We start from the raw sequence: 138879 nt of genomic DNA on the forward strand, positions 1-138879 counted from the left end.
ATAGACCAACTGAAGAGCATATCTTTGACGGTTGTGTCTGCATCATGATCCCAGATAAAATTCAGCACTCTTTCTCATGTTATAAAACAACAGCAACAGCAGCAAAGCCTTTTAGTCCCAACCCCCCTAAGAAAGTTGGGTAGGCTAGAACACAACAAATTTCTCACATATCTAATATATGAGTAATAAAACTAGAATGTGACGAATTTGAGGGTCCATGCTTTAGGACTGTGCAAACCTCCGATAGCAACTGATCTATGATCTGTTGCCCATACTGAGAAACAATGGACTTGCATTCTTGACTGACTACCCCAGCAGCACCAATCTTTTCATTTATCTGAGTAGTATTGGCCTGCATATCCATATAGATTCATTAGGACACATCAATATTATATTAAAAATGCAATACACCTGCCAGGGTAGAAATACCAGACTTAATAAGATATGGCACATCAACTCACCAATATGACAATGTACCTACTGGGCGCACGTTAAGTTTTCCCTTTATCTGTTACAGTTGCAAACTCTATTTGCCGAAAGAGTAAAACTTAAGCAGAAAGCATAGAGGCCGAATTGTTTGGAAATTACTTTGTCACTTTGGTTACTATATATGTTAATAGCAAAAATGCAAGTCTTATAATTTCCATAGGTGCCAGAACTTGGAAATAAGTCAATCGTAACAACCACCAGGATTAGATCCAATACACCCACGTTCCTTGCTTTTGGACAATGTTTTTTTTGAAATGGGGACTTTTGGACAATGTAAAAAATAAAATTCATAACATACCTTGGGTCCAGTAAGCAACGATGTTCCAGAATCTGCTATTGCTGCACAGCCCGAAGCGCAGAATCCTAATAACACAGAGGCATTGCAAAAATGAGTAGAACATATTCCATTTAGATCCGGGCATATTGGTCAATGATAAACCATTACCTGTGGACTTTCCTCCAATCAGGACATCACCCATATCAAACTGCAGGAAGTAAGTGATATGTTAATTCATGGAATAAGACTTTGACAGCAGACTCAGCACAAAAACATTCCAGATACCAGTGGATATACATTTGAAAATGTAATAATTATGACTCAACTAACTGAAAAGGGATGTTAACCTACCAGTATCCCTTCCTAGTGACAGGAACATATGTATGGTTTCCCTTGTAGCGATTAGGATCAATTCCTCCAAACACAATTTCACCTCCCTGCCCTTCACCAGCGTGTCGGTTGAACCAGAATGAAAAAACAGGGTCACCAACAAGACCCTGTTTAACCATGTTGTACCTATAAATTTGTTTGAGGTAAATATGATTATCTGCTTCAGAAAAGGGAAGTGCAAAATATATAAGACATAATTGTTACCATTTTGCAGTACAATACATTAGCAAAACGCCAAAATTAGACCATTAATGAAAATCAGGTGTGACCATGTTTGGATCTAATTACCATATAATACACATTACCATTATCAAAAAGGAACACATTTGATCGCCAACAAGACTTGCTCACCAGACAGGTGCAGCAGCTCCAACCGAGATTTCCTTAAATCCAAGCCCAAGAATGCCGCCGAATTTTGCAACCATGAAAGTAATACCTGGCTCTCTTGTAGCTTCAATGAAATCCTAACAGAACAACCCAATAAAACCCAAATATTCTAGAAAAATTGTACACGAACAGAGATAAGATAGAAAAAAAGTGTACAACACGTGGTGATAGGAATGTGCCTGATTTCTCACAACTACATCACCAATTTTCACACTGTTCAGGCTGAAGTAGCCAGAAATTGCACCAGTACCATAGCGTATAGAAGCAGGTTTTCCTGCAAATGGGAGCAGTGATGAATTACAATCAATTTAAATAAAAATATTACTGCAGTTTTAGGAATAAAGCCATGCATTGTTGAATAAACTTGAGCTGGATCTTTAATCTTCTGAATGGAAGTTGTGGGTTCTTATGTCCCAACAGTGGACAGAAGATTCAAGTTGTTTACTAGCGAAGTTCATACCTACCTATGTCCCAACAGTGGACAGAAGATTCAAGTTGTTTACTAGCGAAGTTCATACCTACCGCAAAACATTTTCCATGTTAAGTCTAATAACCACAGGGCAGATATCGCTGTCTAAATAATACCATTATCTGAAAAAATGGTTGGCTAATGATTTTTAAACAAGTACTCCCGCTGTTCCGTTTTATAGTTCGTCCTGGACCCCAATAAAATTGTCAAATTGTAGATCGTCCTCGCCTCCCGCAGTTCACTCTGTTCTTTTATTTTCCTAAAATACCCTCGCGCTCTCTCCTCCGACATCGCATCACACCGGAAGGCAACCCCGCACACCTCTGTCGCCCCCACCTTCTCCACCACGCGGATTCGATTCAATCCTCGACCGGTGTCCTCCAGCAGGTAGATCTGGGGCATCGATAGCAGCGCCCGCCGTCATGCCGCCCCCGGCCCCAGCGCCCGCCACGCCGGCGCCGGGCGCTTCTGCTGCTGCAGCCATCCCTGTCGTGGAGTACTTGCTTGAAAGGTTTTTGCCTTTGGGAGGGTTTGGCTGCTTGGTTGGGTGGTGCGTGCTCTGCTGTGCCGGCGCCGCCTGGTCGCCCGACACCCTGTCCGGTGCTCTTGTCTGTCCTTGCCGGCTCCTTCGCTTGGGTTGTACAAATCGATGCGTTTTTACTGTCCTTAGTCTTTTACCTATTGGTTGGAAGCTGCAGGAGCAATAAAGATTATTTTTTTTTCATAGTTTTGCGATTGGGTTTATTGCTAGTGCTTGCTTGGATTTAGTAGCTTGCAAGCTCTGTGATCTGATTACGCCCTTGTGATGCCTTAATTCTCCGATTTGCCACGCGAAGAAACCATGGATCTGCTACAGAAGCTATCGCTGGATTCGCAGCCCAAGGCGGCAGATGCCACAGAGCCTGCCGGTGCCAAGAAGGTAGGGATGAAACAGAAGCTTTCATCATAACCTATTCTATCTGCCAGCGTATTACTATGGAGGTGAGTGAGGGACCGTGTAAAAAATTCTTATGGTGCCCTTTTCCTATCTAGCAGGAGTATCTTGGTAAGTTGTTTGCTGGTGTCGTCTTCCTAGTGGTGTGCCAGACTGTAGGCTTGATTACTTCTTCGTTTGAGAGTTCTGTGATTTAGATGACAAAACTGGTGTTGTCTCATGTCTTACAGGCTACGACGGTTCCATGAACGAGTGGGATGATTATCCTAGATATCTAAATCAAGACGGAGTGGAGATTGCCCCAGTAAGTAATCCTAGAAGATCTTTTCCTTCAACTTGTCATCTGATGCTTCCAATGACTATTTGTATCCTGCAGCATATTCTTAATATAGAAATGGTCAAAATGCTTGCTATTATTGTCTGCTGCTAGGTGATAGTTGTACTATCATGTCTATTGTCTAATGTAGGAAGTATTTTGCATGGTATGATGGCTCTGCTTATGCAAATGGACAGCAAAGATCAACTACAACTAATCATATGCTGACCTCGACTTTCAATTTCCTTAGCAAGAAATCAGACAAAGAGCTCCACGGCTCCAAAGATGGTGAGTTCAGACTAAATTTAGTGATAGTATTGTTAAGAATACAAAGCTGTGTCATCTATGCACTTCTTCTGCTTATCCATATGTTTCCTGCTAGGCTAATACTCCACTATTTCATAGTCACAATAGGATAAATCTCATTTCACATTTCATGACACTTATTAGTCTAACCAGATGGGGAGCATAATCTTCTGTAGAATTTCATTTTCTTTAAACAATTCAAGGACATACTGTGCTTTCAAATATAAGAAATATGTGCTTCCTGATCAAGCAGTTTACAAAGTTTTACCTTTGCCCTTCATACTTGAGTTGATTATGGCATCTATGATCTTTCTTAGAACAGTTTACACCCAGTATGGGAACTCAATAAAAACTGGTCTTCCTTATGGCAGTAACGGTTATGACTCCAGGTTATATGGTCGATGGGGTCTTGGTATGGACAACAGGTACATTGTCTTAAGTGGCACATTGTCAAGAAAACTGTTGTGTTCTCAAATCAGTCTATGGAAACATACTCCACACAAGCTATGTTCTCAAATCAGTACTCCACACAAGTCTAGATTTGCTTAAACACAGTAATACTCCACACTATTAACATTACAACACAATAATATCACGCTCAACCATAAAGAGCTAGATTTGCTAGTGCACTATCATAGAGATCTTTATCACATGACAATCGATGAGGTAGCCTCCCTTCTCTTTCTAGCCTTCTCTTGTTCATATGTGGATTTTTGTACCTATTTCCTCCTCCAATATTCATCACCTCCTTCATGCACATCTGGAGACTTAGGAACACTCTATTTAGATTTTCCACATCATATGCTTCATACTCTTCCTCCACACCTTGAATTAGCTCTTCAATAGTTGTAGGGTTTCTGGAATCAGTTAAAGACTGGAGGGATCTAAAGAAATCTAGGTCTAGTACATTCATGTCTGGGGAGTTAGGTGGTTGTTGCATCAATCGGATATCTAGCCCTGTAGCCGCCACAGCTTGAAGGAAGGCTGGGTCATTTAGACTAACATGTGTTCTTGTGTTGTCCTGTTGGATGTAAATAGTCTCATGAATAGCATCCTGCGGCCACACTGATTTGATTGCTGGGATAACTTTTTCAATTAGATATTGCCTCATCACCTCCCCGTTGACTATGATTGACTTTGTTTCCAAGGTTCCTTTCTCCCTATTATGGCTCCTTTTGGCTGCAGGCACCTCTTTTACAAATGCCCATACACCAATCTTTCCAGAAAATGTCACAATCCCTTCAGCATTACGTCTAGGCCTCGCCACAACTGTCAGAAGCATGAGTTTGCCAATGCTATTCTTGTTCTGAATAGTACGTTCAGGGTCATCTTCTTCTGGTAGGAGGTAGTATTTCCTTGTTTTTTTGGTCATATAATACCATTTCTCATCCATGTGGAGTATATTTTGCATGTCAATGAATTTAGGTTGAGCATCCCCTAGAGTTTCCTTATCTATCATTGAAATGCAAAACTGGAGCCTCTCCCTCTTATTTCTCTCTTTCAAGTGTGGCTTCAATGTATTGGAGTGGCGTCTTATCAAGCCTAACTTGAACTTCCTGTGTAATGTCAAAATACCGACTTCTAGTGACTTAGCTAGTGATCTTAAGGTGGATCTTCTATTTAGTGGGATTGTGGCCATTCTAGAGAGCTCAAGTTCAGCTTTCTTGCGACCGCATCGGCCAGTTCTTTTGTTAGACACATCAACTTCCAGCCCAAGTGCAATTTGCTCCCTTGCAGTCTTCCAAATCTTTTGAATAACTCAAATTTGTGTCTGAAAGAATGCAGCGACTTCCTTTGTTGCAGTCTTTGGTAATTTCCCTACTCTTTGCATGCAATGATGTGTAAGCAGCATATCTTTGGGCATTTGTTAGACATTTTCTTAACCTCATATGTGGTTGTTGCACACCTGCAAGGAGTAGCAAGTTTCTTTAGACGCATCAAACTAAAAAACAAATATATATGTTGCATTTATGAATCTATGTCTCTTACGCCATGTTTATCTCTATTCAAATGTCTGATAAATATCTAATGAATATGTATCTTATACTCATGTTGTACCTGCACCTTCAACGAGAGCATTGGCTTCTTCATCTTGAGCAGGAACAATGCCTTCATCCTGAGCCATAGCATCAATTTCCTCGGCAGCTACATCCTCAACTTCTCCGGGTATGATTTCACCACCTAGTTCTGCTGGGGGAGTAGAGTTGATATCCAAAAGAAAACCTACTTCTAGATGAACACCTACAAGGAGTAGCAAGTTTCTTTATATGCATCAAACTAAAAAACAAATATATATGTTGCATTTATGAATCTATGTCTCTTACTCCATGTTTATCTCTATTCAAATGTCTGATAAATATCTAATGAATATGTGTCTTATACTCATGTTGTACCTGCACCTTCAATGAGAACACTGGCTTCTTCATCTTGAGCAGGAATAATGCCTTCATCCTGAGCCATAGCATCATTTTCCTCATCAACTATATCCTCAACTTCTCCAGGTATGATTTCACCAACTAGTTCTGCTGGGGCAGTAGAGTTGATGTTCAGAAGAAAACCTACTTCTAGATGAACACCTACAAGGATAACAATGGGATAAGACAATTAGATTGAATCAGATGACACACTTAATTTCTTTATTTATTTTTAAAGTTATTCTACTTCTAGTGATGAAAACTTGGCAATCAAGGGTTGATTTAGCATGTTTTTTGTGTTAGCTTCAAACTGAGTAATTTCTGATTGCATGTTAAAAAAACAAATACTCCAAGTATGCAAAGTTGTATCTGCACCTTCAGCAGGAGCAACACCTTGATTTGTAGATTATCAAAGTGGGCAATCAAGGGATGCTCTAAATCTCTTGTTCCACATATGGCTACTCTAAATGGAGTATGGAGCTTGTACCTACAGCTTCAGCGGGAGCATCATCTTCCTCATCAGATAATACCTCGCCTCCAGCAGGTACTAATTCTTCTAGAATAGTAGAGTTGAGGTCCAGAAGAGTATGCATATGTAATTGCCAATTTGTTGCTGCAGATAGATCGAAGCAAGCTCGGGCTGGACGTAGATCGCAAGTGTTGGAGCTGCTCGCTTGCTAGAGACACGTCCAGGAGTTTTGCAGAGATCGCTCGTGTTGGAGCTTGCTTGCTTGGCGGAGGCCGCACATCCAGGAGCTTGCTTGCCGGAGGTCACGTGTGCAGGAACTTGCTTGCCGGGGAGTCCGGCCGGCCGGCTGGTCGGGAAGCAGCGATCGATGGGAGGTCGCCGCTTGCGTCTGGATCGCGGCAGGTGGAGGGCCGATGGGTTCAAAATTCAAATTGCTAGCTAGCATGCGTGGGAGATGGGAGGGTTGGGGGCACGGGTACATGTGCTTGTACAGCTGGATGGTATAATTCAGGGTATATTTAACCTTTTGTTAGTTTTCTTAATTTTTCTGAAACTAGTCAGAACAACCTATAAGACGGAACAGAGGGAGTACTTTGGACTACAAGCAGCAACATGTCAGCATTGGCCCAAGTCCCACAACCCGGGTGTCAGAAATGGGTGATTAGAACCCTCACCGTCTGAAAAATTCTACCAAAGGCAATTATCGTAGTTTAGCGACCCAATAAATTAGCATATATATATAATTTCTGGTATTTCATTTTTTTTCCAGCTTTCAGTATACTGTAAAGGCATCAACTAAGTCTTATCAACATTATGATTTTATTGCTTCCCAAAGAAAAATAAATCCACATTGACATATTCTGAAATTATAATTTTTATAATAGAATATCTACTAGAAATGGTTAAAAGGGAATAGGCGGCTAAAATTCTGAAATGGTCATGCCTATCTAGCTATTACAGCCACGAAAACTACATTAGTCATCATCAACAGAATAGTGATCAATCAAATTAATAGGGAAATGCACACTGATCTCCAAGACACTACCCCCGCCGCCGTATGTAACCCTCCACGAGGGATCACTTCATAATTGAATACACACATTCACAAAAGGTGATTCCGTGAGACCTCTCGCTAAGAGGCTCGGGGGGCTCAACGACTAGATGTAGGGTGCCTCGCGGCCCCGAACCATGATAAAATTCGTGTCAATTCAACTCTCGAACGCAAGGCCTGTAAAACGGCCTACCGTCCCTGAAAACTCGTGTTGGTTTCTAACAACAGATAATAACACTAGGTTATTATAGATTCTGGATGAATAATTGGTTGGTGCATTCAAAGTCAAATCATGATTTTTGAAAACGAGAATAGTAACTTAATACTTCTCATTTTAAAATGCAGGTCGTTTTCACTTTCTAGTTACATAGATTTTGTAGTGTATCATAGTAAAATCACATAACAACGTATATTTTTCACTTTCTAGCTATATAGATTTTGCAAAGTATGTATTTAGAAAAAGCTAAAACTATGTATATTTTGGAATGGAGGGAGTGTAATTTTTAACGAATCACGTAACAAAAGGTGTGGAACAACAATGAGGCTCCGCTGAATAAGTAAATTTAGATTCTACGACAAAATGGTTGTGTTACCTCCACTTTGCACCAGCAATATGTTCTCTGTTGCGTATCACATCCCAAGTGCAGACACTCTTCCCAAAATGCCAATGCCCCCTATCACTAGAAGAGACGTCCATCAGTTTGTGATGCGTTGGCATCTAGAGTCATGCTCTCGACTGAAGGTGAGATCTTAAGGACTTGTTTGGCGTGGCTCCACTCCACAACTCCAGCAACTCCAATAAAAAATCCAGCCAAACACCCTAACTCCAAAACTCCATGGAGTTGCCAACTTCATGGAGCTGTAGTGCAAATGGAGGTGGAGTTTTGGAGCACCTCTTTTGCTGCTCCAAAACTCTCTCTTTCGAACCTCCTCGTGGAGTTGGTGGGTAATTACCCACCAATGCCACTGGTTACACAAAAAACGGTTCGATTCTATTTCTCCTGAGCCTCCCACGCCGACAGCCCCACCCTCGCCGCTCGTGCCCTGCCTCCCATCCCTCGCATGGTCTGCCGTCGTGGGCACCCTTGACGGAGGCGTCGCCGCGCGCGTTGTCGCTACTCGCTGGGGGCGCCGCCGCGCCGCAACTTGGGGGCCGCCGCTCGCGGGCTCCTTCGACGGGAAGCCCGCCGCCACGCGCACCGTCATCGGGGGCACCGCTGCGCCACTCCTAGGGACCGCCGCTCGCCGGGGGCGCCACCGCCCGCGGGCTCCTTCGACGGGAAGCCCGCCGCCACGCGCACCGTCACCGGGGGCGCCGCTGCGCCACTCCTAGCGACCGCCGCTCACCGGGGGCGCCGCTGCGCCACTCCTAGGGACCGCCGCTCGCCGGGGGCGCCGCCGCCCGCGGGCTCCTTCGACAGGAAGCCCGCCGCCGCGCGCACCGTCGCTGGGGGCGCCGCTGCGCCACTCCTAGGGACCGCCGCTCGCCGGGGGCGCCGCCGCCCGCAGGCTCCTTCGACGGGAAGCCCGCCGCCGCGCGCACCGGCGCCGCTCCTTGGGGCCGCCGCTCGCCGAGGACTGCCACTTGCCAGGAGAATCGCCGCGCCGCCGGGGCCTCCGCAGGCACCCTCAACGGGATCCCCGCCGCCGCGCCGCTCCGTCACGTGGGTCCCTCCTAGCCATCCGTCAACAGGAGATCTGCCCCTCCTCTGGGCCGTCGCGGTGGACAAGGGAGGGGCGCGGCTCCACGTCGAGCTCGTCGCGGCCGATGACGTTAGTGGCGGTCGCGGCAGCGCGTCCGTGGCGTACGGCGAGGACGTGCGGAAGCTCGATTTGCATGCCAGGTGCGAGTACTTGTGAAACAAATTTGAATTTGCGCCGGTCTGGTTCCCAGCACCGCGCGTCCGCTACCTCGAGCTCATCGTCATCATTGCCGCTAGTATCTTCAAGGCAGGCACGCAACTGTTCGTCGGCCACAGGAAATGCTTTTGATCACATGAGATGTTTGTGCGCATAAGTGAGAGATTGTCAGTTCACTTGTAAGTCTAAAATAAAAGGGAGAAGATGGGATAGAAAGGATGATAAGTAAGGCTTGAATTGGGGGGCAACAAGGGCAATCCACACTGAAATCGGTCTTTTTTGGAGCTGAGAGCACCCATCTAGCCAAACACCCCATTTTATTTCTGAAGTTTTGGCGTGGAGCTGGCTCCATCTGGAGTTCTAGAGTGGAGCAGCTCCACCTAGAGCTGGAGCCATGCCAAACATGGCCTAAATATCAGTGTCACGAGGTCCATCTCTCCTCGTCCGCTCCACTAATCTCCACCTCCTCAGTGACCTCAGGCCAGGGAACCTCAGGAGTAGCGACGATATGCTTGCCACGAGCTGACGCTCCGGAATAGACTTCGCTTCCATGAACATGGTCCTGACATGATGTTGTTCATGTAAAGGGTACGGAGGCGAGGGCAGCAGGACGACGACGAGACGAAGCCGCTGAGGCCACGCCCTTCCTTGTCCTCGGCGAACGACACGTCCTCGAGCGAGAGCGCCGTCAGCGCCTCGTACCTCGCCACAGCTGCCGGCGGGAATTGGATTCCATGGCAAGAAAGATGCAGCGAGATGGAACCGGGCCTTCCGTGCTCGGGCAACTTGACGGCGGTCAGATATGGCTCCTCCGACCCCATCGCAACGCGAAGGTAGAAGTCTCCGACCATGCGTTGCGTGCCGTAGCGGATCCACGCGTCGATCTGGTCGGGACGGGGGCAGTCCCCTCTCTTCATGGAGATGAGGAGAGAGTCCATGTCGGCGTCGCCGCGCTGGGAGAGCACTCAGTCCAGGAAGCCGCCGACGAATGTGCCGTCTCGCGCGACCTCCCTGAGGCGGTATTCCGGCTCGTCGTCCACGAGCGAGAGGTCCCCGGCCGGCAACACGCGGCGCCATCGCCGGGAGAGCGCGGCCGTGCGCGTGACCTCCTGCGCTCTGCGCAGGCGGGCGAGGATGATGTGCAGCAGGTCGACGGGGAGGGCGCTGATCCGATCGACGCCATCGCCGGCGTGGTCGTCCATGGGATCCGGCTGCGTCCAGAGCTCAAACTGGCAGGTAGTATTCTACGTGTTCCGACGCATTTTAAGTCCAGCCAACTCCAAGGGTATCTAAAAAATTCTTCCCCAAAACTATGTATTGGGGGTTTTTCAAAAAAAAAATTTTCCCAAAAACATATCAGTCCACGGTAGATCGCTAATAAATAGCCCCTAATATTTCAAACACAGGCCACGTCATCGTATTGGGTCCATCGAAAGGGACGCGCGGGGGTGCGGGAATCAGGATTGAGGGAGGAACGCCAATGCTAAAATATACGCGGTGGCAGGCTGTTTTTTAGCGTCGCTAACAAATTGGGGAAGGTTTAGGTGGATTGTTGAAGTTCATTTTTTCTCTCTGTTTTCCTAAAAAGATATTGGGGGTAAGATTAGCAGCCTCTTGGAGTTGTTGAGAGTAATTTAACTGTGTCGTCACGTTGTATTCGAACAAGTGCGTGTGGTGGTGGGATTCCACACGTGTCTGGGCCGCACATTGCACAATTAGTACCGCTAGGCCTCCTGGGTGTGTTGGTGGGCTTCAATGCGCGTTCGGCCCAGTAGAGCATCCCGCCGCCGAGTTCAATAGCTAGGATGTAAAACCGCCGGGGCCGGTCGCCGGCGGCGGCGCACCCCGCTACATGCTGCGAGAGTACCTGTGAGAACTGTGGTACGAGGCCCAGAGGCCTGTCCGGTCGGCGCGTTGCAACTTCGTAGGGACGGCGATCAAGCGCAGCGCCGCCGGCCGCCATCAGCGACGAGGCCAAGCTACCTAGGCCAGTTCTTGCGTCTTTCTGATAGCGTATCTGCGTATGCAAGCCAACCAGACTTGCGACGCTTGTGTTTCTACTTGCTGTTCTAAACTGTTGCATATTGATAGACCATAGATGGTGTAGAAATTGATGCGCCGATAGCGATATAGGGAATGCTATAATAACGAACCTTGTGCCTGCTATCACAAGTAGAAAACTGACTATTAATCCTGATTGGGAAGGAGCATATCTCTCCAATGTTCAACCGGGACTAATTTTTTGAGATAAAAGGGACATTTAGTCCTGAGTGGAAGGGACATTTAAAGACCCTTTTAATCCCGGTTAGTACCAATTGGGATAAAAAAAAAATTCAAAAAAAAAAAGCCGCACCACTTCGGCCACCCGCCTCCCCGCTCCGCACGATTAATTTCAACCAAGCACTATTTTATAATTAGCAAACCGTTACAAGAGCTTTACATCACTGTTTACTGCACAAGTCTTCCTGGGGGACCATGACTACAAACTATGGGCAGATAGTGCACCCTAATTTCTTTATCATAAGGGTTGATTTGCTTACAACCCAAAGTTATATACACATAACACACATAAGTATCGTTGGTAGCTCCTTTTATTTTTAACCAAGCAATCATTAACTTCATAATACAACAACAGTATATATCAGCATGTTTCCTTCAATTGCTAACATGTAGCAGTAGTTCCGGTCTGGTGGTTCTTGACATCCTTCACTCCTGAAAAAGTAAACAAAAGGCATACCCATAAGCTTATCTGAACAGCCATAACACCTGGAACTCTTGATAGGTAATCATTTATTTTTGCATTTGAACAATAGCATGGAAATTGTAATAGCAACAGAAAGTGTTCGTTTTTCTTTGTACTAGCTCTTTATGCATGGATGCTAGTTTTGTTAGAATGGCCGGCTTGCCAATTGTCTGCTTATCTGTAGTTTTCAACTCATGGGTATTTACAGTTGCCTCCTCAGGGGGTACGAATGGTCCTGCTCTGCTTCAAGAGAGCACAGAATAGCTTTTGCAAGATTGCCTTTTGCAAAAGACACGTGCCTCTTTAGAAGTGGAACAAGAACCTTTTTGCAAACCTTTTTGCAATAAGTACTACTTGAAAAGGAGATACTAAAGTGCATGTCCGCTACAAAGCCTGGAACTGAAGTAACGGGGTTAGAGTGCAAGATCTTAACTTCTCTTTTGGGTATGGAGAATATAGTCTGGGAAATCCAACTGATCACGGATTGAGATTGGAGCATACTGGATACTACAGGCTACAGCATGCATGATGGCCTGACAGAAGCTCAAATATTTGTTGTCACAATTGACAAATTCTTTAGTTTCTATACTAGTGCATGCACTCTGAGATGTTGCATCCAACTGTGTAGTGGACTCGAAAAGAAAGGGAATGATCGGTGTGCAGTGGCATTCTAGGTTCTAGCTTATTAGTGTTCACCCATTTAGGGCATGGTTTGCATATAGCTGATGTTTCACATCCGTGCATGGGTTCCTGAGATAACAGCAAGCAGCTAACCCTACATGACATGCGGCTGCAGATTATGATGCTTATTGACAAGTCTGGCATTATTAGGACAAGTGATCACTAGCTAGGAAAAACTATTTCTTAATGGGAGGACAGTTTGGTTGGTTCTTCTTACCTTAGTTCCAAGCTCCCTGTGTGTTGTACCTGGGGAACGGAACCCTGCCAGACTCAATGAGCTTGACGTCATCTTCTAGTATCTCGTATTGACGGCGCACCTCGTCGGCCGTCTTGCTGCCACCCATGGCGCGGGACACCTTGTGCCAGCGGTCGGGTGTGCCCTCGCCATAGTAGGCCAGGGCCTCTTCAAACAGCTTTTCCTCTCTTTTGCTCCACGTGGAGGCCATGTTAACGTTGTGGGAAGAAGAGCTTCTTGACCCAGACATCTTTGGATTGGACTTCTCTTGGAAAGCGAACTAGTGCTGATGTTTTATGTGTAGACACTCACACTCTTGTTAGATAGCTGGACTGAAGCTTTTAGCTCTTCCAATGCTCTGATGTTTTGATCTCTATGTTGCTAGCGTGGCTACTATTTATAGGCACTTGGCGAGCGCGAACTGCTCATACTGCCGTCATGCTGCAATGCTTGCAATAGGGGCGAAGCTTGACAGGTGAATATGATTCTCATGCTTTGAACTCAGGACCCACTCAAAGAGTAGTGTGTGAGCGTGGGTGTGATGGAAAGGAGAATCCCAATATCTTCTAGTATAAAGATAAAAGAGCTTCCTTTTCGAATGAAGATTCTTCGGCTACAATGTGCCTAGCTGACAAATGGATCTGACACTGACAATACAAACGAGTTAAGATCACAATGCATGGTAAATTTAAAAAACAAGAGAGATACAACCTAGTACGAACTGTGGTTTTTCATTAAGAAGAAAATTGATAGGCAAATTCTAGTCAAAGAGGACTTGAACCTGGATGGTTGGTGTCCACCTCCCTACCCCAACCAGTTGAGCTAGGCTCACTTCTTGACCCATTTTCTTTCAAACTTCCAGGCAGCTAGCATTGCTTTGCATTGCATTTATATGCTCAGTAGTCAGATACTCAGATATGACTGATTCTGTAACGAAGGCAAGCAGTTCTTTAGACTGAAGGCCTGTGGCATACTGAGAAGCCATGGCAATGGCATCTGCATACCTGAAGAACTGCAAAAAGATCTTAGCAATGGCTTTGCACCACTTGGGAAGAATGATGTGAAGCCATGGTTGGCCATGGGATGTTGCTTGCCTCTCTCGTATTCCATGGACCTGCATGTACGTTTGGGCTGGTAGCCTAGTAAACTAGCTACACCAAGTAAAATTCAGGCTACTGAGCAAATAATGCTATTTGGCTAGGTATAGGAGCTTGGTTGAATAAAAGGAACTCTGATTTCAATGCAGCATTTGTGATTATAACAATGTGCAAACTATTTGATTATTGATTATGACATACATCCACTGTGATTGAGATATACTTCATAGCAGCTTATTCTTGGAAGGTGATTACAGGAAGCTCAACAATGATACTGATTCAAGAATCAAAACCCAAAATCTATCAAATCTTTTGTACTCCTGAAGTTCTCTTGGTCTGGACAGTACACATGAGATGGGCAGAAGCAGAATATGTGCTAAAGCATGGGCTGTACCTGGACCAAAGAATAGGTATTTCCCTGTCGGCTGCCAGGACCTTGGAAGAGAGAATTGCATTTGTTCTTTGGTCTTTAATCTTTGGCCTTTGAATTTCAAGAAATTATGTGGACCATTCAATGTTTGTTCTGTAAGTCTAGTCATTTATTAAATATCCATCCAAGCGTTAACAAATGTTTTTAGACATTGTCACAGACTCTAGACATAGGCTACCGATTTTTAGTGTAACATATTTGATATTCAAACATCTAATAAAAGTGCCCTTTATACTTTAGTTTTGTGGTTGGTATTAAAATGGTTTAACTGCTCTCATTTAAAATATATTTAGTTTTGACCAAAGGGAGTAGGAGAAATATACATGTGTATCTCAAGTGTCCTGTTATAAGTTTTATATGGTGTTTATTACTTGATATTAGGTAAACCCCCTCAGTTATAGTTCTTATACTGTTAATAGACACTTACTGAATTTTGAACCTTGGAATCTTTTGAGAGACGTTTATTTATAGAGTGAAATGCACCAGATTCTCATCAAGATCTAGGTCAACTTTTTAATTGGTTCAAATCCTTAAACTATTTAAGTGGTTTGGTGTAGGTTCACTCTAAATCAAATATGAACTTGGATTCTCGCTTCACTTTACAATTTGAGGACCTAATGCTTACTTTAGGAGTTTATGATCTAATTCGTAATCTAGGAAAAGTTTTAGGACTCTAGTGCATTTTACTGTATTTTATTTTGAGAGCACACTCTCATACTTTCCCCATATTTTGTAATGAATGGACAAACACTAATGAGAAACCAGTAGGTCTGCAACAAGCACGACATGTTCACTGACTGATTCTTCAAATCAAAAACCCTTTCAATTCTTTTTTTTAAATACTTCTTTTCAGCTGACCTTGATAGGTACTTTTGTAACATTGCATCATGCATAATATTAAAATTTTACATTTTTGAAACCATTTCTTAAGATGACATGTTAATATACTTTTCATATAGCCAATCCTATTAGGACATATGGATTAAATTTACAAAGTTAGGCATACATAAATTGGACTATGAATTATTATTTCTCAAAAAAAAGAACATCAACGGGATGTGAAAACCTAGCCCATCTGATAAGGATCAGGAAAGCCGTAACATAGAAGCCTGATAATATACTTCTGTAAGCTTAACAAAACTTACATTGGACACAACATGTCAAAAAGGCACAAAACAAGTTATTGAATCTAATTCGTGATCAGTACTAATGTTCGCCACTTTGTGGTCTTTATGCGCAACTGTTGTTGATTAAATTGGTGTTCTTTTATTGTGATTAATTTGGTGTTGGAGAGTGGAGAAGTGGTTCAGTGGCTAGAAAGTGCTATAATTAGAACTCCAAAGCCTGAAATCTTTGTAACCTGACTCTCCATGCAGCTTGCATGCTTCACAATCTCAGCCACCCGAAGAATGATTGCAACAACAAATCATTTTCCATAAAAACTATGGGCTGTTCAAGAATTGTAGTCAGAATGTTGTAATTAGAATTGTCCCCAAAACACTACATGGTGTTATGATTTAACCCGACTCTTAGAAATTCTCCCTCCATCTATGTTTATATGGTATGGTATAACTTGGCACGATTTTACAAATAACAATTTGACCATTCATTTATCTTATACTATACTGTTTATCGTTACAAACTTATAATCATTGTAGAGTATATTTGATTACGAATTCAACCATATAAAGTTTACATAAAAATAAAAAATTAATAGTCAAATTAGTGGTTAAAGATTGCAAAGTTTGAATGCGTGTGCACCTTATAAATAAAAAACAGAAGGAGTATATGTTATATAGATATTTGCGTTGTTGACGATGGAAGCATCTCAAAATCCTTCTCTGAAAAGAACGCGGGATACTGATTCCATGTGGCAGGTAAAAGCGTGTAAACACTCGTGGGACCGAAAGGTATATATGGATCTCCCTATCTCCAATTTCCTTGGAAAAGGAATTTGACTTTCGATGCTTTATCATCTTTGCTCCCAGGTCGGCCACGGAGGCCACGGAATTACGCATGGATTTTCCGACTCCAGGATGGTTTTGGCAGCTACATGATCAGCTCCCTGGTAGTTGCAGAATCTCTCCACAAGCTGACGTGGAGGCGTTGGAGTCCATCCGAAGACGCTATGGTTGGACCAAAGAAACCCAAGTTGGCATCGTGCAGTGGCGCAAGCTAGCATGCATGGACTGGACCGATGGAGCCTCTCTGGAGGAGAGGTAGCTAGATCAGCGTGGAATATAATCTGCACAAAGCGCGGCAAAGATACATGATTCCCTGTGATATTTCGAACCCTCTCTGAACTTCTGTTTTTCGAGCCAAACACTGCTGGGACAACGTCTTCAGTACCGGTTCTTAACCTCCTAGTACCGGTCAACTGGTACTGCTATTTCGGTATTAAATGGGCATTTAGTACCGGGTCAAATAACCAATACTAAAGGGGTATTAAAAAATAAAAAAAATCTCACCCGAGCCCGAGCCGCACCCCGCCACCATTGGCCCCATACCCCCACCGGTCGCTTGGTCCCTCGCCGGAGACGCGCCCCGCCGCCGCCACCCCGACCTCGCGCCGCCGCACGCACCGGCAGCACGACCCGCCGGAGCTCGGCCGCACCAACTAGATCTGCCCCTAGATCACACACAGAGAGAGAGAGAGCGCGGGGGGGGGGGCTCACCGCCGCCACCGCATCCACCCACTGCCGTCATAGCTCCTCGCCCCGCCGCCGCTCCACACTGCCACAAGTGAGAGGCGAGCAAAGGGGGAAGGGGAGGGGTAGTAGGAGAGGGAAGTCCGGCGGGAGAGGGAGAGAGGGAGGGGGCTAGGGAGAGAGGGAGCTCCAGTGGGAAGGGAGACGCAAAAGGAGAGAGGGAGGCGGAGGGGAGCGGAGGTGGGGAAGGAGGCTGAGGAGGAGCGGTGGGGGCAGGGAGTGAGTGGATTCTCGGGGGAGGAGGGCCTGAGGGAGGGTGCAGGACTTGAAAGTTCTTAGAGAAAGATCACCCATTAGTACCGGGTGAAGCCTCCACCCGGTACTAAAGTGTGCCCAACCAGTACTAAAGGGGGGTCACGGGGGGCTCCTGGGGAACTGGCTATTAGACCCGGTACTAATGCTCATATTAGTACCAGGTCAAAAACCAACCGATACTAGGACCAATGCTCCAGTTTTTCAGCAGTGGAATCCGCTATAAAGTAATGCATTCCTCCAGCGCATTATTTCAGCAATGCCTTGAGCACCTGTGCTCAATCAGTCAGTTAACCTGTAGTGTCAGTTTGTAATAATCTCTAGCTCGGATCTTCAGTCCATTATATTGTTGCTTTTGTGGTCTGCGTCAACCGGATCCCAAATCTGCAAAGGCAGCAGCCCGGCCGGATTCCAGGCGCCAAGTTGCGGGACTGGAATTGGAATCCAGGTGGACACAAGGATTCAGCACATTTGCTGTGAGCTCTCCCTTTCCCTGGCGAAGAAAGGCATCCCAATCCTGATCGCCAGATTCCCTCGGCACAGCAAATATACCCAACCTAGCTAGCCTATCTAAGCAACGCATTCAGCTAGGGTGCTGGGTGCACATCTTCTTATCTGATAGATTGACACGGCCGGTCTCGGTACAAAATAACGAAGACCGGTACCGAAAGGTGATCGGCACCGGGCAGCTGACCGTGGTAATGGTTGTTGTAAGCTTGGAGAGAAAGGTTATTCGTTCTTCCATGATTTGAGGACGATGACCGCAGTCACCGGAGATTCCGGCCTTCTCAATCACAACCAAAAGCTGCGCCAGATGCCTGATGGTGAGTGATGAAGGACACCGAGGATCGATTCGCCGTGTGGATATCCTGGTAAACCAGTTCGCAGTGGGGTGATCAAGGCTAAGGCTGGTCTTGTGCGTCGTCAGCTGCATTGCGTGCGGATGCTACACTGCTAGAAAACTCAGTATTAGTCCCGGTTGGTAGGATGTATATCTTCGGAAAAACGATCCGCGATTAATCAATCAAGATAAAAGGGAGATGTCTTTTGTCCCGGGTCCCTCAACCGGGATATAAGACCCCCTTTTAGTCCGGTTGGTAATACCAACTGGGATAAAATGGTCGCCACGTCAGGGACTGCCTCACACCCCTTTTATCCCGGTTGGCAACCGGGACTAAATGGTTTTGCAAAAAAAATTGCAAAAATGAAAACATCGGAGTCACGCGAAATATGCGCGTGCACGGTTCTTGGGATTCAAACCCATGACCTCAAGCCTCACGCATAGCTTCCTTACCATCCCACCTACACACCACATCTATCTATATAGGGGATGCTATCTTTTTATATTAACTTATGGCGGACCCTTTAATCCGGGTTGGTAACACCAACCGGGATTAAAGACCTCATTTAATCCAGGTTGGTAATACTAACCGGGATAAAAAGGTTCGAGGGATTTAGTCCTTTCCCAGCCACACATGGGGACCCTTTTTATCCCGGTTGGAAATACCAACCGGGATAAAAAGGGTCCGAGAGCTTTATTCTTTTTTCAGCCACCCGTGGAGTTTCCAACCGGGATTAAAGGATCCCCTTTTATCCCGGTCCTGAATTTTTCAACCGGGACTAAAGGATCCCCACGGGTGGCTGATTTTTGAACCGGGACTAAAAAGTCCCCTTTAATCCCAATTGCAAATACCAACCGGGAGTAAATTCTAACATACCGTGACGCACCCTCTTTTCTTCCGGACTTAAATTAAACCGGAACTAAAGAGGGGGATCGAAAGTCAGTTCTCTAGTAGTGCTACTGCATCTCCAATGGGCAAGAGCATCCGGTGATTACGTCGGGTGGAGCATGATATCTTTTCACCTTTGGCCTTTTGGGTGTAGCCGCAAGAGGTGCGCAGCCGGCAGTCGTGTGTCGACATCGTGGTCTCATGGTCGCTTTCAATGGCGGTGAGGCGAAAGGCGCCACTTATGACCCCTAGAGGCCGGCTGCAGTGCAGGATGATTCCGCTGCAAGCTGCGGCAGGGCCGCAGGGGTTAGCTGGGTGTTGCATACTTGCAGTGTCCCAGCTGATATGCATGCAAAAGGAATCGCCTTTGAGTTTGGGCACACAAAAGATATATAGCTTAGCAGCACGCGGCAGAGCTCTAGGACAGCAGGACTAGCAGGACTTGCTGGGGGCAGATCGATCTCGCGCTTAATCATGTCTCCTCTGTTAGACAACCCTGGGCTAGCTGGGCGTCACAACTCGTTACGTCCCGGCCGGGGCGGGTCGAAGTAAGGCATGTTTAGTCCCTCTTTTTCCTAACTTTGATACTGTGCAAAAAGAAGATTCCCCATCACATCAAACTTGCGGTACATGTATGAAGTACTAAATGTGGACAAAATTAAAAACTAATTGCACAGTTTTGTTGTACTTTGCGAGACGAATCTTTTGAGCCTAATTAGTCAATGTTTGGACAATAATTCACAAATACAAACGAAATGCTACAGTTACACATTTATGGTAAAATGCAAACTTTACCACTCCTAATTTGGAAACTAAACAAGGCCTAAGGCTCAACGGGCGGCCCGAAGCATGGTCTAAAAAACACGGCACTACTAGGACACGACCCTACGAAAATAGTGCCTGGGCCCTATCATAGTGTGGTGCTTGGTCCACCATACCGGCTCATAGTGCCGGCCCAGGCACGACCCGACCAGGCACTATGTGACATGATTATCTTAACCTATATTGTATATTCACCATTTGATGACATGTATATATATCTCTATATGAATTTTACGATGGAATGGATGAATTAATGTATATCTATATGAATTTGTGATGAAACTGATAAAGTTTTGAACGAGTGAATGCATAGTGCTAGGGGTGACATAGGCATGCTGAGCCGGCGGGCCTATAGCGCCGGCACGAGACTATAAAAATGGTATAGTGCGGTATCTAGACTGGAAGGTCGGCATGACGTCCCGACACGATTAGATAACAGTGCCTATACTAATAATAATAATTATACTAATAATAATAATAATAATAATAATAATAATAATAATAATAATAATATAGTGCCTAATAGTGTCGCACCAAATAGTGTCAGCGTCGGTAGCGATGGGCTATCTATAAACCGACAGGCGGTCGGCGGCAGCTGCTGCGGGTTGCGTGTGTTTCTTTCTCCCGGTCCAATCCCTGCTCAGTCACCGAGAAACCTCAAAACTTCATCCTGACAGCCCCCACTTTATTTTCTTTTTTCTCTAATCATCGATAAAGAAATAAAGCAAAAATTGTATACATATATATATATATGAAACATGTACTAAAATCATATAAACATAAATTATATATGAAAACTAATATAGCATAAGCTATGAACATATCTTATATACAAACTTATATGAACACGATTCATATTAAAATGTTGTGTTCATAAGTTATGTATGGAAAAATACTTAAAAAATATGACACAACAATTAGATGTGGAAAAAATTATGACATGAAGTTATGCGTAGAAACTTATGAACAAAAATTTGGGACACAGATTATTGGACGCAAAAAATAGACAAAAATTGGATTAAAAAGGGAAAATGGAAGCCACTCTCCCGGTCCCGGGCATACAAAACTGCGTCTGTGGAACTTTTTTTATTTTTAACCTTTTTTATTTTTAAAAATAACCTCACCCGGGCTTTATTTGCGCGGGGTGACACTTTTGGCCGCGCCAGACCGCCTGGCGCGGCAGTAACACGCTGCCGCGCCGCATGCACTGGCGCGGCGGCCCCTGCCACGCTGGCGCGGCGAGTCGCGGCGCCAGGTGGGCGCTGACGTGGGCGGGCGTTCGCCACGCCAGCCCGCCTGGCGCGGCAGCGTTGACGCGCCAGCCCACCTGGCGCGGCAGGGCCAGCACTAAATCCGCGTGCCGGCTCCCTTCCTCCTCCCTCCCTCCTTTCTTCCTCCTCCAGACACACCACACAACAGCACCTTGCAGCGCCGGCCCCCACCGCCCCACCCCCAAATCCACCCAAAATCCGACGATTTGGGTGGGGAAAAGTAGTGAAAATCGATCCCTGCTTCGTATGGAAGGTATTCCCCTACTTTTTCTCGTGATTTACCGTTGCATTTGGTAGATCGGAGGATGTTTAGGTGACTTAGGGTTAGGTTAGTGATTTGAATTTTGAATGAAATGCAATGGTGTTTTGTGTTAGATGATACGTAGTTCATACGCAATTAAGTCTCTGCCCGCGATATTGACGTGTAGAACTTGTTGAATGCTTCGATTTAGGTATATATTCATCCAATTGTGTGGTTTACATGACATGTATTTTTTTTATATCTTCAATTAATTAGTCTCATGTATTTTTGTTGCTATAGTCGATATGTTTCAGTGTTTGTATTTTGTAGATCGAGTGTTTACATTTTATCAAAATGATGTATATAGCTCGTATGGATTACATGTGTAAAGTTTATTTGTATATTAAATTTGTTGCACTTGATTTCCAGGTGAGATGGCGTCGTTTGGTTGTGAATACAAACGGCGTAGGTGGTATGTGCGTTATGTGGGCGAGTCCAATGGTGCTGGTCCCGTACCTCCTGCCCTTCCGGTACCTCTTTGTAGATGTGGCGCGCAAGCAGAGGTGAAACAATCAAGGCATCCAAAGACAGCCGGAAGAGCCTTCTATGTATGCAAATGGACTTTTGATCCACTGCCTGCCGCACCTTGTGATTTCTTTCAGTGGATTGATGAACCCGACAAATATGATCCTAGGATCCGCCTATTCCCATATCATAGCACAGAGCTTAAACCATACCATCAGTTTAGGCGTTGGTTGTAACTTGTTTCAAATTTGTAAGAATATTGAATTGTTGTTGCAGGAGGGAAGGACATGTGATTGGGAAGATTTTTGTGGTCGATATGATTTGTTATTAAAGTTGGGAAATACATCGAAACCATGGAAGTCATGGAAACAACAAGAAATTAAAGAAAAGATTAGGAAGGAGTATGATGTGCCTATTCCTGACGACGACTTGCTTTGGGGAAAAATATATCAAGATATGGTGCATGAGACTCGAGTGGAACCTGAAGGACTTTATGCAAGGGAAACTATTATTAAGTATTTGAGGCAAAATAGATCCAAGTATCCACGACCTCTAACTGAAAATGAGAAGAGAGAAAATAGGAGGAAGTTGCAGGAGGAGAGGGAGTTGGAGAAACAAAGGTTGAGGGAGGAAAGAGATTGCTTAGGTTATGTGGTTGATCCGAATGTGAAATACCCTAAGGGTTCATGGGAAGAATATTTGCAGCAAGTTAGGGCAAGAAAGAGAAGGATTGAAATGGAAGAGTTACAAAAAAAAGCGGAAGAGGCACTGATGGAGACGATGAAGGCTCTTGTTGCCGATTTACCTGTTGGTAAGGTTAATGTCGATAAGAAAGGCAAGGGAGTTGTTGTTGCCGGAGATGATGATGATGATGATGATGATGATGACGACGAGTTACTATATGAAGGTGACTCGGACTAGATGAACGTGTTGATGTAGCTGGATCATGTTTCTCTGTAGCTGTGAAAACTATGTTCTTTTATGAGAAAACTATGTTTATGTTTATTCTGGGAACTACAATTAGTTGTCAAAAACTATTTTCATTTCCGAGAGAACTATGTCCAAACGCATCAAAGTTTCCTCTCCGAGCTAGTAGTCAGCGCTAGAGTGTGAAAGAAATAGTAGTAGCTTCGATGGGATCGATGATTTGGATGGAGGATGAGCAGGAGTGGGCGGTGGAAGAGGAGGAAGGCATAGCGCTGGTAGAGCGGGTGTACTTGCAGTGTACTTGCAGTGGGCCGGAGAAGTACTTGCAGTGTACTTGCAGTGGGCCGGAGAAGTACTTGCAGTGATTTGGATGGAGGACGAGGAGGAGTGGGCGGTGGTAGAGTGGGTGTACTTGAAGGTATTTGTGATGCAATAATAGTAGAAGACAAAGTACGAATGGGGCAATACGTACCCCTAACATTTAATGCACGTGTGTGCTATTCTTATCCATGATTGCGCACCGGTCTGATCTAATCCTATTGCAGAACACTTTGTGGGCGTCTTGTCAGTACCATGTGCCTTGTGTTAAATGTAGTCAGAATTACCGGGCCTACTAATAAATATTATTCTCTATCCTAACCACGGGCTTGCTGCGCCACTCCGCCTGGCGAAGCAGAAATGTGCTGGTGGCAGGGGAGGGGGCTTGTCGCGCCAACTGCAACGAACTTTCAGTAGGTATCCGGGGGGGCCTTGCCGCGCCAGGCCGCCTGGCGCGGCAGGAGTGAGCTGCCGCGCCAACTGCAACGAGCTTTCAGTAGGGTTCCGACCGGGGGAGGGCCTTGCCGCGCCAGGCGGCCTGGCGCGGCAGGGGTCCGCTGCCGCGCCAATTTTAGTAACCTTTCAGTAGGTTTCGGCCCAGGAGGGTGGGGCGTCAGGAGCGCGCTGCACAATCCGAAACGTATTTTTTTCTGAACATTTACGAAAAAATACACGAAATACAAGTACATCATGGAGCAAACATATAACATTGTACGGACATAAAAAAAACCTAACAACCAACTTAGTCTTTTACAAACGTGACATGAATAAACCTAACAACCAACTTAGTCTTTTACACACGTGACGGTTCCAAAAGTCTTGAGACATGCTAGGTTCAGTGTCGTGACCGCCGCTCATCCGGAGGGCTAAAAGGATCTCTTGGGCAACGCTCCCTCCTTGGATGCGTGGGCAGCACATTGGCGCTGCCAACATCGGTGTGGTCCCGGGAACGACGACGCCGGCGTGGCAACCGGGTACGAGGTGCAGGTTCCTATGGAATAATTGGGCACAAATCATAAAATTTGTATGACACTTCGGGAGCGAACATTAAAATGTATAATTGAATTTGGAGAAACTTGTGAATATACCTGGCTGGAGTCTCCCTACGTCTGAGTCACAGGTGGAGCATCGTGAGAAATCTCCAGTTCCTCACCATATGTAGGGTCGTCATCCTCAGACTGCTCACCTTCAGAGTCCTCGCTTTCCTGAGGTGATGCGGGTTCCTTGCCTCATGATCTCCTGCTAGGACCTGCAGCAGTGGACGGTGTTGCAGCCCTGGGGGTAGTCGCCAATGCAATCCGACGTGATCCCGAAGAAGTACCCTGGACATTGCCCCCGTGGTGCACATCTGAGGACGTCATGCAGTTCATCCTCATGGCCATTCGCCTGCAACTTTTTCGAACCCTCTGCCACATGTAAGCAGCATATATTCACGACTATGTTATTGATGGTTACAAAGGTAGTACGAGTATAAGTGGAAATTCGTTTGGGCTTCTACCTCTGCAAAAGCACGAAGCAGACCATCACCTTCCCCGACGGCGTGCTCCATAATCACGCCCGCCTCGTTTGAGAGCCTTGCAAGCTGTTGTCCCTGTACGCAGGAGTTTTCATTCCATGAGTGATCAATGTTACGATACTATAATTACAAACCGAAATCTTACCATGTAGTCGTGGAGAGGTGCACGCTCAGGCTGTGTCCCATAGCGTGTCACCGTGTCGTACGCGTCAGCTATGTCAGCGTCATCATCAGACGGTGCATCCTCAATGGGCACATTAGTCCAAGATGGTTTCACTTTGGTTCTCGTCGATGTACAGTACCATCGTATGTACTCATTATTTGGTCGCCAGTACGGTCCACCTTCAGGATCGCATCCTTGCTTGTTCTGCCACAGGAGGAGGTACTGGCCATGCTTCAACCTCCAATCATTCTCCTTGTACCGCTTTCTGCGGTCGATACTGTATCAGAAATTAGTGAAGTATTAGTATAACATGTTAAGTGCATTAATTGAATAGCCTCCAATAGTTATTTATTCTTGCGTACCTGTGCAGCTGCTGCGAAGTCGATAATTCCAAAGGAGGGTACGGTTGCATCCTCCCAAACTGTCGCATCACCCTATGCGGCATATGAAACTCTACCACGTAGTACAATATCATTGGGGTCGTGCACCTCCACAGCTCTCTTTCTCTGTAGCACGTCGGTGAAAAGACGATATGGCTAAGCTGCTCACGGTCATACGGTTTCCATTCCACCTTGAAAAATTTTCACGCAATACTTATTTCATCTACCATTATACGAAAGTTAGCTTAAAAAACTATGGTAAGCAAATTACCTGGTACTGCGTGAGAACATCAAACTCGTTTGTGTAGGCCCTGTAGCGCCTATCCGGATTGCCCCGAACGGGCCGCACATGCTTCCACACATGATAGAACATGGGAAGAGCATCGTCTCGATGCCATGGCTGAAATTGCAAGTAAGTCCAATTGGTCACATGATACAATAGTTTTTCGAACATTAAAGTAGAAAAAGGAATTAGCCGTTGTGACTTACATCGACACGGAGGCGGGAAGGTCGACCCACGGGCATTCGCTCCCAAATCCAAATCTGGAGCATATAAGTGCACCCTCCAACATTGGAATCTCTCGCTGTGCGCCTGCAAGCCTCACATAGCTGTCTGTACAGCCAGGCAAGAGCCGCTGAGCCCCAACTGTAAACGGCTATGTTTTCCCAAACCTGACCTAGAATGGGGAGAACCATCCACGATACTGTGTTCCCAGCTGCATCTGGAAGGAGGAATGTACTGACAAAGTGCCATAGCCACACTCGAGCATAGCGCTGCACGACCTCGTCATTTGCTCCCGGAGGACACACATCGAAGTGCTCCCTCAACCATGCCGAGCTGACACCGGACGTCTTCTTCGAGCTATCTCCGCCCTCTGGCTCTGGCGGCCTAATCCCAATATGCATCTCGACCATATCACGCCAATTCTCATTCTGTATAATACCCGTCACTGGCTGCCCATCCAGTGGAAGGCCGAGTATCATAGCCGCATCCTGCATAGTGATGGTCATTTATCCGAAGGGCAGGTGGAACGTGTGAGTCTCTGGACGCCACCTGTCGACCATAGCGGTCAACAGCGGTCCGTCCATTGGAGGGAGACCCCCCACGACCTGAACAGCGATATCCAAGAAACCTGCTCTCTGCAGGTACTGGGTGTACCGCTCATCCCACCTAAGTGGTGAGTGCACCCTAGCCCTGAGTGGTGTCAAATTCTGCAAAACATTATAAGATTATTAAAAAATGAGAAGTCAATCCAATTGTGAATAACGGGCTACTAAAGTGGTAAGTAACACAAATATGATACAAATGACATTTGCAGTATGAAATTGTTTACACTGTACACAAGCGAATAGTAACGATAGGCACATCCTTAATTTATAAGAACATTTCATACGAAAATCTTGCAATTCTCATCCTAAGGTATGCATTCATCAGCAAAAATTAGCAACCATTGTTATACCTCATTTAGGTCCGCGAGGTGGTGGGCACGGTGCTGCAAGTCGTAAGCAGCCTCAAGAAGAGGGTACCCCGGGGCCGCCATCCTAAAGAAACAACAAAAATGATCGTTAGTAAAAAGCTTCATTATATGACAAGTACGGTAACTATGATAATGTACTACTATAAAAAAGATAAAATAATAGCCACGCAAAATACAAGCAACGCGCATACCCAGTTGTTCGAAGTACGCGGCCTATTACTGCTCGCTCTAGATTTAGTGCCTTTTGATTTTCTACTGCAGCACGTGCAATTCCTAATGATCTTGTGGCACTTGGAGCAACGATTTTTCGACTTGTCAATATCAAAATCACCAGTATCATAATTTGCAGAAAGCCTCCCTTCCGACACGTCCATGTCGCCTGTGAAACGCTTCTTCTGCCTACTTCCTACTTTATTTCTCATTAAACTGGGGTTAGGCACGTACCCTGCCCCTTCATATGCCGGCCATTGTGACGGATCTAGATAAGGTTGAAAGCTTGATTCCCATATTTTGATGGTGTGCTCCCTAGAGTACAACGGTGACATGTACAGGGGGCTTTCATAGTTAAGACCTCTTACCTTGCAAGCTGTAATGAAGTGTGAACATGGAAGGTGCAACAATTGAGGAAAATTGCAGGTGCACGAAACTTCGTGCAGATCCACTCTGTAGTGTCGGACTCCATGACTCTCACCCCCAATGTTAGTCGTACCGTAACTTCTTGTAGAATACACCATCCTTTCTGACCCGTACAGTTCTGCTAAGTGGTGCACGGATCTAAGCTTAGCCTCTGATAAATAATCATCTGCAACTTGCCCAATTCTATAGCCTTGATCCAACATTTCACGTGCCTTTCGCCATCGGTTCACAAAGTAGGCATTGCATTTTTCAAATGTGTATTCAATAATTCCAGCGACGGGCCTACTTCGGATGCCTTTGAAAACTCCGTTGAGTGATTCCGAGTAGTTCGTGGTCATAATACCCCAGCGCATCCCTCCCTCATCGAAAGCCTGCGCCCATTTATCCTTGTCCTCCATTTCACCCTTCAACCATTCTTTTGCGTCGTCGTTCAAGTCCTTCACTAGATCTTCTAACTTCTCACAAAATTCTCTCTCTGTATGAACCTTGCATAATAATTTCAATTTTCCAATCACACGATTGCTCTTCTGCCGACGCGACATGTTGGCAGCAAAGTGCCTCGTGCACCACCTATGCACAAGCGGTGGAAAACCATCAATGTGGTCCTTTGCACAATTTAGGAGCCCATGATGCCTATCTAATATCATACACACTATCCGTGAAGGTCCAAGAACATGTACCCGAACAAGTTTCATAAACCATGACCAACTCTCATTATTCTCACTCTCGACCAAGGCAAAAGCAAGAGGCACAAGCTGTTGTTCTGGATCTACAGCAACTGCCATCATTAATGTACCCTTGTACTTGCCAGTCAAGAATGTACCGTCCACAAGTATCACAGGACGGCAATGTTGAAATGCCTCACTACATTGAGGGAAGCACCAAAATACCCTTTGCAGTATATGCTTCAAAACTCCATTGTCAGGAAGCATCATGCCACATGAGTCGATGCACCATTTAACTTCGGGATTGTAGTACGTTATAGCTGAGAGTACCCTAGGAACCATGCCGTACGACTCATTCCAGTCGCCCCAAAGCAGGGCAACAGCGTGTTGCTTCGCCCGCCAAACCTTCGAATACTTCACACAGTACCCACTAAAGATGAAGATGGACTCCACGAGTGATGGCACCGATGTCTCGCTGTCTTTACGGATAATGCCTAGGATACGCCGTCCAAGGTACTTTGCTGTGCACTGTACATGCTCTCGCTTCGGCTGTGACGACCAACAAGTATGCAGTTGCACAACATTTGAAATTCTCCATTGTCCGGTGCTTGATATTAGCCGAGACCATACACGCCAATGGCATCCTTCCTTGCACATCACATTGTATCTTAAGTTCTTGTCAGAGTGAACTACGTTAAAAGGTCTATGTAACCTCACCGCGTAGTCAGCCAAGAAAAACTTCAGCTCCTCAAGACTATTGAACTTCATCCCCTTCTTAATCACTGGACTCTCACCAATGGACGTCCCTTCGGCATTCACCATACTAGATTCACATATTGCTTTGTGAACCATACTTATGTCCTTATCATTGGGAACGGATGGCAGTTCGATATCACGTTCTTTTAACAACCGCAACTCATACTGGGTGTAAGAAAAACAATCGTCCATACGACGAATGCCTTCTACATCATGCACGATTGCGGTGTCAAATTGCGGTCCATCCTCTTCATTTTCTACCCCGACGTTCTCATATTCATGCCCACCACTCTCAAATAGTGATTCCTCCTCTACCTCCACACCTACTACCCCCATCTTCCTCCAATTCACAATCTTCGAAACCCATAGAGACATTATCAACATCTATATTTGCTTCATCCCTCTCAAAAATGTTATTGGGAAAATCATCATTGGCAATAGCCAAGTCAAAATCACGTTCTGTTTCACCTAACACGTGATGCAACATTTCTGACTCCTGGGTACCATTATGGTTCACCACCGCCACTTCCTCCCTCATGACAACATTTGGGCCAGGCATACGAACAATTTCGACTATAACCTCCAAACATGCAACATTAGCTTCGTGCACAACATCCTTATAGTGCTTCCAATTCGCATTGGATGCTAACTTCATGAGAACATAATGAGCTCTAGCTTTCCCACAATCAAAACGACCTCTCAAACTGATCTCATCCACTCTACATCCATACTTCCTCATTACACGGTCAACTAAATCACTAAAACTTGGAGGACCATCGAAGAATTCAATTGACTCATTCATATTCTCTAACTCCCCATTTTGTTTCACAACACCACCATCAAAAAATCGAACTAAACGATCCATCTACAAAATACAAACATTTCACCATGTCATATACACTACACATTGCACATATTCGACATATCAACTACACACATTACATATATTGGACAAATTGCAAACAAAAAATACACATATACATTGCACTATACGATTCAATGAATATATACCTAAATCGACAAGTTCTACACGTCAATATCGCGGGCAGAGACTCAATTGCGTATGAACTACGTATCATCTAACACAAAACACCATTGCATTTCATTCAAAATTCAAATCACTAACCTAACCCTAAGTCACCTAAACATCCTCCGATCTACCAAATGCAACGGTAAAACACGAGAATAAGTAGGGGAATACCTTCCACACGAAGCAGGGATCGATTTGCACTACTTTCCCCCACCGAAAACGCCGGATTTTGGGTGGATTTGAGGGTGGGGCGGCGGGGGGCGGCGCAGGGAGCTCGGTCTCGGGTGTATGGAGGAGGAAGAAAGGAGGGAGGGAGGAGGAAGGGAGCCGGCGCGCGGATTTAGTGCTGGCCCTGCCGCGTCAGGCGGGCTGGCGCGTCAACGCTGCCGCGCCAGGCGGGCTGGCGCGGCGAACGCCCGCCCACGTCAGCGCCCACCTTGCGCCGCGACTCGCCACGCCAGCGTGGCAGGGGCCGCCGCGCCAGTGCATGCGGCGCGACAGCGTGTTACTGCCGCGCCAGGCGGTCTGGCGCGGCTAAAAGGGTCACGCCGCGCAAATAAAGCCCGGGTGAGGTTATTTTTAAAAATAAATAAAAAAAGGTTAAAAATAAAAAAAGTTCGCGTCTGTGTGTTGCCTGATGCTGCTGGTCACGTAAAGAGTAGGGATGGAAATAAGAGATGTCGGTGGGACCCACTTACGTGATGGGAGTCGTGCCTCGCGCGTGTCGGGAATTGAGCGCCGGGAGCGCATCTATTGGTCGAACTGTCGAAGCAGCTTCTCGTTTTGTGCGCTCTCCAGCCAGCGTAACGCCGGCCCGTCCCGGCCCTCCTCCTCCTCCTGAGGCGGCCTTAGCACCGTGGGCCGCTCTCGTTCAGCGGAACGTCGGCCCGTTTGTTCAGAGGCAAAAGTCTTGCGCGTGTTTGGAAGGTTGGGCCTTCTGTTCTGCGACCCATGGGCTGAAAATTCACGCGCCGCGCCGCGCCGCGCTGCGCTTTTGAGTTTTGTGGACAGGTTTGACTGGGATTTTAAGTCCTAAAACCAGTGCCTTGGACTGGCGAAACGGGGTGACCTCCAGGCTCCAGTAGCGTGAAAGGGGACGGTGCGTTGGCGATCCGGCTCCGCAAGAAAGGGTTCGCCGGCTCAGCGAGTCCGGCCGGTGCTGCGCGAGGCGCGTCGGCGAGCAGCGCTGGTCTCATGCCATCCCGCCCTCGTTCCTGCTCGTGCACGAGAGACCATCACGGAGCGTCATCCGTATCCACGGCGTGTTCCTGAACCTAGTGGAGAAGTTCGGCACAAAACGGTGGAAGTACAGCGCCACGCTGCATACCGCTCAGCGTATTTTTCTTAATTGAACAGCTCCATGCTCGCTTCACAAACCGCTTCTTCAAATAACGGCATTTTTTATTCCTCTGATGCTGTCTGTGTTGCGCGATGACTTTGGCCGATTACTTAAAGTGCGTTCAAGTCAAGATGCTGCGCAATTTTGGATTTTTTCCCCCAAAGTCTGGCTCAGGTGCTCCGCAGCAATTTGCCGCTGATTTAGCATGGGGAACTGCGGCATCAGAAAAAGAGAACTGAAGCACAGTATGCCTGCGGCGCTTTAGTGGGTGCACCATAATCTGAGCGTGATTTGCTCTTAAAAAGCAGTCAATCCCGTGGTTACTGCCGGAACTATGTTTTCCTTCCTGCCAAGTGGACCACCTCGCAGCATCGAAGAATTTGGTACCCGCCAACAGGTTCCATGCCGAAGTTCTCTCCATCCCCAACTTTTGAGGAGATCAAAAGTCCTAAAACCAGTGGCAACTTGAAGAGAGAAGAAATACCAAGGTTTTGGCGGCAATTTACTCATTTTGATGACGATTTTTTCTGGCTGATTCCCGTTGGCATTTCATTCGAGGTCATTGTTGCCACAAATAAGCAAGCACTAGTACTTCTCTGATGACCAGTTCTCCAGAAGTTCGGCGAGTTCAGTTGGTCACCACTCACCAGTTGTACGACCATACAGATGCGGCAACGTCTGTTCTCCTCGACGCACTTGCTTGCAGGATCCCGCGATTATAAAATGAGCACACAGGTCAGTACTCGGTCGAGCACGTTCACGGCTGGTGGTAGCCTGGTACTGAGCGGTTTCGAGTGCCTTCCCGCGCAGATTCGAGTGCCGGCTTTCCTGTTTTCTGGCGGCCGCAACAGCATCGTCGGCCCCTTTTATTTTCTGACCTTTGGAATTGGAGCGACCAGAGACGCGAAGCAGTTCCTTGATCTGACACGGCACGCCTTTGCTTTCCAAAGAAGGCACGCTCCACTGCTCCAGTTCCAGTCCGGCCTCAGCGGAACCGCCGGCCCCGGCCATGTGCTTGTACATCATTGCGTCCCGTGCCGTATGGAACGGGGATGGCTTCCTCCTGTGGACCTGGCACTACCAGCAAACCGGAGATTCCTGACTGTTTGAGTTTTTCCTGTTGGTTTCTGTAAAACCGTCAGGAACCGACAAACTAAATTCTATTCCGGCAATGAAAACCCGACAAACTAAATTCTATTCCGGTCGGTTTCTTGTAAACCTCAGGAACAGTAAAACTGACAGGAACCGTCCTCGGACTCCTGACGGGTGAAATAAAACCGACAGTTTGGTGAAGTTGGGCCTCCTTTTGTGAAGTTGGGAGTCTGTTTGGTGAACCTTCAAGCGATGGACTTGCTCCTGGTGAAGGATGCAGTTAAGATCTTTTGTAGAGTAATTTAAATATGTGATGTCGAGACTTGAGAGTGACCTCTCCTTTCGTGTAGTTGGTGTTCTGCTCGGAACATTGGGACCAAAAGACTTGCTGCATAGTCAACATGTGAACTGATATGGAGTCCTATTTGTATTTGTAAGGAATTAGATGATCACATGTAATGGCAAGATGTAAGCTGATTACTGCTGCATTGTGATTGTGATGGCAAGATGCATATTTACTTTTGTAGTGTCATTTGATTTTAATTGTGAACAAATATTGATACTGGGATACATCAATATTAAATGCAAAACTGGTGTGAAGCATAATTCCTGTTGGGGATGGCCTTTTGTTCCTGTCGACGATACATCAGGAGAGAACCAAAAGTTCCTGACGGTGGTCACTCTTGACGGCGTTCCCTGACGGTTTAACCGACAGAATGTATCTTTGGCTAGTCAAACAATTACCATCAGGAACTGCCGTTAGGAAATCATTCATGTCGGTCCTGTCGGCTAACCGTCATCATCTTTCCTGACTACTCACTCCTATCGGTAGATTCCTGACGGTGGACCGACAGGGATCGCTTTCCTGATGGTTTTTTGGCTTTCCTGATGGTTTCTGGCTATCAAGAATTTCCAGCCCTGTGGTAGTGTGGCCGGTGGGAAGACACGGGCCATGGCGTGACGACGAGGCCGGATGGAGGGCGACCGCATGCCGTGCGTGCTATGCGAGATCTTTACCCCCCGGTTGCCATGAGATCGAGGCAACTAGCGGATGGGTGGTTTGCTGCGCGCAGCCGCAGGACGACGAAAAGGAAGCCCGTCGTCTGCTCCTCACATTACGTAACGATGAAGACGGGACGGCACTGGTCCCCTCGTAGAACCCGGGGACCATAGATCTGCCTAGTGCCGACGCCTGAGCACGAGCAAATGGCGTGACGCGGGTGCACAACAAGAAGGAGTAGCAACAGGCGACATGGGACTGGGACCCGAAAAGATGAAGCTGTGGGTCACAGGGAAAATAAAAAGGGTCTATATGTCACACGGGTGAAACAGAGGCTTGCTCACTCGATTTTTTAAGCTATCAGATCATCATCCAACGACTTACCTCCGTCTTCCACCTCCCGCCAGTTGTGCTTCTGCGTCGTCCCCTCATGCTTCTATCCATCCGCGCTTAGGTGGGACCGTAGCCTACCCGTGCCGCCACCTTCCTACCCCTCCCACCACTGCGTTGTCCCCCTCCCCCCTCATCGCCACCGCCACCTCCGTCGGGGCGGCGTACCGCCACCAGCCTAATTCCCTCTAGGACTGTCGGTGAGCAACCACACTGAAAATCTCGAACCCGTAACCTGGCGCTCCTAATCTAGTCGGAATTTAGTTGGAGTCGGAGAAAGAGAAAATGGAGTGCAGATCGTTAGAAGAAAAATTGGGCGAGGAAGAGCCCGTGAGCTATAGCTTTTCCCAAATAAAGAGTAAAGACGTCGGTCGAGGTGACATCATCACGGCCCTACCAAGTCGGCGATGAATTTGCGGGCGTCGGCGAGGCCCGCCGGCCGGGCGAATCAGCGCATGGGCCGCCGCGGAGGCGGAGCACAAGGCAGTCGTCGTCTCGCCGCGTGGAAGCTGCTCAGGCCGCGTGGACGCGGGGGCGGACCCCCGCCAAGACACAGTTCGGCGGGACCCGCCACGTGGCGCCTTTGAAAGGAAAAGGGGGAGTGCCATGTGACCATGTCCCATGTTTGGCGGGTGTTGTGGGCCCCACCCCTTCCCCGTCTTAATTGAAACGGGCGTACCTGCCAACCTCTGCCATGATCTCACTCTCGCATTCTCACTCAGCCGGAGTTATTTTTAGCACCGGGATCTCGCGTGCCTCTACGGCTCTACGGCGGAGAAGAAGCCGAAAACGACGGGTTCCGCCAACTGACCAGGCGAGATCAGCCGATCACGTCGTGCCCGCCCGCGGCGTAACTGACGCTCCGAGCCGAGCCGAACGTCGTGAGAAAAGTGGTGACAAAAAAAAAAATCAAGGGATCTGCCGCAACGGACGCATCACACATGAATACAGCTCCGATTAAAGTCCGTCTGAGGAAAAATAATGCGTAAGCGAGGCTCCGATCAAGGTACCGGTTCTTTTGCTCGTTGCTGTGACTGAAGGGGGTAAAAGAATAGAAAGAAATGAAGATATCGTCGATCATCCGTGACCGCCGAGAGCAAAATAAGTGCAGGTGCAGACGTCGATGGTCGACCGTGCATGCACGCATCGCATCGCATGACACGGCACGGACAGTGAGGGCGTGTGTCGGGGCGGATACTGCGGCGAGCGATCGCCGGTGTTCCCCGCGGTAGCATGGCACGGACGCGGATCCTTCCAGACTAGAGAGGAGAGGATCAGAGGACGACGTCCCTGCCCGTTCCGATCCGATCCCATGTGCCTCCACATGCACGCAGCGGCAACGAACACCGGTACAGATACGTGGTACGCATCTTAGTGCAGTTTCTGCTGCAGCTGCAAAGTTTAGTCGTGGAGTCGGTCACTCTATGTACCCATGCGCATCTATCTGTTCACACAAGTAAGTGCGAGTAATGCACGGTACTGTCCCAGTGTTGTACGCAATTAAGCATTGCCGGTCGAGTATACTGCGTAGTAGGTTGTGCAGCCCCCGTACATTCCAAGCTTCTCATAGAGGCAAAGGCAAGGAACAAACTCGCTTTCACGGCTACTTGATTCCCCTCCTCGATGATCCTCTGCCATCCTATGGAGGAGGTGTTTGAATATCAGATGCTAAACTTTAGCAGTATTACATCGGATGTTCGGATGCTAATTAGGAGGACTAAACATGAGCTAATTGCAGAACCTCTGTGCTAATTCGCGAGACAAATCTATTAAACCTAATTAATCCATCATTAGCAAATGGTTACTGTAGCACCACATTATCAAATCATGGACTAATTAGGCTTAATAGATTCATCTCACGAATTAGACTCCATCTGTGCAATTAGTTTTATAATTAGCATATATTTAATACTCATAATTAGCATCCAAACATCTAATGTGATATGTGCTAAACTTTAGTGTGGAGTATCCAAACGAGACCTATGTAGCGAACCTAGCTCAATTGGTTAGGTTGGGATATGTGGTCGGGCATCTAACCACCCAGATTTAAATCCCCTCTAGCTCGAATTTAGATGTCTACTTCTTTTTAATGAAAAACCGTATAGTTCCTCTTAGATTGGATCTCATCTTTTTTTATCCTCCGCCACCCTACATACCATACCTACTAGCTCACACCAAAGTCCAAAGGTCGCCGCCCGGCGCACCTGAAGAAAAGCAACAGCCGAAACATACTCCATGTGCAGAAATTTCACTAGAGAAGAGCTTGGTGAGGTCACATATATGCAGGGTGCACTCTTCTTTTAATTTCACCGCTCCGTGTGGACCGTCTCCGTGGAACACAATACTCCCACCATTCTCTTTTGATAGTCCTATTTCACCTGAGTACAATGATCAAGGAAAGATGATTCTACTTATCATCCATTTAAACATATCATTAGCTATTGCTCCTAAATAAGCGATTCATTAGAACTTAGACTTCTCAATACCCACACAGCCAATCTCGTGTGGAACAATGAAATGTTGGCCTAGGTAACAGCTAGGGGGGGCTGAGCTCTGCCCCCCCTCCCCCCCACCTCTCTTCTCTCCCTTCTTCTTCTTCTTCTTCTCCCCTTACCTTTCTCCTCCTATAGGTCACCTTGCTCTAGAGGAAGCTACAACAAGTACGGGACTGTAGCCCCCTAGCTCCCCTCTGGATCCGCCACTTATGTCAAGCCCGAGATATTCATTAAAAGGATGTACATTTAGATTAAGATAAGACTATTGAAAGAGATTTTTTTAATTTAGAAATAGCCCTATTAAAAAAAGAACGGGGTATAACTACCAACAAGAGCTGACGACCCAAGCAATGGCAGCGGCAGCGGTAGGCATATTTTGAAGTTTGACCAGCCACAAGGGAAGTTATCCACAGCCTACAGGTACCACGCCTAGCTCAACATGCGCAACTAGTTAGTTCGTTATGCCTCAAATTTGCAGCTCATCACGTGACATTGTTAACTTTCTTCGATGAACTTGATGTTGCTAGTTAATTAGCGGCACTCCGTTGATAAGTTCGTTGTGACGAACTGACGATGTGCAAACCTTGCATGTCAACCTAACAAGACATTCGCACGGTGCTAATTTGCATTCTTGTGAGAAGCTGTGTCAAGGAAAGGAGGGGGGGGGGGGGGTGCGGGCGGCTTTCTTGACCTAAGTCCTCGAAAAGCACAACGAAGTATATTGAACAATTAGGCTATGTAATGTAACCGCTGTCATAATATGGTTTTTTTTTTCACACCTGGGAAGTGGTTTTCATATAATCACTCTTGCTTTTTAGGTGAATGCTTGATTACTAATCGTAAAATGCATTTTACCAACTTAGGGATATAGTAGTAGACAACTTGAAATTGAAACCGGGTCCAGGAAAAAAAGAACAAAGAGCAAACATGTGAATCTAGAAACCGTACGTGATGGGCCAATGCACAGGACGACAGAAGAGATCCCCGTATCATCTCATGCATGGAGCTCCGGTTGCAGACTTGCAGTCTCAAGCGGGAGTCCCTAAATTCAGTTGCGGTTTGTTGGGTCTCGAGATGGATTTGTGGTAAAACCCTATCAATGCAGCCGTACCATCAAAGCCCCATCATGTTCATCTTCCCAACGCCCACGTGGGGTGTCCCGTGTCCACAAACTAGAACAAAAGCTTCTTGCCTTCAAGCGCCGGAACCGACGAGTTAGGGTGCGTTTGGTGCGGATTACGGTGCTGTTCGGCTGAGCTGATTATTCCAGAGGAACTGTGGCAAACAGTTTTTCAAAGAGAAATGATTCTGTGCTAATCTGTGAAGTGATTCTTCATCCTAATTTTAATAGGTTATGCTAGAGAATTAAAGAAAATCACTTTTAGTCACAGAATCACTTCTACTAAAAATCAGCTCCCATAAAGAATCAGATTCAGTTGAAGCTCTACCAAACACACCTTTGGAACGGCTTCAGATTATCGCTACAGTGATCGCTACTGTGCTGCACCATAGCACGAAGCCAAAACACAAACCGAGGGAAAAAATGAACGGGAAAGAGGGGAAACAGGTGAAGTCCGAAAAAGTGGCTCCCCCAACTTCAATTTCAATTGCGCTACATTATACTATAGTACCGAAGTTAGAAGCCCGTAAGAACTGCCAAAGGACCCTCATAGTACCGAAGTCAGAAGTTCCCTAAGGACTACCAAAGCAAAGGGCCCTTATGTTTTCTCTTCTCCCTCTCCACTCGCTACGCTATTTGCCAACTTTCTAGTTTCTTCTGGCGCCATTTGCATTTTGCAAGATGGGAACCCCGGAGCGGGCCTACCTCACCGACCGTTTTGCCAGTGATGCTGTTTACCAGTTACCACCAACAAATGTACTGAAACCAAGCCTTGTGGTCTATTTAACGCGGTTGGCAGCTCGGCGTCTCCTCCTTTTACAGTTGCATTCTTCTTCCTCACCTCACCTCACCACCATTGCCGGCCATCCAAGAAGAGAGATAGAGATAGAGAGAGGCAACGACGCACACTGCCCCAGTCCATAGAAGAATGAGGCTTCATGGAGCTCTTGCTCTGCTTCTGCTCCTGTGCATCCATGTAGGCCATCAAGGAGCAGATGCCAGGGGGGACGGGTTCGTGAGGGTCCAGGGCACCCGCTTCGTGCTCAACGGCAGCCCGTTCTTCGCCAACGGGTTCAACGCCTACTGGCTCATGTCCTTAGGCGCCGACCCCGCCCAGAGGGGCAAGGTCACCTCGGCGCTGAGCCAGGCCGCGGGCGCCGGCCTCACCGTGGCCAGGACGTGGGCGTTTAGCGACGGCGGCAGCAATGCCCTGCAGTACTCCCCCGGCCGCTACAACGAGAACACCTTCCAGGTCCTTGCCCACACTGGATTGTCACTCCCCTCTGCGCCGACAGGCTATGTTTCTTGAGATGTGCTTACTTTCTTTGCTCTGTGCCTCTGTGAGCTGATGCATTTCCAATTTTTTTTCTCTGGTGTGCATTCAGGGGTTGGATTTCGTTCTATCTGAGGCTAGGAAGCATGGGATTAAGATGATACTGAGCCTTGTGAACAGCTACGATAGCTTTGGAGGGAGGAAGCAGTATGTGCAGTGGGCAAGAGAGCAGGGGCAAAGCATTGGGTCTGACGATGAGTTCTTCACTAACCCTGTTGTCAAGGGCTTCTACAAGAACCATATCAAGGTAAGGAAAAAACAGAATCCAGTGAATCACAGTAATTTTACCGTTCTGTTAGTTGAGGTTCATTTCTAGTGTCACAACTTACTAGGAGAGTCTTCCCTTGTTTGTGGAAAAGATGGTTCCTTGGCTGTTATTTGACAAAAAAAAATTTGAGGAATTTCACCCTGCTTGTTTGGTTTTTGCTCCTTTTAAGCCTCACATACCTTCCTTTTTTTTTTTGAAATTTCACCCTGCTTTTTTGACAAAGTATGCTCTCTATTGATAGTGCAGATAAAGCTAGCAGATTCAGCTCCAGATATCTTTGCCTTCATATCGAAATCTTTTCATTGAATCGAAATCTTTTCCTTCATATTTGTTGTGGAAGAGAGATTCTTTCTTTTTTTGGCCAAGGAACTAAAAATTTATAAATGTTTGGCATTAAGACAAGAGATAGAGCATTTTCTTCGTTGTTTTGATGTGAATAACACAGTATTTTCTATGTTCGAGGTCACCGCTCACAATAAAGGTTAGAGAGGGAGGCAGGGAGCCATGCGCCTCCAGCATCTTTCTTTTTTAGGTCCAAACCTACAGCATCGTTCTGACGCGATAACGTTAGAAAGATCCATTCTTTACGCACACTCCAATGCGCATACATATATACAGTGAGGCTCCCTGCCTCAGTGGTAAAATTATTTTGGTCTGAATGCTGAGAGTTACAGTGAACTTATTTTGGTTCAATATATACTGTGACGCTGTCGGTGGAGAATAGTGAACACTGTGCAGAGTGGACTGTTTGCACTTTAAAGAGAAACTAGCCCTTGTTTACTTGGGAAGTTGGGAGGTGCCAAATTGGCATTTTGCCACAAATGCGACACTGTAGCGTTTCGTTTGTATTTGTGAATTATTGTCCAAATATTGACTAATTAGGCTCAAAAGATTCGTCTCGCAAAGTACAACAAAACTGTAACTGTGCAATTAGTTTTTGATTTCGTCTACATTTAGTACTCCATGCATGTACCGCAAGTTTGATGTGATGGGGAATCTTCTTTTTGCATAGTGTCAAAGTTGGGAGTTTTGTGGGAAGTAAACAAGGGCCTACTGAGTTTCGCAGCTACCAGTACTGTAGTAAATTCATGGGAAAATGGCAGGAGAAAAGGAGGAAAAAAGGCCTCAGACAATCAGTCAAACAATGCATTGTTCTAGAACTAGGACCATACTACGCTTTAGCGCCGCAACTGCCATAATCAATCACTTGTCTGAATCTTTACTGCTATAGTTCCAGCACGCTACTGACAAAGCTTTGCTCGTCTTTTTGTGCACGGCTGATCGAAGACCGTGCTGACGCGGGTGAACACGATCACCGGCGTGGTGTACAAGGACGACCCGACGATCATGGCGTGGGAGCTGATGAACGAGCCCCGGTGCCCGTCAGACCTCTCCGGCCGGACCCTCCAGTCGTGGATCGCGGAGATGGCGGCGCACGTCAAGTCCATCGACGGCGCCCACCTCCTGGAGACCGGCCTGGAGGGCTTCTACGGCGCGTCGTCGCCGTCCCGGGGTGCCGTGAACCCGTCGGGGTACCAGGTGGGCGCCGACTTCCTCGCCAACAACCGGGTGCCCGGGGTCGACTTCGCCACCGTGCACGCGTACCCGGACCAGTGGCTGCCCGGCCTGGACGCCCCCTCGCAGCTCCGGTTCCTGGGCGCCTGGCTTGACGCCCACATCGCCGACGCGGGGCGCGTGCTGCGGAAGCCGCTGCTGGTGGCGGAGTTCGGCAAGTCCCGGAGGGACCCCGGGTACGGCGGCGGCGACGCCCAGCGGGACGCGGTGTTCGGGGCGGTGTACGCCAAGGTCTACGAGTCGGCGCGGGCCGGGGGGGCGGCGGCCGGGGCGCTGTTCTGGCAGCTCCTGGCGGAGGGGATGGACTCGTACGGGGACGGGTACGAGGTCGTGCTGGGCCGGGCGCCGTCGTCCACCGCCGGCGTCATCGCGACGCAGAGCCGGAGGCTGCAGGGGCTCGCCAGGGCGTTCGCGCGCGCGCGCAAGGCCCAGCACCAGCAGGGGAAGGCGTCGGGCAAAGGTGCCAAGGGCGGGAACTGAAGGTGATGCTAATAAGGCCGAGATCAGGGTGCTTTGCAGCAAGAACGCGTGTTTTTTTCGTGCGTTTGGGTTCCGTTGTGTGTGACAACAGTGTGCGTGCGCGTCGATGTCTCGTCGAGATGATTTGAAGATTCATCCGGGAGCGGAGTTATACGTGTCTCAGTGTCTGGCATCCTCCTCCGTGTATTAGAGGGCATGCTTTTAAGTGTTCTTCTGGATCACGAGAGGAGCGAAGTTGGTGCAAGGCTGTGGAAGAAGCGGCCTATGCTTAAGGTTGTCACTTTCTATGATTTATGTGAAGGGATCTGTTGTCTAAATAGTTCCTTGTGTTCTCATCCACTTGTTGATCACTCAATTTCCTCATTGCCTGCATTCATCTTGGTCGATTGTCATCTGGTTCCTTTTTGATCATCCGAAAAAACTAGCACGTCCATTAAGAGCTTCAGACTGAGAGCTGGACTACTTGTCGGCATTTGCTTACTGCTTGCATCTTGATTCCTAGTTCTGCAGCAAGACGTACGGCTGGGACAACTTGGAACTGAAGATCATGCATTGCAAGTATGCAAGAATGCGCATGTCCACGCAGGCTGAAGGGGGGAATCAACACTGGAGACCAGCACAAAACATCACAGCAGCAACTAATCAGCTTGAAACCCTGCCTTGATAAATATATTAGCAAGTTGAAACAGACAGGTTTATCATCTCAGATCACACATGCTTGCAGGACATCACCCCGAGCTGAAATGCAAGTGTTGTAAGGGTTCGTCCGATCACCTTGGAGGGTCGCATCATGCCGCCTCAGCGAAGCCAACCTTCAGGTTGCCGTAGTCAAAGACGGTGTGGTAGGCTCCCATGAATATATCACCCAAGATCCTGCGTTACCGAGTTCTTATTATCAGATCGAGGAATATAAGCTTCCTTTTTATTGTAGTAGTAGTTTAGAAGAAATACAAAGCGGGTAGCACGACAAAGATTGGAACTTGGAAGCTAATCCCACAAAGGAAAAACTTGGGCACACCTTAGTTTTGAAGTCTGAAGAAAAAAATAACTTTACTATTGTTACATGGTGAATAATTTCAAAACAAGCATGTTCAATGATGACTCAGTTATTTGTTTGGGGTGAGAAAAATTTGCAAGAACCTTAAAGGTGCATAATTTACCAGAGAGGACCACGAGGAGGAGGAATGTCCATAGCTGTGAAACCACTGATGCACTGAGCAGCAGTTCCTTCACCAACCTTCAGGATATACTGAATAACACAAACGATAAAATCAGTTTTCTGAAAATAAAAGGAAAGTAGCAGGAGATATCAACTAAACTGTACATGAATAGCATGATAAAATAGACTAATAGAGGGTTAAACCTTATATATATCTTCACCATTTGGATTCCAAAGAGCATTAAAGGCTTACATTTATAATACTAGTATAATTTAGCATGCTTATACGAGACCACCTGATGAGAACCGATGCATAAAAACTTGCAGGACCTCCCGTTCATGGAAAGAGTACCATTATCATTCTTATTTACTTACCAGTAGAATAGGAACAAGAATATTTTATTTAATGATTCGATACCCCAGAAGTTAGAGGAAAGAAGATATAAATATTAAATTAAAAAGTGGATGCTTGCTAAGCTTGATGACTAAACTGGATGGAGTTTCCATAGATAAAAACAAACAAGATAATTGCCGGAGAGAAGATGCAGTACTTGTTCTGGTTTGAGTACGAACTTTCTACCCCCGATGGTAAAGGCAATGTCAGGCATGGATGCAACTCTGCTGCAGTCCACAGATGATTCTCCCATAGGACTAGGAAGCTTTTCACACAGCTGCAAAGTTGAACCAGTTTTACAAATTTTGCAACATTTGTAAAACTTGTATTTAAGTACGATTCTTGCATTGGCATTACAAGCTATGAAGCTTACCTGATTAATGTACTGCAACACTAGATCCTGAGTTTGATTCTGTGCAAGCTGGCTCCGTATCCATACAACAGCAGTTTCACAGGCATTGCACATAGCTTCATTGAAGAGACCATTTGATTCCCCAGCTTCATCATCCACCACGCTCCGAATACCAGCACTGCTAACATTGCATGGGCATAAGTAACAGTCTCAACTATCAAGACGTCTTACAAATAATATGAAAGCTTAGAAATATATGGAAAACTAACTTCATGCAATTCACCCATTTTTATAAGCTAGCTTATTTAGTTAGCACTACTAATAACAGCACTCGCATTCAAGTAATCACTACTTGCAGAATTGTGAAATGTTATGATATACATTTATATTAAATCTACAACTCATACCTAACTCCATGAGCTCCATCAAATGTACATAGACCAACTGAAGAGCATATCTTTGACGGTTGTGTCTGCATCATGATCCCAGATAAAATTCAGCATTCTTTCTCATGTTATACGACAGCAGCAACAGCAACAAAGCCTTTTAGTCCCAACTCCTAAGCAAGTTGGGGTAGGCTAAAACACAACAAATTTCTCACATGTCTAATATATGAGTAATAAAACTAGAATGCAACAAATTTGAGGGTCCATGCTTTAGGAATGCGCAAACCTCTGCTAGTAGCTGATCTATGATCTGTTGCCCATACTGAGAAACAACTGCCTTACATTCTTGGCTGACTACACCAGCAGCACCAATCTTTTCATTTATCAGAGTAATTATGGCCTGCATATCCATATAGATTCATTAGGACACATAAATATTAGATTGAAAATGCAATACACTTGCCAGGGTAGAAATACCAGTCTTAATAAGATATAACACATCGACTCACCAATATGACAATGTATCTATTGGATGCACGTTAAGTTTTTCCTTTATCTGTTACAGTTGCAAACTCTATTTGCTGAAAAAGTAAAACTTAAGCATAAAGCGTAGAGGCTGAATTGTTTGGAAATTACTTTGTCACTTTGGATACTAGATATGTTTATAGCAGAAATGCAATTCTTATAATTTCCATAGGAGCATAAGTCAATCATAACAACCACCAGGATTAGATCCAATACACCCACACTCCTTGCTTTTGGACAAAGTAAAAAACAAAATTCATAACATACTGTGGGTCCAGTAAGCAACGATGTTCCAGAATCTGCTATTGCTGCACAGCCCGAAGCACAGAAACCTAATAGCACAGAGGCATTACAAAAATGAGTAGAACATTTTGCGTTTAGATCAGGCATATTGGCAGAGAACAATGATAAACCATTACCTGTGGACTTTCCTCCAATCAGGACATCGCCCATACCAAACTGCAGGATGCAAGTGCTATGTTAATTCATGGAATAAAATTTTGTCAGCCGACTCAGCACAACAACATTTCCAGCTACCAGTGGATACATTTGAAACTGTAATTATGACTCAACTACTGAAAAGGGATGTTAACCTGCCAGTATCCCTTCCTAGTGACAGGGACATATGTATGATTTCCTTTATAGTGATTAGGATCAATTCCTCCAAACACAATTTCACCTCCCTGCCCTTCACCAGCGTGCCGGTTGAACCAGAATGAAAAAACAGGATCATCAACAAGACCCTGTTTAACCATGTTGTACCTATAAATTTTTTTGTGGTAAATATGATTATCTGCTTCATATGAGGGAAGTGCAAAATATATCGGACATAACTGTTACCGTTTTGAAGTCAATACATTAGCAAAACAACAAAACTAGACCGTAAATGAAAATCAGGCGTGACCATGTTTGGATCTAATTACCATATAGCACACACAAAAGGAATATTCATTCAACTGTTAACATTACTGGACAGGAATTGCCAGCCAGACTTGCTCACCAGACAGGTACAGCAGCTCCAACTGAGATTTCCTTAAATCCAAGCCCAAGAATGCCATCGAATTTTGCAACCATGAAAGTAATACCTGGCTCCCTTGTAGCTTCAATGAAATCCTAACACAAAAAAACCCAATGAAACCCCAAATATTCTAGAAAGAATGTACATGAACAGATAAGATATAAAAAGCGTACAACACGTGGTGATAGGAATAAACCTGATTTCTCACAACTACGTCACCAATTTTCACACTGTCCAGGCTAAAGTAGCCAGAAATTGCACCAGTACCATAGCGTATAGAAGCAGGTTTTCCTGCAAAAAGGGAGCAGGATGAATTACAACCAATTTAAATAAAAATATTACTGCAGTTTTAAGAATAAAGCCATGCATTGTTGAATAAACTTAAGCTGAATGTTTAATCTTCTGAATGGAAGTTGTGGGTTCTTATGTCCCCAACAGTGGACAGAAGATTCAAGTTGTTTACTAGCGAAGCTCATGCCTACCACAAAACATTTTCCATGTTAAGTCTCATAACCACAGGGCAGATATCGCTGTCTGAATAATACCGTTATCTGAAAAAATGATTGGCTAATGATTCTTGAACGAGTAGTTAGGACTGCAAGCAGCAACATGTCAGCATTGCCCCAAGTCCCCCAATCCGGGTGTCAGAGATGGGTGATGAGAACGCTCACCAGAATAAAGAATTCTACCAAAGGCGGTTATCATAGTCATAGTTTAGCAACCCAATAAATTAGCATATATAATTTCTGATATTTCATTTTTTCCAGCTTTCAGTATACTGTAAAGGCATCAACTAAGTCTTATCAACATTATGATTTGATTACTTCCCAAAAAAATAAATCTACGATGACATATTGTGGAATTATAATTTTTATAATCATGAATATCTAACTAAAAAATGGTCAAAGGGGGGATATGCAGCTAAAATTCTGAAATGATGCCTATCTACTTACTACAGCCACGAAAACTACATTAGTTATCGATGAAAGAATAGTGATCAATCAAATATATAGAGAAATACACACTGATCTCCAGGACACAATACACTATAAAACACCATCAAGCTTGTAAGAAGGGCCTAGTAGGAACTAGGGGGGACGAAGTCACAAACCATTCTTCTTATAACTGTTCGATTGGCCGGCCTTGTACCTCGCGTGGAAGTAGCAAGCCATCTGCAACCAGAACCAAAATTATCACTCCAGCTTAGAGCCACAAACAGCAAACTAGAAAAGACAGTTGCAATCACAGAATCCAATACGGTTCGCACCGATAGGTAGCACTTGGAGGAGGGCACCCAGAGGTTGGAGCTGCCGGTGTCGAAGATGACGGTGAACTTCTGCTGCGGCGTGCCGATGCCGATCTCACCGTAGTACTGCGCGTTGAGGTAGTTCTTCAGCGCCACGATGTCGCCCTCCTCCTCGGCCTCAGCCTTCTTCGACGCGGCGGCGGCATCGTCGTTGCTGAGGAAGCCGCGGCGCCGCTCGTCATGGAGGCGGCCGTTTTCGTCGGCCGGCCGCTTCTTCAGCGGGACGCGGACCAGGCCCTCTGCCGGCGGGGCGAGGAGGGCTTGCAGCAGCACGGTGGCGAGGAGGAGCAGCGCGACGCGGCCGGTTCCCATGGCTGCTGCACTGCGTGCTGGGAATCGAATCCAGATTAGGAGGGGAAGCGTTAATGCGAGTTGATCAAGGGGAAATCGAGACCGCTTTTGGAAGGGTTTAGGGGAAATCGGTACAGCTGCTCGAACTGATCACCAATTTGGGGGAGTTTGGGTACCAAATTATTCAACAAAAACTGAAAAACACACCAAAATTACTCGAACCAACTGGAAAATGGCGGAATTGTGGCTCCGTTCGATTCAACCCGTCAACGCTGGAAAACCCAACCAGCAAGACTGACCTAGATCGACAGCAGGAGTGAGCAAATTTGTTCGACTCCCCCAGCGATTCCGTAAATCGCGACCCGAATTCCGAAGCGAAGAAACCAGCAATCACCTGATGGTTCGAGCGGGAGGGGAGCAGGAGCGCAACCGCCCGCGGCCCACGCCCGTGCTGCACTGGGTGGTGCACTGGCGAGTGGGGGAACTGGGGGATCGCGAAGGTGAGTGGAGCCCGTACGTCTACGTGGGTCGATTTATAGTGACGTGGCTGGTGGGTGGCGGAAGAACCGGGCTACCAGGGGGGCAGTCATCTATCGGTGGATTGAGATGAAGTGCCAGTTTCTACGTGCTGGTGTTCACTTTGTGCCCAGGGGGAGAAAGTTTTGTTCAGATAGGTTGATTGATCCTAGCACGCAATTGCGTGGAAAGTGAACCCAAACAACTTCTGCTCTCATCTTCCGGACTGCACCGAAAACGCTTGCGCGTAAGAGTAGTGTGTGTCATAAGGTTCATAAACCCCAGAGCATGAGTGCATGGCACGTGAGGACTTCGTCATGGCTGTTGCTGAAAGAATGCAAAGTTCCACCAACAAGTTTATTTGTCTTCTCTCGAGGACAACCGTGGGCGATGCCAAAAGAAAATAGTGAGGACATTTGTGTGCTATAGTCGCCTGCTGACAATTCACTTCATACTGTAATTTCGAAAATAGTTGTGCCGTGTGCGCGGCATGAAAATCGTAATATTTGTGCGCATCAAAGTATAGAAAGTCATGAGCGAGAGCCCATCATCAGAGGAGAAAATTCGATGCCCGTCTTCGTAAGAAAACGAAGAATTGGAAAAAGCCCAGTTTCCTACGATAAGCTTGAGGCCCATCTTCCAAGCAAAAAAAGTTGAGGCCCATCTCAAGTCCGCACCACCAGCCCCGGCCCCGGTCCATCCAATCGTCAGCTCGTCCGTCAAGTTAGAGGATCTCGTTCCGGCCTCTGCGCGGGCGCCACGCACACCGACTCCGCTTTCTTCTCCGGATCCGGTGAAGCCGCAGGAGCCACCCTCCCCCGATGATCCGAGCAGCAACGGTGCACGCGCGACTCCTCCTATCGCGCTCCTACGTAAGCCAGGTGCGCATCAGAAAACTCCACCCTGTCTCCGTGAGAGCATATCATCGAACACCTCCCGTGCTCTACTGATGCGCCTCTTTCTGTTGGTCCGTGCAGGCGAAGGCGGCTTCCCGCTGGCCTCTCGTCTCCAGGAAGCCTTCGCTCCTTGGATGTGGGCGGTATGGCCTCGTTCTATCTACAACTTTCCGAGTATCTTCTTTGTAATAACATGTCTAATGCGTACCCTACAGCCTACAAGTGGCTATCTCTATTAGCCTTGGTGTCGATGCAATAAGGAAGATGTGTTAATTGGCTCATGTCCCCGCATCACACAGTATTTGTTTCGGTAGTCAGATTGTTTACTTGAAAGAACCTGCAGACGAAAGGATTAAGAATTGATGTTTCATGTGGAATTGCTGAATTGCATCATACGACACTGAAAAAAATTCAGAAAAAAAATGCAATGGGTGTTAGGCACAGCCCTGCAAATTTATTCAATCAACATGAAGACAAGCTGCTTTAACCGGTCTTCAAGCTTTTTCCCCTGTGAGATCCCTGTTATATAATACATGGCTATAAGCGACAAGAATGTAAAATTCGACTTAGCTAACCAAATTTCTGAAGCTTTGCTTATTGTTTGTGAACTCATGGTTATTCACCAGATCACCTCGAAGTCTATGGGCTCTTATGTTTCAAGCTCCCTGATAAATGGCATTGTTCTTATGTCCTATGTGTGCTTTTATATTTTGTTCACTGAGTGGAGGCATCGCTATGTTGCAGTCCTTTCTATCAGATGGACACAAGAGGGCAAGATGAAAATAAAGTGTCGACTTCAAGAGGTTGCCATACTTCCCCTGAGAGTCAAGGTCATCTTCAGATACACTGGTCTCTTCAAAGTTGCCTCTAACCGATTGAAATTCATCTTGTGTAAATACGATGCATGCATTAGTGCATCCATTAATACTATACATATATTGTCCCTGTGCAAGCATCTATCTATCACTGATGATATCGTGAGATGTGGTAAAGTCACACCAGTTAACGTTTTGATATGATATCTATCTTTTTGTGACTTTTTAAGGTTTAAAGTAATCATTCTCACATGAATTATTTTGAGATGAAAAAGAGGCGAGACAATAATAAGTACATTGTAATCATGCAAATATGATTATACTGCCTGAGTTATATTTAGGGTACCTTCTTGTGGCCTTGGTGAACTAGCAGTGATGCATTAATTACGGTCTCCAGTAGATTTTATGCTCCTATAGTCCTTCATTAGAAAAAGGATTATGTTAGGAACTTAGGAGTTAGGAACACATTCTTCTAACCTCAACTAGAACTTTTTAAATTCTTACTGGTATACCTGACACATGTAAATAATTCTGTGCATTTCTATTATTTCAGAACTGGCAAAGAAAAGTTGTGTTCCATGCAACTCTAAGGATTTACATCCCATGTCGGAAGATTCTGCTAAAAAATTGCTTGAACAGGTCTTCATCTTGTTTATTTTTGTAGTGAAAATCTTTGATAAAATCAAATCATTCCTATTCCTACTCCATTGGCTGATACCTGAAAACAGGTGAATGGTTGGGAACTGACAACTGAAGGTGGTATTCTGAAACTGCATAGAGCCTGGAAGGTGAAGAACTTTGCTAAAGGACTTGAGTTCTTTCAGCTTGTTGCTGCTATTGCTGAGGAAGAAGGTCCTTTCTTTTTCTTTGTTATACCTTCTTTCTTTTATTTCTTTAGCTAACAGTCACTCTTTCTTATATATGCTTTCTGATAAAATTTAAAATGATGCCAAGCAACTGCAACTGTTCTATCTGTGGAATGTACTTGGTACACCAACTGCATCTCCTATGATTGTTATCTGAAGAACATAATGGACAAGAGAGCTAGGAATCCTGCTCCAGCCAAACCTGGGGAATTATTCTAGTATTCCTGTGATGAATATGGAAACTGAAACATTTAAGGGAATAACTACCCCTCATATATGCAAGGTGTCAGAACCAACCCACTTTCTGGTCTTGTCTTGTTACCTAATGCATAGTGTTTACTCTAGTTAGATACTTACATGTGACTATTATATAGCATGCTGTGAGAGTTTTGTTATATCTTTGTGAAAACACTCCTTCAACTTGATCATTAGTTTTACTCCACAGAATCCAACAAATTATTGGTGCGATTTTTTCTTGTTTAAACCGATATGCTTTCTCCAGGTCACCATCCAGATCTTCATCTTGTTGGTTGGAATAATGTGAAAATTGATGTTTGGACTCACTCTGTCAGTAAGTGACTCATGTGCTTTTTTTCTCTCTAGTGTATTGTTATTTATGTCGCTGAAGCAACTTGTTTATATTACCTTCTTCATCAAACTATTTGTTCCAAAAAGTAAAGCATCACCTTGGTCATAGTGAGTCCGATGGTCAGGCAATGCCTTTGTAAGTTATTTAGTTTTACTGCTTCAGGGATTCGTATTTGATAGTTAATTTGCAATTGTCCAATCCAAATAACAATATCCATATGGGCCTTTTCTTTTTGTGCTTCGTTATATTTTATAGGGTTTTCAACATCTTGAGGCAATCAAACATTAGATTCTTATAAGAAACTTGGTCAAGAAATCTTGAATTAAAAGTATGAGCTCAGAACAGCACTTTGTGTGTTGAATTTATTACAAACTTGTCTAGGGAAAGGCATGCTAAAGCTTAAAAAATGATAAGATCACTTGTTTATTTTCTTTCAAAAAAATAACATCACTTGTTTAAGTTAATCCTCACTGTTAAAGTTCGTGGCAATGGAGATATGTTGTAGGATTCTAGGATCGATATGTTACTTTTCATTAGTCTATCTACTGCTAATGGGTCAAGTATCTCGTTAGAGCTTAAAGTTGGGCATCGATGGTATGCCAAATGCACTCTCAGTTGTAAGCTAGAAGTCCCAGCCAACTTTATTTTGGCTTTCTAGTAAAACAGGGCCTTTGGTCTAATGTTGATATTTTGTTTTTGTAGGAGGTTTAACAGATAATGATTTCATCCTTGCTGCGAAGATCAATCATCTCAATTTAGAAGGCATTTTAAGCAAGAGAGCCAATGTCCAGAAGTAGCTGAGATGTGTCGACCAAAGCAGTCCTGTTTCGTGCTCCACTCAAACTTTATAGATGTAACTCATATTTTCTTGGGAAGACTTGGCTGAAAAGTTACATGTTCAGTAGCTCATCGTACTTTGCTAATTTCTCTGAGATAGACTGCTTTTGAATCCGTAGTTCAGCTGTTACGGTCGGACTGTCTGCTATGCTCCCGCGTCTGGGCAAACGTCCAGCTAATCCCCACTTAAATTCTACAGTATTCGGTGAGCATATCAATTTATATTACAATAATATGGAAAAGGCAGGGAAGGGATATTTCCAAATTTCTGATGGTTTCTTTTGTCATGATAGTCCTGGAATTTAGATGAAAGTCCAATCCATAAAAGTCAATTTTCATGAAATAGACCGACTACCGGTTGGAGTCACCGCTGGGGTTTTGAGCCAAACGCTAGCGCAACCAAACACTCTTATCTTGACTGCAGCTTGATGAGAACGCATGTAGTTCAAGATTAGCTGCAGGTAAGGGGACACCAGGGGACAAAAAAAAGGCACATTACAAGGTATGAGAAGCAGATCTGTTAGATGAGTTAGGACTTTACCGTTACAAGATAGCACCTCTGCAACATCACTATCAAGTAAAAACCACGACAGCTGAAATTAGTCCCGGAGACACGCAACTGGCAAAAAGGAAAAGAAAAAACACACTTCGACGCTGTTGGATGGATCATCCTCTGCTCAGCAGCGCTCAAGACGGCAGCTCAGCTAGTCTGCTCGCTTCACGGCGCGGCATGCCAAGGCTTGCAGGTAACCTGGCAGTGTAGAGAGGCTTCTCCCACGATAGCACAGGTGTTTAGTAGCTGTGCTGCCAGAGCTGGTGCGATGGTTGGGATGGTGCCGCCTGGGGATTGTTCAGGCTTCCCTCGGTGGGGTTCTGGGGGTGCTCCTGTGGCAGACCGGCCTGCGACTGGTAGAAGCTTGGGTACCCGAGACCACCATATTGAGAGGGCTGTTGTACTTGTGCCTGGCGGAAGCCACCCTGCTGACTCTGTCCCTGGAAACCATAGAAGTTGCCAGGTGGAACCGCTGCTCTTGAACCAGCAGCTCCATGAAGCCACATTGCCGAGTTGTCGCTCTGAAATGAAAATGCACAATTCAGAATGAAAGGAACCTCCAAATCGAAACTGATGCAGGAGTGTGAAGTGTGAGAAGTTCATGCAATCAAACAAGGCTACACATCCAGCCAAGGACACCAGAGGATCAATAGCATGCAGTATTTCCATTACCTGCTGTAGAGCCGCATAATGATTGGGATCTTTGAATTGTGTGCCCAAAGCTTCATCAAACCCTAAAGTTGTGGGCGCAGAGGGGGCACCCTGATTTAGGCTGAAATTTCCAGGAATATTATTTGCATTTCCGAACCCTCCATAACCGGAGAGTGATGATGGCTGTGGTAGGCTCGAAGCAGGAGTGCTGCTCTTGTATTGTGGCATCGAATACTTCATTCCAGCTCCAGGCACAGCAGGAGCAGCAGACTGATGGAAAGGTCCATTACTGGAGTACGCTTGCTGGAAGGCTGCTGATGGTAGGAAATAGTTCTGAGGCATATATGGATAGCCAACCAGACTGGCAAAAGGCCCAAGGGGTAGAGTCGGCTGAGAGTACGGATGTACGGGCAGTTGTTGCGGGAGAGGAAGCCCTGACGGGATGCTCGTACTGGGAACATGTTGCGTAGACTGAGTGTTGGGAAAGCCTCCTTGTTTCATAGTCTGACGACAGTTCAAGAAAAGTGAAAAGCAGAAATAAGATAGAAAAATATTGAAATGGCAGCAGCACATCAATGTCAATACCACATTACCATACCATGATAAAAATGAGATCAGCCCATCAAGCCATCTCAACCACATTGCTATACAGTGACAAAAATGAGACTAGCTCATAAGGAATCTCAAAAATACAAACTGATACTCTACATAAGCATGATTCATTCTATACCACACTACAAACTTGCAACTACAAACTGATACTCTACATAAGCATGATTCATTCTATACCACACTACAAACTTGCAATGCCAATTTACTTTTTTTTGTCATCTGATTTATCTCTGCAAATATGAACAGGTAACACAATAGACTGACTAGGTAAAGTAATCAAAGTTGTCAGAACCTGAATTGATACTCCATGTTAAAGAGGGGTCACAAACTCACAGCAGATCTTTTTAACGAGTTCAGATTTTAACTGCTTCTTATCAATCAGAGATGTGGCATAAAAAATTACAGAAATGTCAAAAGCCCGCACCATATGTTATATTTACTTACAAGAAAATGGATAACAAATACAGAAATATGTAAAAAATTTAAATTACCTCTTGCATGGAGATTCCTGGCAAATTACTAGGTGCAACAGGTGGGTTATATTTTGTAGTTGACTGTGTTTGAAGCAACTGTGAAAAGTCGAAATCCCGAAGAGGCAGATTTGACCCCAACAAGTTATTGGGTTGCTGCAAAAAGACATCAGAAGAACAAAAATAAGAATTACAAAAAGGGGAAAAGATAACAGCATGAAATTGGCCAACAAGAAAGATAATAAAATAATAAATGGCATCACATTACAACCATCATTGTAAGAAATCTGATAGAGTTTTAATTCAACGTTAAAGTTGTAGCATTCATATTACATGTTTGGACATTTAAGTGCTGAAGAGGCAAAACGTAAATCAATTTTGACAAAACAACGCCCAATGGAGAATAAACATAAACATCCTCCAACCATATAACTTTGAGAGGGCAGGCACACATTTTGCCATATTAATATTATTTAATGCGTTAAAATTTGAAACCAAACTAGCTGCATCCTTCAATATATTAAGACTACACAGAATTCAGAACTGCCAATGCAGTGTATCTCATACAGGCCAAATAGCTCCATTCCTGACTGCATTAGATGTTCTTAGCCAAGTAGTTTTATGCCTAACTGCCATGCAAGTTGAGCCTAGACAAGTGCTGATGTGAAAAGTTTCTAGCTCTTCTATTTCAGAATTAGAACAGTCAGTGTAGAGAAAGATAGATGTACCAGTAAGCTTGAAAAATGGGAAAGAGGTTGTGCTTGGGTGTTTCCTTGTGTGTCATCCATTGTACTTGGTTGCGTTGTGTTCGAATATGCATGACTTGAGACTGATGGCAGGTTATATTGAAGACCAGGGACATCTAAGGCACCTTGCCTCAGTACATCAGGCTCTGAAACTGAAGGTCCATCAATAGTTCCCACATTAGTACCAATTCTAGTCTCAACATCCTCATTTGCTGGAGGATTTAGAGCACCGTTGTCATAGTAATCTTGATTCCTGTAAACAACAACCTCATCAGAAGAGGGACATCTCATGTGATGAATTGGAAAATTTTAGGAGAAAATTTTCACCTGACATCTATTTGATTAACTGATGGGGATTCATCTGGAATAGGCACTTCCTCCTCCAAACTGCTTTTAGGGTTCTTTGATGAAAGCAAGCCAGAGAAGGCACCAGATTCAAAACTACCAAAGCTCAAGTGAGCACAGTCCGCATTTGCAGCTTGTAGATGATCAGGGAGTATGACCGCAGGATTATCTTCAGTAGATTTAGTTGCAGCTAAGTCTTCATCCTGTAGGCTTAGATGCTGAAAGTTTGCTGCAGCTGATTCCGCATCAAGATTGGAAACCTCAACTGCAGGAAAAAGAAAAAAGGAAGCAAGAAAAGAAGCATAGTCAGAGGTCATTTCTAGTTCTCTATAATTACATGCATAATTTATTAAAAAAAATAGTGTCGCTGTGGCCATGATGACAAGGAGCCGCCAAAGCAAGCATGCCACGTCCATGTATCTCACTTTGTTCAATCAGTAGCTCATGTGTGCCATCTACACAAAACTGTCTGCCAACAAAACAACAATTACACATAACCGTTCAAACGTAAGCCATCGCCTCCATGAGCAAGCATCATTAGCTCATGCTGGTTGAGAGTTGGCACCACATAAACATAAACATTTACTGGCAAAGATCTGGCAGAGTATCACAAGTTCAAACCATATTTATGCAGTTCTTGAAATGGCACACTTACCATCTATTTAGTCACGAGAAGGTATGGTGCTTCTAAATAAATAACAATGTGTTCATTACGTCTGACATTGTAGATGTGCTCAAAGTTTAGATCGAGTCTTCAATGATGTGTTCCCATTGCTAGCATACACTCGCACTACGGGGCACTAGGAAGGGGCAAAGGCAAAAAATGCAAAATTAAGCGATGTGTCAATTGGGGTTTCTTGTGCAAAGGAAAATCCTTTGAACACTTAATGATGGCCTTGTGGAAACACTAAATGGTACTCATTGATCTTTCTTATAGATTATGTTAGTATGAATGTGCTTGGCGCTAGGGCAGATAGAAATAACGAGCTCCTGAATTCCATTTCGGGAATGAGACGTATGTTGGCAGATTTGGCAGATACAAACCTTCGTTATCAACATAGGAATGCACTTGAGCCTGGTATGTACTTGAGTTCTGCAATAGTCCATCGTTGAATTGATTGTTCTCCTCAAGGATTTCCAAGTGCCTCTCTGAAGATATTGCTGATTTAACTATAGTTGAGCTGTTCTCTTCTGTGTGAGAACTTTCTTGCGAGTAAGCAGCATCAGCAACCAACACCGATGAGTCAAATGGTGTAACAGATAGTGACGTATCACCAGATGTCTCAATGCCTTTTGATTGAGTTCCCAATGGCGGCTCATCCTGTGGAAACCAATCATTTTCATGCATTTGGTTGTTTTCAGCAGAAGCATGACTAGAATTCACATTCTGAGGAATAGGGTCTGGGAGAGCAGGAAATCCCTGGTCAAACGCTGTTGCTAGGGCTGTGCTTGCAGAATGTTTTGAGTTCTGGTTTACAGAGCTAGACAAAGATGGGGTTTGACCAGCATATGATATGTCTGTTGTAGCCATAGGCTTGCCAGAAGACTTTACTTGAGGTCTTCCCATTTTCACAATATCAGCCATTGACATGTGACCTGGCACCCCACACCAAGCATGCTGAAATCCAGATGACGATTGTTGTGCTCCAACTGATCCATTAGGAACCACATCTTTGTTTGCAGGCAAACTGCAACAAAGAAAAGCAAACAGATTAGCAATCTGCAATACAGACAAAACAACCAGATCTAGCTGAAACCTCCAGTTCTTGAATACTCCCTCCGTCCCAAATTGTAGGTCGTTTTGGCTTTTCTAGATACATAGTTTTTGCTATGCACCTAGATATAGATCATGTCTAGATACATATCGAATACTATGTATCTAGAAAAGCCAAAACTACCTACAAATTGAAACATAGGGAGTATTTGTTACCTTGGAACTGTTTGCTTCTGAGTGGAATTGGATGCTGGCACGGCAGGTCCCAATATCGATGATCTTGAAGCCATATAATCTGGTTGGGTTGAAAATGAAAAACAAGAAACTGAGTGACCAAATGTAAAAGCTCATGAATACATAATTTGAGGAAAAAACAGATATACCAGTGCCACTGGATCCAGACTGAACCAAACTGCTTCGTCCAGCACGGTCTGCACCACCTCTAGTGGCTCGACTGTTACTTGCTCCTCGAGATCTTGGTTCTGGCGTTTCTTTAACCTATGTCAATTCAATAAATGCTTAGTAAGGTATCAAGACTAAAGCAGAGGCAATAAAGATATCAAGAGAGTGAGTTTGCATATGTAAGCTTTTAACACAAAAAGATCAATCATGAGCCAAGAAACTAAAGATCTGATATATGGAACTAGTATTTTTATTCTATATATCCAATGAAACAGAACAATATGTGCAAGAGAAGATTATCTACAAGAGTTTACAAGTACAGTTAAAGACAACCCTATTGATTTTTTAGAAGAAAAGAAAAAAAAGGAACAAGTTCTCAAGTAGCATGAAATTAAAGTTGGCTATCAGGTAGTAAGCTCAAATTACCAAGAACGTTAGGCACGTAGAAATAAAGCTCATACTCAACTGACCTCCTTTTTCTTATCACGCTTGCTCTTTACCTCTTGAAAAGTATCTGAAGAAAGATCGGCAATATGTGAGAACCATATACAAGAGGACAGCTGGAAATATGAAATGACAGCAAAACAATTTAACAAAGTGTTGCTTGTTGTTCGCACAACTGATGTATATTTGCCCTAGAAATACAAAACTGATGTCAATTACATTGAACAGCAGAACAATATCTACAATGCCAGCATTCCAATATCTGTTTAGATGAGGTTCTTGAATCCATTTTCCAACTTACAGCATAAAGTTGAGATCGATCAGGATCAGAGGAATCAGTGTTTAAGAAATGATGATAGCTACTAATCTTTTGCAAATAAAAATGGCAAGAGATATACCTTATTCAATAGATAAACAAGACCTTAGTTGCATGAAATTAATGCGTGCACCAGCCAAAAGTAAGACGTGGAGCAACATACAAAGGTTCAAATAGTTACTCAAACATTCATTAAGATAATGTTCCAGCTTCCACTCAATATTTTCATTCATTCTCATAAGCTTGAGAAATTATAAAATTGAGTTGGATCTGACAACAAAAGTGGCAACATATGTTAATACGGATCATAGTTTCATCAGCCTCAAAAAGAATGTGACATGAATCCCAAACCATAATCTTTGCTTTGGCCTTTTAGTACCAAACACAATGACAAAAGACCAAACCTCTGAAGCAACCTAGGCACTTACATAGTATTCATAATTAGGGTTCTGCCGGACAAGGTAACACACTTACACTCATGTATAAAGGCAAAGAGATATCTGATATCATACTTATGGCATGTTGAAGGACAAGGCTAAACAGTGGATACTCACAATAATCCTCAATCAAAAGCAAAGAGAGTCTACAGTCTACTCTGCACCAGCTCATCCAAATTCTTCTTGGGATGAAAGAAATCAGACCTTACAGTTCAAAAATCAAAGAGGCAAGATTAAAATCACCTTTATCTTTCATAATCTAAGTTTCGAGAAAACTGATTTTTGTCATCCTAATTTTATCCTACCCTAAGTCGTAACCCAACAAAGCTTTAGATTGTTAATGACCTAAATCTAGTTCCAATAGAACTTTAAGACCTGAACAAAAGAGGTCTTGCATCCTCCACTGCGTTCAGTGGATGGCTGTGCCTTTATTGCCTTCTTATCAATTGAGCTTTTCTGTTTGCATCCCCTAACGGTTCAGATGTTCATCGTTCTTCTGTCAATCTAATCCATTTTGTAGCGCTAAAACACACACACACACACACACACACACACACACACACACACACACACACACACACACAGAGAGAGAGAGAGAGAGAGAAACATATTCATTTTCCTTAGGCAAACATCTGACAGATCCATACTTACTGCACCTAGGTGAAACTAAATGGGGAACAGGGCAATGACAGGGAGAAACTGTTTCGCTTCGTTCCAGTTCGTGCATAGAAACACCATGTGCTCCTCCTTACAAACCCAGGAGTTTAACGCTATCGCAGCAGGGTAAAGGAACAAATCCCATTTTCCAAAACAGTTCTCGCGAGCCACAGGTTGGAACTGATAAATCACGAAATAAGCACTTTGAATGGCACCAAATTTTCACGCAGCAAGCAAATCCAGAAGCTCCCAAACCAAAGGCCAGAATTAGAAAAAAAAACTAAGCAGATTACAAATCCCCGCAAAACCAATCCAAAGCCAAACTTAAACTCTAGCACGTCCTGCCAGGCTGCCACTAGCCTGCAGCACATTCAACCCCGAACTCCAACAGAGCAGTAATAAATCACCGCAAATCACCAAAGCGGGACAAAAAAAAAACACGATTCAAGCCATAACCCAACAACGCGCGGGAGTACCCCCCCCCCCCCCCAACACCCCAAGCGCTCAGTTGACAGTTATCCAATCCAATCACGGAAGCACAGACACCCACCCTCTCCAGTAAAGCAGTACAGGCTGAACAAAGCCACACGAAACAGCGAGGAAAAAGGGAGCGGTGAGAGATGGGACCTTGGGTCAGGAGGCGGCTGACCGCCTCGTCGGGGTCCATGCCGCACTCCCGCAGCGCCGCGTAGATCTCCGCGTCGGGGCGGTTCACGATCTCCTTTAGCCCCTGCACCAGCTTCCTCGCGGACGCCGGCACGGGCCCCGCCACCCCCCTCGCTCCCCCTCCCCCTCCGCCGCCGCCGCTCATCCTCGCCGGAAGCGGAACCCCTCGCCGGGAACTCCCGCCCGCCTCCGCCGCCGCCGCCAAAACTGGCTCCCGCGAGGCGGCGAATCGCTGGCCCGGGCGGGGCGAGTGGTAGCGCGGCGGCGTCGCCTCCCCGCTTCGGCTCGGGCCTTGGGCTGCTTCCGCGTCCGCTTCTGCGCCTGCTCTTCTTCCCCACCCACGCAAACGCAAACGGCGGCCAAATTCCAAAACCCTCCCTGCCTCGCCCTCGCCTACCTTTATATACCACGACGGGGCCGCGGCCGGGGAGAAATGGATTAAAAAATAATTTCCATTTTTTGTCCGCGCTTAACCTCCCTCCCCCTCCTCTCTATCCGCTCCGGGTACACTTGTCGCGGCGGCGTTGATCCGCTGGGGTCACGCATCGACGCGTCACCCTGACTCAGTGGGCCCACATTCCTCGGACCCACACGTGGTCACCGCTGCTTCGGTGGGTAAGTTGGCGTCACGTAGCTGTAACATGCACGGGATTCCCTGCCCGGGGGGGTGAACCCTCGCAAACAGGGACGGGAAAGTTCCGCCCCGAGGCTAGCATGTGGGGGCAATTATTCCATGGCCCCACGTGTCATTCATTCGTCTGACCGGCGTGGCAAATGGGTTATCCTCGAGCGGGGTTGACGCGATGGGGACACCTCGTCAGAGGAAGGGATGGATGGCGTACGAGATGGGTTGGGCCTTTCGGATCCGTGTATGCGTGCCAGTGCGTGACGCGGGGAGTCAGTGGGATTCTTTGCTTCTTTTTCGTTTGGTTTCGGGGGTTTTCACCAGAAAAGGATTTTAGGTGGGCAGTGAGTGTAGATCTGCACGCCCCCGTAGTGGCAACTTCGCCTGGTGTTTCCGGATTTAGTTAAAGATTCTCTCGGTCCTTTCTTTTTTTTCTCTTTCGACCTCTTTTGCACCCGGGAGATCATCGGCTTAAGGGGTATTTGATACCTAACCCTGTGACATTGAATGTTCGGATGTTAATTAAGAGGACTAAATATCAGTTAATTACAAAACTAATTGCAGAACCCCTAGGCTAAATCGCGAGATGAATCTATTAAGCCTAATTAATCCATCATTAGTGAATGGTTACTGTAGCACCACATTGTCAAATCATGAACTAATTAGGCTTAATAGATTCGTCTCGTGATTTAGCCTAGGGGTTGTGCAATTAGTTTTGCAATTAAACTATATTTAATACTCCTAATTAGTGTCAAACATCCGATATGACATGAGCTAAAATTTAACTTAGGGGAGCTAAACACCCCCTTATGTTTTGGGTGTTTATGCTCTCGTCATGTCAATTTTTCTATCTTCCCGGTGAAGAGACAAGGACTTGATTTTAAGTTTGTCTTTATTAAATTTCTTCCAACATGGAACGGCCACCTTTACTTTTTATGAACTTGGTTGTTGAACTTTTACCTAAAGTAGTATTGTACAATTTTTAACTAGACATCATTTGTAGAAGTATCGTCAGGCTACGTATGGTGATACTTATATACTAACAACCAAGGCAATTCGGCGAATCCAGAACCTAAAATCATCTCAACGCTTTCCACTCTAATGATTAGCTAGGTATTTTCGTTCTATCCTATGGCCCAGTACCTTAGCAAGCTAATTATTATGCTAATTCATAGCCATATGGACAGGAAGACCCTTTTCAATTGTTTTGAGAAAAAACCTGAAACTACTTTTTCAGCAAATAAAATGGAGTGAGTAACTAGAACGCAAAACGTAAGTTCCAAAAGGAGTTGATTTCTTGTGAAGTAAATTTTGGGAAAGGCAGGCATTACTAATGAAGAAAGAAGTGGAGGTGCTTTCTTAACAGCATAGGAAGATTAAAATTGTTCATTGTTCAAGGAAATTAGAATAGGGTGGCATATTGTTTGGCTAGACATTCTTGTGGTAAGGTTTTGCGTCGTGTGGTTCGAACATGCCAATATTTTTATAATGGGTGTGTTGATGCTAACTACTAACCCTATGTTAAGTTAAAAGATCTTAAACTTTTGTTCACACGAGAGGAAGAGAAACAAGCGAGTCATATGAATATGAAGAAGGTTGAGTTGCTCTTCTCAACAACATAGTGAAAAACTGTTTGCAAAAAGCAGAACTAATGGTGAACTTGAATGCGTTGTAATTAAACAAAATGATTATAATATAAATCCATGTAAATACAATCCAACAATTTTAAAAATATTTTTGATGGTGTGTCATAAGTTTATGTTTAGTTCTTTTTTAAAAAAAGACACAAAATTTATAGGCTAAACGTATTATGAACATTTTGTAGCAATAAAATACTCATTATTGTCATAAATTATACTCCATACGTTTCAAATTATATATCATTTTGCATTTTCTAGATACATTGTGTTTGCTATATCTAGGTGCATAGCAAACATAATGTATGTACAAAATCCAAAACGACATACAACTTGGGATGGAGGGAATATAACGAGCATCCATAATAATTTATTTATCCATGTAAAAAATCATTATACATGTGAAATTAAAAATAGTTTCAAAAGTGTGAAACTGTCCCTCTCGTCTACCATAATTCCGCGGCAAAGAAATAGAGAAAACGAAATAATGGACATGGTTGTGTAGATGTTACACAAACTCGATGGTACACAAGTTGAGTCGGCAGCTTCGCGTGCCATACTGAAAAGTAGGAAGGGAAGAATAAAGCGTAAATAATTCATGCGAAAAAGGAAAAAAAAAGGGCAAAAGAGAAACCCAAAATTCCCCTTCCACTACCTCAGCCATGGATTCTCTGGCCGGCTGGCGCTCACGGCTCACCGCTCAGGCTCCAGCCCGACCCCTCCGACCATCATCCACTCCAAACCCCGACCACTAATAATAACCGGAGGCTTTACTCCCTCGCCTACAGCTCCAGAGCCGCGCCGCCATGCGGCCACTCTCCTGCGCGCCGCCGGCGCCGCAGTCGCGAGCGAGCCCTGGCCCCGGCCGCAGGCCCAGGCAGCCGCCGTGCGCGCTGCCGTTCCCCGACGCCCTCCGCGCGGCGGCGGCTGCGGCTGCCGTCTCCCTCTCCCTCCTCACCGGCAACGCCGTGGGCGCTGTTGTGGAGGCGGCGCAGCCCACCGAGGTGTGCAGGGATGGGGTCGCGGCGGTGGTGGAGGAGGTGAGGGCCGAGGCGGTGACGAACGAGCAGCTCGTGGAGGAGGCGTGGGAGGTGGTCAACGAGAGCTTCCTCCCCGACGCCGGAAGCCGCCCGTGGTCGCCGGAGATGTGGATGGTGAGTTTGTCTTGCGGCAATGTGATCACGAGTGTGGTGTATCAAGTGGCTCTGCTGCGTAGCTTCACGTCTCTACGGACATTGAAGTCAGAATGCTCATTTTACCTGTTAATTAGCAGTTACAGTTAGCACACTGTCTTCCCCTTAGATTTATAAGTTGATCTTGATCCACTGCAGCAAAGGAAGCAGGATATTCTCCAAGGCACAATCAAATCCCGTGCTAGAGCCCATGATATCATTCAAAAAATGCTAGCGAGCCTTGGTGATCCTTATACAAGGTTTCTATCTCCCTCAGAAGTAAGTTTGGCGTGCTGCTGGTTATCCAGGCTCGAGACATTTTTCCTGTTCAATGTACTGAGCTCATTCCATTTCCTTCTTTCTCAAGACCAATTATAGATGCTAAAACTAACATAAATAATCTTTTGAAAAGGAAAATTGGCCATTTGGTATAGCATATAAATCGTTAAGATTTTTTTTTGGATTCGGAAAACTGTTGCATTGTAATATATAGCAGTATATGTGTGCAAATGGTTACTAAACCCTCTGGTGTATTGTTACTCTCTCTTTCAACAATGCAGCTATCTTGCTATGTCATATTCCTTATTTATTTGCTTTTACACTGAGGATATATGACAAAATTAAGTCTTGATGCCTTTTGTTTCACTGGTTCTACTTATCTCGGATATTTGTTATGAATACATGTTCTAACTGTAGTTGCGGCTCTGATGTTATTTTGCATATGTTTAATCAATCTGCTGAAGTTCTCAAAGATGTCAAAATATGACATGACCGGGATTGGATTAAACTTGAGGGAGATTCCTGATGACAATGGCTCTTTCAAGTTGATGGTATTAGGGCTACTATTAGATGGGCCTGCTTACTCTGCTGGTGTTAGACAGGTATCAAGTATTTGTATAAAACCTCTTAACCTGAGTTTGTTTGTTATGTACTTTTTCTGATGAGAAAATTGCTTTCACCATTATCCATATAGAACTAATAAAGTTTGTTTGTTCTGTAATTGTGCTAATGAACCTTGATGTAATATGTTGACTTAGTGGACCGCTCAAACTTCATAATATACTAATCAATAAAATTGCATATTCCATTTAAAAATTAATATAATTGGATACGAGTAGCATTTCACTACCCTCCCAATTAAGATGCCCAACTGATCAAAGAAGGTGACACATTCCTCTCCCTACATATATTAAAAAGGGTTAGTAATGAAGCTAGAAAGGAGGAACCTTGTCTACATAGAAGTAGGTTATAAGGGGTTGAATGAGCTACACTGAATATTTTCAGCTCATGCTGTTTTTTTTTTCATTGTAAAACTTACAAATGTTGCAATTTAGAGTCTTTGGGACAGTTTCATTCTCTATTGTTCTCAACCTTTAGTTTAAGCACACACCTTTTGGTAGTTTGTTATTGATAATATTATTAACATGGGGCACTCTTGTTTGTTATATTTGTGTCTATTTGTTTGGACTGCCCCGTAATGTAGTAGGGTATCAAATCTTCGGATGTGTCTACTTTTCCGATCTTTGTGACTGTATGTGCGTGTATCAGTTAAATAATGACACAGCTCTTATGTTTGGATAAGGTGCACACGTTAACTAATTCGTTTAAGTTCATTTATCTAATATTAGGGTGATGAGCTTTTATCAGTGAATGGCATTGATGTAAGGGGTAAATCTGCATTTGATGCTTCATCCATGCTGCAAGGTCCAAAGGAGACGTTTGTTACAATTAAGGTAATGGCCAATCTAAATAAATATCTGTATCTGGATTATGTCTGGATCTCTTTGTACCAATTATCTTACTATTTTAGAATTTCTTGCGCCACCTCTAGGTTAAGCATGGTGACTGTGGTCCTGTTGAGTCAATGAAGGTGCAGAGACAACTGGTTGCTCGAACTCCAGTTTTCTATCATTTGGAGAAAAGAGAAAATGATGATTCATCTGTTGGATATATTCGCATTAAAGAGTTCAATGCAGTGGCCAAGAAAGATTTGGTCAGTGGTGTGTTGCTGGTTTGTTAACCTTGTCATCTGTCAACTTTTTTGCATATTCTGGATGTAATAGTTTCTATAGTTGATCTGTGCCCGATTGTTATATAGTCTAATTCTTATGTCTAAACTTCGAACCCAGGTTCTCGCAGGTCGTGTGAGTTCCCTAAAGGGTTCAGTACTCACCTCTCCTAAGATAAAGCCAAGGGAACACCTTGTCTAAACTGATACTTTATATCTAAACATATATCTCATCCTGATTCAGTTTTGTGAGCATCCATAAAACTTCAAAAAAAAAGGGCCAGAAACTTCAAACATCACTTCCCCTTTTACAAACTGAATGTGCATCAAGGATGTTACGTTTATTGTTATGCATCTTTGATGTTCATGTTTTTATATTGCAATTTTAGTAATCTTTGGTTGTAGATATCCCTTTTTATGATACCATTGGGATATAGCATGCTATGCCCATTTAACTTATGTTCTTTCTTGCAGCGCTAAAGCGTCTCCAGAATTCAGGTGCCTCCTATTTCGTTCTGGATTTGAGGGACAATCTTGGTGGGCTAGTTCAAGTATGCCATCCCTTTTCATCCCAAGCATATATCATGCTATGCCTGTTTTTGACCTGCTAGACTTAGCCTAGTGGGAGGTATGGGTGTACATCTCCACCACCCAGGTTTGAGTCTCTTTGACTTGAATTTGGGTGTCTATTTCTTCTTATTTACAATGCCACATAGTTCCTCCTAGGTTGATCAAGCTTTTGTCCCCTCAATATGTTCATGCATCACAAGCTTCTCAAAGCAGTTTGAAGTTTTATGCATATGCATCATGAAAGAAACTAGCAAGACTTAATTTGTTTGATATGGCTATGGGCTTATGGCATGATGTTTACAGCTTTTATTTTTATTTTCATTTTGAAGGCTGGAATAGAGACTGCAAAGCTTTTTCTGAATAAAGGAGACACGGTACGGATGCGGTACTGCTACCAAATATTGGACTTCATTTGGTTTTCTGTAACCATTGTTAAAATTTGTGCATTTCCTTTTCTTTTCTTTCACATTTGAGCCAAAAATGGCGACGTTACTGATTGTTCCATGAAAACTACACCCTTATGCCTACAGAAAGAACCCGCCAAAGTAACTTTCAAATATTTGTCTCAGTTAGACCTTAGCTTCATGAACAATTAGTCAGTTTCTCCCAAATTGTAAGTGCAATAAAAGTGCAAAGATGCTTTTGATTTTGGTTGGAAGTTAGGAACAACAAATCACTGTTTTTCTTGTTCTGATGTCTACACTTTGTAGTTTGATCAGAGTTTGAAGTTACAATTTGTTCAAAACCTCAAAATGGAGCCACTACCCCAGCTACTCTAATATAGTCGACTATATGAGAGGGCCCCTCAACCTTGGAACTGTTATTTACTTTTTGTTTATTTGATATCCTTGTTTGCTAAGTATAGGGCATGCATATGCACCTATAGATGTCATATGTTTTCCATATAATCTTTTCTGAAATTCAAATATTTTTCCTAGGCATATTAACAATTTTGTGCTTCATGGATTTGATTTCTTAAAACATTGCTAGTTTGTCCTCCATATTATGAACTGATTTTTTAGGCAACACAGGATTCATGTCCCTATGTTTTTCAGGTCATTTATACTGCTGGCCGGGATCGTCAAGTCCAAAACACAATTGTTGCTGAAAGTGGACCAATGATTGCTACTCCCCTTATGGTATGTTTATGATATGGTGATACAACTATTTCAGACTTCAAGAAGCAATAGTTCTAAGAAATAGAAAGCAAAAACTAGTCTTACACTGTTCTGTTAAACTGTTCAACAGAAAAAGTGTGAAGTTACACATTAAAATTATTAAGTCCACTGATGAAATTTGGACACTTTATTTAGAGCATTTATTCATGTCCATGGACCATGGTTGTTCTGATTTTACACTTTTTGATTGGTTGGTCTTAAAAATGACACTATTGAGATTATCTGTGCTAGCAACCTCTAGTTAAAAAGATACATCAATTTCAATATTTCTTTGAACCATGCCATATTTTAATTATCTTCTACATAATCAGGTTACCATTAGATTCCTGATTGTATTTCTCATATATTTACCTACATTTTGTGACAGTTACTGGTGAATAATAGGACAGCAAGTGCCAGTGAAATAGTAAGTACATATTTTCTCCCACTGATAGTAATGAAATGTTGAACAGTCAAAGCTCACCGTGGTACCAACAATTTTCTAGGTTGCTTCAGCACTCCATGACAATTGCAAAGCTGTTCTTGTTGGCGAAAGGACTTTTGGCAAGGTTTGAACCACCCAAATGGGGATGCTATGATGGTGTTTTTTCTGTGATCAACAGGATTATGTTATTCCCTTTTTTTGTGTGGCAACTAAATGTCTGGGGTGTTTTCAGGGCTTAATTCAATCTGTTTTTGAACTTCATGATGGTTCTGGTATTGTCGTCACAGTTGGTAAGTATGTTACACCAGACCACAAGGACATCAATGGAAATGGGATAGAACCAGATTACAATCGTCTTCCTGGTAGTATTTGAAATCACCCGATTTCTTTTGTGACAATTAAAGTATATGCAATGTAGTTCCGGGTGGCTTATTTTCTTTTTGTGACAGATTTCAATGAAGCCAGAGATTACCTTTCACGTTGTCGACTTAAAGAATTAAGCTGAGTGGTGCACTTTATTCTGAAGGTTCTCAAAATGTAAGAAAGCCTTTTTTTACTGTTGCATGCTTGGTTCTTAGGGTTGTGCATAGAAGCTCAGACAGTAAACTCTCGAAAAAGAAGAAGGAAAGATTTACACAGTGGTTGTTCATGGAGCGACTGCTCACACTACCAAGGCCCCCCAGAAATGGTGGCATCAATATATGGTTTTGCACTTGTTTCTGACTGTGCCTTTGCTTCTCTCACAAGGGTGTCTCCTTATGGACGCCTGTTGCTTGAATGGCCCTAATTATCCACATTACTGTCATAATTTCTCTTCGAATAATTTCCTTTTTGGAATGCCTCACTTTTGCAGGTGTCAGATGACCCAATACGGTAGAGTGATGGAACAGAAATGCTGCTCCACCTGACTGAACAACACTCTCTCCATGGCGCGCTGATATGGTAAGCTGCACATTCAAGTATCAATACAAGCCTCCGCGCAGTGAGCACGCCCTTCCATTTGAAGGCTGCTTTGTCTTCAATTGAGCACGGTTAAACCAACACCTGTGAATAGCTAATGGTCTGTATTCAACGGTTACCTAGATGCTCAATTTTTGTTTTTGAAACGAACCGGGCAGGAGAGCTGTTGATTATAGTATAATTATATTATAAAGGAGTTCCAGATGGGAAAATACAAAGCACCGAAAGGTGCCAAGCACAGCTACTTACACTCTATACACTGTTGCCTATCAAAAATGGGACAGCAAAACGGTCAGATGCTTAGCACCCGCCGTGCACCACATGGATGCCTCATCCTGGAGCTTCGCAAGAAGCATATTGCTAGTAGCTTCTGTGTGGTTGAAAATCCGCACATTCCACTCTTTTCCAGATTGTACACGAGGTGATCATGACCTTTCCTCGAGCAGCAATTCCTTGACGCCATCGCCATCGCCGTATCCTCACGATCCCACTCCTTAATATGAATCGCTGGGGTAGCCACCCAGTCCGCCACTGCGGCCCAAAGCCTTTTGGTTACCCTGCATCTGGAGAACAGGTGCACGACGGTCTCTCGAGTGCTGCGGCATAGCGGGCAGGCAGTTTGGTTTGGCCAACCCCTCTCCTGTAGCCTATCCGCTGTCCAGAGGCGTCCAGAGGCGGTTCTGCATCGCCAGACAGGAAAAAGGCTTGCAGCTTCTGGGTGTCCATACCTTCCAGATTAACCCATCAAAGTTAGTTGACGCTGAACCCATGAACTGGGCACTGTAAGCTGATTTGACGGAGTAGATGCCATTCGGACTAAACTTCCATGAGATCTTGTCCAGGATTCCCGTCCTTAATGCAACTTGCTGAACCTCTCTCCACAGTATGCCTAGTTCGTGTAGGTGCTGCGCGGAGAAACTTTCGTGCTGGAGATTAATGTCCTTGATCCAGTTTCTATTGTTCAACACCTCGCACAGGTTGCGGTTATTTTTCCTAGAGACTGAGCATATGCGCGGCGTTATATCCCTCGGCCGCCGACCTTGCACCCAACCGCTGTTCCAGAAGGAGGTTTTTGCGCAAATTTGCATCTGCCTTGCTTGTCGGCCATCATATGCCGTGCCCTTGCGCAACCTGAGAAACCCTACCTTTGTGCCTGCAGAAGCTGTAGATTTTCAGCCGTTGTAACTTAAAATTGTAAAAGTCGCAGAATCTTAAACCCTCGTTACCGGAAATCTGGAATTATGTGAAGGAGTCAACGCTGACCTATGATCTTGGTCGGTGGTGCCGTGGTGCGTGGTGGAAGCACACCTCGTCCACGGCGCATGGATACGTCGGAGAGCGGGGCGCGGTGGCAGTGTCTGCGGCACGCCACGGTTGGCCTTGGCGAGGACGAGGAGGTCTCCGAAAGCGATCGATGATTCGGCCGCCGGGCCGTGGCCCACGCCCTATTATCCTTCCCTCCCGTGGTCTAGACGTTGACGGAACCAGCTCCTCTGCAGTACTGCAGAGGACTAAGCTCACTGCCGCATGGGCCCCCGAGTGCCACCAGGCCCACATGCAGCGACCGTGAGTGCAGTGCTGCAGAGGAGGCTTTGTTTGTTCTGAGACGTCGGATGATCTCGCAAGGGCTCCCGATCGGCGCCACGGCCGAAGCCGCAGTTAAAGCCGCAGCAGCATCAGATCCGAAGCGAGCACGAGCAGCGGCCGTGATGCGGACGTGTGGCCAGTGGCCTACTCGAAAGAAAGAGGAAAACGACGACGACGGCGACGAGAGGGAAGAGTGGAAGACGACCGCGACGCGCATCTGATTCTGGAAGCGGCCACTGAACCCCCTCGCCCTTCGTCTTTTCTTCCGGTAACCGCCTCCGCACCCCACCGTGATATCCCTCCGCCTCCGCCTCCCCTCTAAAACTTCTTTTTGCTGTTCTAGCCTGCGAAGCGAGCTCACTGTACTCGTGCGTGCTCAGGACGTAGCGGGCGGTGGCTGGGGGTCTGCCGGCGAAATTTACGAAGGTTTGGCCCCTGCTTCTGGCGCTACCCGGTGTTGCGGTGGGTGCTGTGTTCTGAATCCCGCGGTAGCTGTAGGATGTGTGCTCATCTGAAAAAAAAAATGTATTCTGCTTCGTTTTGCGATCATAAGGATCACTAGATGATGATGATTCAGTTGTAGTTTTAGCGCTCTTTTCCAATTACCATTTGCTACTTCGTCCCTCTTCTAATTTGTATTTATGCTCATCTGAAAAAAAATGTATTCTGCTCGGTTTTGCGATCATAATCATCACCAGATGATGATTCAATTGTAGTTTTAGTGACCCTCTTTTCCCATGAACATTTGCTACTTCATCCCGAATTCCCTGGAACAGTTGTTTTAACTCTTTTGAATCCCGTTCCTCAACTGCTGAGTCTCTGAAGGGATCGGTCATATTCATTATTCATCAGTGTAGACTAAATTGCCTAATGATTTTAATTTTTTCATGCACAGACAGACAGAATTTTGATGGGAAGATGAATGGTGCTGAGGAGGAGCAGCCGCCTCAGGTCAGCAACATGTCCAAGATGCAAGACACAGCTCCCAAGCCCAGTTTGGGGAAAGAGCCAATTCCAGGGAGTGAGCTCTGGACGGATGGGCTCATCTGCGCTTTTGAGCTGGTCAAGGGTCACAGGAAGACTGTTCATCACAAATCATGGCCAACAATTGATCAGATGCAGGAGAAAGGCTCCACTATGTACACAAGGAAACACTCTAGAAGGAATGGGCACCATATCATAGCTCCAAAACCGGATGAGAGCATTGTGTTGGAGAATCCCCATCAGACTGAAATCAGTAATGATCCAAAAGTGCTCAAAGATAGGCCATTGTATGCCGGGGAGATTTTGGACCACAAATGGGTACCCATTGGATGGACCAGGATCGCTGAACTGGTCCAGAGGGTTCAATCAGACTCCAGCTGGGAGAATGAGTTGACGGAGATCAGTGATAGTGAGGACGATTACACCGTGGCTGATCTTGCAGCTCCATACTGGCAGCGTCCTGTGGGGCCTACGTGGTGGTGCCATGTCACTGCAGGTCATCCCTTTATCGATGCATGGTTGAATAGTGCTCACTGGATGCATCCTGCCATCAGAACTGCGCTAAGAGATGAGAGCAAACTGATAAGTGACCGGATGAAGTACCTCCTCTACGAGGTTTTCTTTCTGATCTCGTCTGTCTAATACTTAAGATACCTATAACCATCTGCAGCTTTTTACTGTTTCGCAATTCATTACCTGAATCTGAAGTGTGTATACTTGTCTCTACCTGCAATTTCAACTTGATGTAAGTATACATGGGTTCTATGATGTCACATTGCTTGAGTTCTACTGAGTCCAATCACCTATATTTCCTGAACTAATGAGAAATAGACTGCATTAATATTTTAAATTGCAATAACTATTCGTAATGTACATATTGCCAGCTGTTCATGCCCAAGAAAAACTCTACTCTTTGTCAATATTCTGGCTATCAGATTTTTTTTATATGCTAACTGTGATTGATCTGTGCCTCATCTCATAGTAATTTATCATACCCACTTTTTTCACTCAGGATTATGTGGCGAAGTATCATATACACCCTAATTGAGTGGTTAAATCATCTGTGAAGTAATAACAACATAATGTATCCTAGTTTTTCTCTCTCCAGGCTGCAGGACTTTTTGCTCCTGACTAAATGGATGGATCAATTGTGATGTATATACTTGCCAAATCATCAACAAATAGTTTTCACTTCGAGTACTATCTCTACACCTGAAACTTAATATATATAGAGTGATTGACTGAAGATGGAGGCAGATACGTACCTTTTAGTCAAACATTCCTTATTTTTATATTATAATTGCAGATAACCAAATTAGTAGTTTATTGAACCATGGTGGTGCTGTCTGTTTTGCAGTACATTTTGTCAACTTTGTCATATGTTAGTGTTAGAAGAAAATATTCGTACTCTGTGTTAATGTGCTGTGTATATCATATTTATTATATAATTTTTCTGTTAGCTTTTCAGGTTCCAGTAAGAGTTGCAGGAGGACTGTTATTTGAGCTTCTTGGTCAGTCGGTCGGAGATCCAAATCATGAGGAGGAAGATATACCAATTGTGCTTCGGTCTTGGCAAGCACAAAATTTTCTTGTAACAGCAATGCATGTCAAAGGTCCTTCATCCAATATAAATGTGTTAGGAGTGACTGAAGTGCAGGTACCAAATCGGAAGTTTTTAGTTTCTAAGCTTTCAGCTTAATACATGCTTACAAAAATCTGTCCAGGAGTTGCTTCTTGCTGGTGGAAGCCAAACACCTAGATCAGTGCACGAAGTAATTGCACATTTGGTCAGCCGTCTTTCACGTTGGGATGACAGGTGCAATTCACACGATATTCTTTTCCTTTTCATCTTTGGTTATTGATATTTGAACAGTGGGTAGTAGAACTCTATTCCATATTATATCTAAATATTGTCTCCTGCAATAAAAATATTAATAATTGCTTCTGCATTGTTGCTGCAGATTATTCCGGAAATATATCTTTGGGGAGGCAGATGAAATTGAATTGAAATTTGTGAATAGGTAAGAATACTGTGCCAAAATGCCTCAATTATTATAACATTTTGTTTACTACATGTTTAAAACATCAAATTCACAGGAGAAATCGTGAAGACCTGAATCTTCTCAGCATAATACTGGATCAGGAAATCAGAAGGTTAGCAACACAGGTAAGCATGCTATGCTGATTTTCTTTTTCAGTATTATTTCTACCAACAAGTCAACAAATTCATGTTGAAAAATTTCTCATTGCGACATTTACTAGAGTGGTTGATGTGACTGTACTATTTTTAAACATAAACAATATTATAAAAATTGGATCAGATATATGCAGTTGCTCCTAGTGGATTGCACACTAGCACTGATTGACTAGTCAAGTAGTATTACCTTCTTTGTTGGCAGCACCAGATATAATTCATCATTTCATTGACCATAAAAATAGTCAGTATACAATAGTTCGTAAGAGTGGCTTCAAAGGTTCTCAGGTTTACCATGATATCGCTCAGTTGCATCTGACTGATTGATGCCTAATTCCTTAGTCATCACATAGATATTATGCATTTTGGTACCTCTTCCTTCCTCCCAGCCTGTCTTTCAACTTTCAACAATTTATTAGCTATGTGTTGCCCGTTTGTTGACAGTTTTTTTTTTCTGTGACACTGTTTTTCACTATTAGAAGAAACTAAATTTATAGTTAGCAGATTAAGCATCTATATCCTTTTCTAATCCATAATGAAGCACTAAGGTTTTCGCACATAGCTTTCTTGAATGTTGTTATTCATTTTATCTTATTTATTAATGAGCTGGGACATAAAGGAACATAAACTTCCCTGTTGTAGGTAATCAGGGTGAAATGGTCACTTCATGCAAGGGAAGAGATCTTACATGAGCTTGTCAGACATTTGAGGGGTAATACCACAAGAGTTATCTTGGATAGCGTTAGAAAGTGTACAAGGAACATGTTGGAAGAACAGGAAGCTGTGCGTGGACGCTTGTTCACTATTCAGGATGTTATGCAAAGCACTGTCCGTGCATGGTTACAGGTTCGAATGGTTCCGGTACACATCAGTTCGAAGTAGAGCGTTTTTTGCATTTATTGTGACAATGTTAACGTGCCTATTGGTGGGATTGCCAAATCTTACCATCTTCCAGGATAGAAGCCTCCGAGTCACCCACAATTTGGCTATTTTCGGAGGTGGTGGCATGGTTTTATCCATAATCACGGGACTCTTCGGGATCAACGTCGATGGCATACCAGGAGCACAGAATACACCATATGCATTTGGTTTGTTTACGGGCCTTCTCTTCTTTCTTGGAATCGTCCTAGTCGTCGTGGGAATGTTGTATCTTGGGTTACAAAACCCAGTTAGCAGTGAGAAGGTGAAGGTGAGGAAGCTGGAGCTCCAGCAGCTGGTTTCGATGTTCCAGCATGAAGCAGAGCAGCACGGCAAGGTCAGGGAAGGTCTTAGCCGGCATGGTTTGTCGCCGAGGTCGTCTGCAGACTCAGATGAAGGGTACATTCTCATCTCCTGAGATTGGAGATCTTCGTTAACGTGCAAAGTCATATTTGAAAGTCTGGAACTGAAGAGAAGGGGGTACATGGTGGTGGCAGACTTGTACACGTTCTAAAAACTGTAATCGAGGAATCCGACATAAAAAAAATTAGATGATATAATTCTAACACAAGGTTGGCTCTCTGCTGTTGCTAGAGTTGCTACTTTCTAGTATCTGTTGAGCGAGAAAACTGTCTTGAATTAGATGATACAGTATTTCTTATCGAATTTCCAGTTGGAGTAATATAAGCGTCGATATACCTCGAACCCTGAGCCTCGGCGCGGTACATGACATTATCGGTGTTTGGTTTGCGTCACCGGACCCTGCGCGGACGTACGCCGCTGTTTGGTGGTTTGCGGCGCGAGACGGCGTCGTCCATCATGAAGTCGTTCCGCATACGGTTCCCACCGGCCATCCTTCAGCGACCGATCCATTCCTCCAAAAATGCCGCCGGCGTCGAGCGCCTTGCCGGTGACTGTCAGACGTCAGTTCTGAAGACTTCGACGGTGATTATCGCCTGATCGGTTGGGAAACCCTCTTGGTTTCAGCCGTCATCGTGCTGCCATCGGGATCACTGTTCCAAACGGTAAACACGGCAAGATTGGTTGCACGGAGAGAGAGCTGGTGGTCAGAAAAGCCCAGCATGACCACGATGCTTTCGGTGAAGCACACGCACAGCCATCAGCTAGCAAACGAGGATTTTGCAAGCTTACAGTACAAGCCTCTACGAATGATGTGTTTGGAAAAATAAAATGCAAGGAGTGCAGGTTCAGTAACAGAACCAGCTACAAAGGCGCCAATGATTGGCATCTAGTCCTTGAAAAGGGATCATCGACGGTGTCAAAACTTGTAAACCAAGTAGGCACCAATCATTGGTATCCTGCCATCATTCACGCGCAGGAACCTAAAACTAATCTATCTCCAGGTGTCAGGGGGCCAGACAGCCTTCCAATCACAGCAATGAAGAGAGAAAGTGCAATACTGAATCATGCAGATGATGGGTTCCAGTCCCACTGACATCAACCATGCTTTATATCTTGTTCCCGAGGAAGGTCTCTCTGCTTGCTCAATCGCCTTCGATCAGGGTAAAGAATTGACCGAACATAAGGAATCCACTGCTCATATTGTACAGCAACAAATTTATGTTTTTATAGGGTAAAACTAAGTTTCCATAAAGCCTCTATACAAGGGTAACGGAATCCGGTAACTATAGTCATGCCTTTGAGGTTAGTCCCTCCTGGTGACTAAAATGATAAATATAGGTGAAAAAGATGCTTCTATGCTCCCCTAAAGGAAAACTGCACAGATCCTACAGTAAAGTGATGAAGGCAAATTTTTCAGGGGAGTATAGAAGCACACCCGGGAAAAGGGGTAAATGGAAATGAGCAGCTTGTTCCTAATTGATTTAACCACCACCTCCAGTATAAGCAAACTGTAAATCTGATCCACTCAATCTAACAAAGTACCGAACATCGATCGAATCAATGTTGTAATCAGATGATTTCAGGTGTCCTATTCTTCTGTGCCGGTTCAGAATTGGAGCTTCAGGCATCAGCGTTGTTTGAAGTTTCCTCTAGCGACTGCTGCGATTCAATATCCATGCTTCCCACCTGGCTGAGCTTTCTCTGATCCTTCATTGACGACAGAGAAATGCACTGATGTTAAAATATGCTCCAAGGATATAGGTCTGTGCTATTAAAAAGTAATAGTATGAGAAAGATGGATGCTAGGATAAGATGCGTACTTGATAATATGCATTTTGAACTGCTTCAAGCATTTGGACAACGTGACTCATCTTTGGCCTCTTGTCAGCATCAGGATCAACACACTTGAAGCCAACCAAGATTGCCCGCTTAAGGGCACGTTTTGGTGGCTTAACCTCGAGGTTTGGATCCACTACCTCCTCTGCCCTCTTATTGGTAACCATCATTTTAAGCCACTCTATGAGATTCACCTGAAGCAAACAATACAAGTGTAAGGACTAACTGGAAACACAATCACCCCAATTGTTTGAAATGGGAAAACCCCGTACCTCATCTGCAGGCTTAGAATAATCAACTGGATCCCTAGCTGTCACGCATTCTAACAACACGACTCCAAAACTGTAAATATCACTCTTTTCATTTAACATCCCACTGTTTGCATATTCAGGTGCTACGTACCTGACATCAGATTCAGAACGTTAGAACTAGTTTCCACTTTTCAAGATGAATAGAAGAACTAACAATAGGACATCAAGAAAGGACATAAAACGGAGCTATACCCATATGTTCCCATCACTCTTGTATTGATATGGCTTTTGTCAGAATTCAGAAGTTTGGCCAACCCAAAATCAGAAACCTTGCTATTAAATTCATCGTCAATTAAGATATTACTTGACTTAATATCTCGGTGTACAACTTTGGGGTCTATGGCCTCATGAAGGTAAGCGAGGCTGCAAATCATGAAGACACATTAGCATGTAACTCATCAACAGCCTGTGTTAAGCAAGATTCCAGGAAATAATTGTGAAACAGGTCCAAACTCCGAACTTACGCTTTTGCAGTGCCAAGGAGAATTTTCATGCGGTTTTCCCAACTAAGGACACCACGTTGATTCACACCATGAAGCCATTGTTCTAGGTTGCCATTGTTGACATACTCATAGACAAGCATCCTGCAGGTAAATATTCAGAACAAGTTTGTATGCAATGAAAGTCTTCTGTAGAAAAACTATGACTACTATAGTTTGAAGGGAAAAGCTAATAAACATGAAACAAGGAAAAGCTCAAACTAGCATTAGGTATAACAGGGAAGAACTTTTTTTTTTCATTGTATCAATTACTTATCTTATTTTCCACTGTCAAAATCTTCAGAACATAATGTCTAGTACAGGTATCATGACGAACACCTTGCAGAAGTTGGGGCATATATGCTGGTCCTTGTAGCTTTTATGATCTTCCATTACAAAAGTAAATGAACTGAGCAGAAAGGAAGTTCCAAAAGTATGAAATGCTAACCTGTGTATCCCTTCCACACAGTATCCCAGAAGCCGCACCAGATTCTTATGCCGAACATGACCGATGGCTTCAACTTCAACTCTAAATTCCTTCTCTGCCTGTCCCCTGCAAACCCAGATATCAAATCTTAGTTCTAAGTTAATACAAGGTAAAACAAGCAAGACAACATACACTTACACATTATTAAGGATCTTCTTCACAGCAATCTCAGTCCCATTCACCAGCCGACCCTTGTAGACAACTCCATAGCCACCTTCTCCAAGGACATTACTCTTTGCAAACCGATTCGTCGCCAGCTCCAGGTCCCTCAAGGTAAACCAGTGGCCCCAGCCCAAGTGTGATAACTCAGGCAAACCAACCAGTGGCGATGCTGAATATGCATATGGTGAACTGCCTTTCCTAGCAGGCCCAGAGCTGCTGTAACTGTAATCTTCAGAGTATGAACTCCCAGCCTTCTCTATGTTGTACACGGAGCTGCACTGGCTGAATGTATCGACATCGACAGATCTGCTCTCTCCCAAATGCCCAGCACCCTTCATCTGCGTATATTTATCATGCACCGGCTTGAAGGTCACTTCGCTGTCATGTAGACTCTGCGCATCAACTCTGTCCACGTTGATTTCCTTTGACACGATAGGGATCTCAGCCAGCGAAGTGTTGTCAAACCCTTTCACTGCCTTCTTTTTCTTTCGGAGCGAAAGGCACAGTACAATGACGAACAGAACTGCCATGAATATCGCAACACCAATGGCAATCAATTCCCATACTTTCAACTGAAACACGGGGGTTGTTCGTGAGAGAACCGCACTGATAGAATTGTTAGGTGACGACATGTTCTTCAGTCTGTCTGATGAGCAAACTGCGCGATATGTTCCCCTAATTCAGAATCTTGTTCTGATTTGACGAAGGAATTTACAAACTTATCCCAACCGCTTTATCTGCGCAAGAAAGTAAAAAAGGCACATTAGCCAACTCAGGAATCTAAAGTAGCACATGAGCAAAACCACAAAGGAAAAGGGCAATTTTGTCTCTAGAAGAAAGCTACGCATCATTCGAGAGCACAGTTGCTCCACTTCCATGTGTGGGGGAACAGGGGAAGCACGCAAGCAAGGAAACTAATCAAACAGCAAGATATCAAAAACAAGTGCCAACCCGTACATGGATTTTGGGGGAAAAAACCACGACAATGTGCAGGAATTTGGAGTCCTGCCGACATCAGCACGCACCGTAAATCCAAGACTCGACATAATTCGGAGCGCACAGGACAAGTCAACACCTAAGCCAGAGATGGACCACGGCAAGGAAAACGAACGGGGGCAAGAACTTACCTTGGCAGCACCTCGAATCAAGCCCCATTGAGCGAGAATTCCACGACGAGCTCCCGCCGCGTCCCCCCAGTCAGGACCGGAGAAGCCGGGCGCTCGCTCCGGCGCTACTGTTCCTGCTTGTGCCCGGTGACGCCGGAATGCGGAGCCTGGAGAAGGGTGAGCGGCCTTTGCTCCTTCGCCAAAGAGGAAGGCAAGCCGCAAAGCCGAGCACAGCGCGCACCTGCACACATGAAGGGAGAGGAGGGCTAGAGAGAGAGAGAGAGAGAGAGAGAGAGAGAGAGAGAGTAAAGGGGAAGCAAAGGGAGGAGGGGAAGGAGAAGAGAAGGGGTTGCAGTGTTTGGAATTAAAGGTGGGGTGGGGCGACGAAAAAGAAGGAGGCCATTAAGAGGAGGGTGGAGTTAATTAAGAAAATAAGAATAGGGGAAGGGGAGGGAGGGATTGGATTAATGGTGGGGATGGTTGAGGATGGACTGCTGCATGCCTGCATGTGGCGGGTGAAGCCGGGGAAGTCAAACGTCCAGGGCTTTTGCGCTGCTTCGCTGGCGACCGGCGGCTGTGCCCCATGGAAAAGAAATGCCGCTCCTCTCAGCCAAAAGCCCAAAACCACACTATGGGATTACTAATCTGGCCCCACGTTATTTTTGATGAAAAATGATGTGCCTAGTAGAAATTTGTTGGTGAAATCCCTCTAATAACATTATATAAGGCTATGACGTGCTTTCAATTTAGTTGCTGACATGTACATCTATTGATGATGAGCTCGAAACAACGTATGTGGACATATAGTCTTTTCGGTGGGCGTGACCTACTGTGAGCGTAATTTGTTGGTAGTGATATTATGGCGTAGGAGTCTATATGGTGTGGTTGTCCGATACAATAGAAGGATTTGATTGCACATAGTTTTGATAAATTATAATGAGCGATATCTCAACATAGTACATGTGTCATCATGTGGTCCATCTTGTCAATATGACTTTGTAGAATTGAATGTCGCGTGACTTCCTTCAGTTTGTTACCGAGAGCTATACTGGCTTGGGAGTTCAGGTGTCATCAGCTAGGTAGCAAAAACACAGAGTTCTACAACCGAATGTTATGCCCTTTATTTTATGATTCAGATTCCATGTAACCCGTACTTCAAAAAACTCGTGGATTTACCTATCGCCAAGAGCTAATACTGGCGTGAGAGCTTATATATCTTCCATCTAGGAGTATATGCAATTTGGTTGTTCAAATGATTTCACCGTCTTTTGTACACCACATAGATTTAACATATTTTGGTAAACCTTGGTATATTCTACGTGTCATCGTGCGGTCTATGTTGTCAATATGGCTTAAAGAGTTGCTCACCATGCGAATTCCTAGTTGATTGCCAAGAGCTATATTGACATGGGAGTTCATATCTCGCGTGGCAACTAAACAAAACATACAGCTACAGTCAGATGTCATGCTCCTTGTATTGTGAATTTGTGATTCAGGCTCCATACAAATCTCCATGCAACCCAAATTTTAACAAAAACATGTGGATTGACCTATACATCTAGCTAGTTAACAACACACGGCTGCAACTAAATGACATGCCCCTTCTATTGCGACTCCAGCTCCAGTCAGCCCATTTATTAACAAAACATTTGGATTATTTATTGTTTCCTTTTCAATCCTTTGAACGCTTTGCGAGCACTTCCACCAATTTTGCTAGGAAAAGCACTGTGATTTTTTCTTTCTTGTGAGAAAGGCACCAAAAATTAGAGTACTTCATATATGATATTTATCAAGAAAAACAATAGCCGATATGAAAGAAGAACAATTTGACACAAAACAACCTTTAGAAAATAAAATAATTCTGAAGATCTTTTTGTCAATAGCACGGTAGTTATTTTTAGTCCTTGTCCATTAAGAATCTGTAGTTAACAGTGAAGCTTCAAGCAAAGTCTTTGATGTGCAAGATATATATGGTCATATCAAATTATTTAAGTCTAATTTAAATACTATAAATTCAAAAAGGAATCTGCAAAAATTAGTTGGGGGTGGGGCACATGCCCCCTTTTGTGCATCTACAGTGTGAATTTATGATTCGGTATATATGATATACATTTATCATTGGATTCGATAATAGGGGGCTAATAAAGTAACAAGAGATCTAGACCCTTTATTTTGAGCATGTAGGATTTCTACATAGACAAATGACAGGGAGTGTATATCGTTCCGGGAACACAATTAAAGTTATGTGGCCGCTGAAAAAAATTGATCAATTATACATAGATATAATTTTACTCTTGATTAGTACAAAACTAATTTGCATTATATTCATATCTTGTGACAAAATATCTCAGATCATTATGTGGCCTCATGAAAATAGCAACCACCTGCATTGTTTGAGTCTGCGTCATATTTTGTCAATCTGACTGGGCAAAAAATTTATACAAAGCCCTGTACTACATGTGCTTTAGAATAATTATTTGTTCAAAAAACAGAGGTACGGAAAGAACTCAGTGATGGTCAGCCTCGCCGAGTCAGGTGTGGCGTGACGAAAATTAAAAAAAATCATTCTTTGTGTATCCTAATGAAAATGAAGTTTAATAAGCCTTGCATCAGAGGGACAGATCGAACACAAGCATGGCATATATGTATATTAAAAATCAACTTCGACACAACCGCTTTTAAAGAAGGGGAAAAACTTAGTCCACTGGCCATTTCTCAAAAAGCAAATTAGGTTGTGCGCGCTTTGGTGCATGCATGCGTACTGATCGTTACGAGCAGTTTCCTCGAGCGGTCGAGCCTGGACGTCTGGTGAAGTAGTAGCCGAGTAGGGCACTGTGGTCTCATGATAGCGACGATCAAGAGAACGAAGATATGGATCTTTCGGTGCCGCTTGAAGACGCTCGCCTGCTGTCACATCAGTTGCACACCCCCGCGCCCCGCGCCCCTGGCCTTGTCCGATCGCCTTCGCGGGGAGATGACACGGGCGGGGTCGTCATCGTTCACCAGTTGCCGTGCCGCTCATCCATCACTGCCTGCTAGCTGCTGCTCCGATCCTGCAGCACAGCACGTAGTCCTTTTCTCTCCCGGCCTCCGGTCCACGCACGGAGCTGGAAGAAGCACCTGATCGAACGGCAGAAGTCGCTGTCGCGGCCAAAGCGGCGCTTCGAAATGAGGAGTCTTATTAATTTCAAAAACGCTCCCAACCTCTGCATAATCAGGCGGGTACGTACAGTCTTTCAAAAAATTACGACGTCACAGAAAGTTGAAGAAAAAACCGACACAGTAATATAATGTGTATTTGCAGGTTATTATTAGGTTGATGACAATCTCAGGCTCGACCAAATATAACGTGCACTACCTGCCCCCGGCCTAATTAGCTTTTTTATTATTGTTGATAGACCCATGCGTGCATGCTTAATTAGTAGTTAGTTAGTTGTTGGTGTCACCCCCCATCATGACCCCGCCTTGCTAGCTAATCATGGTCGCCATAGGCAGCACTACGGAACAGCACAGCGCAACACCACCCCCACTGCACACACACTTCCTCTTAAGCGCGATGGGAGTATAAAGGGGAGAACAGCAGCGCGGTGGTTCGTGGACAGGAGATCATCGATCATGGCAGCATCACCTTTTCTAGCTCTCTGCTAATCATCACCCCGTGGAAGCTAACGAAATCCTCCAACTGGTTTATTACTTATTGGCAAATCCCTCGCTTAAAATATTACTACTCGGCTAATCATGATTTTGTTCAGTCGACAGCTAGCGGACGGCCGGACACCACCATAGGCTGGTCTGGTCTGTACGCGTCGTCGTCTTTGTCCGAGTTGTTTTTTTTTTTTTGGTTTTTCTTCCATCTCGTCTCCGTTGTGGAAAATGTGCGGGCCGCGAATTGCGGATTTTTGGTCACCTGCACGAGACGACCGACACAATGCGACGCACGCAAGTAACATAAGGAATTTTATTTTTGGCAGTAGCTGAGAAAAATGCTCCTGCGACTGTGTCTTACAAGCGTACGCGATGTGTGGGCGACATGTTGCACACCTCGCTAGCGTGTACGTCGTGCCTCGCACCTACAACTCCATGCTTCTCGGGGTCACCGTGCCGTTTGGTTGCGTCCAGCTGTGGACGGCCTCGACACGCTCGTGGCACACAGCGTGCGGTGAGGATGGACGCCCTGGACCCTGATGGTGTCGGTCACTGGCTAACTGCTCAAGGTTGACGTCAACAAGGGGAACACACGTACGTCCTCCCAATCCCAAGCCACCCTTCGTTTTCGGCAAAGAAAGACCGGCTTGCTTGTTCGGAGACGTTAACTGATGCCGACGTTACAACGGCCAAGCGTCAGCTTGTCTCCCCAGAAAGACGAATTGAATTGTGGGTCGAGGAAATTTCGCAATCAGCGCTGCTGTGTACTCTGCGTAATAACAAGCATGTATGTGCAGGCCGGAGATGGTAAGTAATTCTCCGTGTGTGTTTGGCCGGTATGAGGTTAGGTTAATTAGAGTAGGTGAGGATGGGCAGATGAGATCTCTGCATGTGCCGGGGGAATTTTGCAGCGTCCCCCGCGGATGTCGCTGCGTCGTCGTCAGATCCATCTCATCACATGCCTTTTTAGTTAGGTAGGGCTGAATTCTTTATGTGCCACTTGGTGATCTACAGCTTGGTGCTTTCCAGGTACTCAAGTTAGTTTAGTCCTTTAGATACTAATTAGAAGTATTAAATATAATTACAAAATTTAATTAAATTTAGATACTAATTAGAAGTATTAAATATAATTACAAAATCTAATTAATTTATGATTTGATCATGTGATGTTACAGTAAATATGGGCTAATTATGGATTGATTAGGCTTAATAGATTCATCCCGCGAATTAGCCTTCATTTATGCAATTGGTTTTGTAATTAACCTATATTTAATACTTCTAATTAGTATCTAAACATTCGAGGCGACAGGGACTAAACTTTAGTCCCCGAAACCAAACACTTGGAGCTTAGCTCTCTCTCGTAGGCAGCTACTCCTCGTTGGTTTATGGCACTTTACAATGACGTATATGGAAGAGCATACGAAATTGACCTTGACCAGCAGTTCAGCAAAATATTACTTCCTTCATTCCAAATTGTAAATCATTTCAACTTTTTTGGAAAGTCAAAATATCTCAAGTTTGATAAATATGTACAATAAAGTACTTACGTACTATTAGAATCTTCACTAAATATATTTTCATAGTATATCTATTCGGTGCCATAAATCTTTATAATTCTCTCTATAATTTTGGTCAAACATAAAATGATTTGACTCTCCAAGAAAATTGGAATCATCTACAATTTAAAATGGAGGGACTAGTACAAGCACAAGTTATGTTTCCTTTTATTATGTTTATGATTGGGAGCAAGGAAGCACAACTTGGTAAATCGATTTTTTTTTATTTTTATTTTAGTATTTTGCAAAAATATATGTCCTAATAAAAAATTACAAATTTATACCTATACCGCCATTTGAAACGGCTATAGCCAAATGAAACGGCGGAAGGTGCAGCAACCTTAACCAGTTGAACCGACTGAATTTACCTTCTCTGGACAACACACTTTCAAAAATTCATAACTAATTCATATGAACTCAGATGGAGATAAACTTTATATAAAATTTGTAGCATCCTACGAGATTTACAACTTTGTAGATTAAATATTTTTCATTTAGATCCATCTTAGTGCTCAAATAATTGATAAAAGTTTCAAATCTAAAATTCAATTTTAGATCTAAAAATTGTGTCAATTATTTGAGGATCAAGATGGCTCCAAATGAAAACAGTTTGAACTATAAAGTTGTAAATCTCGTCTAGAGCTACAATTTTCATATAAAACTTATCTCTATCCAAGTTTATATAAATTAGTTATGATATTTTGAAAATGTGCTACCTAGTTTCAACCTAAAATTTGAATTTAGATCTGAAACTCATGCCAATTATTTGAGCACCAAGATGACATCAAATGAAAAATGTTTGAACAAAAAAATTTATAGATTGAGATCTATAATTTTCATATAAAGTTTATCTCTATCCAAATTCATATGAATATTAGTTATAATTTTTTGAACAGTTATAGATCTCGTCAAGATCTATAATTTTCACATAAAGTTTATCTCCATCCGAATTCATATGAATTAGTTATAATTTTTTTAAAGTGTACTGCCTAGGGGAGAGATTTCGCCGACCCAACCGGCCAACTGGCAGTAAGATTGCTACAGTGCAACTTCTGCTATCATCAGAAATAGACCGGTGAGGAAGTAAATCTTGACTCAAAGGATAGCTGAGTGAGATAAAAGAATCGAATCTAAGTGTAATAGGTCCTACTATCATCAGAAATAAAAGCCAGGAGTATCGGAGTCATTAGAGTTAGGTACCTGTATCTCCAGCAAATTATTAATCAGTACAGAGGCGTCAAGAGCATTTAGATATTTTAACTATGATTGAGACTAAATATAAATGTTTTAAATTATACATTGATCACAGGGTTGTGCCACGTGTAAGTCTCGGTGGAAGTTTCATAGAGAGTTTTATCGACATTAATTTTTATGTCGCATCAGCAATTTTGCTGACTTGGTAAAATTTTTATGAGACGAGAGAGGATGTAGTTTCATGAAATGAGAGAGGAGTTTTATCCCCATAAAACCCAACAGCATAGTTATCAAGTTTATTGTCTTGATAACAGTGCATGAAACTGTGCATGCGCATACTCGTTTTTTAGTGCTTATCAAGAGACAATATGATATGTACAAATTCGTCTAAACACTTTTCCCTACTAATTATTCATAATAATTAGTTGCAGCATGTACTCCCTCCGTCTTAAAAATAAGTCATCGTAGGATTCAAAATTTGTCAAAAACAAGTCGTTATACTTGATTTGGCATGTGTGCACGTGCATGTGGGTATGCAGTAGCCAATTAGCATCAAATATGGCTAATAAATAATGACAATCGAGGTTAAGTTACCTCTGTGTTAATCTGTTCTAACAATTTTAGGATGACTACTTTTTTTTTTGAACGGAGGGAGTAACATTTTAGACGATATCAGGATATTTGACGAAATTTCCATAACATAACTAGGACACTGACGCGTGGCCCCGCCCTTTAGCATCGCTCGCGTCCTCGCGCAGCGCAGTGGCACACCATACCCTAATTCTTGCCAAACCCTCGCGCCGCCGCCGTTTTCCTCACACACCCAACCCGATCTAACCAATTCCTGAAGACGCCTGAGCCACCCCCATCCGCCGCCGCCGCCGCATCACGATGGGCTTCGACGTGGGCTTCGTCCCCTACAATCCCGATGGATGGGGTCCGCCGGAGGCCGCCGCCGCGCCGGCCTCCCTGGGCGGGGGCTCCGTGTCCGTCCCCTTCGCCCCCTTCTCCCGCTCCGACAAGCTGGGCCGCATCGCCGACTGGACCCGCAACCCGCCGGGCCCCGGGGCGTTCGCCGCCGCTCGCGACACCGTCTTCGACTTCGCTGGGCTCGAGGACTCCGTCGGGCTCGCGTCCGCGGACGACGCCTCCTTCCGCCTCGTCGACGGGAAGCCGCCGCCGCGGCACCCGCGGTTCGGGCCCCGCTGGCGCTTCCAGCAGCGTCCCCAGCTCCCGCAGCGCCGCGACGAGGAGGTCGAGGCCCGGCGCCGCGAGGCCGAGAAGGAGCGCGCCCGCCGCGACCGCCACTGGCAGCAGAACCGCCGCACGCACCATCAGTTCAACCGCGGCGGGCAATCTTCCTCCGCCAAGTCGTCGGTCGACATCCAGCCCGAGTGGTCGGTGAAGGAGCAGATCCCCTTCTCCTCCTTCTCCAAGCTCTCCTTCGCTGTCGCCGACCAGCCTGAGGATCTCTTGGTCTGCGGCGCCGTCGAGTTCTACGATCGCGCCTATGACCGCGTCACCCCCAGGGCGGAGCGCCGCTTGGAGCGCTTCAAGTCGCGCAACTTCTTCAAGGTCACCACCACCGACGATCCCGTCATCCGCCGCCTTGCTGAGAATGACACGGCCACGGTCTTTGCTACCGACACCATCCTGGCCGCGCTCATGTGCGCGCCCCGCAGCATCCAGTCCTGGGACATTGTCATCCAGCGTGTGGGCAACAAGCTGTTCTTTGACAAGCGTGATGGCTCTCAGCTTGATCTGCTCACAGTCAACGAAACCGCCCAGGAGCCACTCCCTGAGGCTAAGGAAGACATCAACTCTGCACATTCCCTTGCAGTTGAGGCCACATACGTCAACCAGAACTTCTCACAGCAGGTACTGCTCCGCAATGGTGAGAAGGTCACTTTTGATGAGCCCAACCCGTTTGCCACTGAAGGGGAGGAAGCTGCTTCTGTTGCTTATCGCTACCGCCGTTGGAAGCTTGATGATGAAACCAGCTTGGTTGCTCGCTGCGAGGTTCATGCCGTGAATGTTGATCCACGTGGTGAGCGCCAGTTCCTTACGCTCAATGCTCTGAATGAGTTTGATCCCAAGGTTACTGGTGTTGACTGGAGGAAGAAGCTTGAGACCCAGCGTGGAGCTGTGCTTGCTACTGAGCTCAAGAACAATGCCAACAAGCTTGCACGTTGGACTGCCCAGGCATTGCTCGCTGGTGCAGACATGATGAAGTTGGGTTATGTTTCGCGTCTTCACCCCCGTGATCACTACAACCATTCCATACTCAGTATTATTGGGTACAAGCCAAGGGACTTTGCTGCACAGATCAATCTCAACACTGCAAACATGTGGGGAATTGTGAAGTCAATTGTGGATGTCTGCATGAAGCTTGGGGAGGGCAAGTATGTTCTTGTGAAGGACCCAGTGAAGCCTCAGGTCCGGCTTTATGAAGTGCCGAATGACGCATTTGAGAATGACTATGTTGAGGAACCACTTCCTGAGGAGGAGCAAGTGCGTCCGTTTTCCGAGGATGTTGATGCTACCGCACAGGAAATGGATGCTGCTGCAGAGGCGGAGGCTACTGGAACAACTGCAGGCGCAGATGGAGATGCTGGGAAGAGTGGCGAAGCAGCGGCTGCATGAAGGCAGAAGGCTACAGAGGTCTCTTTGGGCCTTGAATAAAGGTAACCTTGGCTAGCTGTTTACAATCAAGGGCTGCTTGGGAGGAAGAGGTTTGAGGTTTCTGCTATAAAAGGTTATGCTATTGTCGTTTTGGTGAACCAAACCAGTGAATTGTTTATCTATGTATCGTATGCACCTGTCCTAATTTCTGTTAATTTGGAGACTACTTGTTGCAATAATACATTGCACGTTTAGAATGTTATACCCTGCGGGTAGTCAGATTACTGTTTTTCTATGATTTAAGTTTTGGTGATTTATCTGATTGGCCATATTCAAATATTAGTTCATGTTTGTTTGTGGCTAGAATGTTGGGTGAATTCATAATGCTGAATTCATGGCTTCGTATCTGTTCAAAAGCAACCTAGAAAACATATCTGCACGGTATATTTCTTCTCGTGGTTATAGCACATATTGATCCCATTCCAGTGAAGCTGTGCTCTCACAGGCCGGGGCCATGGCTACCGTGTGGTTGCTGCGACCCAGGGCAAAAGGCTGTTCGATCGCTGATTAGACAGAGAATAGTGTTCCCACGTCATTATTGGGACTGAGAACCCGGAGCAGACAGCCTTTTTTCCAGTATTGGTTTGGAAGAAGATCTGTAGTCGAAGTTCAGGGTTAGAAGAAACAGAGCTGCTCTTCAATGCCAGATCATTTATCTGGGGCTTTGGTATGAAGACTTGATCACATGAAGCCATGGCGAGAGGCACTGAGAAAGTGCCAGTGCCTTGTCTCTGGTTTGTTGAAGGTATCATACCCTATGTTTAGTTTGGTGCATGTTCATTGCGGGAGTATCTGATAGCTGAGTTCAACACAGCACAAGCTAGGAATAGTTGTGGTGGAACCCTCCTATTTTTCGTTGCTACAGGCGGTGCCAGTATGGGCTGAACAAAAGTACCACTTTTGGGCTGCAAAATGGCTGGAGGTGCTGAGGCCCATCTGGATTCGGGTTGTACGTGCCGCTCAGCCCAATCTGTTCGTTTTTCCTAGCTTGTGCAAGGCCCCCTCTTTGCTTCGCACCGGCATTTCCTCACAACCCACGAATGCAAGGCCATAATGCCGTGCGTTTGGTGTTTTTCTGTGTTTCCTTGCCCTGACCTCTCCTAGTCACCATTGTTTACACGTCTACGCTTGATTGAGTCTTGCTACGCCGACAATGCCACATCTTCCGTTCGTTCTTCAGGACGATAAGCAATCCGTTTTGGACTCCAACTCTCGAAGCCCTTCCCCCTTTTGACCCAAATCCGCGCATCGAATCTGTGGGTGGTTCCAGCCAAGTTGCGTCGCGGAGCACATCTCGGAAGCTAGCCACGAAAGGAAACCAAGCACGCGGGGGGCGCAATCCTGAGAAAGAAACGTTCGCGATCGCGAGTGCGCCTTGCCGTTCTCGGTTGGCGGACGAGGTTACACGTCGCCGCCTCGCACACAAGAAACGCGCTCGATCACTTTCGCGAGCATGATCTGGTTACGTGGCGTGCATATCCAAATCCGCTCGCTTTTGGACGCACGCATTATTGCTCCGCGTCGATCATTGAGCAGAGCGCGAGGCGCAGAGGGACGCAGGTTTCGGAGCCGGGGGGACGAACACATCATCCGCTGGAGCTTGCGCACGTCGACGGCGTGATCGACCATGTGTAATGCCTCTGCCTGGTTTTTCCACCAGCGAGTTACTGTCAGCTATGGATTGCAGTGACGACAGGTGGTTAGCGGCTACCGGAGCGTTGGCTTATGCTTTCGTTCAATCATTCACACCCGCCTTCCACATCGTTCGCACTTCTAGCGGCTTCCGGGTTACCATCACATGAATCATGTGCGCCAAAAGACAATCGGTGGCACACTCGCACAGATCGAATGGATAGATCGATGACAGCACAGGTGAATTTGTGGAGGCGTGCAACTGGCAGTCCAAGAGAAAATTGTCGTGGCATTTGCATAGGGGAGCATCTTGTTCTCTGATGCTGAAAAGATTGGTGCATCCCCAAGCAAGTTCTGACAAAAGGCCTCGAATTCCTGGGCAAAGTTATAGAAACATTTCCTTCAAAAAAGGCTATAGAAACACCAAACAGATGCAGCAGCTACAAACAACTGTCCCGCTCAGAATCTCTTTCTGTTATAAAACCTGCCACGATTTTGCGGATAGGAGTAGGACAAAATGGCTGGGCCTTCCTACAGGCAAAGGGAGCCCCAGAGACAGAGCAGGCCCACAGGCACAGGGCAACACAGGGAGGGAGAAAAGGCAAGGTGACGACGGGTTGCCAACGCATGTCCGCCACCAAACATTTCTGCCAGGAATCTAGAAACGTGAAAGCAATTGCCTTCCCTGCCGTATTCAATGGAGATCGATGGTGTGGCGGCCAGCACGAACACAACAGCGTCACTGTTCCTAGATAGTGTTCCTCGGCACCGGATCGCACGTCCAGGCAAGTGGCCGCGCGCCCGGCCAGACGATCCCTCCTGGGACAGCAAAGTAAACGGCAGTCCACCGGCAAGCCTTTCTAGGCAAGAGAGTGAAGAAAGAATAGCACAAAAACAGCAAGAAGCCTGCAACGGCGAATCTAGAGTAGATGCGCTAGCACTCTCCCAAAGGGCAAAGGCAAAGGTGTGCCAGAAGTGGAGCCAACACCCACCCAGCAGGCCGGCAGGCAAGCCATGGCCCGCCCTTAACGCTCCCTTTCCGAGAGAATTACGAGCCCAGTTCGGCAAGCGGCCCCGCCTGCCGCAGGGGACGCCGGCCAAGGCCGGGGTACTCCACAGCCACACCTGCCAAGCCGGGCGCACGCTGTCCATACAGGCAGGCAAGAGGCGACGGCTTGTGGATAGGCTTGCCGGCCGCTGCCGATGTGGATGTGGATCCCATGCCATGCTTCACTGCACTGCGCGTGCCGATGGCCGACCCCGTCGCTGTCGCCCGCTGCCGTGCGTGCCCGTGCGCGCGGTGATAGTAGATGAGATGGATGGGGTTTTAATGGTGGTAACGCTCTAGCTCTCCGTGTTCCGGATGAATGGATGGAGGATAGGATAGCTGGCTGAGGTCGATCTGCCGTTCTGTGTGCGCGTATGTTACTCTCTGTTAGACGTAGGATACCGCCACCGGTCACTGTTCTGGACTGTAACCCATCTATTACCTGCCGTCGATTGCGCAGCATTGCCGCCAGGGCACCTGCAGCCTGTATGCAATTGGAAAAAAATACCATGTGCCTTGTAGAGACTCTAGTTAGTTACTGTTACTCAATTTAGCTGCTTGCAAAGTAGAATTACTTAGCCCGGAAGCAACGATCGAGCCGCCATGCTGGTCTGCACCCACCAAGTCGCCGGCCGATAAGCTTAGCGCGCAGTTGCTTTGTTATGAGCTTTTACACATGAGAATCACACACCGGGTGACCGAAAGCATATGGTACTGGGAAAGGAGGTTAAAAGCATGTCCCTCCGGTAACCACAATTAGGCTTCGCGCGCCTTTCTGTCCTTTCGACCTTTTGCTTTTTTGAGCTTTGAATGTGCGTGGTGATCGATGGGGATCAATTATAATTGCCGGGGGTCCACGCATCCAACCATTCTTTCATCAAATTAAGGGGAGGAAAGGGACCGTGCTCTTCGATCGTTCTACTGGGGGCATGATTGGGTCTTCCAGAAATGGAGTCCGGCGTGTGGGCCACTTGATCCAATCATCGTCTGCTGCAGACCTGCAGCTGCATGCACTTGCTAGAAAGAACAAAGAGTTCATCTGCCCATGCAAATGTTGCTTGCTAGCTAGCACAACAGGTCAGCTTGTAACTGTAAACAGTGGGCGCTTGCTGTAACCTGTACATGGTGGAATTCCACTGCACACGAGACGGCCGGCGAGAACCTTCCGAGTCAATCATGCACGGAACGGAAGGGCCGGGGGGCACGGTCCACCGTCTCGCTCTCGGCTGTGCCTGTCTGGTGGATAACGCCATAGGAGATAGGCACCATTCCTGCGTGCTGCCAAGGGCGGGCGTGCGGACCACGTGCTGGATTCCACGCCGCGGCCCAGCGTGATACCTTGGGCAAGGGTGACGGTGATCCATAGGCAGTTTTTCCTCTCCTCCACTGAAAACGTGCTTTGTTACTGTCGGCCGGAGCCCGTGTGTCTCCTTTTCCGTTGGGAGAATTTGCCTCAGTGGCATATAGAACTAGTAGTAATTGTTCAAAATACACTATGCACAGCACCGTCACAGTGATGCGTACTGGTCACTGCTGCAGTGTCGCTTCACGTCACTCTTGTGATATTGCCTTCTGCTAAATACTGCCATTATTCTTCAAATGTCAACAGCATGATGGCCAATATGTAATTATCAGCATTGTGAAAGGAACACGCATGGTAGTTATTGGCTCTCGTATTATGTCAGCAGTATCGGCCAATCATGTCCCTGACCGACAGAGGCATGCGTGGGGCAACTATTTTGGATCAATTCCGTTCTCAATTATTGGATGGAGTTGCTACGCCAAGTAGGAGCGTCCATGTCCATGTCATGCTTGCTGAGTTGTGATCAATTGCTTGCTCATGCTAATTACCTCAAAGCCCTGATGCTCTAATTTGTAGTGCATGCATATTTTTCATAAAATTCCAAATAGAAATGGTCCACCGGCTCTGCTGGCCGCCACGGATTGAACCAGTTTTTTTTTTTTTTGCGAGGATTGTTATACCAGCTTTAATTGGATTAAACAAAATTATCATACAGATACATCAAGAAGAATTATTCTCTCGATGCTATTTACCTATTCCTGCGGTTACAACAGCGGTGTTGACAAGTATATTGTTGAAATATGTTAATATTGTACTTGTACCCGGGAGGTGTTGTCCAATTTCAGTGTCATTTCAGACGGACAATGAAGTGAATGCTATCTCATGTATACATACTAATAACATGTTAAGGTTAAATAGTTAAATTCATATGCGTTGACCTACGGTACTATAAAATCTACTTAGCTAGGGCGATTGTGAAATAGAATGTATGGTCATGGCTAGGCAAAACATTGCTTAACCATGCAAGTTGATCGTTGGCCGAACTTGAGACTATCTAGAACAAATATTTCAACATTTTCGGTGTGGCATGATACTGAGGTAGGCAGCTATAGCACATTTGTATCGCATTTTCTGCAATTTTCTTGTTCTGTTCATTTTATCTGGTCATCCTAATAACCACGGTACTGATATTGAAACATACAAATATCTTATTTTACCCCTCGTGGGGGGGGGGGGGGGGGGGGGGGGGGGGGGAATACGGTTAAACTGACTGAGAAAATACACCCATATTAATTGAGAACGTGAGATGTCATATTTTTCTAGTACTGGAAACCTAACCGAAGACTAATGTGGAATGGAATGGTCATAGGCAAAAGTTCGATTGATGGCGTAGATTAATTATTGGCCAAAGTCTTAGGATCCTATTTACATATTTTTGGATTGACACCGACTAATAAATGAGCTAGGAGTATATAGGTACTAGCATTATTATAGCTTTTTTCTTGTCACACTCGTACCAGCAGCAAAATCCTAGCTTGCACTAAAATGCAAAACTTGTATGGGTTTCACAATCTTGGTATTAAAAATGATTAACAAAATCATCACCACCAAACATTTGCCGTCGGTATCTATGTAAATAGTAGCACTTATCTTGTAATTTCAACAATTTTGATTTGATATTTAGAGAAGAATTATGGGCTAAGTAGCTATGTCATTTACTCCCTCCGTCCCAAATTGCAGGTCATTTTGATTTTTCTAGGTTCATAATTTTTAATATACACCTAGACATAGTGTAAGTCTAGACGTATAATAATGTTTATGAACCTATAAAAGCTAAAATGACCTATAATAGTATATAATAGTATATAGTAGTGGACCTGTCATGCTTTGCCTTTTGGTTATGCTTAATAACCATGGTGCCTAGCATGAAACTAACCTCTCGGGAGGAAATAAGAAATTAATTTAAAACCGAGTGGGTAATTGTTATCTCGCGTATATCCTAATGTTGATTGTGAGGTGTCTTACTTTTCTTGTACTACAAAGCTAATCGAGGACCAAGGTGGAACGGAATGGTTATAGATGTAAGCTTTGGTTGACGGTTTAGCCCTTGTTTGGGGGAGCTTTTGCTTCTCTAGAAGTGGTTCATGGAGAAGCAAACCCTGCTGGCCTAGGAAGCTGCTTCTGGGACAAGCTACACCCACCTATTTGGAGGAGCTTCTCCGATTTGCTCCACCGGGAGGAGAGGGACTTGGAGCAGGAGCGCCACCAGGAGGGGAGGGCTCAGAGCAGCGTTGATGTCGAGGGAAGCGGGGCGGCGTCCATCGAGGGAAGCGGGTGTAGACGTCGAGGATGGAAGCTCTGGGCACTAGTAGCAGCAGCTAGTGCAGGGGAGGGGCGGTGGCTACCGGAGTGGAGGGAAGGGCGGCGGGGGCCGGCGTGAGATGATGATAGCCAGCGCATAGGCAAGGAGCGGCGGCAGCCTGCACGGAGAGGAGGACGGCTTGTGAAAAAAGAATGATAGGGGAGAAAGGAGGTGGAGGGGCAAAAGCTCGGGAAGGTGGTGCTGGGGAGCTTCTCCGCTTATAGTGTAAAATGAGCTCTTGGAGCTTTTGCTTTTAGAGGAGGACGGCTTGTGAAAAAAGAATGATAGGGGAGAAAGGAGGTGGAGGGGCAAAAGCTCGGGAAGGTGGTGCTGGGGAGCTTCTCCGCTTGTAGTGTAAAACGAGCTCTTGGAGCTTTTGCTTTTAGAAGAATCTAACCTCGTTTGGGAGTGCTTGTGGCCTATGGAGCTTCCTGAGAAGCAAAAGCTATTAGAAGCTCCCCAAACATGGCCTTAAAAGCTAATTTTTGACCAATGTTTTACGATCCCATTTACAGTTATTTCAACGACCTGGATTGATATCCACCATAACACTAGTAGAGAAATAATTTTCCATCCAGCGAAATATGTCTCGGTCGTTTTTGGACCTGGGACTAAAGAAGCTTTAGTCCCGGGTCAAACGGCCACCACGGACGGCCACCGACGACGAGAGTTTTAGTCTCGGTTGGTAATATCAACCGGGACTAAAGAGGCCCCTTTAGTTTCGATTGTAATGGCTAATGGTGACGAGGGAATCTGGTGGGGCGTTTAGTCCCGGTTGATAACACCATCCATGGCCTTACCAACCGGAACTAAACGCCTCGCCTATCAAAGTCTGCTTCTTCCTTCCTGAGCCCAAGCCACTCAGATCGAGAGCTTCGGGCTCCTTCTCCATGGCGACCAAGCAAGCTTAAGGGGGTGCTGCCCGATTTTTCTTCTTCAATTTCTGGGAATTTCACTCATCCAAAGTGTTGTAAAGGTTAGCTACTTCATCCTCCCTTCATTTATTGTTATTATGCTTTGTTTTATGCTTTAGAGATAGAGAAAAAAATAAGTTTTTTAGGATGTGGAAGAATGGAGAGGATTTTTTATTTATACATGTTTTTGAGCTAGAATTTGATGGATAGGTCGCTAGTTATATATGATTCATATTAGATAAATATCTTGATCAAATTAGGTATGGGAAAAAATAGAGTAAATGTGTTTTTAATATTTTGGATAGTTTGCATGTTAAATTAGAGTGACATGAAAATTACACCGGTCAACTTAATGGTAGAATTGTGGAACAGGACAACAAAGATACACTAAAGACTACAGATGCTCCATAGTGGACTTCACAGAGTCAAGAATCCTAAAATAATGGTAGAATAGAAAAACTTTGAGTCCACAAACTATGACTGAATATCATAAAAGAATCTTAAAATAGTTTTCCAAATGACTTTTGGAGCCACATTTTTATAATAGAAGTATGGGGTCCAATAGCCTGTTTAGGCAAAGATTTGTTCACTGACCTTGACCCATCGGTTTTTGGTTAGTTTTGGCTTGCCAAAATGGGCCATGCTTAGTGCACAGGTCTTTTACCTAGACATGCTATTGTGCCACCATACTTCTATTATGAAAATGTGGTACTTGCTCCAAAAGATGTTTGGATAATTATTCAAGATTCCATTATGATATTCAGCCAGAGTTTGTGGACTCAAAGATCTTTTGTTCTACCATTATTTTCTGGTACTGGAGTAGCGGAGGTGACTCTCCATAGACTTCGGAGAAGATTGAGTCATGTGTAGAGATGGTTTGGAGGGCGAACATTCTGCTATTTTGTTTCATTATTTTAGGATTATTGACTACGTGAAGTATACTATGTAGCATCTGTAATCTTTAGTGTATATATGTGTGTGTATATATATATATCTTTATTATCTTGTTCTAGAATTCTAGCATTTTTCTTTTTGTTGACCTAGTGAATGATATGAAGGTTGATTAGTGTACTTTTCATGTGAATTATTTTTATCTTTACGAAGGTTGATTGGTGTAAATTATCAATATTGATCAAGTTCTTTATCTAGTATGAAGACCAATGTCCATTTTTCATATAATATGATGCAAATGGACCGGCAATGGAGTACAATGCGGACAGACGGACCAAGAAGTCCGTTGATGGCTTGCATTATTTTCTCGAAATGGCCAAGCCAACAAGCTAGAGAAGTGATTCATATGTTGTCCAAACTTCCAATGCAGTAACAAGAAGGACTACTCTTCCTGAGGGACTCTTCACAATCACTTGTTTAGATATGGTTTCATGCCTAACTATTTGGTTTGGACCAAGCACGGTGAAAGAGGGGTTATAATGGAAAACGGCGAAGAAGAGGAGGATAATAACAACATTCCGGACTGGACTGCAAGCCAAGCTTTTGCAAATACTACAATGGGCGAGGCTGATGAAAAAGAGTTTGCAGAAGACGACCCTATTAATGATCTTAGTCGGGTGCTACGGGATGCACAAAAAGACTGCAAAATTGAGAAGGAATCAGAAAAGTTACAATGTATGATAGATGATCATAAAAAATATTGTACTCAGATTGCAAGCAGGGCCATAAAAAATAGGGTACCACATTGGAAATGCTGCAATGGAAAGCAAAAAATGGTGTGTCCGATAAGGCATTTTAGGGGATATTGAAAATTGTAAAGAACATGCTTCCCGAGAATAATGAATTGTCGTCCACCACATATGAAGCTAAATAGTTTATTTGCCCTATAGGAGTGGAGGTTTAGAAGATACACGCATGTCCTAATGATTGTATCCTCTATTGTGGTGATGAATACAAGAAATCGGATGCTTGTCCTGTGTGCGAAGCGCTGCGGTATAAGATCAGGCGAGATGATCCTGGTGATGTTGGGCGGCAGCCTTCCAAGAAGAGAGTTTCCCGTGAAGGTGATGTAGTATTTCCCTATAATACCACGTTCTATTATATTTTAGTGACGTGAAAAACTCATTTATGTAATGCACCAGATATACTTTATGTGAGTTTTTGGGTCATTACATTATTACTCGATCAAATTATTACGAGGTTGTGCGGGAAATGCAAAGGGGAGGAAATCACAACTTCCATAAAAAACAAGTTCAAAATTATTACGAGCTTTAAAATAATTGGATACATTTTTTATGATCAAATTATTTATTACAAGAGTTTTTTTATCAATAAAGTGTAAAAATAATTATTTGATAATTTAATATATTTTTGCATGTTCATAATATTGAATATTACCATTTTTCTTAGATAATAGAAGTACAAAATCAATTTAAAACCTATGAAAAAAACCAAATCTATTTAATCAAACTGTTGGTACAGCGTGGTAAGTGAAAAGGGAGAATACCCTTTACTCCTGGTTGGTAATATCATCGGGGACTAAAGGAGTCATTTTCATCTCCCGCGCGCAAGCCCCCCTTTAGTCCCAGGTGGTATTACAACCTGGGACTAAAGACCCCATTAGTCCCGAGTGTTAATACCACCCGGGACTAAAGACTCTTTTAGTCCCGGTTGGTAATTTCGGTTGGTACCAACCGGGACTAGGAGGGTATAAAATATCCCGACCCCTTCTCCCTCCTCGGGACTTAGCCGTTTTCATCGCCCGCCACACCCTTTCGTCATCCTCGTCGCCTCTGAAGCTATCATATCACCGCCATCATCTCCGCGAGCGTCCACCTCGACATCGTCGTCGCTCCCTAGCCACCGCCTACCACCGTCATCTCCGCGCCCTAGCTCCCCGGCGCAACCCCCCCCCCCCCCCCGAGTGCCGCCCCAGCCAGCCCGACCCGACCCCGCACGCCATCGTGCTGCCGGCCTCAATCTCCTTCGCCAACGTGCCTCGCGGCTCCTCAGTGCCGCCCTCCCAGCCCAACGCCGCGCCCCCAGCCTCGCTGTCGCCGACGGCCGCTCCTTCTCCTCGAGCCGGCCCGCTCTGCGACACCCGCGCGACCTCGACGACGCCCGGAGCCCCCCTGCACTGCCGTCCCGATACCCTGGCTTGCCCCCACTGCCCGTTGGCCGGTAAGTACGGCACCAATTGGGCGCTGACGCAAGCCCCCAGCTTGCTGACGCAGGGCAGGTTTTTTGTAATTAGGATTTTAGTATATTATATTAGGAAATTAGTAGAATTTAGTAGAAATTAGTAGAATTTAGTAGAAATTAGTAAAAGTTAGTAGATTAGTGGAAATACTTTGAAAATTAGATATTTTATTAGTAGAAATTAGTATAATTTGTATAAATGCTTAGAAAATTAGTATAATTTAATAGAAATTATAATTTAGTATAAATGCTTAGGAAATTTGTATAATTTAGTAGAAATTAGTAGAATTTTTTAGATTAATGGAAATGCATAGGAAATTAGTACACTTTTGGGTACCGTCTATTTTTATTTTCCTTTTCTTACCTAATTAATGTTAGTTAGTTCTAATATGAATATTTCTGCACACAGTTACCACTGGATTCTCCTTATAATTATGATTGATCAAAGCAACATTATTATGTTTGATTCGCCGAGGAAATCAAAGGACGAGTACCAAGACATTCAAGACATGCTTAACTTGTAATAATTCTAGACCTTTATCTCTATGCAAAAGTTTGTTTCCTAATTTTTCACCTAACACTATATCATATTCATTATTTTAATTCGCAGCACATGGAAACGATTCCGTAAATATCACCGTGGTGATTTCAAAGAAAAACTTACATTCAATACATCTTTTCCGGTATGCGTGAAGTTTGCACATTTTGTATATTCTATAACACGAATATTTCATAACTTATTTTTTCCCACTAAAGTATTTGAGATAGAAACAAGGGAATAATTTATATGGATACTACGTCTGCAAGCACATACACCATTTCGTGAGGGGCAAGGTGCTATTGGACCATATAATTGTATGTAGAATAAACCTATTAATTATTAATCATTTTCGAGCTCCTTTTATTTAATTGTTGGTGTAACATTCACATATTTCCAAATTATAGATGTGGTAGATCCCCGAAGAACTCTTGGAGAAGGAAAGGCTTTTGGCAATCCAAGAAGCACTCATAGGATTTCTGGTGGATGAGGTGATAAATCCCAAAGGAGAATTTTATTACGATGGACATTCAATAGCCGAACCGAGCAACACCACGACGGGAGGATCCTAAGAATTATGAGGACAAATTATTATATATATAGTAATTGTATTAATATTAGTTTGATGTGTATAATATACTAAGAATTGTATATAAAGTAGTTATAATTAATATTATGCATATACTATCATGAAATATATATACAACATGCATACAATACGAGCGTATATGTGTAAGTAGTGGACGCTAAGAATGTATACGTATATGTGTGTGTGTGTATGGATGTATGTATGTATGTATAAGTGAAGCGACGATTGGTATTAATATGGAAAAGAATTCAAGGTAAAAAGAAAAAAGATCTTTAGTCCCGGTTGGTCGTGCATGCGCCTGCATGGCGGCCCGTTTAGTCCCGATTGGTAATACTAACTGGGACTAAAGAGGGTCTTTAGGCCGAGTGAGTAACCCGGGACTAAAGAAGGGGATCTTTAGTCCCGGAAGATTAGTCCTAGTTGGATATTCGAGAGATATGACTCTCTCGAACCGGGACTAATATTCACTTTACCACCGGTGTAAGATGAGTTAGGCAGCTATAACCCATGTACTAAGTAGGCACGTAGCATCGTAGCCTTTTTCTTGTCGCACCGGCCATGAAACATACAAATATCCTCTTTTTGCATACGTGTGTGAAAATTAGCCCGCTGGAATATATCCTTTTTTCCACGCAAGGCTTTCCGGCCGTCTGATGCTAAGGACCGAGACTGTCACATCGACACAAATTCGCATACATATAATAGTAGCGCAAAACCAACGGCACCCTGATAGGTTAGTACTATAGACTAGTTATCATTGCAATCATTCCAGCGACGTCGTCCAAGATATAGAACCAGCAGCCGAAGGCCAGCTTATTTATCAGCATGCAACCAGGAGCGATCGACGGAGGAAAACCAGCCAAGTTCCCCGTTACCCCACCCCAATTCACAGCACGTCCTGCCCCCCGGCCCGGCACGGCATTGTCCGCTTCCCAACCCGCCCGGCCAATCGAGTCGCTCGTGTCAATTTCTTGCTCGATCTCGGCCGTCCGCTTCCGCCAATTTGCGCAAGTTGCCGCCGGTCCTGTCGATGGTAAAATTAGCTTTGCGCGCCGGAAGCCGCACCCGTGTCCGCTTCCGCGAGATGGCATATTTTTTCCAGCTTTCTTGCTTGCATCTTGATGCAGGACGGCGGCGCTCTCACGGTTCCCCGGCGTGTCACCACGCGGGCTCAAGTGGCGTACGTACTACGTCGCACGGGATCGCATCGTATCGCGTCACATCACGTCGCCTGCGGATCGACGGCGAGCGCAACGCAGCGTTAAAAGAAAAGATCGCAGATCCTCGAGGTCGTCGACCTGGTCGAGGACAAGGGCGGCTACTTGCCGGTTGTAGCGTAGCTGCCTTAGCTCAGGACCCGATGCAAACGAACGGTGAACTCGCTCGGGATGGTGGGGTCGTCGATCTGGGCGTGTCGAGATGGATGGGGACGCCACTTTTCGAGCAACAGCGACAGCTCATGCGCCGGCTTGTCCGGTTAGCGCCGCTGCGCCATGTGACGCGTTGGACCGGAACTGGGTAGGGAGAAAAAAGAAAAGTTGCTGCGATACCCGGCGGGCCATCACGTGCCAAGTTACTGGAAATGTAACATGTGGTGATCCACTCGCAGGAGATGCTAATAACCAGGGGTACTGCAGAGCCAAAACGCGAGTTTTGTTCCGCTACTGCTTGCCGAGCGTGTTCAAGTGGTTCCATGCACAGTTGCATTTTGTTTTCGCTGGTGCGCCCCCCCCCCCCCCCCCCCCCCCCCCCGTGGAGCACACGCAAGCTGTAAGCACTCCCTCCGTTCTAAATTTAGAATTGAGGTTGTTTTAACTTTTTCAGGAAATAGATAATATTACACACCTACCTATAATGTATGTTTAGATGTATAATAATATCTATGAACTTAAAAAACTCAAAACGATGTGCAATTCGGAACGAAAGGAGTAGTAATTAAATTGACTAGATTATGTGCAAACTGCGCAAATGTCAAGGTACGAAGCCGTGTGCGGACTAAGGGAGTGTTTGGTTCCGGGGACTAAAGTTTATTCCCTATCACATCGAATGTTTAGATACTAATTAGGAATATTAAATATATGTTAATTACAAAATCAATTGCATAAATGAAGGCTAATTTGTGAGACGAATCTATTAAGCTTAATTAATCCATGATTAGCACATACTTACTGTAGCATCACATGATCAAATTATGGACTAATTAAGCTTAATAGATTCGTCTCGCGAATTAGCCTTCATTTGTGCAATTGATTTTGTAATTAACCTATATTTAATACTCCTAATTAGCATCTAAACATTTGACGTGATTGGAACTAAACTTTAGTCCCTTGCACCAAACACCCTAACGCTTTCAACTGTCAATCCACGCACACCATATTATGTTTGCGTGCTTGTATTATCAAACAGAGGAACACGACTCATCAGTTGACACCGACAGGATGGAAAAGCACGAAACCATGAGGACACACAGGTGTCGAGTAGAGATCGACCTAACCGATCGAATCCATCTGTAGAAATTGGCATCTACGCGTAAAGTCCTATATATAGTATGGATCAATCTGTCATCAATTCGGGACAGAAGCTTTCTGAAGATCCAAGGGGTGTAACGTAGACACTCCTTTGTGCAATATATCGATTGATCCGATCTTGCGACAAATTGGGCCGTTCAAAAGGCAGGGCTCGATGGGAAATTTTGTTTATGACCAATGAAACCTCACCAACTTATACATATGTAAACAACGACTGCACACCCAACAATCATGTCAAATTTGTGCTTGTGCTGCACGCGGGAGTGCTGCAGAGATGCAACTTTATACTCTTTTTGGCAAAGGTTAATTGGTACACCAACTAGTACGGAGAACCATTTCGGTGCTTGTGGGTAAACCAGTAAACTAAATTCATTGTAATTTACTTCACCAGGAAACTAATCAACAGAACGTGGAATAGTTTTTTTTTGCTAAAAGGCTAGTAATCGCTTATCATAATTATTGTAAACATAATTTGGGATAAAGAAAAAAATGATTTCCATGTTCTGTTCAATTTAATTTCTTGCGTATTCGTTTTGTAGACATGACCGATAAGAATGTCGATCATCATTTCCCATTCCAATCTTGCACGAAAACAACAGTTAGAAAAGTTGAGCAATCAAACAAAGCGCGGTGATTGTTTAAATGATTGGCTCTTCACAAATGTAAACATTATTGGAAGTTGTCATTTACAACTAGTTTTCTGGAGGGAAAAAGACTGGGTAACATTATTGAGTTCTCATTAATACATAGTCATCTGAAGAAAAGGGGCTGGATCGCTCGATTTTTCTGAGTCACCATTGCCGATCTATGTTAATGGAACCGATGAGATATCAAATGTGTCCATTACGAAATTGCAGCCTAATAATTGGAGATACATTACACGCTGCTCAGTTAGAGAAGACACATTTTTTTTTCTAACTGAGTAAACCCGGCCGGAGACTGAATACCTGCACAACATTATACCAAGGGGGTGTTTGGTTCCCTTTGCTTATTTTTAGCACGTGTCACATCGAATGTTTAGACACTAATTAGGAGTATTAAACGTAGATTATTTATAAAACCCATTATATAAGTGGAGGCTAAACGGTGAGACGAATCTATTAACCCTAATTAGTCCATGATTTGACAATATCTCGCCATTTAGCCTCCACTTATGTAATGTATTTTGTAAATAGTCTATGTTTAATACTCCTAATTAGTATCTAAACATTCGATGTGACGGGTGCTAAAAATAAGTCAGAGGAACCAAACACCCCCTAACTTCTACGGAAACTGTTATCCATCAATGTTGCCATGTTGCTGACCCCAGCGTGCAAAGGGCAGTAACCCCGATGGTCTTGGTGCGTTACTCTGCCCCCTGATAAACTATATGGAAAGAAGAGAGGAAGAAGGAAAATAACAAAAGCAGCAACAATGCTATACTACGTGCATGATTAAGCGCACATGCCATACACGCAGGGGGTCGGGAGGCTCCCACTCGGCTACCGATCCATGGTGTATTATTTTGTTAGAAAGCTGTTGGTACTGGTAGCTCGCAATCCAGATCTACCAACCGATAATTGCGTGGCCTTATCATGGCAGGCACGCGCCCCACCCCCAAAGCGCCGGAAGCTTCCCCCTGCATTGCACAATGGTAGGCGCGCACGGCACCGCGCGCACCCAAAAGCCACCGCGCTATGAACGTGCTCGCGCCGGCTCGGCGAGAGGCAGGAAATGGAAATCACGGTGGCGATGGCGACGGCCGAAGTGTGGGGCGGTCGGACAGGTGGGGCCGCCCGCGGGGCGCCCGTCCCCACACGGCGGGCCACGGGACGTTGCCCACCCGCGCCGCTGTCAAAAAGGAAAAGAAAACGCTGCTGCTCTTTTTTTTTTTAACTTAACCGGAGCAGCAGGCGGCGAACCCGACCGGAGAGCAGTTCAGTGACTCAATAGCAGCCCCTGCCGAGGAGCCTCATCCGACCGGAGGCTGCCTCCAGGGTCGCTCGCATCGCACTCGCACGGCACGAGGTCGAAACAGAGAGAGACAGGGCAGGGCAAGGGCTCGGGCTCGTGCTCGTCTGTTTTAACACCAGCTCGCGACGCAACCTCCTCCCTACCGCTGCGGTGCTTCATCATACCATCACAAAAGAAATCCAACGCCACGCCACGCCACCACAACTCTCTCTCTCTCTCTCTCTCTCTCTCTCTCACCCCTCCACCCTCGCCGCGAGTTGCTCAGTCGCAGCGAGGCGGGCCACAGAGCGGGGCGGAGCGAGCGTTCCGGCTGTGGGCTTCGATCCGGGACGGGAGGGGAGATCGATCTCTCTGCCTCTATCTCTATCTCGCTCGCTCTCTTTCTCCTGGGGGGCGGGCGGGCGTCGCATGCGGCGGCGCGGCGGGGCAAATGCGGGTAGCCTCGCGGGCAGAGAAGAGGTGAGGCGGCGGCGGCCGGGGAGCGATGCAGGCGATGGACCACCACCAGCAGCAGCAACGGAGGAAGGTGAGGGGCAGGGGCTCTCGTTTCGTTTCGTTTCGTTTCGCCTTCTCTCGTCGGTGGGAGTTTTTTTGGTTTCTTTCTCGCGGGGGGTGGTTGGGGTCCGGGTGGACGCGAGGTCGCCTGGGTTGTTGGCGTCTGGAGATCGGTTGGCCTGCCGGGTTGGACCTCCACCTCGCAGAGACGATTATCACCTCTCAAATCGTCGCGTATATATCTGGGAAAAAAGTGCCTTCTTTTCCTGAAAATTTCGGTTCCCCGAGGCGCACGAGAACCCGGGAGGATTTACTCGTGCCATTGCGCGACTTTTCGTAGTCTTTCTTGCCGACGATCGCGTAGAGCTGTTACTGGATTTGAGCTGTGGAGAAGTCGCCACAGTCCAGGTTCGTGCGTCTGCAGACGAGAATTTTTGTTTCGTCTCTGTTTGTTGTTTCTTTCTGGATCGGAAGTTTGCTGTTGAATTACCGGAAGGTTCTGTTGGATTTGGAAGTGGATGCTTTCTCCTCCATAATATCTGAACTCTTCCGGTGTTGGGCGACGACCCCTTTTCCTGCCCCTCCAAAGGAAATGGCATCCATTGCAACTTTTCCAACTGTGTCGAATACAAATTGCTCCTTAAAGGACTGGCCAGGCCTTTCCCCCCCACCCTGCTAATCCGTGATGGCACGCCAGAAAAAGCTTATTCAGTTGCGACTTAGAGGTATCACAAATGAGGAATTAGATTCGCTGAGTAGTTTGTGTTTATCCTAATCCATTCTGTGGCCTGTCTTGCCTTCTTTTACTTGGAAGAAAAGGATGGCCAATCATGTTAATTTGTTCCACTGGATTAGCTTACCAACATATTCTATGCCCACTCAGGGGGCATGTTGATTTTTGTGCCCAAGAACACTCCCTTAAAGACTACTTCTGCTAGTACCATTTAGTCTTAAACGCTTGATCAGCCCTGCTCTGCTCATTGCTGAAGACATAGGTGGCTTGCATTGGAGGGAAGGTGTAGCTACCTTTTATGCATCTGATTACATAAACTATGAGAGTCCAGTTGCTGTTAGTGCTATAATCTCTGTTAGTTGAACACCGGTATGACTTATGAGTCTGCTGTTTTAGCAGTTGTTTCAGTAGGAACTAGGAAGAAAGCATCAGCCTCAGGCTTCACATAGTCTGATGCTGTTTTCTTGTGAACTGTTTCAGTATTCTAGTGATATATCTGCAAATCTTTTCCTTGCGAACTGTTTCATTGAGTATTCTAGTGATATTTCCTCAAATCTTGGGATTTGTATCGAGTTATTCTCATCAACGTTGCTTCTTACAATTACTGAGGGTGCCATGTATGATCACCCAAGGAACAATCCAAACTTTTTTAATGCTCTTCTTTCTGACCATGGGGGCGAAATCTGGGAGATCTGACATTGAGTTTAGTCCTTGAAGCAGATCCTGCATTTCTACTCAGTTGAATTGGGCCTTCCCTTTTAGTCATTGCATGTTCTTTCTTTTCGTATTACTCTTTTTTATTTTCTTTTTTGCCGAACAGTGTTAATTCAATATGTTGAACTTTGCTCAGGGTTCATCAGAGATGGACTTCTTTAGCGAATATGGTGATGCTAACAGATACAAAATCCAAGAGGTCATTGGCAAAGGAAGTTATGGTGTTGTTTGCTCAGCTATTGACCAACATACGGGCGACAAGGTGGCAATCAAGAAAATACATAATATCTTTGAGCACTTATCTGATGCCGCCCGGATCCTTCGTGAGATCAAACTACTTCGGCTATTACGACACCCTGATATAGTTGAGATCAAGCATATAATGTTACCTCCATCAAGGAGGGACTTCAAAGATATCTATGTCGTGTTTGAGCTGATGGATACAGATCTCCACCAAGTCATCAAGGCAAATGATGACTTAACCAGAGAGCATCATCAGTTCTTTCTCTATCAGATGCTCCGTGCACTCAAATACATTCATACTGGTATGCTTCTATATAGAAATTTCTGTTTTAGCTAGAGTACAGTTTTTATCTTTAATTCTTTATGGTTTTCATAATATTCTTCACGTGTCTAGGGACCATTTCTCTTTAAAAATAGTGGGACAGGTTCTATTTCTGGTTTTATTATCAGTCCTTCATTGTGCTATGTTAGGAGCATGGAGGATCAGAGTAGCGTGTCCATGCATATATATCACTTTGGTGCCAATATGTTAACCAGGGCTCTTATTGTTGATTGTTTCTGTTCTTCCTCTTTAGTTTGCACCATTGTATGAATATTTGGACACTTATCTCGTATTTGATTCTCTGTATCCACAAAGTATATACTTTTGACTTTTTAAGTTATACAATTACTTCCTGCCCTCCACTGTTGAACAGTTGAGACCTCATGCTCATTTGCTAGATCCTCAAGAAGTACCAGAACTGATATATGCATGTTTATGTGATTGCAGCTAATGTTTATCATCGTGATTTGAAGCCAAAGAATATATTGGCTAATGCTAACTGTAAACTTAAAATATGTGATTTTGGATTGGCAAGAGTGGCATTCAATGACACTCCTACAACAGTATTCTGGACGGTATGTAGATTTTGGTAGACTAGATTCATGTAGCACTTTGTTTAACAGATTACATTCATACTCTGTTTCACAAATTTTTCAGGATTATGTTGCTACAAGATGGTATAGGGCTCCTGAACTGTGCGGATCTTTCTTTTCTAAGGTAACCAATCTGCACATTACGCTATAAGGCTACTGAGCAGTGCTACTTTTTTTCAGAACATTCTTATGGCAATGGTGAACAAGATGTGCTGTTTCATACTATCTGTTGTTCTGCAGCTTATCCTTTTATGCCCAATCTTCAATAGCTGAACGTGATTTTGCGTCAACCATTCACTTCATCTGATTTCCATTTATCTATTTACCAGCCAGCGCATGCCAAGGGTCGTTCCTTCCAAATTGTTTGTTTAGGAACTGCATTCTTCTGCATAAGTTGATATTCTAGTTAGCACTGCTACCTTTTAGTAGGTACTCTACCTTCATTGGAAATCATAGATAAGCTGTAATATTATTGGTTAGGTGTGGGAATTAGCATTTACAATATCATGCCCTTCTTTTTAGGGACTAGTGCTGAGTACGAGCGGCTAACGTTGGGTACGAGCGGCAAATGTTAGTTGTAACTAAGTAACATATTAGCTGTGAATTATTTTCTGCTTTATTCTCTCCGTAAATTTATTTTTTCTTTTCAATTCAATGATGCTTATTTTGTTTTCTATGCAGTATTCACCAGCTATTGACATATGGAGTATTGGTTGCATTTTTGCGGAGATCTTAACCGGGAAGCCTTTGTTTCCTGGAAAAAATGTGGTCCACCAATTGGATCTGATGACTGATCTCTTGGGTACTCCATCGCTCGATACAGTTTCCAGGGTATGCCTTTTAATGCCTATTCCAAAGTAAATTTTCGAGAACTGTCAAGCAATGATCCTTTGGCTACTGCAGATTCGCAATGAGAAGGCAAGGAGGTACTTGACTAGCATGAGGAAGAAACAGCCAGTACCATTTTCTGAGAGGTTCCCTAAAGCAGATCCTTCTGCACTCAAACTTTTGCAGAGGCTTTTAGCATTTGACCCTAAGGATAGGCCAACTGCTGAAGAGGCAAGTGTTTGAACTGTAGAATCCAAAATCATATTTTGCGTTTCTATTTGATTAATATACTAGCCATCATTATGCCTTAAAATTCACTCCAATAATGTTTGCTTGGTTGCTGATGTACATAATCAGGCGTTGGCTGATCCATATTTTAAAGGCCTCGCAAAAGTAGAGAGAGAACCATCATGCCAGCCAATTACAAAAATGGAGTTTGAGTTTGAACGGAAAAAGGTGACCAAAGAGGATGTCAAGGAACTTATATTCCGGGAGATCTTGGAGTATCATCCTCAACTCCTCAAGGATTACATGAATGGAACTGAAAAAACAAGCTTTCTATATCCTAGGTATTTATTTGCATGTGAACTATCTACTTTTTCAAATCTTTCCCTAATTATTCACACCTGCTATGTGCCCATATTCATATCTGAGGTTAATTTTCCTAATATTTATTATGCAGCGCTGTTGACAATTTCCGAAGGCAATTTGCTAACTTGGAGGAAAATGGAGGAAAGAGTGGGGCACACATCCCCCCATCATCAGACAGGAAGCATGTTTCCCTCCCAAGGTGGCAAACTTTCCTCTCCTCTTTCCATGGCTGACTATGCAAAGTTGTTGTTTTTTTGCGAATAAAAGACCTAAAAAAACTTTGTGCGAATAAAATATCTTGGATTCAATGCAATAGTTTCCTAGTTTCTCCTGGGAGTAAAATGAATGGCTCATAGTTGCATGTTTAAAGGACTGATATTTGATGACCATGGGATACTGTGAGATCAAAGGCCAGCAACTTCTTTGCTTGTTAGACTCTTTTGTTTAATTGTTTCTATACTAGTTAGAGATTGCTGTCGGAATTGTCTGCTGACCTTTGATCTGCTACTTGCAGGACTACTACAGTTCATTCTAATCCGATCCCTCCAAATGGAACTTCCCAAATTCCTCAAAGGATTCCAACAGGTGGTAATTTCTCCCAAGTAACCTTGCAAATTCTTCAGAAGCCAGCAATCTAATCTAATTTTATTTTGCAAAAAAATTTCCAGCTAGACCAGGAAGAGTGGTTGGCCCTGTAATACCATATGAGAACTTGGCTGTTGTTGATCCTTACAGCCAACGAAGAGTGGCAAGGAATCCAGTACTTCCTCCAGTCACATCTAATCTAGCAGCATACACTTACCACCGGAAGTCTGACAACTCAGACAGAGAGCTCCAACAGGAGCTTGAAAAAGATCGCATGCAGTACCAGCCAGCGCAGCGGTTCATGGATGCCAAGGTAGTGCCACAGATGTCTCCGGACTTGAGGTCTTCCTACTACATACCGAAAGGTGTCCCAAAAGCTGATGTCATGGAAAGAGCTGCGTTGCACTCCAGCATGATTCATGGAATTGCCCCTTTTAATGGCATCACAGCTGTAGGAGGTGGAGGAGGCTACAATAAGGTCAATGCAGTTCAATATGGAGTTTCTAGGATGTACTAGTTGCAGTTGCATTGGCCATCTCCAAAATCCTCAGCTGAGTTGAAGTAATAACATGGCAAAGAGCGAAAAGATGTTGGTATGAAAGAACTGCCTTGCTGGCTCTTTGAGCCGAAGATAAAGAGCATGGATCAAGGATCAAGGATCAAGGAGGAAGTGCGATGTCTCATTGAAAACAGATGTCGGGAAAACAACATTCATCATCCTGTCCATTTGGTCCAGCTTGTCGAAAATGGAATGCCATTACCCCACGAAAATGGAAAAAAAAGAAGAAGAAAAGGGCTTTGCCATCAGTTATTTGCTGCTGATAAAGAGTAGAAGAAGGGGCAGAGAATCTATGTACAGGGGAATCTATGTACTTTGCTAGAAAGGAAATATGTGGGAATAAAAATAGTGAGCTTCTGTATATACAGTGACTTGATTTATATGTTACTGCTGGTGGCAGCAGCCTCTTTAATTCAACGCTGTGGAATTTTTGTGTACGTTTAGCTCTGTAATATCATAGTAGCAAAGCGAATTGCCAGGACGGTAGGGCAGTTTAAATTGGAATTTTCTTTTTCTTTTTTTTCTTTTTAGAAATGAAAATTTAGTTTAAACATTAAGTATATTCCTCCCTTTCCTCTATCCAGATTTAGTGTCCTTTCCTGATGTTTCTAAGGTTATGGATCAGTTTGGGGGCTATATTAAGTGTGAAACAAAACAATGCTTACGTATCATTTCTTAAAGCATATGAAAGAACATAAGTTTACCTTTTGTTCCTATGAAGTTGCAAGAGGCCAAGAGCAGATATATAAGTTCAGGCTTTTGCACCACGACTTACAGCACATTTCGGTCGTCTTTCCTACTTGCTTGGGAAAATTGGTTGTGTAGCATTGAAAAGAATATAGTTTCCGGAAAATACTATCGAAAGACCTCCACCACGTAAAATACCACCGAAAGAATCAACTGTTAACCTTAAAATAACATTCTGTCACAGTTTGGAGGTAATGGTGTGAAACGTGCTGCTCCTCACCTTCTCCTTTCCTCCAGCACTGTTCTTCGTCTCCAACACGCGTATATTGCCTGCTTTCTCCATCGCAAGAACAGGCAGTCTCAGATTCACCAATCCACTCCACGGAAAGCAAGCTCAGGCCACCTTCATCTGCTTCTCCACCAAGTAAGAAGACAGCAGCGGCTCTTCCTTCTCCTGCACACCACCCACCTCTATCTCTATTCTTCCTCCACCGGTCTACCCGAAGCAACCATAGTAGCAGGCCCGTCCCTAGGGGCGCGCGAGCCGTGCGTTCGTGCAGGGCCTCCATTTTCCAGGGTCTCCGGTCTGTCTCATCAGTTCCTGGCCTAAACCTTGTTTTCCTTATCGCTAGCGCTCTCCTGAACATCCCAAGCGTAATTCTCTGTCCGCGTCGGTGGCTCCACGCCTGTTCTTCGTCTCCTGATCGGGATGAAGATTTGAGTATTTAACTTGATCTCATGAAAAGGGCTATGGCTTATGGATAGGTTTATTATGGAAGAATCACAAGTGCTATCCAACAATCAGACACTTGATCATAGTTCTATAATTGATAGTAAAGAGTCAGATAGACAAAAAATAATTTTGAGGTTAAGTAAGATCTTATTAAAAACATAAACGTGCAAATGGACAATATTGGTGATAATGAAAATACTTCTATTACGGATGTTGGATATTCTATTTTACTAGCCTATTATCCCTCCCATTTCAGAGTTTGGTACAGGGCCTCCATTAATACCGGAACGGCCCTGCGTAGTAGGAGCTCCAAGTCTCGATCTCTCTCCTGCTTATATTCTCCAAAAAAAACACCATCCTGCTGCAGCTCCCCCTAATCCAACATTCCGAGCACCGCCGCCGTCAGCCGTCTATACCAAAATCCAAGCACCAGCGGGCCTGGATGCTGGAGGCTCGACTTTCAAGATGATGCGGCGGCAACTTCCGCCTAGGAAGCTTCGGCTCCCCCAGCAGGCGGTCGGCGGTCGGCGCGCGGCACGTCGGGCAGGACCAGGAACGTCCGCCCGCAAGCCAGCGCTCGATGCAGCGCGCGCGGAAGGCGTGGCGTGTGGCCGCCGGCCGGCCTGACGCGCACGGCGTCCCCGCTAGGAACTCCGCCGGCGTGGGTGACTATTGGAGATGGGCAGCGCCGCAGCGGTGCTTGCGTGGACGGCCATCTGTGGGCGTCTCGTGTTCTTTTTTTTTCCAGGCGGATTCTCGACGGAGTTTACGGCGTGCAGTGCAAACTGACGGAATGCTATTTCTAGATAATAGCTTTACGTAACGGAGTTCTTTCGATGGTTTTTTCAAAAATGATGTTTTTTCAATGCTATACAACTAAGTTTTTGATGGTATTTTTCAAAAATGATGTTTTTTCAATGCTATACAACTAATTTTCCCTACTTTGCTTTGAGGAGTTTGTGTATTTTTGTTTTCAAAGGATATCTAACCTGGACTTATAGCACATGTCTAAGTCTAACGCCCTTTCGCTCCGGAGCTGCCGGAGGAGTGTGATTTTTTTTTTTGTATTTTAAGAGGATATCTGGCCCAACGATTTTGTTAGTCGAAAGTATTAGCTGCAGTAACATATTTTTCTTGTTTGAGACTAGTGCAATAGCATGCTGATACTTTTCAGAGTTGAAAGTAATTCCTTCAATTGAACAAGGTTTGGAGATTTGTTTCTTGAATGGAATTTGAATTTTCTTGCTAAAGTCACGATATTCAACTAAAATATGAGATCCAATTTTTTGAGTTGAGATTCAATTGCAAGTTTGGAAAAAGAAAAGAAACAACAATGATGATATAACATTTTTATCACAATGATGAAACAACAATGATGAAGAAAAAGAAAAAGAACATTTTTGTCACACACAGCCTTGTTCGTAGACCGTTTCCCTCCTAGGAAAATTGGCGAGCAATCACAAGATCGTTCCCCTCGACCTCATAACTCAAATTTCCTGTACAAAGTCTTTGCACACATGGCAAGAACACAGAGGAAATTTGCAAGGAGATTCACTTTCAGTCTTTCATTTCCATTAGCATTCTATGTACAAAGTCAAAAGAACCAAAATTGTGGATATGTACAGTTCTAAGAAATTGCCCCGTGCCAAGACTCTTCATCCTATGAAACCAACTTGTTGTAAAGAGAAAAATCAAGTCCCAACTAGTCCTGTTAACATGTCATGTAGTTTTCTGTTCCACTATGTGAGCAAACAAGACTAACCCTAAAACTTATTCAAAAACTTCAGCAACTATCTATTATGTTGCCAAACTTCTTGGCAATGATAGGCCGGACGTCATCCGCGACAGCAAGAGTCTCCAGGAAAGGGATCAACTGAGGTAGCGCCTCGTCTGCAGGGTTGTTATACCAACTCTCTATTGGTATACCATTGTTCACTTGGAGCTGGAAAACCTGATAAACGCAGAGAATAATTAGATGATTAGTCAACTTGCAAATTACCTTAATAAACCAGTGAAACACATCTATAAACTACTTCAACTCAATCAATAACAGTTGAATCTATCAAGATTTGAAGCAGAGCTATAAACAACTTCAACTTAATCAAAAACAGAAAGTGATGATGAACCTATCACGATTTGAAATACAGCTATAAACAACTTCAACTCGATGAAGAACAAGAAGTCACGACGAATCTATCATAGCAGTTTTACCTGTGGAGTGTTGTCAATTATGGCAACCTTCGCAAGGTCAACTCCAACAACGGTCAGATCTTTTGTGTAGCTGCTGTCTGTGAATAGACATGATTCCCGGAAAAATCGCTTGGAGAAAAGTTTATTCTCTGGATCTAGCATGTCCAGCAACTGGTTTGCATAAACACTTTGGCTGGCTGTGAATATCACTACATCAAACATCTCCACCATCTTTTGGAGGAACATGTCCACATGTGGTCTCTTTTTCACATATACCACATGCTCTTTCATATCACAGAACACAGGAAAAGTGAAATCAGCATCATCACATTGCTCCATAGTTGAATGAACAAGTGTTTCTGCATTAAAAGGAAAAAAGTATATTATTGTCAAGGGCAGGAATATGCTCTCATCCAAGATTAGCTTCTGCATGCTTAGCAAGTTAGCAACATACCATCCAAATCAAGGACAAGAGTGACCTTCCTGGTCCCTTGCTCTTTTGTTGCAGGAATAGCATTTGAATTCAACTCGGCAAAATCAACAAGATCTGGTAAATCTTCCTCAGATAGGTGCGGATTAAGCCACTCCAACACATCTGAGTTACTAAAGCACAAATCAACCTCAGGTGAGCATGGCTTATTATCAATACTGGCTTCTGTCACACTCTCAATAAGTGGGAACGAGCCACATCTGCTGCTCGTGTTCATGAATGCATCAATTGATACAAACTCTTCACATAGTCCAGTATAACTAGGCAGAAGATCAGCTGGATTATCCAGCAAGAAATGGAAATCGCCATCTGGGCTGTAAATATCCAGCAGGCTGCAACACTGATTTGGACCCCAGCTTGCCTCATGATCACTAACAGCACAAAAATTCTGGGCTGAATAATCTACACCTTCATCTGCAAACTCTGTAATAGAAAATAATAAATGATCACACATGTGCATTAAATTACGGAAAAATTTAACTGACAATAACGCGTGCTTTTGTAAGGTAAACATAGACAAGTAGCTTGTGAATCAGGGGAAATGAGCCATGCCCTGGGCTAGTGACCCACTGGACTGGACTCTATGCCATTGTTTTCTTTATTTAAAAATGATCCCTGAGTTGATTAATCTTAACTCCTGATCAGGCAGGCCTTTTCCACAAGTATAGTATGTTAGATGTGCATCACTAACTAAACCTACAAGTTTAGAGTATGATCACCAAACCATGCACAAGCATAAATTTAATGATAAAGAATTCACTTGATGCTGGTGACAGACCATCAACCAACTGGTGCACCATGACCCGAAAGAAATCGACCGTAAACGAAAAAATAATTTGATTCATAGGCCTCATGCATATGACTAACTAGATAATATGGAAATTATATCTACAGGCGAACGATACAACAAAGCTCAATTTGCACCTATGGCATAATAACAAACCTTTTGAAGACATAATATGACTCATTACAAAAGCAACGACAAGTCTTTGTCCTAAGCAAGTCGGATAGCCTAAATAACTTGGTTCATTACTTGTCCAATTTTAAAAATCTGGACAGCATTGAATTTCATATAATTACTAGATGACAGAATCTATAACCTCGAATCACATATGCTGCACTGATTACAGCATAACTAACAGAACTCATGGGAGTGTGCATATCAAATTGAAAGCTACTAAAACTTCTCTTTATAGATCTGTGTACCCATCTCCATTCGACATTTAAAATTTAAAGCTAGCATGCATATCATCATAGGGGAAATGACTACTACTTACCTTTGTCAACATAATTTACGATATGTAACAGAGACTCGTCATCATCATAATTAGCAGAGGAATCAGCCTCTGAATTTGGTGAAACTACCACTCCAGATGTTAAATCCTGAAATAAAAGGGACAATCTTAGGTTGCAAGACAAGCTTATACAAAATTTTGAGACCCCAAAACGAAATCAAACAGTACAGACAACACAATAATAAAGCAATGCACCCAATCTCCAACGTTTACTATAGATCAAACTTCAAACAATACCAAACAAAGGCGATTTCTAATAGCCACATTAATCATTTACTCGGAACAAGTTGAAGCTAAAGGCCACATGATAACAAGCAGCGGGCAATTGCAATGGTTATATTATATTTCAATCGGTTGCAATTGTTTCATACATTATGCATCATTCCCACCCTTTTTCACAGGTTCAATCAACATGGAAATCAAGGTTGGAAACTTAAGGAGTTGAGAAACTTACTAGTCAGGAGTGAGGACTAGGATGAATAAAGTATTCATGCAATCATTTCCGAATATAAAATGATGATAGATTATGATTTGTTACATCTATTTGGACGGTAATAAAAGCAAATATTCAAAGTGTGTAAGGAAGCATCTAAGCAACAGATCGCAACTTGCACATCAATTTGGCAATATTGCAAGGGCTATGAAGGATTTGATCCTTAAGACCGTTGAAACAAAAGAACCCACAAGCATAAATAAAAATGGAAATTATGAAGAAAATCCAGGACAAGTGCACAGCTAGTTATCAAGTGCTTAATATGAGATTAAATATGCTGGAGCACCTTGAACACACCAACGGATTTCCCTCCATGCAGATCATGCAAGCCCGAAGCTTCCATTACCCTAATATCCTGGTCAGCAAGCTGAATAGTTGGGTCCGAATCTGCAGAATAAAGAGATGCTGTCAATCCATAAAATACACATACACACATGCTCAATGATATTGCTAAGCTAGTCACTAACAATGCATGGTGTAAACATAGCTGTTTTCCAACCTACATGTGAGAAACCAATTCGAAAAAAAAAAGCAAATTATCAAATATTAGAAAGATTCTTAAGCTATATATTGTGTGACTGTCAATGGAGCTTCTAAATGTGTAATTAACGATATGCAGTGAAGGCACATCATAAGCATCAAGGAGAGCCAACAAACACTAACCGAAATGTCCTTAAAAAATAAAAAAAAACTTCATGGAAAATGAAAAGGCAATCGATAACACTCCCAAGAGATATGGACAGCTAGCCTATACACATGCAGTTATCTTCTTTTAGAGAGAAATAGAATGTCCATGAGATCACTTACCATCTTGAGGAACTTTATCTGGCGAGTTCAGCACAGCCGACTGCTCTAACTCACTGACATGAAAATGCGAGATTTTCATGGATTTAACGGTCTTGGTGTTGAACTCGTTAGCAAAATCAGTATCTTCGAGCATCCTCTTCATTCTCAGTGCAGGCATCTTGACCACTGCACTTGTTCAGTGAATCAGAACTCTTTGTGTGTTCACTAGAAAGTTAGAGAACGGTCAGTTGATGCATACTTGAGTAAAGACATTTATGCCAAATTTTTAGCTTTTAAGCTAATATTATGTGCCGTACCAATAGTAATTTATTACCCAAAATCCCATACTAACAAAGTAATGGCAGCGACATTTATGCTGTAAACAAAAGTACAAGTGTCACAACCATCTAACCAACATTCTAAACAACAAATACCACATCAAAGTTCTATAACATCCTACATCTACCCACATTTTAATGGCCTAAAACTTGTCCAACACGACCAGTGCCAATTCAGACCAGGGCCAAACATGTGAAAGAATATAAAAGCGAAATTTACAATAACCTACCCGAAAAGGCATTGCCTTTAAACAAAGATCTAGCCTTTTCAAACAGTTTCTACTCTTCTATCACATCTTTCTGCAAGTGTCCTGCTGCATACGCAAAAACCGTCGACTTTTACCAGCTAAAAGCGGTAACTGCAAAACGGCTCAATTAGTACACTAAATTTCAAATATCGCACAAATCTAGACACATTAGGCAGAGGTTTATTAGTGTTTTGTTATGACACATAGAAGGGTATCAGAGACTGCATGTAAGCAACAGAACAGCCAGGTAAACTTACAAGATCATATGTGCTAAGTGCTATACAGACAATAGATAGTAGCTAGATCTGTAGCAAAACACTATAAAACAAACGGCAGCAAATACCCCCCAAAATTCCATGAAATATTCAGTAACAAGATGAGATGACGTGAGACCAACACGAGAGAGTAAAATTTGATAATTTCATGCCAGGATAGTCATTTCCAACAAATTGCCCCCAACTTGCTACCCCCGAGACTATTTTCTTAACTAACATCATGAAATTTCTGCGAAGAAGCCCCAAAAGTAACTCGCTTAAACACCCAGATCGCTTCCGTGCCCTAGAAACCTACAAGCTTTCGAGTCAACTAAGAGATTTAACTCGAAATTACACGCTCCCTAGTCCCTACAGCGAACAAGGCACAGTTCCATCGAAAACAAAGCAAAGACAAACCAAAGCAACCCAAAGCGGACAAAACAAAACCCCCCAAAATCAGAGCCTCCGATGGGAGCAAGCAAGGATCTCAAGACTCTGAACCCAGCGGGGCCCCCGAAGCAGCAAAAAACTCATATTCCCAACTGAATCGCCATCCCCCCAACTTCAAATTCACCGAAAGAATCACGAAAACCCAAACCCCTACATCAGAAGAAGCAAATCCCCACGCCGTCGCGCCATCGCCCGTCAAAACCCTAAGAACTAGACTACCCCGCTGCACGCCGAACCCCCGAACCGAAATTGGACGAATCGAACACAGCTACCGGTTGCTACAGCTTCCCCCATCTAGCCAGACCAAATCAACGGATCGAATTCAACGCGTGGGGGACTCGAAGCTTACCGAAATGATACTCGAGGTCGCAGCAGGTAGCTCTCTCTCTCTCTCTCTCTCTCCTCTCTCTCTCTCTCTCTCTCTCTGGAGCGGAGGAGGAGAGAGGAGAGGGGGAGGAAACCTGTGCGCGGAGGCGGAGGGGAGAGTACCCAAATCGCGAGAGGGGAAGAGAGAATTATGAGGGGTCGGTCTCGAGTTTGGTAGCGCGCTATTCCTCCTATAGTTCTATTCACTTCACCCGCCTCCTAAATAATCACTGACACGTGGCCCCGCTAAAGTTGAGGGCCCACCGTCCATCTCACAACAACGGCGCCGTGCCGAGCGCCGCGAGTCGATGGCCTGCGTACGTGCCACACTTCGCTACCCGTCCTGGTACCTGGCGGCTTTAGTATACACTTACTGAGTAGAGGGGCCCGCAGCGTGTGAGGCCATGAAGTCAGTGACATAGGCTGTGTCCTGCCGCGTGCGTGAGGGATCGCGGCGGTGAGGGGACTCGCGTGCGGCTAGGAGGAGGGGCTGTCAGGGCCGACATGTCATTGGGACGAGAGGAGGTTGCGTGTCGGGTTTGGTGAGGGAAGGTCAAGTCAATGCTGGGGCGCACGTGGACGGGCGAGATCGGAGGCCGCGGGTGAGTGGCCGGCATCCGAGCCGTTGATGCTCAGGTGACCGGAGTCTGAGTCATCGGTTTGGTCGTCTCGCTCCGCACGGCACTCTGCCGGCGAGGAAAGATAGGCGGTGTTGCCTCGCTCCGTCGCGCTCGCACGAGCACCCGCCGTTTGGAATGCTGTTTACTTCGGAGTTTAAGGGTCTGTTTGTTCCCACGTGTTAGAGTTTAACACCCGTCACAGTGGATATTTGGATGCTAATTAGAAATATTAAACATAGACTAATTACAAAACTAATTGCACAGTCGGAGTGTAATTCGCGAGACGAATCTATTAAGCCTAATTAGTCCATGATTTGACAATGTCGTGCTACAGTAACCATTTGTTAATGGTGGATTAATTAGGCTTAATAGATTCGTCTCGCGAATTAGCACAAGGTTCTGCAATTTTTTTTATAATTAGCTCATGTTTAGTTCTCCTAATTAGCATCCGAACATATGATGTGATACTGTTAAAGTTTAGCACCTCGTATCCAAACACCCCCTGAGTGTCCGAAAAATGTAGGGTGTTAACAACCCAGTGCTTGATTCACAATCCAATAAAGATATACTCCCTCCGTTCCGTAAAAACGGACGTCCTGGGCCAACAGACGGTTTCCGAAAAAACAGACGTCCTACTCGCGCCGCTGCGATTCTGGACTCCTTTGCCCTCGCGCACGCGAGTGAAATGCCGGTTCTGCTGCCGCATTCAACGCCCCGGACGCCCGCGCCGCATTCATCGCCCCACGTTCCCAAAAATCCCGACGCCCTCTCCCACATCGCGACTCTACTCGCCAGCAGCAAAAATTTGAGGCGCGCAAGTATCGAACCTGCGACCTCACGCCCGAAACCTCCCTCCATTAGCCATCTGGTCGTTGTGTGTGTCTGGTTAGAGATGCACCCGCAGCTCTATTTATTAGGGGCAGGGATGGAAAAATACCCCCTAATTAATGACTCCTTGGTTACCGTAATCATGTCCTAAACGTCCGTTTTTTTGGAATGGAGGGAGTATGCAGTAACTCGAGTTCTAGAAACTACTATAATGTTACCGGTTTGGAAGGAGGAAGAGGGGAAGGGAACAGATCGAGCCAAGATCACCTCGAGCCGTAGCTCGCCACCGTCGATTTAGTTCGTGGTCATTTGACGACCCTCTCCCTGTAGGTTGTAGCTGTTCCCTCTTGTACTCTCTGTTGTTTGCTTTCGTGGGCCCAAGTGAGTCCAACCCATATTGTGTTCAAGGCCCACCGGCTTGCCCAATTGTAGTACATAGGGTTTCTTTGCTAAAGCTTTGGCTCCTTCTAAAAAGGTTTCGGCTCTATTTTCTCTGGTAGAACGGCTTTTTTATGAAGCTGAAGCTGTTTTGGGAAACGTTCGGTAGAATGACGTCATGAGGTGCTTCACATGAGGATTGAAGAGGAGGAGCTGATTAGAACTCGTATTTCTGACTCCCCTTGTGCAGGGACACCTTGCGCAATGGAAGCCCAAAATGGCTTCACGAAGTGCTTCATGTGCAAAGCTATTTCTTTTTTAGCTGTTTGACACACACAAAACTGTTCGAGGAGCCATTTTGAGAGGCTGGATTTATTTCGACCATTGTAAAACGGGAAATCTTTTACAGATGGAGGAGCCTCACATGGCAATCTCATGAAATTCTCACTCACAAAATCCAACCTAATCTACAAGGTGTTAGCCCCACCCAAACGTTAAAAAGAGTAAGACAGTGCACTCACCCACTAGAGTAGAATTTTATCATAGTGCACTCTCCAACAAGAGTAGATTTTTGTCACCCTAAACATTGGATCCGCGAGAAGTCATTGGTAAGATACTAAATTCTCTAACTGGATTGTATACTACTTTTTTTTTTCAAAACCCACTATTGTCGCATACACTCACATAGATAGGCGTACACTTACCTGAATACACGCGCCCACATCTTGCGTACATCTTACTTCTATAAGCACGCCAAATTATATCAACTAGATATTGTGGATTACTCCCTTCGTCCAAAAAAATGTAACTCTCGCTTCCTGATAAGTCAACCAATTTTAAATTTGACCAAATTTATATAAAATACTAAAAAATATGCCCGTGTGTTGCAACTGGAGAATATTTTATGTGTATTTAGTCAAAAAAAATATATGGATATATTATCACAATATAAATGTGTATGCGCAACGTTAAATTTTATTTTGTAGTAGTATATCCCGATATGTATATTTTTGAACATTTTGAATAACTTAAAGGTGATTGTCGTATTAGTTTTTATTTTAGAATGTCGTAATTTGAGAATAATTATTAATTGTTTCATTCGATTCTTTATGGTTTCGGCCTCATGCATACCATTATAACTGAGTAAAAGAAGTGTTCTTCAAATTATCAGCGGATCATTAATTGTTTCAAGTTATGCAAGCGGATCATTAATTGTTTCAAGTTATGCAGGCCAGTTGCTAAATATTTTATTCATTGCTAAATATTTTATTCATGGTTGAGATATGGATGATACATATACAGATAAAGATCAAAATAAAGATAAAAAATAAAATCTTTAGGTACATAGACACGGAGTTGTGCATTGGGGAGGGAGGAGTTTCTTCCCTACGGGCCTACTGCTGGGAAGTGGCGGCGCCGCCGCTGCCCGTGATGGAGAGCTCGGCTTTGCCGCTTGTGCTGCGCCCTCATGGCCGCCCTTGAGGTTGGTGACCGATGGAAAATCAAATCAGATGCCTATACAATGAATTGACTCACGAATGATTGAAATCGAAGCCCAATTGAATGAATCCATGCCTGGTCGAGCTGGATTTGTTGTTGGCTGTACCACTCGCCGCCGACCATGCGTGCTCTCCCGGCCGCCGGATATGGCGTAGGAAGGCAGGAAGAGGAGGGGCCGGCGGCTGCCCATGCACCCCGCCATTGTCGCCGTCGCTGGCGCGTGCGCTCGCACGCGGTCTCCCACCCTCGAGCATGCCGCTCGCTCTTGGTCTGTGCATGGCCCCAGCTCACCACCGCCTCGAGCCCTGCCACTGCTGCCGGAGTTGAAGGTTATGGGTTCAATCCTTTGCACTCTTTTTTTCTATGCAGTTTATTTAAGTAGGACCGTGGGAGAGGTGCCGATTTTATATAAAAAAATCTGTTGTTATTTAATGGCGAAATATCGGAAATTGACTTCTTTTTTCCTTCACTCTCCAGAGGGCCGTGGGCGGATGCGAAGGGCGCGCATCAAATCGGAGGGACAGCCGCGTCCGCTTTATCAGCTCATGTTGCCAGGCCTCCGTTTCCCCTCCCTCTTTCCTTCCCATCCCACCTCTCCCTCCTCCTGCTACCTCTCGCCCACCTCCCGCCCGCCCCTTGCCCCAGCCACCGCCGCCTCTTCCTCTACGTAGGTGCACCCAACCTGCCTCGTTTCCTCCTCCTTTCCCCTCCTCCCACATCGCTACCCTCTCTGGTGGCTTGGCATCTACCCGGCGCGACCCGGACCAAATCCTAGGCCCACCGGCCGCCGCCGTCGGCGCTGCATCCAACCCCACCGCCGCCAGCTCCCGCGGACACGGTAAAACCTTCTCCCTACTCCCCGTCCATGGCGCCGCGGTCGAAGCGGAGGGCGAGGTCTCGCTGCCAGCACCGATCTGCCGGCATTGACCCCACTCGATTCGGCCCGAGCCGTTGTTGGGCTGCGCGACCTGCGCCTCTGTGAGATTCTCGAGCGGATCAGTTGAGGACATCAACTTCTGCGAGTCGGCCGGCGCGCGCCTCGGCTTTGCTCGGTCTTGAGCAGACCGACATCATGCTGATGTCATCATGACATCAGCGACGTACGAAAAAGTTTGGCAGAAGCCTTACTTGCTTTATCATTAGGTATAGATATAGATTACTAACATTAATGGTACAAAATAAATATCAATAGATTAATCATGTAATATATTTTCATACTAAATCTATTTGGAGATGTGAATGTTAGTACTTTTTTTGTAAATTTGGTCAAATTTGAAACTGTTCGACACCTCAAGAAGCGAGAGTTACATTCTTTTTGGAGCAGAGGGAGTATATCTTTAAAGGCTCTAGCCGGCTCAAACATGCTAGCTTTTGAATCAAGCTTTTGCAATTCCCAGTCTAGATTGTAATAATCTCACAGGTTGCCTCCCTTAACTTTTCACCAACTTGTGCATTGTTAAAAAACCAAAAATTACCTATTGGAATTTACTAGAAATTATTGTGCCATTCACTTACCTCACATCTAGTTTATTATATATTAAAATATTAAAATGTTTAAAAATAAAAATAATGTGTTGGATATCATTTTGTCACATCAATTCAAACTAATACTATGTTATGAACAGATTTTTAAAAGGGTGAGTGATCTAAAAGAAAATTTCATTTAAAATTAAGACCATCAATCGATCTACCCTTACGTCAACCAATCATTGCCAGGGATGGCAATAGGTGGGGTCGGGTGCGGGTGGAGCAAAAATCCACCCATGATGAGATCAGGCACACCTATCTACACCTACATACATAATGCCTAACGGGCGGATTTTTGCACCCGCAACTGCTTAGGGTCACGTACATGTTTTATTTTTAGTTTATCACGTACTTCATGATATATCACATTGGCTTTCTTAATGTTATAGTAGAAAAATATCATGTTAGTGATCACATAACACACATGTCATGTAGCATAGGGTATGAAGACCTAATAAGACCATGGATACAAGTTAGATCTAATTGGTAGATTTTTCCCCCTAGTTTTTTCGAAAAAAAAAGCTTATATTCATCTATTACTTCCTATGCGGCAATAGGTTACATTTTTCAATCATTTTGGATCCAACTATGAACGGTCCACACTCATTTCCAAGTACCATAGCAATATCCTATAAGCCGCATGCATATACATAGGAAGTAAAATGCTTGGTTAATACTTTAGAATCTAATCATATTTATACTAAGAGTTTGTGTGTTATATCTTCCTTATCTACTAGTAAGAAGTGTGATCAAGTTCTGACTCTTATGTGTTGAATAGAGAAATAGTTTTTACTTGAAAGAATGGATTTTGCAACTATAACTTTTTTAGTATAAGATATCAATAACCGCACTTATTAAACATATTCCATGGAACTACACAAGTTTTGCTCATTGTCACAAAAATGGACTTTCTAGAAAATGCATGAGCCTAAAATAAGATGCGGAAGGAGTTATGAGCACACATGTATCTCACACGTGGGCTATGGATGCCAATTCATGTCAATGTTTACTAACAAAATGACATTTTTTATAATATGAGAAGATTTTTTTATGGTTTTATGAACTATATTTCAAATGGTATAATTTTGCAATGACTTAAACTAAACTAAAGTTATCTTAAACATACTCTATCTAACATGCATGTAGGAGCAATTAGAATTACACTAGACATATATTCACCAAATTTTAGTGAAGAAAAGTAATGTACTTTCATAGCAAATCTAGTGAAAGGGGCAGTATTCGATACAATAGCGTGTAGGGTGCCCATTTTACCCAAGCGTATAGATATCTAGGAAGTATACAAGTCAGATTGACATGCTTTGCAACTTCAATAGTTGTAGCGATTAAGCGTGGAACGAAATATAAAACCTGATGAGATCGAAAGGCTCTTTGTTGAAGGTGCAATCATAGTAGCTTATATTAGATCATGTCAAGCCCAACATCAAAATCATCGGAAACACCAAAAGTATAGAAGTACTAGGTAGAGATAACACACATTTTGATTCTTTTCATGTGTTTTTCTCTTTATCTCTAAGTGTTGCAGATTTCTTATTACGAGAGCATATTTATCGCCTTAGCAAACAATCCATATTGTGAGTTTTGCTACATTCATTCAAAAGCTTTATCACTAAAACAAATACTCATATTCTATTCAACATTAAAGCGACATCGAAGCTACTGAGAAAACTCTGTGCTTGTGAATGTAAAGTTCAAACATGGGTGACCAAGACACTGATGATTGCATGCGTGGTTTTGTATCAGCAACATGATGCCTCACTACTACTTCCATAGCATAAGCATTCATTGACATATCTCCTAAACCTATGCTTTTCATTTGTATACACTGGTTAAGGTATCACAACATGCTCCGGATGTAACTAAATGAAAATGTTGCTGTTAGCATAATATTATTGTTCAACTATGATAATTATCATGCTATAGTTGTACGGAACTTTGCGATTTGATGGTAGTATGCACTCTTGTATATCGATTCTCGTCTCTCTTTCTCTCTCTCTCATAGTACAACTGAGTGACATAGAAGGATCTCGTGCACTTGAAGATCATCTGCATATCATGAAGTGTAACCAATATACTCGTGCACTTGAAGATCATCTGCATGTCATGAAGTGTAACCAATATAGTTGTGAAAAATTCTGTACCAAATATTTCCCATCTACATAAATTTATATGTGTTGTATATATTCCTATACCATCACCTCAACGAACCACGATGGGGGCTTCACTGGGCTTCACTATAGGATTTGAAAGTGCATAAGAAATTAAATATTTACAGCCATTAACTGGGGTTCTCCATAATACTTTGGTTCACTAATAATATATTTATTGAAGATAATTTCCTGACATTAGCGGGGAGGAAAGTATCTTGCTAGGGACAAATGTCGAGAAACAACATGGGAAAGCACTGGGGTCCTAATGGATCTTCACACTTAAGAAATTGAACATGAAGTTCATAGTATAATAGTTTTGCAAAGAATTGCAGATGAGCTACCTGAAATCTTCACTAATACTAACGAGATTATGAACTTTTACGAATCTACAGTAAACCGCAACATAAAGAATCGAAATGCTACAAGAAGTGGATGAATTGGAATTCCATGTAAAATCTACGCTGACTCATACCCTAAAGATGCGGAGACAAAGTAGAAATGCAAAAATAGAGAATGGTGTATCTACTCAGATAATAGCTTCAGGGACACGTCCTTAAAGGATTAAGATAGCGCAGAATGAAAATAAGAGTTAAAGTGAAGGTACACTTATAGTGAAACATCTTGAAGATGGAAAACCCAGTGAGAATATGTGCAGAGAAAATGCTCACACTGGGAAATCAAAAATTCTTGATTTAAATATAACAACCGATCAGGATGAATGTGAAAGAATAATGGAAAATTCAACAAATTATTTTGAAACAAGAAATATATATGATAGAAAAACAACTAAAGTTGGCATGTATTTTGCCGAGAAGATTAGAAAAATTGATCTAGATCCCGATCCAAAATCATTAGCAAAATACATGAAGCATTATGATTGGCCTAAGTGGAAAGAAGCAATTGTAGCTAAATTGTTCTGGTAAATAAAACAAAAGTAGTAGTTCATTTGGATTGAATCCCTAAGGGATATTCCCTAAATGACATAAATGGGGTTTTCATTCGAAAGATAAACGAAAATAACCAAATGATAAGGAATAAAGCAAGACTATTAGCTCAAGGGTTTACATAGAGACCCGATATCGATTTTCATGAAACTTATTTTCCTATAATGGATGGAATCACATTCCGTTACTTGATATCTATGGCAGCATGTATGAACTTGCTGATGAAATTAATAGATGTTGTGAAAGCATATTTATGTAGGATCACTAGTTGCAAATATTTATATGAAACTCCCTGATGAATTATTGTCCTAAATCATAAGAATGTAACACATATAGTGTGAAATTGAAGATCACTTTATAGCTTAAAACAATCTAGAAGTATATATCGGTGTTTAGACCCGGCAACTTACCGATGGGGTACTCAAGGTAGTGTTTTATACGTGGGGCTTGCCAAGATCAGGAACTCGATGGTGAACTCGAACACACGATTTAGACAGGTTTAGGCCGCTTATGTCGCGTAATACCCTACGTCCTGTGTGTTGTATTGATTGAACCTGTTTGGAGGGGGTCCCTACCTCGCCTTATATTGTCGGGGGCAGGGTTACGGGTTGGTTGTTTTAAAAGAGTACTAGTCGGATTCGACTAGAGAGTCCTACTCTAATTTCTACGAGTAGTTTCCTAATCCTTGACTAGTTCTTGTCTGCCACGTAGACCACGCCGTCCTGCACCGTAGTCTCCATGTTTGACACGTTTCGGTGTACAACCCCGTATTGTAGGACTATCCAAACCTTTCGGTGGGCCCATAGATGTATGGTCGACAAGCTCTCGAGTATATCACATCAGGTACAGTTTTATTTTTCGTACATGGTACATTAGGCTTAGCAATTAATATTATTTAGGATGCCACACCAAATGCATGATGTGGGTGAAATGTTCATATTCCCATAGAGTAGCAATCTGCAATCTATGTAAGTCAATTTGCAGATAGTTGAAAAATTAGCTGCTGATTTTGAAAGGCCAAATCATGTGGTATCAGAAGGCTCTGTTCATTATATTCTACTCTGAACTGATGCAATCAGGATGCACATGCTTGCAGCTCTCGGAAGTGGTTTGTTTGTTCATTTGCAGTTTAACACTGCCTTTGCCGGTCCCATGCCCGGATGAGAAAATGCGAAGGGAACTGTATCTGGCTCTGTAATTTGGTTGTCCACTCTTATAATTTGCTTGACAGCTACCATTCTAACTTCCATGCTGTAGTAACTTTTGTTGCATATCTCTGTAGTTTTTTTGAAATGTATACCTTGTGAATGTATAGATGGACTAAGTTCAGCCTTGGGCTCACCTCCATGTATATTTGATCAGGTACTGTAGTTGTTCATTTCAACAGCATAGTGATGACAAAAACAATAACAGTGTAAATGATGTGTACGGGCGACCTGTGAAACCATCTACAAATATGTCATTGCACAATACATTGACACTTAATACTGTCAATACAAAATAGATGTACATCAGTAATTTGATCACTACACTATTGCCTTGCGAAAGCAGGTGAAAGAAAGGCGACAGCTTGGGAAGAGGAGAGGCATGATTTCCAACTTGAAGCCTTATCGTCCTGATTGCAATGCAGATGGACTAGGGATCCTTTCCCAAATTTTTTTTTTCCAACTTGAAGCCGGCAGACCTCTTGAACATCTAGAAAGATCCCAATCAAAACATGCACATCTTCTAATTTGATTCGAAATGCTTGACGTTATGGGCTTCATGTCCCTGCATAACAATCCTAATGCTCTCAACTCTGAATAAAGCATTCTAAACAGTATGAATTCATTCTGGGTATGTTTTACACTCACGCGCTTCAACTTTTCATCAATCGACTCCAAGTCCAGGGAGGTCCCTCATGTACAGTAAACACGTTTGTTTTTCTTGCACGAAACCCCTTGTAGTCCAAAATATTTCAACTCACAGAAAGAAAATTCAGAAATCGCATAGATTTTGCGAAAACACGCCCGCCGTCATTTTTGCGGAAAACACCCCGCCGCTTCTGCCCCGCGAGGCGTGCTCAGGCCCGAGCAGCCGCCCCCTCCCATTCCTCCCTTTCCCTTCCCCTCTCTTCTTTCCTTCGCCCAACGTCTGCTCCAAGCGCCGCCGCCGCCGCCGCTCTCCCGTCCTTCCTCCCCTGCTCGTTGTTCCGGAAACCCTCGCCGCCCTTGTGCCGCACCACGTGCCCGACCCCGAGCCGCCCCCTCCCTTTCCTCTTTCTCCCTCCCCGGACCTCGGCGGCCGCCACGGCTGCCCCGTCTTCCATTCGTCCTCCCTCCCTCCTCCCGCTTTCCATCTCCCCACTGTTCAACCCCTGCGAACGTCCTCGCTGCCTATGATTCCTCACGACCCAGCCCTGCCGAACCCTAGACGCCGGCATACACGCATTCCACCAGCAGTGGCCACTTGCGTCGGCCAGCCCCGGCATCGACGATCATCCCGCGTGCCGACGCACCTCGCACCGCCACCGCCGCTGAGGTCCTCACTATCTTCAGCAGGGGCCTCCCCATCGACATTAATGAGTGGGAGCTGCACAACCTGCTGCTGGTTCCCGACCTCTTGGGATTCGAGGCCTCTTCGCCTCCGTGCACCAGGCCATCGCCGCCAAGGTTAGGTTCTGTTTGCTTCTCTCCATGGCAAGTGACGCTTGGATGGGTGAGATTTGACCCTGGTTATCATTAATCTGCAGGATTTGGGTGTTCGATGCCGAGAGCAAGCAGTACTGCAAACCAACATGGCCTAGAAGACCATCTTCGTTAAGAGAGGTGGGGTTCGTCTACCAAAATTGTGCACACGTTATCACATAGTAGTTCTACATTATTTAAGGGAAGTTTGGACCTAACAGATTAGTGTTGAAATGTTGAGCTTCTATTTGGTCCAAAATTCTATTGGTAGATACTTGTGATGTGGGTAAATTGAGGCTGATAAATAAAGTTTGCAGGCTTTAGTGAACATTGTTGGCCATCAATGGATGATGTGGTGGGTGTGAGAGTAAGTGTGGGCTATAGTTTAGGCATAAAACAATTTGTGGAAGTTAATACTTCTTCTTTAGTGACACATCAAACTTGATAGGAAACCCCGCTGTTTATGTCACACAGGGTCTGTATCCTGGATCTACTACTTGAGGAAGGCTTTTTCATTTTTTTTGTTAAATATACTGGTCTAACAAACTTTCCACGCCTTGATAACTGTTGGAATTTTAGTGTGGGCACTGATGTTCCTGTTCTTTTGTTAAGCTTCTACGGATAGAAAGGTTTGAACTATACTTGACAACCTTGGCATTGAAGTTTTTTTTCCTGCTACCTGTCATATGGCAGGCCTCAACTTCTCTTTTCAGACATGGAAACAAACTGACATTTGTCCCACGTACCATGTTCATAGGCAGGACTCTACTTGTCTATGCAATGGATAATCCAGATGAAAGATAAATAGATTGCCATAATTTCAGAGAAGTTGAGTTCTCATCTTGTTTTATTTAATTCGGTAGAAAAGGAAGTTCCAGCAGTGAAACAAGTACTAGGTGATGTGCATTGTCTGGTTGGTGAGAAGGAAAGTGTAGATACAATTATGGTCACACCTGGCACTTGCATTCTCCCATCATCTGGCAACTTCATTTTGATTATTACATTTCCATGCTTCTCTGATGTGTATTCTTTATGCATTATTGTCCCTTTCACTGTTATTTCAGTTTGTGACTTGAAGGATAAGGTCCAAAGGGTTACTGTGATTCAGGAAGATTTTGTAGGTGTGTCAGCTTCTTGTAGTCTTGCATGATCAGTTTGTGATTTTCATATGTATTAGTGGATCATTTTCATCTTCTATTTTTCACTAACTCTCATGGTTTATTTATGCAGAGAAACTTAATTTCTTGGAAAGTAAAATCAGTACTTACCGGTTTGAACTCCGAAATATGGCAAGGATCATATATGAGTTGAAAGATCGCCTTGAGGCTGAGAAGCGTAACAACAGTTTTATTCCCCAACTGGATGAAATATCCGTTAACTAAGTTAAAATAAATTGCATATATTTGATCTCCAGTTTCTATCAAAATCATGACATTTGTTGTCTTGTGCCTTAATGATGTTACCTGAAGTCTGAAGAAAGCTTTGTTGTTGAAGGGTGAAATTATTGAGAGATTAACTTCAGAAAAGTAGGTAACTCTGTTACAAATATTGCAATTTCGAGTTGTCTCAAAGATCCAAATTGATTGTGCATGTTATTTATGCAGGCAATGCATGGGGCTTCACAGCATCGAGGTTGCTTTACAGAAATTTCAAGATTTATGAAGTAGCAATGGGCATGAGGTACGGTGCAGATGTTAGATTAAAAACTTGAATACAATTTTTGTTGTTCATATATCAGTATGTTTTTATTTCTTCGATGTACATCATGCCCATAGCTAATGTTGTTTGTTCTCAATCTCCTGATCGCACTCAAGGGAACTATTTTGGAAGTCAGAGTGTACATAGTGTGAATAATGAGCAACCTTAGTTTCATTAAACATTCAGCCCTCGTGGTAATAAATTTAATTTTTTTTGTTATGTAACATTCAGTATATGCTACTTGGTGAGGCCATTAGCATTCCAGGCACACAATCTGGTCTAGCCAACAGATTCTGTGAATCCAGATCCTGACTCGGAGAACCAGTCCAGACCCTACAATTTGGATCCCTTCGCAGCATGAGTTGGATGCACATTCTAGCAGCCAATAGTCGTAGCACATTTGTCCTGTACTCATAGTTGATCATCCTTATTTTTGTGAGCTGATCATCCCGTGTTTGTATAGACCGTTTAGGTAGCCACAAAGAGATATGCCATGTAATTTGAGATGCTTTGTACACGTTTTGGATTCTGTTAGCTTGCTGTGTTAAGTGTTAACGGTATTGTTGTACATTGCAGTTCGTTGAACATCAATCATTTTAATGAAAATTTTACATAATTGGTCAGAAGATTGGGGCGCTGGAGGCGTGCCCCAGACTCTAGTTTTACAGAATAGCTAGCAGGAGCATCAACTCTGAATGAAGCGTTATGAACATTTGGAGTTTCAGTTGCTTCCAACATCCTTCGGAGTTACTTCCTACATCTGCTAATGATGAGAGGGTACACGCATGTATCGACGGTGAAGGGTCAAGACGCGCGTCAGCGGCGCACCGAGCGCACAGCCAGCGGCGCTTGCGGCGGCAGCGGATGAAGGAGGAGGAGGCGGGAGAATGGAAGCTGTATCACTGAGCAGGTGCACCCTCATCTGCGCTAGGAGCTGAGCCGCAGGGAAGGGGAACCATCGCATTTGCGCTTGGAGAGCCGAGCGAGTCTTGTTCTGCCGCGTCCATCCGAATGTTGGGAGCCGAGTTCATAGAAATCGTCGGATCGCTGGCTACGCGTCAGCCATCCAATGCGGGTTCGCACAAGAGGAACTCTGCGGATCGTCCCCACTGAATTTTCTTCCGTCTTGAGCGCGTGAAGTTTCCGGGCTCCGGGCTCCCGGTTAACCCAACCGAAGCAGAAGCGTAACGGCAGTGCAGAACTGCATACTGCGTTTTGGGAAGATCCAGATTCAAGATGTGTCGTGTCGTGATATGATCCCGATTTGTTGGGGAGCAACGTGCAACATGTATTGATTCTGCATTTTTGTTGTACCCTTTTGCCCATTGTGACACCAATCAACTGCAGCTCTAACCTTTGCTTTATTATTATGGCTAGACTCATAGATGTTACTGAGATCCAAGGAGTCCTATCCATTTTTTAACGTCATCATCGCATTTCAAATGAAACCAACTGGCCATCACAATTTTTAATTATCGAAAAACACTATTTTTAACTAAAAGCATTTATACAAGACCTGGGATTATGATTACAATCGGTATGGATAACTACGTACTCTCCGTTTATGCCAAAAATTTGTCTGCCTAGTCAGCATCGGCATCGGCTGACCTTATAATTGACAGTTGACTCCATCGTTTTCTCTACTCGATCGACAGACACAACCCACAATGGCTCAGGCACGCGTGCGCCTCCCTCCCACCGGCCCAACGCCGGCCACCGCCTTCCTCTCGGGCTCCAACCCAAGACCCGCCCACCTTCCCTTCTCCTCGAAGCGCGCCCCCGCCTCCCTCTCCGCCGCCGCCGCCACCAATGCCCCCACGACCCCCATCGTCGTCGTGGGCTCCGCCAACGCCGACATCTACGTCGAGGTCGACCGCCTCCCGCTCGTCGGCGAGACCGTGGCGGCCCGCGCGGGCCGCAGCCTCGCGGGCGGGAAGGGCGCCAACCAGGCGGCCTGCGGGGGGCGGCTCGCGCTGGGCCCCACCTACCTCGTGGCGCGCGTGGGGGACGACGCCAACGGGCGGCTCCTCGAGGGCGCGCTGGCCGACGCCGGCGGCGTCCGCACCGACCGCGTCGCGCGCGCGCCCGACGCGCCCTCGGGACACGCCGTCGTCATGCTCATGCCCGACGGCCAGAACTCCATCATCATCGTCGGCGGCGCCAACATGGAGGGCTGGGCGGCGGGGATCGGCGCGGAGGACCTGGAATTGATCCAAAAGGCAGGCGTGCTGCTGCTGCAGAGGGAGATACCCGATTGGGTCAACGTGCAGGCTGCGCAGGTGCTTTACTTCAGCTATCTCTCGGATTGGTTCGGAACATAATTGGTACCTGTTGACGATTCTCATCGCATTAGATCAGAGGGTGTAGCAATTCATACTTAGCTTTGTACTGTTGGTTCGTAAAGAGGCGAGGGTTTGATAATCGTTATAACTGTTTGTAAGGTGAAATGCTTTTGAGTTAGTTTCTGAAAATTGGGAGAGAAGATAGTATTTTTAGCATAGTTAGGTGTTGTTTAGTCAATGCAAGTAAATTGCTAATAACATATACTCCCTCCGTTTCAAATTGTAGGTCGTTTTGGTTTTTCTAGGTTCATAGATGTTTGTATGCATCTAGACATACACTATATTTAGGTGCATAGCAAAAACTATGCACCTAGAAAAGCCAAATGGACCTGCAATTTGGGACGGAGGAAGTAGCTTGGTAATGTTTTTGGCAACAACATTGAGAGAAAAGCTCAGGTTCTATTCTTTTTACTCAAGTATATGTTGGACAGTACCATGAAACGACAGCAAAGCCTATTTGCTCCAAGCGGGTGACCTAGAGATGAAACGCCAACAAGAACCACTCATAAAGGGGATAAGTGCTTTTGGTGACTTTCATCATTTCCACTGAAATGATAATGTTCCATACTGTGCTAGGTGCTGTTTGAGAGAGAAAGAATAGAGGGTTACTGAAGAATTATTTGCTTGTTAGGTTGGTTGCCTTTTCATTTAGTATTTGCAATTTGGGGAGATGAATACTAGGTCTTTTTAGCATAACTAGACATTGTTTAGTCAACATAAGGGCATTTGCCAATGGCAGCGTTTTTCGCATTATTAATGGGCGAACATTTCATTGCATCTCTTCGGATACAGATATAGCAATTTTCATAGTGATCTCCTCAGGTAATTAACACATTAGTCTACATTTATTAGGTTGATTTGCGGATGTTCTGATGTTTTATTGCTCTGCTTTTCAATTTGGTGTGAGGTTTGAAGGGGATAGCTCAGAAACACTTAATTGTATTATAGGGAAGAAAATAAACATTTGGTTCATGAGGTGCTCACTGTTCAGGGCGCACCTTGTTCTCCAGTGAATTTCCTTCCTGCTTTATTGGCAGTCATATTTCTAGTCTTGCTTTGTATTTAACAGTTTGGTAAAAAAATAACAGATTGGCCATACATTGATGTTGACCATGTTGTGCTTATGGTAACAAATTATTTGGGAGTTCAGTAGTAATACCTTATATGTTGCTGTTTGTGAAATGACTATTGTATATTATGGTATATATTCGTGTACATTCAGACTGTCTTTGGGCCTGGTTTAGTTTTTTTTTCTTATGTTCAATATTGACAACAGCAACTTTGAGTTTTTACTCTCCTGTGATTTTCTTTGAAATGTATTTGCGGCCTCAATCTTCTTTTCTCACCTGGATGACCACCAGAGCAGACTGCTCTAGTTATTTTGTAAGCTTAGCCAGCCAGGAGGACCTCGCGTCATCTTTGATAACTGCATCTCTGCAACCTAGTTACATATAGCTCAACTTTGTTGACGACATTGCCATCCACAATCTCTTTCCTTAATTGGGGCAAATGTTGATTCGTAACATCTGCCTCCCACATGACAGTTGGAAGAAACAAATGTTTTTAGCCCTAGCAACTGCACCTTCATTAGATATTAATTCGAAACTTTCAGACTCCCAAGCATTTTTGTCATTAATGAAATAAATCATAAATGTACATGGCGTATTGCTGGTATTAGTGTTTAGGAAATTGATACATGTCCTTTCTGATTCCTGTACCATTAAGTGTGTGTTTGCTCTGTGCTAGTGGGGCCCACTGCCTTGCTGTGAATGTTGTTGGATGGGAGTTGGACATGCCGGTCGTATGCATAACAGTGTCGGGCATTTTCATAACCTGTAGGCGCCACCTTTTATAATCAAAGTCATGAAGGTGCTTTTGATAGATGCATATGTTTTGTCTGAAAAAACAGCAGGAAGAGATCTAGTGGTGCAGATATAAGCATATCTTTAAAAAAACCCTTATATCTAGAGTCTGGAGCATGCTTCCATGCACATGTACAATGAGCCAATCTCTTTACACACTGCAACATGTACTTTGGTCTCGTTTCAGCAATTCAAGGAAGATTAACATCCTTGAGGTTCTGTTTGGTACAGTCACCTGTTATCTGAATGTCAGATCCTGTGTTAACATCTCTGTAACTTAAGACTCAGTCTATCATCAGAATAAACCAAATATTTATCATAGTTTCCTCCTGTTATACATTTCTAAGATTAGCATGTACTGTAAGAAACCCAAACCTTTTCCTGAATAGGAAATGCAAAAACCTTTTGTCTTTATGTTTGCTAAGTGTGCAGCGGCCCATTACTGATATATAAAATTTTTGCCAGGCTGCAAAAAGTGCCGGTGTGCCTGTTATCATGGATGCTGGTGGAATGGATGCTCCTGTCCCTGGAGAACTACTCAGACTCGTCGACATTTTTAGTCCAAATGAAACAGAATTAGCACGTTTGACTGGTCTACCTACTGAATCATTTGAACAGATCAACCAAGCTGCAGGACAATGCCACAAAATGGTGAGTTGTCTGAATTGGATTTGTTTAATGTGGTTTATCTAGATTTCCTTTGTATTCAAGTGTAGCTTCTAATTTAGCTGGCATAGCCTCTGGGTTCAAATACTACTCCTTTTGATAATACTGTGCAGTGACGCTATCTGATAATAAGTATCTGCATCTATAGGAAATGCATTGCACTCCTTTCATTACCATTTTGTATATGTACATGTGTATCATGTATGGTTTGTAGGACTGACATCGGTGTATGCATGTTTTCAAAGGCATCGATTGTAAATCTAGATTAATGTATTTGCAAGATAGGCTGTGAACATTATATGGATTTGTTAGATTTATGAAAACTCTATTGTTTGTATTTAATGAATGCATGGGAATCAAGGTTTCCAGTGATACATGCGTGCTAACAATCATGGTTTAGTAGGATCTTCTGACCGCTTTTCCCATTTGCACTATCTAGGTGGCCTAACCAGTACTTAGTGTCCGTAGAGCTTTTGCACAGCATCTGGTCATGAAATTGGCAGATGTTCATATTCAAATTTGGAATGCATAATGCATGTGCTCTTAACTTCTGAATCAGGAAGGTTCTTCTTCAGCCTGATATGCTTTGTAACTAGACTGCTGGGCATAGCTGTAAATATATGATAAAATAGTAAATTAGATCTTGGTGTAAAAACAGATTTGTGAAGGCTCGCAATTTTTGTGCTAGGATTGATCTGGTTTGAACATATGAAAGCACCATATATTGAGAAATACATCTTTCTGTCGGTATATCACTGCCTTAGCTTTTGTTAATAGAATCAGACCTGCTGTAGTCAGTTGTCACTATGCTCTTATGCTGCTAGCCTTCAACAGCATTTGCCTATTCCACTTTAAGCTGCCAATGTACGGATTTAGTCCTTCAACGGAATGTTTTCTTGTTAATTGCTTCATGTCATCGTGATTTTTGTATCTTTACTATAACTTGTTCAAATTAAATGTCTTCTGACTCCAAAGGTGAGTACTTCTTTTGTTTTAAGCATTCTGTCAGAGACACAAGCGTTTACAGGGATTCAGTTCACCCGCAGAGGCTGTAATCACCTTAAGCAGATTAAGACACTATTAATCTTTTCCTTGTGCAGGGCGTGAAAGAAGTACTAGTAAAGCTTGGATCACAAGGATCTGCTTTGTTTGTTGAGGGGGAGGAGCCAATCAGACAGCCGATTATTCCTGCCACAGAAGTTATTGATACCACGGGGGCTGGTGACACTTTCACCTCAGCTTTTGCTGTAGCTCTGGTTGAGGGGAAGCCTAAGAAGGAGTGCATGAGATTTGCTGGTACGAAAAGCGCGTCCTCTTCAATATTTGATCAATTGTTTGCTGACGTTTTGATTTGAGGCTTCTTATTTTGTTGAACTCCAGCTGCTGCTGCCTCTTTGTGTGTTCGAGTGAAGGGGGCTATACCCAGCATGCCTGACAGAAAATCAGTGATGAAGCTGCTGGAATCTGTGCAAGTTGAGTAACTGCAGAATGCGTTGATCGTTCAAAGTCGACCTCATTCATCGGCGATAATGTGAGCACCTTCATGCTCCTTGACAACTCATTCTCTGGTGTACATTTGGAGTCTTGTAGTGTGATAGCAGTATATAGAAAAACAAGATAAAACAGTACTGCTTCTAAGTACCTAATAGAAACACTGATTGATAAGTTCTAGTCTTTTGTCAGGTTTATTATAGCCTTTCCTGTTTTGAGCCATACATTTACTATTCAAAAACAACGCCGATCCCATTAAACCGCGCAATCCTGCGCCCGGAGAGTGAATTTCTGTGGAACCCTGTCAGTTTCAGTATCCATTTGTTGGGAAACACTGCTGGTGCAGTGAGGAGTTAGTGGGACGTCGTTTTCCACCTCCAAATCTAACCATCACCTACATTTATTATCATTGCAGGGCCCTTCTCCAGTACGCGGAATTCGTGGGATCCATGAAGCGTCTCGCCGCCCCTTCACGTGCGTGCTCCCCGAATAATGCTAATGTGATCTCCAAACGGAAACGCATTTCCCGGTGCCGCCCAGGGTAGTAAACAAAACAAGGCCACACGACCGTTTCCAATACATCCTCCTGGTTTCGTGAACGCAATGAACAGTTTCACACTGCCTTTCCCCGGGAGCTTGTCCCGGATGGTGACGCTGTTATTTACTCTGGCCCAAGTCAATGCGTGATCTCTCCCAACCCTGCTGATGATACTCGAATGCTGCCGCGGAAACGAGCCCGTCCCTGTCGATTTCAGTCAGCACCGGCTGTCGTGTCTCGCCGCGGATCACCGTCCGTTCTGCCGCCCGGCTCGCGTAATCTGACCCGTAAAAAGGTCGTCCCTGACTCCCCCCCCCCCCCCCCCCCCCCCCCCTGTCGCTGCCCGAGGGAGCAGCGGCGCACGGCCGGCTCGATCCGTCGCTCGGGCAGGTCGTCACCAGGACCTGTGGCTTCGCTCGCGCCGCGATCGCCCAAACCCGACGCACGACGCTTCGCTCCGCCGTGGTGGTGGGTACGACGCCGGCGGCTGCTCCCCATCCGGCCGCCCAAGATTTGACCGGACGGGGATACGGGCTGCCTGGGTTTAAATCCGGCGACTGTTGTGACGGAGCCATCGCACGGCCGCGCGCAATTAAGCCCCCCGACGGGTACCACCACCACCCTGCCGCTGCCCGCCGCGCTACAGCCTCTCCTCCTGCGGGTTTGGTCTGTTCTGATGGGCTGATGGCGCGCGCAGCGGCCACTTTGAGTCTTTCGCAAGGCTAAAATTAAGCTCTTGAGGTTGAGGGCGTTTCCTCCTGCCGCCCCCGGGGCTCCCCAGGCAGGCATGGTCTGATCGGTGCGTTGAACCGGCAGGCGGGGCGAGGCGATCGGCGACGTCGCTGTCGCAGATGGCTTAGCAATCCAGCTTCCTCCGAACACCATCGGTTCCGATTGATTTGTTAATTGCCCGCGGTCACGTCGCACCGATATCTATTTATGGAACCCGTCGCCACGACGGATACGTGTAGGCGCGGCCAAGCTTAGCTAGCGTAGAGCAGGCCGGGTCGTGTACGCGCCCGCGAGGCTGTTGTGCTCGCAGCGACAGACAGCGGCGTGCGCGTATGGGCCCTGAGCATGACAGGCGCTGGCAGCATACTTGGCCGTAGAGAGAGGTTGCACAAAACACATGCAACTTCTCTGCTCCTGTGCAGCCTCTTCTGCGACTCTCTCCTCTGTCTCTCTCTTGGTCTTGCCGCTGATGCGAGACCGCTACCTATCTGACCAGCACGCCTGGCCGGTCAAGCTTCCATGGCATCTGCCGATGATGGTTAGCAGCCAGGCGGAGGAGGAGGGGTTCGGACTTCGGAGCTGGACGTGCTCGAGCGGATTGCTGGTGCCCTTCAGGAGTTATAGCGGTGGGCTTGACCTGCGTTGGCTTGCGTTCAAAGTCAAGGGTCGACCACTCGAGCTGCTATTTTGTTGGAGCTGCCTGCTAATTAATGGGCGACGCAACGGCTGCCACCGCCGGTGTTAAAGGGCGAGCTTAAACGTATCTTTCGTTCAATTAAAAATATCTTAAAGCTTTGCCACACAGGATACCAATCCAAAATAGTGCCGTTACTGCGTGCGTGCCCTTCAGGAGTACTGAACTGAGCAGATCGAACTGCATCCGTGGTAGCACTGCCAATGCCGGTACTCATGTCAGGTTAGCTAGATCGGCAAACCAGTGCTGAACAGGAGGGTACAGAAAGAGCAATTGGGGACTGTAAAGCTGGAATCCATTATCAGGACACAATAATACTCAGATTTTGGTACCATCCTAGCCCAACAAGTCATAGAAAATTGGTAGTAAGCTTCTGGAAAAATATATACCATTTCAAAGCAATAAGTGGGCAAATAATATCAATCCAAAGCAAAATAAAGTGTTCGCAAAAGGAAGGTCGATAGATGTGGTTTCCATTGAATATTTTCTTTATTTATTATTGTAGCCTTGACGTACAAGTATGTATATGTACATATTCCGCGTGGACTTTGAACACGAGTCTACGCCGGAGTATTTAATTTGCTTACCTTAATTATTTTTTTTTTGTGCCGGAGAGGAAAAGAGACGCAGACGTACGGTACCTCGCTCGATGGGCTGGGGCAGCAAGTTGGTGCACACCTCGCGCTGTGCTTTTTAATGCTTTTGACCTTCTAGTAGTCCGGTTCCGGTAGCTATCAGCAGCAGCCCCCCATTGGGCATGTTGCTTGCGTCCCCGGACTTCCAACCATGTCGCTCATCCTCCATCTCTCATCTTCATCTCCCACGGCTTTACCCGGCCATCACCGTCACTTTGTAATTATCCAGCTATAGTAATAAAAGATTTAATTAAAAGTTAGTCTCTCTGTAGTTTGATTATGTGTAGTCTGTACAGCATTTACATAATAATTAGATATGCATCATTCAGACAAACAGGAACAGTGTGCTATCTCATGTAGATGGACTGGCCTCTCCGATGAGATGAGTTGCTGTTGCACCGGCCAGTACAAAAAGGTACGTACGAATTCGAAGGAACGAGCTAGCCAAAAGGCGTGATAAAGCTACATGCAGCAAAGGCTT

At 44.5% G+C, this 138879-nt stretch overlaps 11 protein-coding genes, 2 long non-coding RNA genes and 1 pseudogene across 33 annotated transcripts; 9 read left to right on the forward strand and 5 right to left on the reverse strand.

The window, feature by feature from the left end:
- The window catches only part of LOC117856441 (aspartic proteinase oryzasin-1-like), a 3532-nt pseudogene extending 1473 nt beyond the window's left edge, over window positions 1–2059 (reverse strand).
- Window positions 2060–2216: 157 nt separating this feature from the next.
- Window positions 2217–7417, forward strand: LOC140222725 (uncharacterized). 5 transcript variants are annotated; one of them, XR_011898178.1, is made up of 6 exons: window positions 2217–2993; window positions 3177–3250; window positions 3414–5734; window positions 6004–6069; window positions 6388–6526; window positions 6602–7415. It is a non-coding gene; the product is annotated as an uncharacterized lncRNA (long non-coding RNA). The 5 variants fall into 5 exon arrangements; XR_011898175.1 differs by having other exon boundaries at window positions 3414–6069; window positions 6602–7416; XR_011898177.1 differs by having other exon boundaries at window positions 6004–6526; window positions 6602–7416.
- A 30656-nt stretch (window positions 7418–38073) lies between these two features.
- Window positions 38074–41375, forward strand: LOC117857225 (mannan endo-1,4-beta-mannosidase 1). The gene is made up of 3 exons (XM_034739749.2): window positions 38074–38654; window positions 38788–38982; window positions 40291–41375. Exons 1-3 carry the CDS (start codon window positions 38331–38333, stop codon window positions 41056–41058), a joined length of 1287 nt encoding a protein of 428 aa, XP_034595640.1. The 5' UTR covers window positions 38074–38330; the 3' UTR covers window positions 41059–41375.
- A 23-nt stretch (window positions 41376–41398) lies between these two features.
- Window positions 41399–47048, reverse strand: LOC117857223 (aspartic proteinase oryzasin-1). The gene is made up of 15 exons (XM_034739748.2): window positions 46884–47048; window positions 46160–46527; window positions 46004–46064; window positions 45089–45183; window positions 44875–44987; window positions 44468–44636; window positions 44294–44333; window positions 44142–44206; window positions 43636–43749; window positions 43371–43435; window positions 42985–43141; window positions 42769–42888; window positions 42219–42307; window positions 41833–41931; window positions 41399–41664 (listed from the first exon to the last, which is right to left on the reverse strand). The coding sequence occupies exons 2-14, from the start codon at window positions 46508–46510 to the stop codon at window positions 41847–41849; spliced, it is 1524 nt and encodes a 507-aa protein (XP_034595639.1). The 5' UTR covers window positions 46511–46527; window positions 46884–47048; the 3' UTR covers window positions 41399–41664; window positions 41833–41846.
- A 649-nt stretch (window positions 47049–47697) lies between these two features.
- LOC117857226 (pterin-4-alpha-carbinolamine dehydratase 2, mitochondrial) lies at window positions 47698–51156 on the forward strand. The gene is made up of 7 exons (XM_034739750.2): window positions 47698–47886; window positions 47983–48044; window positions 48646–48731; window positions 49270–49355; window positions 49445–49568; window positions 50085–50153; window positions 50874–51156. The coding sequence occupies exons 1-7, from the start codon at window positions 47827–47829 to the stop codon at window positions 50966–50968; spliced, it is 582 nt and encodes a 193-aa protein (XP_034595641.1). The 5' UTR covers window positions 47698–47826; the 3' UTR covers window positions 50969–51156.
- A 330-nt stretch (window positions 51157–51486) lies between these two features.
- LOC117857222 (uncharacterized) lies at window positions 51487–59390 on the reverse strand. Of its 2 annotated transcripts, XM_034739745.2 has the most exons (10): window positions 58983–59390; window positions 56972–57015; window positions 56483–56597; window positions 56316–56394; window positions 55430–56073; window positions 54368–54650; window positions 54023–54293; window positions 53316–53450; window positions 52234–52716; window positions 51487–52082 (listed from the first exon to the last, which is right to left on the reverse strand). In XM_034739745.2, exons 1-10 carry the CDS (start codon window positions 59164–59166, stop codon window positions 51801–51803), a joined length of 2520 nt encoding a protein of 839 aa, XP_034595636.1. In that variant the 5' UTR covers window positions 59167–59390; the 3' UTR covers window positions 51487–51800. The 2 variants fall into 2 exon arrangements, with proteins under 2 accessions (XP_034595636.1, XP_034595637.1); XM_034739746.2 differs by lacking the exon at window positions 58983–59390 and having other exon boundaries at window positions 56928–57021.
- Window positions 59391–62038: 2648 nt separating this feature from the next.
- LOC117858195 (carboxyl-terminal-processing peptidase 1, chloroplastic) lies at window positions 62039–67850 on the forward strand. Its single transcript, XM_034741214.2, has 13 exons — window positions 62039–62437; window positions 62615–62734; window positions 63199–63336; window positions 64084–64188; window positions 64287–64455; window positions 64938–65014; window positions 65363–65407; window positions 66089–66172; window positions 66579–66617; window positions 66697–66759; window positions 66868–66997; window positions 67085–67172; window positions 67489–67850. The coding sequence occupies exons 1-12, from the start codon at window positions 62090–62092 to the stop codon at window positions 67138–67140; spliced, it is 1374 nt and encodes a 457-aa protein (XP_034597105.1). The 5' UTR covers window positions 62039–62089; the 3' UTR covers window positions 67141–67172; window positions 67489–67850.
- A 1436-nt stretch (window positions 67851–69286) lies between these two features.
- On the forward strand, window positions 69287–73890 carry LOC117857250 (uncharacterized). 7 transcript variants are annotated; one of them, XM_034739828.2, is made up of 9 exons: window positions 69287–69450; window positions 69526–69644; window positions 70078–70781; window positions 71635–71823; window positions 71891–71982; window positions 72128–72187; window positions 72264–72333; window positions 73003–73206; window positions 73316–73890. In XM_034739828.2, exons 3-9 carry the CDS (start codon window positions 70101–70103, stop codon window positions 73694–73696), a joined length of 1677 nt encoding a protein of 558 aa, XP_034595719.1. In that variant the 5' UTR covers window positions 69287–69450; window positions 69526–69644; window positions 70078–70100; the 3' UTR covers window positions 73697–73890. The 7 variants fall into 7 exon arrangements, with proteins under 7 accessions (XP_034595719.1, XP_034595720.1, XP_034595721.1 ...); XM_034739829.2 differs by having other exon boundaries at window positions 69526–69608; XM_034739830.2 differs by having other exon boundaries at window positions 69563–69644.
- A 920-nt stretch (window positions 73891–74810) lies between these two features.
- On the reverse strand, window positions 74811–78402 carry LOC117857251 (probable receptor-like protein kinase At2g42960). Its single transcript, XM_034739834.2, has 8 exons — window positions 78044–78402; window positions 76893–77653; window positions 76716–76820; window positions 76253–76372; window positions 75981–76151; window positions 75750–75879; window positions 75462–75671; window positions 74811–75348 (listed from the first exon to the last, which is right to left on the reverse strand). Exons 2-8 carry the CDS (start codon window positions 77546–77548, stop codon window positions 75262–75264), a joined length of 1479 nt encoding a protein of 492 aa, XP_034595725.1. The 5' UTR covers window positions 77549–77653; window positions 78044–78402; the 3' UTR covers window positions 74811–75261.
- Window positions 78403–85188: 6786 nt separating this feature from the next.
- LOC117857619 (eukaryotic translation initiation factor 3 subunit D) lies at window positions 85189–87301 on the forward strand. The gene has a single exon (XM_034740380.2). The coding sequence runs from the start codon at window positions 85309–85311 to the stop codon at window positions 87058–87060; it is 1752 nt and encodes a 583-aa protein (XP_034596271.1). The 5' UTR covers window positions 85189–85308; the 3' UTR covers window positions 87061–87301.
- Window positions 87302–103160: 15859 nt separating this feature from the next.
- LOC117857940 (mitogen-activated protein kinase 8) lies at window positions 103161–109216 on the forward strand. 3 transcript variants are annotated; one of them, XM_034740866.2, is made up of 10 exons: window positions 103161–103642; window positions 105195–105603; window positions 106071–106198; window positions 106281–106340; window positions 106898–107047; window positions 107120–107275; window positions 107402–107613; window positions 107727–107834; window positions 108150–108220; window positions 108304–109216. In XM_034740866.2, exons 1-10 carry the CDS (start codon window positions 103601–103603, stop codon window positions 108735–108737), a joined length of 1770 nt encoding a protein of 589 aa, XP_034596757.1. In that variant the 5' UTR covers window positions 103161–103600; the 3' UTR covers window positions 108738–109216. The 3 variants fall into 3 exon arrangements, with proteins under 3 accessions (XP_034596757.1, XP_034596759.1, XP_034596758.1); XM_034740868.2 differs by lacking the exon at window positions 103161–103642 and adding an exon at window positions 103781–104019; XM_034740867.2 differs by lacking the exon at window positions 103161–103642 and adding an exon at window positions 104569–104713.
- A 2521-nt stretch (window positions 109217–111737) lies between these two features.
- Window positions 111738–117265, reverse strand: LOC117857941 (uncharacterized). 6 transcript variants are annotated; one of them, XM_072293641.1, is made up of 8 exons: window positions 117093–117265; window positions 116022–116137; window positions 115475–115639; window positions 114954–115054; window positions 114157–114262; window positions 112844–113302; window positions 112411–112748; window positions 111738–112150 (listed from the first exon to the last, which is right to left on the reverse strand). In XM_072293641.1, the coding sequence occupies exons 3-8, from the start codon at window positions 115629–115631 to the stop codon at window positions 111983–111985; spliced, it is 1329 nt and encodes a 442-aa protein (XP_072149742.1). In that variant the 5' UTR covers window positions 115632–115639; window positions 116022–116137; window positions 117093–117265; the 3' UTR covers window positions 111738–111982. The 6 variants fall into 6 exon arrangements, with proteins under 6 accessions (XP_072149742.1, XP_072149741.1, XP_034596762.1 ...); XM_072293640.1 differs by having other exon boundaries at window positions 115475–115678; XM_034740871.2 differs by having other exon boundaries at window positions 116022–116150.
- A 9888-nt stretch (window positions 117266–127153) lies between these two features.
- LOC117857185 (uncharacterized) lies at window positions 127154–130006 on the forward strand. 3 transcript variants are annotated; one of them, XR_004640729.2, is made up of 5 exons: window positions 127154–127725; window positions 127806–128861; window positions 128971–129266; window positions 129345–129420; window positions 129670–130006. It is a non-coding gene; the product is annotated as an uncharacterized lncRNA (long non-coding RNA). The 3 variants fall into 3 exon arrangements; XR_004640728.2 differs by having other exon boundaries at window positions 127158–127725; window positions 127806–127881; window positions 128805–128861; window positions 129345–130006; XR_004640727.2 differs by having other exon boundaries at window positions 129345–130006.
- Window positions 130007–131074: 1068 nt separating this feature from the next.
- On the forward strand, window positions 131075–136496 carry LOC117857184 (ribokinase). Its single transcript, XM_034739696.2, has 5 exons — window positions 131075–131717; window positions 134108–134293; window positions 135409–135604; window positions 135689–135839; window positions 136215–136496. The coding sequence occupies exons 1-4, from the start codon at window positions 131106–131108 to the stop codon at window positions 135787–135789; spliced, it is 1095 nt and encodes a 364-aa protein (XP_034595587.1). The 5' UTR covers window positions 131075–131105; the 3' UTR covers window positions 135790–135839; window positions 136215–136496.
- The last annotated feature ends 2383 nt before the right edge of the window (window positions 136497–138879 follow it).

The sequence above is a fragment of the Setaria viridis genome, chromosome 5 (genome assembly GCF_005286985.2).
Source record: "Setaria viridis chromosome 5, Setaria_viridis_v4.0, whole genome shotgun sequence".
Taxonomy (NCBI): Eukaryota; Viridiplantae; Streptophyta; class Magnoliopsida; order Poales; family Poaceae; genus Setaria; species Setaria viridis.

What these genes read in the sequence shown, in the direction of transcription:
- LOC117857250 (XM_034739828.2), top strand. Translation starts at nt 70,101, where the DNA reads ATGAATGGTGCTGAGGAGGAGCAGCCGCCTCAGGTCAGCAACATGTCC. An exon ending in TGAAGTACCTCCTCTACGAG is followed by an intron (nt 70,782 to 71,634) that starts GTTTTCTTTCTG and finishes TTAGCTTTTCAG; the next exon opens with GTTCCAGTAAGAGTTGCAGG. An exon ending in TAGGAGTGACTGAAGTGCAG is followed by an intron (nt 71,824 to 71,890) that starts GTACCAAATCGG and finishes AAATCTGTCCAG; the next exon opens with GAGTTGCTTCTTGCTGGTGG.
- LOC117857941 (XM_034740872.2), bottom strand. Translation starts at nt 115,631, where the DNA reads ATGCCTGCACTGAGAATGAAGAGGATGCTCGAAGATACTGATTTTGCT. An exon ending in AGATAAAGTTCCTCAAGATG is followed by an intron (nt 115,055 to 115,474) that starts GTAAGTGATCTC and finishes TTTATTCTGCAG; the next exon opens with ATTCGGACCCAACTATTCAG. An exon ending in AATCCGTTGGTGTGTTCAAG is followed by an intron (nt 114,263 to 114,953) that starts GTGCTCCAGCAT and finishes CTTTTATTTCAG; the next exon opens with GATTTAACATCTGGAGTGGT.
- LOC117857940 (XM_034740866.2), top strand. Translation starts at nt 103,601, where the DNA reads ATGCAGGCGATGGACCACCACCAGCAGCAGCAACGGAGGAAG. An exon ending in AGCAGCAGCAACGGAGGAAG is followed by an intron (nt 103,643 to 105,194) that starts GTGAGGGGCAGG and finishes AACTTTGCTCAG; the next exon opens with GGTTCATCAGAGATGGACTT. An exon ending in CTACAACAGTATTCTGGACG is followed by an intron (nt 106,199 to 106,280) that starts GTATGTAGATTT and finishes CAAATTTTTCAG; the next exon opens with GATTATGTTGCTACAAGATG.
- LOC117858195 (XM_034741214.2), top strand. Translation starts at nt 62,090, where the DNA reads ATGCGGCCACTCTCCTGCGCGCCGCCGGCGCCGCAGTCGCGAGCGAGC. An exon ending in GGTCGCCGGAGATGTGGATG is followed by an intron (nt 62,438 to 62,614) that starts GTGAGTTTGTCT and finishes GATCCACTGCAG; the next exon opens with CAAAGGAAGCAGGATATTCT. An exon ending in ACTCTGCTGGTGTTAGACAG is followed by an intron (nt 63,337 to 64,083) that starts GTATCAAGTATT and finishes ATCTAATATTAG; the next exon opens with GGTGATGAGCTTTTATCAGT.
- LOC117857251 (XM_034739834.2), bottom strand. Translation starts at nt 77,548, where the DNA reads ATGTCGTCACCTAACAATTCTATCAGTGCGGTTCTCTCACGAACAACC. An exon ending in AGAGTGATGGGAACATATGG is followed by an intron (nt 75,880 to 75,980) that starts GTATAGCTCCGT and finishes ATCTGATGTCAG; the next exon opens with GTACGTAGCACCTGAATATG. An exon ending in TTCAAAATGCATATTATCAA is followed by an intron (nt 75,349 to 75,461) that starts GTACGCATCTTA and finishes TCGTCAATGAAG; the next exon opens with GATCAGAGAAAGCTCAGCCA.
- LOC117857619 (XM_034740380.2), top strand. Translation starts at nt 85,309, where the DNA reads ATGGGCTTCGACGTGGGCTTCGTCCCCTACAATCCCGATGGATGGGGT.
- LOC117857226 (XM_034739750.2), top strand. Translation starts at nt 47,827, where the DNA reads ATGATCCGAGCAGCAACGGTGCACGCGCGACTCCTCCTATCGCGCTCC. An exon ending in TACTTCCCCTGAGAGTCAAG is followed by an intron (nt 48,732 to 49,269) that starts GTCATCTTCAGA and finishes CTATTATTTCAG; the next exon opens with AACTGGCAAAGAAAAGTTGT. An exon ending in TGCTATTGCTGAGGAAGAAG is followed by an intron (nt 49,569 to 50,084) that starts GTCCTTTCTTTT and finishes TGCTTTCTCCAG; the next exon opens with GTCACCATCCAGATCTTCAT.
- LOC117857184 (XM_034739696.2), top strand. Translation starts at nt 131,106, where the DNA reads ATGGCTCAGGCACGCGTGCGCCTCCCTCCCACCGGCCCAACGCCGGCC. An exon ending in TCAACGTGCAGGCTGCGCAG is followed by an intron (nt 131,718 to 134,107) that starts GTGCTTTACTTC and finishes AATTTTTGCCAG; the next exon opens with GCTGCAAAAAGTGCCGGTGT. An exon ending in CAGGACAATGCCACAAAATG is followed by an intron (nt 134,294 to 135,408) that starts GTGAGTTGTCTG and finishes TTCCTTGTGCAG; the next exon opens with GGCGTGAAAGAAGTACTAGT.
- LOC117857222 (XM_034739745.2), bottom strand. Translation starts at nt 59,166, where the DNA reads ATGAGCGGCGGCGGCGGAGGGGGAGGGGGAGCGAGGGGGGTGGCGGGG. An exon ending in GTCTGGATCCAGTGGCACTG is followed by an intron (nt 56,395 to 56,482) that starts GTATATCTGTTT and finishes CAACCCAACCAG; the next exon opens with ATTATATGGCTTCAAGATCA. An exon ending in CAGGAATCTCCATGCAAGAG is followed by an intron (nt 52,717 to 53,315) that starts GTAATTTAAATT and finishes AACTGTCGTCAG; the next exon opens with ACTATGAAACAAGGAGGCTT.
- LOC117857223 (XM_034739748.2), bottom strand. Translation starts at nt 46,510, where the DNA reads ATGGGAACCGGCCGCGTCGCGCTGCTCCTCCTCGCCACCGTGCTGCTG. An exon ending in CGTTGCTTACTGGACCCACA is followed by an intron (nt 43,750 to 44,141) that starts GTATGTTATGAA and finishes ATGGATATGCAG; the next exon opens with GCCATAATTACTCTGATAAA. An exon ending in TCGTACTCAAACCAGAACAA is followed by an intron (nt 42,308 to 42,768) that starts GTACTGCATCTT and finishes TGTGTTATTCAG; the next exon opens with TATATCCTGAAGGTTGGTGA.
- LOC117857225 (XM_034739749.2), top strand. Translation starts at nt 38,331, where the DNA reads ATGAGGCTTCATGGAGCTCTTGCTCTGCTTCTGCTCCTGTGCATCCAT. An exon ending in ACAACGAGAACACCTTCCAG is followed by an intron (nt 38,655 to 38,787) that starts GTCCTTGCCCAC and finishes GTGTGCATTCAG; the next exon opens with GGGTTGGATTTCGTTCTATC. An exon ending in TCTACAAGAACCATATCAAG is followed by an intron (nt 38,983 to 40,290) that starts GTAAGGAAAAAA and finishes GGCTGATCGAAG; the next exon opens with ACCGTGCTGACGCGGGTGAA.